The 144179-nt window shown below is 31.6% G+C and overlaps 6 protein-coding genes across 6 annotated transcripts; 3 read left to right on the top strand and 3 right to left on the bottom strand.

Moving 5' to 3' along the window:
* The first annotated feature begins 11640 nt into the window (after positions 1-11640).
* Positions 11641-21131, top strand: LOC139528944 (uncharacterized). The gene is made up of 6 exons (XM_071325191.1): positions 11641-11822; positions 12850-13068; positions 14845-14922; positions 18757-18923; positions 20439-20599; positions 20861-21131. The coding sequence occupies exons 1-6, from the start codon at positions 11708-11710 to the stop codon at positions 21129-21131; spliced, it is 1011 nt and encodes a 336-aa protein (XP_071181292.1). The 5' UTR covers positions 11641-11707.
* Positions 21132-28428: 7297 nt separating this feature from the next.
* LOC139527538 (F-box only protein 21-like) lies at positions 28429-48952 on the top strand. The gene is made up of 12 exons (XM_071323043.1): positions 28429-28632; positions 34544-34789; positions 36565-36689; positions 38277-38411; positions 39468-39601; positions 40407-40540; positions 43029-43173; positions 43863-44042; positions 45171-45287; positions 46641-46711; positions 47751-47908; positions 48380-48952. Exons 1-12 carry the CDS (start codon positions 28451-28453, stop codon positions 48574-48576), a joined length of 1824 nt encoding a protein of 607 aa, XP_071179144.1. The 5' UTR covers positions 28429-28450; the 3' UTR covers positions 48577-48952.
* A 2704-nt stretch (positions 48953-51656) lies between these two features.
* LOC139527539 (tektin-1-like) lies at positions 51657-58726 on the bottom strand. The gene is made up of 7 exons (XM_071323045.1): positions 58589-58726; positions 57461-57658; positions 56513-56678; positions 55870-55998; positions 55144-55287; positions 54310-54532; positions 51657-52568 (listed from the first exon to the last, which is right to left on the bottom strand). The coding sequence occupies exons 2-7, from the start codon at positions 57648-57650 to the stop codon at positions 52212-52214; spliced, it is 1209 nt and encodes a 402-aa protein (XP_071179146.1). The 5' UTR covers positions 57651-57658; positions 58589-58726; the 3' UTR covers positions 51657-52211.
* A 64-nt stretch (positions 58727-58790) lies between these two features.
* Positions 58791-98471, top strand: LOC139527540 (tricarboxylate transport protein B, mitochondrial-like). Its single transcript, XM_071323046.1, has 7 exons — positions 58791-59008; positions 65040-65250; positions 66942-67024; positions 90225-90362; positions 93130-93350; positions 94457-94530; positions 95065-98471. The coding sequence occupies exons 1-7, from the start codon at positions 58888-58890 to the stop codon at positions 95177-95179; spliced, it is 963 nt and encodes a 320-aa protein (XP_071179147.1). The 5' UTR covers positions 58791-58887; the 3' UTR covers positions 95180-98471.
* A 26136-nt stretch (positions 98472-124607) lies between these two features.
* Positions 124608-127665, bottom strand: LOC139527542 (uncharacterized). The gene is made up of 2 exons (XM_071323048.1): positions 127593-127665; positions 124608-126319 (listed from the first exon to the last, which is right to left on the bottom strand). The coding sequence occupies exon 2, from the start codon at positions 126313-126315 to the stop codon at positions 124657-124659; it is 1659 nt and encodes a 552-aa protein (XP_071179149.1). The 5' UTR covers positions 126316-126319; positions 127593-127665; the 3' UTR covers positions 124608-124656.
* Positions 127666-138143: 10478 nt separating this feature from the next.
* Positions 138144-139058, bottom strand: LOC139526356 (transcription intermediary factor 1-beta-like). The gene has a single exon (XM_071321492.1). It carries the CDS (start codon positions 139056-139058, stop codon positions 138144-138146), a length of 915 nt encoding a protein of 304 aa, XP_071177593.1.
* Between the last annotated feature and the right edge of the window lie 5121 nt (positions 139059-144179).

Below are 144179 nucleotides of genomic sequence, written 5' to 3' on the forward strand. Positions count from 1 at the left end.
GGAACGAAATGCTCAAGGTACGAAATGACTTGCTACCCTTTATGGGTACCCGTCTCTTCTAGCCAAATGCTTACCTTACTTCATGTGTAACCGTATCTTGTAGACAAATGCGTACCTTACTTGATGGATACTCGTCTCTTCTTGCCAGATGCTTACCTTACTCAATAGAAAGTCGTGTCTTCTAGCCATATGCTTAAGTTACTTTATAACTTGTACCCCTTTCTTCTAGCCAAATACTTAACCTACTTAATGGGGTACCTGTCTCTTCTCATCAAATGCTCACATTACCTAATGGGTACTTGTCTCTTCTCACCAAATACTTACCTTATTTAATGGGTACCCGTCTCTTCTAACTAAATGCTTGCATTACCTAATAAGTGCTTGTCTCTTCTAACTAAATGCTTACATTACCTAATGGGTACTTGTCTCTTTTAGACAAATGCTTACCTTACGTAATTCGTATTCGTCTCTTTTAGCCGAATACTTACCATACGTGATGCGTTCTAGTCTGTTCTAGTCAAATAATTTTGTCTCAACGAAAAAGAAAATTGGTATGGGTATCAATGTTACCTTTGTTTCTATAGAAACCAAATACTTATCTTATTTTATAGGAAATGCGTACCAACTAACAAATTTTGATGTCGAAGTTTTAATGCCAGTATGTACATGCAATAGATGGAACAATTTAGATGAAGGAGATGTATTTCACTGTCACTTTCAGCCCACCGAAAGCCAGAGAATCACTATAATATGTCCCAATAACACAAGAGGGAGGTTTGTCAGGATTAAACGTAGAGACACGGAATATCTAGCCATATGTGAAGTAGAGGTCTATGGTGATCTAGTAAACAACCTCATTGAATCAGGTACTCAGGAAAAATCAATATATTGATAGTTACGTGAATTTTAATCATTCTTCAATAAGGGGAAATATCAAAAACTGGTCGGAAAGAAGATATTCTGAATTAACCTTCACCAGAAAGATGACATGAATTTAGTGTAATATCGTGAACCTTTCCTTTGCATCTTGAGTGAGAATAAATATTTTAATACATTTACAATAGATGTATCATATATTCCAATAGTTAATAAACTCGCCAATGTTGTTTCTTGTTCCAGATTCAATCGACATCCGTAAATAAACTAAAAGGTTGTTTGCAACAAATCTTCGTTTACTACAGATTTGTATTGTACATCTTAAGTTTTATACAGTACATTTATAGATTCACATAACAATGCATTATAAATTAACAGAATTATATGAAATATTCTAACAGATCAGTTAAAAGCAATCAACAATGTACAATAATGTATATCATAAGTGAGCTTTAGGGTTGTCGAGCATAGTCAAGTCTTCATCTTAGTAGAGTATAAGAAAATTATATCTCAAGTAACATATACCTATGATCTACGTTAACAATTGATAAACATTTATATTTTAGGTTTGTCAATCACTGCTCATGCATGTGGATATGTCGGGTACGGATATGTAGGTCCTGTCATAGGAACATCTGTAGCGCACAGTGGCATTCACTGTACACTAATATGCTTCACAAATACAGCCTGTACTGCGGCAGAGTATGACAAGAACACAAATGTTTGTACACTGAAAGGTGAATGCACAGGTGGAACTCAAGCGTCTTTGGTCCAAGATAACGATAAAAATGTATTTTTTATTCAATAGTGGACAATCCTTGCAACATGTATAGAGATTTCATTTTTTTGTTTGTGAAAAAAAAATGTGTAAAAACATTTTAACAGTGCAATGGTAAATTCTGTAAGTTTTAATATTTCAAGTAACTGCAGAGTCAGTTTGTTTTCTTTCTGTATCGAAAATAAGATTCATATTTTTCTTTTTTATTAGAAAAGAGGAACGAAAGATACGAAAGGGACAGTCAAACTCATATATCGAAAATTAACTGACAACGCCATGGCTAAAAATGAAAAGGACAAATAGACAAACAATATTACCCACAACACAACATAGAAAACTAAAGAATAAGTAACACGAACCCTAACCAAACACAAAGGGTGGTCTCAGGTGCTCAGGAAGGGTAAGCAGACCAAACCCTACATGTAGCACCCGTCATGTTGCTTAGGTTATAAAAATCCGGTAAATTGTCTAATTCGGTAGGTCACATTCATGAAAGGAAAGGGGATAGTAGTTATTACGTAAGGCACATATCCGATATCATTTGTGAAACTGCTATTCCATAACGGTCAACTAACTCGTGATGGCGTCCGTAAAATTTAGGAAGGGATGATTTCAACTTTACGATTTTGAACACTTGGTTTAATAGATTTCTTTTGAGCAGCAACCCTCTATCAAGAAAATCATGCTAGTAAATGGAATCACGGGAATATCGTTTCAATGGGGAGATGTATACCCCACATGCAGGTGCTGCTGAAATGTTGCTACTTAGAAATTGAAAGTTCACAATTGGAAAGCTGAAATCATCTCTTTTGTGGTAAAGTTTTGTTTTCAACCGACCCTCATTGTCAATTTCTAGATGTAAGTCAAGATTATCAACATTATTATATATGAATTAATTCTTGCATAAAATGTGGTTCACTGAAAGTTAAATGCTTTGATTTTGGCGCTGATACAAACCTTACAAATATAACAATACTAAACAATTACAATATCAAATATAATATCCCGTTTTGAAATAATTTAGAGATGAATGTTTTAGGATTCTTAGTTTTATCAAAGCAACTTTAGAAAGTTATGAAAACAATAAGACTTAAAGTATGCAGTACTTGTTACGGATGGTCTGGTTCTCTATTACGTTCTTTGACGAAAGATATTGTTTCGTGAAAATCAATAAAAGATTATATAATGATATCAATGAATTTTGATAATCTTGAATTGTGTTGATGATTTGTCGACCAGTATCATCCCAATCATAATCAAAAGGATTTGTATCCGGTTTCATCGCTGACAAAGAAATAGTGTCACCTCCAGACGTGAAAATCGGACACAATGCGTGCTTTGTGTGGCCTTGCATTATCGTCCTTGAATATTGATCTAGTTTAGATTGTCACTGTATAACACACCGATGATATCGCGATATTTTTGGCTCGTCATCGTCGAATCGAACATATAATAGAACAATAACAAAATGACATAAAGAACAATAACATAGCGACATGATCTTTAAAAGTACAGAGTCACGTCATATGAACCACAGAAACACAAAAAGATAATAAAACACATTGACAGGATGTAGAAATTCCGAGCTACATCAAATGCATATCACAGAAAACAGACTAAACAGTAAAAGTAGTATTAATAATAGAACTAATAAAATACCAATAAAACACATTATACAGATGATAAGCAGTACGCATAACCTATACATTAACACCATCATGTATTTTTTGTGAAGTTGATACAGAATATTTATTAACACGGTCTTGGTAACCTCCGATGAATATTTTTTTTAGAAAAAGAACGAGACGTTCTTTGACATACCACGGGGTCATCAACTTTCTAGGCAGACGCTGGTGACGTATCACAAAGTCTGAGTAGAAGTTGCAAGCTCTTGAATATCGAATAAGTTAGGAAATGTATATCAAACATGAAGGTGTAGTTGGTATATTGCTACTAAGATGGGGGAAATTGATAATTTCAAAATCAAAATTATCTCGTTTATCATAGATTCTGGTACTGAGATGATTGTCTCAAATTCGAGGTATAAGTTTAAAGATGAGACGGAGAAAGCCATGTCTGTTGTTTCGGTTATTTCTATTCCTGGGGATATATTAAGGGAACACAGTCAGTTTGGATCGTTAAGGAGTTTCACGGGTCTAAATTATTTTATTTTTTAAAATATAAGATTTTGCTATTTTTGTCTATAAATAAATTTTATCGTAAACTTAATAGAACTATTGAATAAAAACATGATGTCACCGTTCAATTAAGCTCACAATCTACCTTTGAAAGAAGCTTGCAATTTTGTTACGGTACTTTTTTTTCTGTTCAACCAATAATAAAAAAAAGGTCAAATCGAAATAAAAAAAAAACTAAATTACAGAAATCGCTTAAATGTAACAATAGTTTAGTTTAAGATCAGTTCATTTGAAAAAAATAATAAAAAAATATTGGTCACCGATGAGTTAAAAATGTTATTTCAATTTTTATGCTAAAAAATCTCATTTTTTGCCAAAGATAATTTGGAGGTTTTTCAATGATATAAGCTTTTAAAAGTCATCTGGGGCCAAAACAAATTGACTTTTTATTGGTTGATGTTTGTACAATATCATAAAGTAGCAACTAATAGTGTAAATATACTCATCATAGATACCAGGATTACAATCTTGTATATTTGCTCCAGACGCGCGTTTCGTCTACAAATCACTCATCAGATCAAAAATTGTTTAAAAGGACAAATAAAGTACGAAGTTGAAGAGCATTGAGGATAAAAAATTCCTAAAAGTTTTGTCAAAATAGCTAAGGTAGTCTATTCCTGAGGTAGAAAAGCCCCAGTTTAATAAATAAAATTTGTAATGAAAAAACAAATGTTTCAATTTGGATGATTTTTTTGTACCTCGAGCCTCCTTAATGGAAAGAATATTATCAGTATTTCTGCAAGTGAAATAAAATAATCTGGCTTCTTTGATCTTCTTGTATTCAACAAGTGTCTGATGGAACTTCAATTGCTGTACTCCGAACTCCGAGCTCCAATTGATAGCTTATCTATGAGGTTCTTCATTATCAAAATATTCGTTGTAAACAACTTCGTTCTTTATTTGACCGTTTTACTTTTTTGGATCGTGCGTCATAGATGAGTCTTTTGTAGGAAAAAACGCGCGTCTGACGTAAATACAAAATTTAATCCTGATATCTATGATTGGTTTGTTAACTAGGAAATCAGCACGTGAAACGTCTAACATTTATTGCATGAAACTTATGAATTGATTGTTGTTGTAAAAGAGCTGCTTGTTTTAAGATACATATGAAATAAATCTATACACGAATGAACGAAATGTATTGAAAAAAAGCATTATCAAGTATGATTTTAAAACAACGAAAAGAGACAAAAACATTTAGGTGTTTCTTAAATTCTTTCAAGGTGTATAAAAGAAACCAAGGTTTCTACTTCATCACGCACAGTTGACCTAAGGTAAATTTGCCTTTACTTTCATGTTGTTTTATGTCATATAGCTCTTCAAATGTTTAGGTGAGTATACATTCTTGGCTAGAAAGTTTTCGGCGTTGCGGGTTCCTGATGGTAGAAAATTGCATGACATTCATAGCCTTTTTTTTGTTATATTGAAGGATTGATATCTACATTGTTTACGTTTTCTTTCTACATCATAAAGTGTAAAATAACAAGAATGTCAATTACAAGTTTAAATCAGGACAAGATGAGTACTAGCTATAGATTGCCAGACACTTTTCATAATAAGGATCGCAACAATGAGAATTTGAATGTTCTTTAGCATAAAAAAAATATAGAAAACTCCTAGCAGAAGTATTTTTATGTAACAGTTCTTGTCACATATTGAAATAAAATTGAGAATGGAATTGGGGAATGTGTCAAAGAGACAAAAACCCGACCAAAGAACAGACAACAGCAGAAATTCACTAATAGGTCTTCAATGCAGCGAGAAATTCCCGCACCCGTAGGCGTCCTTCAGCTGGCCCCTACACAAATATGTAGACTAGTTCAGTGATAATGGAGGTCATACTAAACTCCAAATTATACACAAGAAACTAAATTAAAAATAATACAAGACTGGCATTACGACATTTTTATTTTTATACTTTTTCAAATGTATCATACTCTTAATCAAGCCAGATGGTACATACTCTGTAGCCGTAAACAGATATTTGCTGATTGGTTATGGTTTTACTGTTCACATTCAAAGAAGAGTAATGAATATACAATGAGTCAGCTGAAAAATTATTATGGAGCACCGTGTTGATGTATAGATCATAATATGGCTCTCTTGCGTCGGATCTTAAAGAAAAACGTGTTCGTTAAAGACAATCCTGAACATTTCATCGGTTAAAGTCTTGAAGTTGACTGTTCTATTGACCAGACGCTTGAAAATTAAGGTGATTGCCGACATTCAACAAAGCAAGTCAACATTGAAGGAAAGAAAAAAAAGATTTAAAAAAATACAATTGAGACAAATCAACTTATGGTTAAAAACCACAAATTTAAGCCAGATCCAAAGAATATACAAGAAAGTACCTTATATTTATACAAAGTAGTTCCGACTCATAAATGCATATCTTTGTCAAAAGACGAAGAAGTCTCGTAGTTTTGATATCAAATAAAAGCCTGATGACTTTTGATCACTACAGAACCATTATTAAAGAATCTTTTGAATGATGAAGAAGTAGATACAATTGATGGGAGGGTACATTTGTCTGTTGTACAGATCGGAAAAAACTGTATTTGTACTATCAATCCTACGGGAAATAGTACACTCTAATTTGATCTTTTTTGGCACAAGCGAGGATAAGGTTTAGCCTTGACATTAAATAATCACAACTTAGTTTGGCCTTAAGACGAAGTAGCCTTTGATGCTTGAAATTGCAAAACTTCGGAAGCAATCTTGCTATGAATTAATGGTTTGAAACCTTATACATGTTATAGTGATGCTGACAATAGAAATGGGCCAGTTGACAGAATATGGTGTCTGTAGACACTGAATGAGAGTATTAGAGAGAAAGATATTTTAGACATTTAAGAAAATTATTCATGCAATTGTTTACGTATTTCCTTTTAGGATATCTAAATCAGATGTAAAAGCTGCTCTGAATTTGCATTAAATATTAGTCGCTAGACGTTTATATAAAAAAAGATGTGGTATGATTGCCAATGAGACAACTATCCACAAAAAAACAAAATGACAGAGACGTTAACAACTATAGGTCACCGTACGGCTTTCAACAATGAGCAAAGCCCATACCGCATAGTCAGCTATAACAGGCCCCGATAAGACAATGTAAAACAATTCAAACGAGCATATAACAAATATATCACCGACAACATACACAGATGAACCACTTGACGTTAACAGTTAAGCATACAACAAATAATTCACCGATCACCTAAACAGATTATACATATCACAAGTTTATGTCTGAAATATATAAACTCTCCAGTATCCTTTCAATTTTTCCCCTTTTATCGACTTTCGTAACTTGACCACAACAAGAGCTTGTTTACAACAAATTAATATTATACTTTGACATATTCATACTTTATAAATGGTCTAAGGCCTCAAAAGATTTATCTGATTCACGTGTAAGTCACAAAAGAGAGGCGAAAGACCAGAAATGGACAGTCAAACTCTATTCCTGTAAAAAAAAAAAACTTCATGTGCCACGAGTTATATTAATTTAGTATTTATTGTTTTGTTTTTTTTAATCAATTATATGGTTGGAATACAAAACATTTTTTATTATCTTGTTTGAACTTCTTGAAACTGTTGGTTTACCAAACTTGATGCAAGAGTGTATACAATGTTAATTCAGATCTTGTGAACATTAGATGTTCTATTGAATGAAAATTACATAATTTTTGTTGTCTTGGAACATTTATGACTATGTTCCATTCGTACATTCACCTTTCAGTAAACAGACATGTGTTTTTATGTCATACTCTGCAGCAGAACAGGGTATATTTGTGAGGCAAATGAGTGTACAGTGAACGTCAGTGTCCGCTTCAGATGTTCTTATGACAGGACCTACATATCCGTACCCGATATGTCGACATGCATAGGCAGTATTAGTTCTTGACAAACTTTTAACAAAAACAAGAAAAGCTTTGTTAAAACAGATAATTCACTTTTAAACGAAAAACCATTTATGTTATTACTACCACTTGGTCGAGGATTTTGCTGATTCTGGCAGGAAAATACAGATTTTTTTGTAATTATAGTTTTGTGTTTCAAAATATTTGAAATTATTTAAAATTAAGAAATGTATCTCCCTCGTAAAAAGCTAAGATTCCTTGCCCGGCTTTGTCTTTGCTTTGTTGTCCGTTTGGTTTATAGCTAGTTTCATTCTTTTAATAAGCTTTGGATAGTCAAATATTTTGTCCTCGAGCACTACTTGACAGACATTGATTGTTGTCGCATCTGGTGTAGAAACATTGGTGCCATTTATTTTATAAGTTTTTTCCACAAAGGAGGATAAAAAGTCTTAATATCAGAAACCCGCCCGGAATGTGAATATATTATCCTTCGGTTATATATTTACATAGATTATATCATGATCTGCTTACCCTACCGGAACACTGCCTTTTTTTTGAAACATTTACTACTGGACGATAATCAACCAACAATCAATCAATCTCATCAAATATTCTATTATTTTCTAGTGCCTTTGGTGTCGTCAAAGCTTGCAGAAACTCTCTATTCTAATGCAAAAACGTTTGTAACGTTCATTTGATTGGATCACGTCATTTATTTACATGGAATCAATTGACAATTGATGCTATGGGACGTACGCGCAAGCGCAGACGGTATCTGACAGATTTTAAATACATGTTTTAACGTTGTTTTCTGTTAGTTTCATTAGAATGGAGATAACAATATTGTATTTTAAGCTCCGACGGCATCAATTGGGGATTTGATGGTCGCAAATACCCGTGTACTGTCTCCGCTTACGCGTCGCCAGTAAACTTAATTTTCGACTGGTCTTCAAATCCCCAATTGATGCCGTCGGAGCTTAAAATACAATACAGTTATCTCCTAATTGTATATATTGTTTATAGTTTCTCGTTTTGATCAGTAAAATCCTTGCCACTAAACTTGTTTAAGCAACAATCAATCAATTTATTTAATTTTGTTCTTAAAATCATATCACTAGAAAAAATGTCAGGAATTATACATGATAACTGAAGTGAAGAAATTGTTCTATTTAAAATGTATAGAAAATGAATAAACGTTAAATAATTCATTTTATAAAATCAAATTAAAACATCAGTATTAACACAAATTGTAAACTGTTAACACCAAAATAGCAAAATGATAACCTCAATACAATAAAATGTTAGACATAAACATATTAAACTGTTAGGAACGATATGCTAAAAATTTTCAAAAACAATCATCATTATTTTTCAAACTAAATTTGAATGACATAAACTATTGCACATTTGCCTGCTTTTCTAGTGGCACATCGTATTGATTCACTTCTGCTTTTACCAAAATTAGATGCTCTCTCAAGAGCCTGCGTCGCTCTCCAGATTCTGCTTTGGTTTTGGAAATCATGAAAAGAATAAAATTATAACAGAAACCCTTATAATAACTGAGGCCGTATTTAACCAAAAGCAGAGGACTTTTGAAATGTTTATAGAAATTACCAATAAATCTTTTAAAATGTAGAACATTTATTTGTACAGGAAATAATTCTCTTATGTGTAGATTTTTTTTCTTGATACTTTTTGTAGTCTACCTTCTTTCTATCAACATGTGGAATAGGTATGAGAACATAACACCCTATGTCGACTCTAAAATATTATTCGATCTACCAATCATACTGTTTGCCTGTACAATTAGGTGCATCAGTTCTCTCAGTTTGAATTGCTTGTTCAGTTGAACACAAAATACACAAAAAAGATGTTCCATTACCTTCTTCGACATTTATTTTACCACAAATAACATGCACTGTGGATTTACAACTAGAACATTTTTGTCATATGATCTTAATAAATCATGATGGACTTGAAATTTAGTAGATTGCATATCAACTAAATCAATTTGTCTACGTGGATTAAATTATTTGCTATCTATAGGTTTAAAAAGTCCCAAACCTGATTATAATATAGTATACTAATGAGATGATTATCGTAAATGTACATATGACAAATAATTTTATTTCTGTATATCTAGTTATAACTTTTGCTATTCACAAAATATATTTTTCGTCAGATATTTAAGATTTATAAGTTTTTTAAATTCATGTTCACCAGCCCCCATCCTCTGTAAATGTATGGTTATGTGAAGAGAGTAATCTGTATGAAATATAAGAGATGGTAGGAAACAATTTAAATGCTGAGTATACTGTTCACTTATAAACTTCTAATGAATAAAAAAAAATGATAATTTGTTTGTATTTAATTTTCGTTTATCAAACAAAGGATGTTTGAATTATTGATAATCCCTGAAATCATATTAGGAAATTTGTAGAATAATTATTAAAATAATTGTTAAATCACTGGTCATTTTCAGGGATTCTATATAATCACTTATAATTTACGAGATTCTACATAATCCCTGAAAAATCAGGGATTCTACATAATCCCTGATTATACAAATTCACTGTAACATATATAGTGTATTTTTTAGTATTTTTGGATTTGCATTTGGATATTCATGAAACACGTATCATTAGGATTACAACTTGTAAAGTAAGGGGTTTGTAATACCCCTGATTCGGTACTGATGTATATTGACGGTCACGGTCTTCACGTTATTGTATATCCTTTATACAGCAAATACATATGTGTCGTAAAAGTACCTAATCGATTAATACTTTGGATACTTTTGTTAGTCTTTTACTGATAAAGTATCACTCGTGGTATACTGTACTTTTAATAAGCATATAAATTAGATTTTTTTTAAATATGAAAATAATAAAGGAAGAGATAATACTCCTAAAAATATAACACTACCCTAGTTATCAAAGGTACCAGGATAATAATTTAATACGACAGACGCGAGGTTTGGACTACTGAATACTCATCAGTGACGCTCAGATCAAATTTAGTTATAAAGCCAAACAAGTACAAAGTTGAAAGAGCATTGAGGACACAAAGTTCCAAAAATGTTAGCCAAAACGGCTTAGGTTATCTATTCCTGGGATTAGAAAATCCTTAGTTTTCCGAAAAATTTTAAGTTTTGTAAAAGAAAACTTATTTGAATGACCATATAATTGATGTTCATGTCAACACCGAAGTGCTGACTGCTGGGCTCACAAAAACACGAAGAGGTCATTAGTCTAACATCATCCCATTGAATCAAGCTCTAAATCGTAAAAATATTGAAATGTGGTAAAATTAATATATTAATTCACAGACAATAGAAGGTTTGTCAAACTCACTTATTTTGCAATGGACACAATAATGAGCTATAAATCAATAAAAATAAAATCAATCAATGATGAAGTTACTGATTTCCATAAGCCATGATTGTGGAACTTTGTACTTGGTTTTGGTCAAAATTTTGACAATAAACAGAAAATATGCTTTTAAAGTGTTTATTTTTTTTTTAACTTAAGAAAGTTCTCCTAGGATATATCATTGAATTTATTTTTTGAAATTTTTACTTTGTCAGTACAGAAATTATTTATAAATATGTGTACTTTTATTACAATTACGAATACATTTACATTTAAATCTTTTCAACTTCCACTCTCCGGACCTGTTCTGTTGTTTGAATGCATACAGATATAAATACCAAAACAGGGTTATTTAAACTGTTTGATGAATGATTTGAATTTTCTTTTTATAAATCATTAAAGCAATACAATGTTGCATGAATCCCTTTAATTATTTGTGTATACACGCTGGGTTTAAACGTGTTAAATGTCCAAAACGTTCATCGTCTTACCTGACTGCTTATTTATTAAATTTGAATTATCCCCCTTTGTTCTATCTTATTTATAGTTTTTGAACTCATAACTTGACTGTTTAGTTTATGATATTACTAGACTAAGTGTAATTGATGATAACTTTTCAAGATGATGAGCTATTTGCAAGTATTCATAAATGCTATTGTTGTAGCTTTGATGGCTATGTACGTGTATGAAAATGAAAGAAAAATGGAGAAAATGTCGACTAAGCATGATCAAACAGGTAATCAGAAGTAAAACAAATAGAGGACTTTGTATTACACTAATGGAACGACTTCCTTAAAGGTAAAGAAAACATTTCGGTAGTAGTTTGTCTAACAATTGCAAACATAAATAATTGCGTTAATGTTTAGGTCATTTTACATCTCATCTCTGGCTTGCAATTAGTTTCTTGTGATTTGATTTGAGCATTGACTTAAAGGTATATCTAGACAAGCGAGTAGGATCGAGGAATTAAAGCAAGTGTTATTTTCACTAATTTACTAACTATTTACCTGTTCACAGTTCAAAGAAAAACATCAATTATGATTTAATATGTTGGTCTATTGATTGCTGTCTCATTGTTCTATGCCCTACATTTGCTTTATATCTATAAACTCTATTTTGTGATTTTTTAACTATTCCAAACTGATGTCTTTAAAATGTAGCATGATATGCAACTTCTATAATAGAAAAAGAGCTCGATGTATTAAAGATGGTTGCTAAAAGTAAAGAGGACCAAATAGAAAAGTTGGAGCAATTATTATCTACAAAAGCAGAGACAGAGAAACTAACCGAAATAGAAAATCAACAAATCGCAGGAACAAGAAAGCTTTATACTGAAATAGAAAATCAACAAATCGCAGGGACAAAAAAACTTACTGACGTAGAAAATAAACTAAATGCTGAAACAAGAAAAGTGGAAAATCAACTAAATAATGAAACAAGAAAAGTGGAAAGTCAACTACTCAAGTCAAATGAAAAAGGTTCCGCGCTATATTATAACTAATTATAACTAATATACTTTACATATGTTTGACTTGTTCAACCCGCTAAAATAATGAACACTTGTTCTACTGATTGAAGTTTAGTCTTTGTGGAAAAATTCTCAAATTTCCATTTCAAACGTATGAAGTTATCAATATTACGGTGAAGATTTTATTGAAATATCAAATAAGACTTCGTATTTAAATTTCACATAGGAAGGCTTTGCAAGCTGTTGATGGTCTTTTTCACAAACCCTGTCTTTTATATAAAAATGGAGATAATAGAAAAGCAGCTCGATGTATTAAAGATGGTAGCTAAAAGTACAGAGTTGAAGCTATCTACAAAAGCAGAGACAGAGAAACTAATCGAAATAGAAAATCAACAAATCGCAGGAACAAGAAAACTTTATACTGAGATAGAAAATCAACAAATCGCAGCAACACGAAAACTTACTGAAGTAGAAAATCAACTAAATGCTGAAACAAAAAAGTCAAATGAAAAAGGTTCGGCGCTATATTATAAGTAATTATAACTTATATACTTTACATATGTTTGATTTGCTAAAATAATCAACACATGTTCTACTGATTGAAGTTTAGTCTTTGTAGAAAAATTCCCAAATTTCCGCTTCAAACGTATGAAGTTATAAATATCACGGTAAAGATTTTATTGAAATAACAAATAAGACTTCGTATTTAAATTTCACATAGGAAGGCTTTGCAAGCTGTTGGTGATCTTTTTCACAAACCCTGGCTTTTATATAAAAATCGAGATGCCTGTAATAAGAATAATTCTTTGATTAATTTTATTTACCATACATGAGACTTAAACTACTCTACGAAAGTTGAAGATGGATAAGGTCTTATCTTTTTCTTTTTTGTTGTTGTAAAACCTGGATGAACAGAAATGGTTTTTTTTTCTTTTTTTTTTTTTTTACATCAATCAGCAATTGGGGAAAGAAAGTCATAGTTAGTTCCTGTCTTGAAGTTATTTTTGTATATTACGTTACGATTTGGTTTAGGCATTAAAGTGACTGTATGATGACATATATATGTCTTTTGAGTAATTGTGTTACTGGATTGCTGGATTATATGATGTCATCATCGCTTATAAAATAATATTGGCAAGATGATTCGAAGGATTTTGACCTACATTTCATGCTCAAACTTTGTTGATATACCGTTTGAATTCAAGTTCATTTTTCTTTAACCGTGATGATCTGCCAATAATGATACATTTTTTTTTCAAAATGCTCATTGTTTACAAATTTCGTGAAGCCATTTATCAATGACTTTTAGAGGGGTAGACATACATTTATACATAAAATCCTAGATATACTTACGACTGAGTGAAAGAAGAGATATGTAGACATTTGCGATGATTCTATAGAGCAAATAAAAATACAATAGTTTTTGGATGATATCATGAGACAGAATAGTGCATTTGTAGCTCATCAATCACATTTCGTTTTACTGTCTGTGTGTTTGGAATCTTTGGCCATCCGTTTACTGTTTGTTAATTATGTCCAGTATTTTCAATTAGAGAATACTTATCTCCGATTCTGACGACTTACAGCGATAAACAAAACACATCAAAACATTCGAAATATTATTATTAAAAGTGAAACTTGAAAAAAAAGTAGTAAAATTATTTGTTATTTTTTAAAGATTTTTTCAAGTGATCTTCGATTGTATTTTTTTTTTTTGGCATCATTCGTTAATTTATTATTGAGAGACAAAATTAAGTTATGTACTGAATGTCAAGTGACAAAACTTGTATGAATAGTCAAGATCAGAATGAATAACTAATTCATCTGTAGGTTCAGTAAAATGGGTCCATTCAAAGGAGATGAAAGAAATTATGAATGGTACTAATATGAAAGTAGATTGGAGAAGGCCGAATAGTAATCCCGGCATACGACATCATCACAAAGTTGTTGCAAAAATTCTTTAACGTGCAGACAGCGACAACTACCCATGTAGGAGACATCAGAAATAATGTCAATATTCCAACCGGATGTGGTTGTGATTGTGTATTCATATAACACTCACATCCAAACTAACAGAGTTAACCATACTCTTCACACCAGAAAAATGTGATGGGTTTCAAAATGATTAAATGAATTCCGACGGAGTTCTTTAAAGGACATGATTCAGTGGGGTAGTTAAACATGTTTAATACAACAAGGACATGAACAAAAAAATACAAACAAACAAAAACAAAAAACTAGTTTTTCTTCATTTCGTTACAACAATTGTAAATGTAAAGTTTATTTTCAGCTCTCGCTTTGGAAAGGAAACTTGTAGATGAAATTAAAGACATGAAGCAATTATTATCAACAAAAGCAGAGAAAAAAGGTTGAAACTACAAATTAGATATAACATTTGTTTTGGGGAAACATTTTAACGGTAACTTAGTACAACATTATTCTATTTACGGAAAATCAGTTTTTGTTCAAACACTTATATTGAAATTGCAAATTGCAGCACTTTATCTAGTTGAAAATAATTTAAATTTTATTCCTTATGTGGAAAATATTGTTCTTGGGTCAGAGTCTTGAGATGTTTCCAAAAACTTATTCACTATTCTGGTTAAGTATTACATTTATACATGTCGCTTAAACACTTCATTGACGACTCATACAGGTGTCATAACTATGATTAAAAATTCCTACCAAATAGAAAAAATGTCTACCTCCTTTTACAGATCCCCTAAAGCAAGAGAGAAATTTGATAGTAAATGGGAATTAATTAAAAACTTAGTTCATATGTGAAGAGAGATCTTTCTATTTTGTACTTACTTAAGGCTTTATAATAATTAATGTAGAATTGATAATATGTTTATGCAAATCACAACTGGACAGTGATTTGTGTGCATCTTAAAAGTGCTATCTTTGTTTATTGATATTGTTATATATATATTAATATACTTGTTTGTGTTTGATTGTATTTGAATTATCTCCCCTTGACTTAGGTTGTCATTTATTTTGAGATTCTGTCCAACATGTCATTTCTGACCCTTATCTGTTAATGATCTCTGGTGGCCTCTCCTGGTACCTCTCATGTTTAACATAATTGTATAGGCAGTGATATATGTGGCTAGAGGAGAAGGCTGGTGCCATCATTAACCTCATCAGCATATTCAGATATTCTAATCCAGAGTGATAAATGATGAGTATGATCGAGTAGAAAATTATAATATATATAATATATAGATATAATATATTAGCATATCTATTTTAGATCTAATTATAGACTGTTATTGAAAAATTGAATATCAATAAAATTGAGAATGGAAATGGGGAATGTGTCAAAGAGACAACAACCCGACAATAGAAAAAACAACAGCAGAAGGTCACCAACAGGTCTTCAATGTAGCGAGAAATTCCCGTACCCGGAGGCGTCCTTCAGCTGGCCCCTAAACAATTATATACTAGTTCAGTGATAATGAACGCCATACTAATTTCCAAATTGTACACAAGAAACTAAAATTAAAATAATACAAGACTAACAAAGGCCAGAGGCTCCTGAATTGGGACAGGCGCAAAAATGCGGCGGGGTTAAACATGTTTATGAGATCTCAACCCTCTTCTTATACCTCTAGCCAATGTAGAAAAGTAAACGCATAACAATGCGCACATTTAAAATTCAGTTGAAGAGAAGTCCGAGTCTAATGTCAGAAGATGTAACCAAAGAAAATAAACGACATGACAATAATACATAAATAACAACAGACTACTAGCAGTTAACTGACATGCCAGCTCCAGACTTCAATTAAACTGATTGAAAGATTATGATTTCATCATATGAATATCAGGCACAATCCTTCCCGTTAGGGGTTTAGTATCATACCATCATAACATATATGAGAAGAACATAACCCGTGTCATGCCAACAACTGATTTTTGAATAAATGTGTTTTGTTCCGATACAGAGACCCTATAAGTGAATCAATATTAACGCCAAAATATGCAATCTTTAATGACCTGACAACAGTATCGTAACTATATCCCTTCTTGATAAGTCTATTTAAAGGTTTTGTTAGTTTCTGAGGTGAATACTGACATTTTTGTGCTTTATAAAGAATATTTCCATACAAAATTGGATGTGAAATACCTGAACGTATAAGAAGTCTACTTGAATACATGTATTATGAATTATCTATATATTTATTTCTCTAATTCTTCGTCAATATATCCCTTTCTGCACCCATTGTATAAAAAACATTTAATCAACGTGTGGTTCGTTTGATCTCAGTTCTTTGGTTAAAATCCGATTATGACGCCGAATTTTCTTGTTTTCCTCTGAATTTCCTATTGTGATGGCATGAAAAAAGGCGACCATGCCTGATGACGTCATATAGAAAGAACACTTCTTTTTGCAGATCAGTCGCAAAGAAGGAATAAGTTTGCCAGCGTATTATTTGAAAATCATTAGAGAAACAGATGCCATTACTAAATCTCGTGTTATACGATATTTATCCACTCTCGACAGTTAAATTTTAAATACTTAAAACGCTCGGCGAGCCTAGCGTTTTTAATATGAAAATTTAACTATCTCGAGTGGATAAATATCGTATTACACTCGATGCAGTGGTAGAATCTATTTGTATCACAATGCTTGGTGTGTTTTCAGATGAAATAAAAAAGATTAATACTGACGAAGGACATTATGTTATTAAGATATATTTATGTATACTCATATTTCTTCGTATATAATTTTCTTCTATCAGTATCATTGTATACATCTTTCGACATTAATCACTTTTCCATTTTGTGAACTATCGTATATTGTAAACGATCCGTTACATATTCCAATTTATATATCTCTGCCTGTCGAAACATGTGACAAATCTTTTAATCATTTGGAAACATATCTCCCAATTGATACGATATTCACCTGCTTGTATGCCCTATCATGATTTCCTTGATAGAGTGTTGCTGATCACAAGGAAGCAATTAAACTAAGAGTTTTAAATGGTGAAGTTGAAATCATGCCTTCGTAAATTTTCGAACGCCATCACGAGTTGGTTGACCGTTATGGAATAACCGTTTCATCGATTATCATTATTATATGGAATATGTTCCTTATGTCGTAACTACAACCCCCTTCCCTTTTCACGAATATGACCTACCGAATTAGACTATTTACAGGGTTTGTAACAACATGAGCAACACAACGGGTGTCACATGTGGAGCAGGATATGCTTACCCTTGCGGAGCACCTGAGATCACCCCCAGTTTTTTGGTGGAGTTCGTGTTGCTTTGTCTTTAGTTTTCTTTGTCGTGTGTTTTGTTCTATTATTTGTCTGTTTGTCTTTTTCTTTTTTAAGCCATGGTAATCTATGAGTTTGACCGTCCCACTGGTATCTTTCGCACCTCTTTTATGACAGACATTCTCCCCTGATAACACGTCTTTACACAGGACTAACACCATAATATATATAAGTTTATGTTCATAACGAATTGGATTGAACTGATCGGAACCTGAACACAAAAATTACGTATATGTTTAATGCATATCCTAATTATTCGTTTATATTTAGAAACTTGATGTTAAATTTAATACAATTACTTGACAAGCCTACTATAATGGGTGTTTACAAGACAGATCTGCGATCTTTCTGAAAGAAGTATTAGAGAATATAAAGGGTTGCAGATTGGAACAGTTGTTACAATTACAAATATCTTCAGTAAACTAAAGAAAGAATGACCCTCAAGACCATTCTTAATATGTGATGGTCGAACGATGAGCTGTCGCCTTGGCTTCATGAAAGTTAACTGTTGACAAAACAAATGAAGTACACTTTGAAAATAAACAGAAATATAGTTCAAAACATCAGATCTGTAGGTCTGATAAATAAAAAAGGAAGTAAACACCTATGAAAACTACAAACAAAACATTTAGAAAATGGAAGCTGAAAAACAACAATACCACATTGTAAAATTGATATGTGTATTACATGAACTAAACTACTAGATGTATACCATTGTAAATTCAAATATATTCCGTTTTAAAATCCCCCAGAAACAAAATAGCAAGAAAATATCAAATATGAAAAAATGAAAAAATGAATGAATAAATGAATCAATAGATAGAAATAACAAATCGATAAGGACTGAATTTAAAATCAGTCAATAATATATACAAAAACAATCAATTAATCAGCCAATCAAATTGCATTTTCTTTAGATTTCAAACCAATATTTAAGGCATGTAGTGGAAATAAGCAGTCAATATTAGACACTTGGAAAAAGCCAACAATGGGAGGGGACATCAGCAACATTAAAGACTCGTGTACCAATCGACACCTTAGGAGTACAATGATTGATAACTGGAATGGATCACTCATTGATCAAGTATAAATTTGAAACAATACAATGTTTTACTTTAATGAACGTACAATCAACTAAAAAACATTTTTATTTTGCATCTTTGTAAGATTTATGGTTTTATTCAAGAATTTGTTTCATTGTCAGTGCAATGTTTATAAATAATGGATGGCTCCCTTTGTATGTATTTTATTCTTATCTTAGTCTTAGTGATATGAGGACTTATTTTTAGTATGGGAAATTCTACTAAATGGTGTTTTAGACATTGGTTGACACACTGGTACAATGAAATGGTAGAAATTATATAGTTTCGTATTTAAGAGTATGACGGTAAATTATGTAATAATTTGATGAGGAATTACTTTTTTTGTTTCTTTAAAGTTCATATTGATAAATTCAAATTCAGAGTTACAACCTAATTGCAATCCACTAGCAATTTTCAAGCAAATACTGCCTGATTCAAAACTTAACAGAAAATGTGTTGTTTTATTAAATTCCAAAGTTAATTCGATTTCATGTGTGTACCAGTATATTAGAAATGATAATTCCTACTAGCTGTGGGAACTGTAGTCGGAGTTTTGGTGAGCGTATTAGCTAAAGATTAAGGTTAAATTTGATCTTAGATTTATTTTAATTCTATTTTAACATTGCCTTGATAATGCTTTTTTTATAATTTTGAATTTCTAAATATTTAGGTTATAACATTAACATTAACATACATAGTACCGAATATACTGCACAAGTGATAAGAATCTTTTTTTTTTTTTTTTTTTTTTTTTTTTTTTGGTATATTTTTTTAATTTAACTTTCAATATTATTAATATTCCTGTGAATCGGATAAATGTGCTTCAGGCATGCAGTTGTGACTCATTCATAGACAATCTTTATTTTGAACTGTAAGTAGGTCTAAATAATCGGATAACGCCTTACCTAGAACATGTTAACATTAATTTTTCACAATTCAGAAATACTAAATTCTACACTTGCATTGATCAAGAGCACTTCGCTGTTTTCAATATTAGGGAGCGTTGATCTAGGAAAAGAATCCAAGGTAAATGAATACACTGGGGTCACGACAATGGTTTGAATATATATATATATTAATATAATTTGGTTGTTGAATAATGATTTATTTCCAAATTTTGATAAAAAGTAAAATAACAAAAATTCCGCACTCCAAGGAAATTGAATACGGAAAGTCCCTTATCCAAAGGTCAAACAATTCAAATGAATGGTTATTACTGACATATTTCTGATTTCGTTCAGGCATTTTCTTATATTGAAAATTGTTGATTAAACCTGGTTTAATAGCTAGCTAAACCTCTCACTAGTATGACAATCGCATAAAATTCCATTATTGACAACAATGTGTGAACAAAACAAACATGTGAGTAAACCGTAATAATATTAATAAACAGGGAACCGGTGTAGATAGTAAACATTTGATCATTGAGGATTTTTATGCAAATCTTGTATTTTTTATCAATTTGGATAGATAGTGCACCATTATATGCCACTGTAAGATATCATTTTCATTTTTAGGTGAAAGTTGAGCTATTTAGGAATGAACAATTAGCTGTAGAGATGTTTTTTGATGGTCGAGATTCAACAAGTTCTAATTGGTTCACCAAGAATCGACTACGTTCTAATTCTTTTAATGACCTGACGCGAATGACTACCTTCAACTTGTTCTCAATGGATGGGTAATTAATCTAAAAAATGATACGAAACTAAAATGTCACGCAATATAAAAATAAGAAGATGTGGTATGATTGCCAATGAAACAGGTCTCCACAAGAGACAAAATTACACAAAAACTAACAACTATAGGTCACCGTACGAAAGCACAAATTTGTTTTGGTACCTTCGATATCTAATTAAAATGGACCTGAGATTGTTTGTTATTTTGATGAATTAATAGCATTGTCTGCAATAGGGTCAATATTTAGTACTTTGCATTCTAGTGACCAACTCCGTGACCGCCATTTCTTCATCAATCGTGCCTATGGAGGCTGTCCAAACGACAAAGGATGGATGGTAGTGATTGACACAGCGTATGCAAATAACCGACCCTGCAAGTATGACAAGTTACCTGGAAAGAATTACCCATATATACTGCATGGCCCTGATCAGCAACTGGCTAATTATGAACATGGCAAGTTAGAAAATATTTTAGTTTGCACAATGTTAAGAAGGAGAGCTCGAAGAGAAGCACCGGCCTTTGGTCGGCATTGAAACTTACAATCCTAGTCAATCAATTAGTTGAACACACCTGCCTCGTGCTAGTGGTTCAAATATTTAAATCACTCGACCACCATGCTATTAATCGAAACTTTCTTGTCAAGTGGATTTTATGGGTCGTTGTCTTTGAAATTTATCCACAATGTATATAAAAATGTGAAACAATTTACTTAACAAGAACGAAACTGGACGATTGGGAACCAAATTTAACTGTCAGGGATTGTAACAATTGAATATGATACTTTTAAATTTTGATTTAAATTCACTTTGCAGATTTATTTTGCATTATTATAAAGATTTAAAGTAGGTTTCTTGGGGAGCAAAATCAAGTTTATACACTGAAGGTGTGATGGTTATTCTCAATGTTGATTTACAATACTTGCGGTGATGTTCCTTTGGCACTATCTTAAGGTGTTTATAGGTCACATATAATTTGCTTTGGCCGCGTCTGTAGTAAAGTGTTTGTTTTAATGAACGTAATAAATGTAGAAAACATATTTCAAACGGGTTATAATATTCTAATGTTTATGGAGATGTTGTTTACAGAACCCGGGAACTTAGATATCATGCGGGTTAATTTATCAACCCTTAAGTAAATTTATTCTGAAAGGTTACCAATTCAACACTGTTATTAGATATTGGAATATTGCTTTATTGGTATATATATATTTATTGATTTTGTTAATTATCAGTTAATTAAAATCAAACTTAATATATAAAAAAATAATATATATATATATGTGTGTCAACCATGGCTCTACTTTCAGTAAAACCCTGTATCTGAGCATTGCACAGGGTCATATTTTAATCTGCTGTTGATGACATCTTTATACTGAACCATTGGATGTTTGATTTGTACTGATTGCTATATTAGTCCGTTAGATGCATGACTTTTTTATTAGTTGTTGTAGAAGAGGGACGAAAGATACCAGAGGGAGAGTCAAACTCATAGATAGAAAGTAAACTGACAACGCCATGGCTATAAATAAAAAGACAAACAAAAAAGAGAGTTTTCGAATTTTTTGTGTCGGAACCTTGTATAACCGACTATACGGTATTGGATTTTCTCATTATTGAAGGCCGTACGGCTTACACACGTTATTTGAACTTTGGCGGATAGTTGTCTCATTGGCAATCATACCACATATCCTTCCTTTTATATTTTATAATATATGTTCATCCTGTGTTCCTCTTATAAATGTTTTGATCAAAATAGGATAAAAGCTAAATTTGTAGAATGTTTTACTCCTTATAATTTATTTTGATATATATTTTTTTTCCATTTTAGGACTGTATGCAGAGGCCGACACGATGGTTATATCAATTTCGTATTTAGGTTGAGATGGAGTATCATGCTAAAAAGTGAACATTTTTACTACTAAATAAAATATCATTGGACATGTCACTTTGTCCATGTTTCCAAAGATAAATCAGATAATGCTTATATTTCCAATCCATGCGATGCTAAGTAAACTCAGTTTGTTACAGTAAAATCTACTTGTCACGAAGGATAAGTTTACAATATACTACAGTTATCTCCTAGATGTAAATTTTGGTGATTTATTCTCGGTTACTTTTGTAAATTCTCGACTGTACACATCTTTTTGTGAATAAGGATCATAGAAAGGATGTACATAAGCTTTTTAGTCACCATAGACTGACACTTAATGTATGTTACTTGTTATTGAAAACTGAATCCTAGTTAACCTGAATTTCAAGTCATAATTCTGTGAAAATTTTTAGATACAGAACTATAAATGAAAAAAAAGAAATGTCTTCTCTTTAATATCTTTTATTATATCCCCAAGTTTAGTCGGATATTTAAGATGGGAATGTTATAAAAAAATAAAAATTCCTAAAGATTTCTCATTGAAGTAATGACTATACATAATATAACATATTTTTTTTCTTTATCTCTCTTTTTGTTTTGAATAGATTATAATTTACTCATTCCGTGTCTTAGTTATATTGGTACTATCTTTTCTTCATTGCATTGTTAAAGATTTATTTCGACATCCTCTTTTATCATACTTAGTTTTTATAGTCTAATCCTGTTTATTTTAAAGGCGAAAAAGACTTCTGTGGTCTAGAATGCATGCATTCCATCTAAATTTTCGTGGCTTCTCAAAGGTTGCTCGATTGTTTTTCTATTCTGTGTAGAACCTATTTGTTTGTAGGTTTTTCTCGTCCTGTGTTATAATCCATTCAAAATTAACAAAATAAGAAAATTGAATTAGAGTGTAATTTCATTGACGTTTAAAGAAGTGAATACGGAAACGAGGAATGGGTCAAAGAGACAACCCGACCAAAGAGTAGAGAACTTCTCATGTCTATCTATCAGTCTACCTCGCTAGAAATTCAATCACCTGGATGTTGCCTTCAGCTGGTCCCTAAACCAATATGTCTAGCGAAAATGCACGCCACACTAAACTCATAAACATATAAATGAACCAAAATTTAAAAAAAACCATCCATGACTAAGATGTTCCTGTGCAGATGTTCCTGACTAGGGACATGCGCAAAAATGCGGCGGGATTAAATCTGTTTTGGGAGATATTAACCCCTCCCCTGTACATCTAGCCAATGTGGAATAAACAAACGTACAACAATACGCGTACGCATAGTAAAATTCAGTTCAAATTCCGAGTCCTATAAAGAATATGAAACCGAAGAAACTTATCAAAATGACAATAATCAATACAAATTAACAAAGGCATCTGGACTACTAACATTTACTGACATGCCAACTCCAGACCTCAATTAAACTGATTGAAAGAGTATGAAAATATGGCACAATCCCTATCGTTAGGTGTTTTAAAAGTATCATACCAACATGAAATATTCGAGAATACAACACGTGTTATGCCAACAACTGGTTTTAGAATAAATATGTTGTTTCCCGATGCAAAGATAATAAGAGTGAATAAATATTAATTCCAAAAAATTCCCTCTTTAATAACCTGACAACAGTATCGTAACTATATACCTTCTGAATAGTCTTGTTTAAAGGTTTGGTTAGCTTTTGAAGAGAATGGCGATATTTTTGTGCTTTGTATAGAATATTACCATAAAAGATGGGAAATGAAATACCAGGTTGATATATACGTACGAATAGTATTCTTGTACCGATGATACAATTAAGTAATTTAAATGTTTGACTAGTTTGTGATATCAAAAACCCTGGTATAATCATTTTCAGTAATACAAAGATTTCTGTCGTTCAAATCAAATACATTGTTACATACACGAGCAAATCGAACAAAATATATATAAACGCCATAGAATTGTGCATAGGAAAAGTCACCATCTCCAAATGGACAATTACCAATAGGAAATGAAAAATCGTCCTTTTCATCGTATAATGTAGTATTTACATTTCCTTAAGAATATAGATATCGAGATCCAGGAAAGGGCAGTGTGCATTGTCAGTATTAGCTTTAATTAAATATGAAATATTGAGGAAATACCATGAGATATAATAACAATCAAAACCAAGGAGTAAATAAAGACTCACAAAACCAAAAGATACTTACATCAACAGTAATAAATAATAAATCAGAAACAACACAAACTCCACTTAAAACCGGGAGTGAAATCAGGTGCTCCGAAAGGGTTAGCATTTCTTCTACCGTATACGGCACCCGTCGTGTTATTTCTTTTTTACAGTTCGGTAATGATGGAAGGTTATTATGACTGAGGAAGAATATCGTATATGATTTCTGACACAGTATTGTCATAATGGCCAATCAGCTAATGATGGCGACCGGAAATTTCTTGAGTGATGACCTTAATTTAATTGATTCATAGCCCTGTCTTAAACACGAACGTCAATATATCGAATAAATCTATTTTTAAATTCTAACATTCTACTTTGTGAATATATTACTATACAAAATATGAGCAAAGACTTCTAAATCCATACTTAAACAATATAAAATAATCAACATTATGGTTGCTATTAAATTTTGTTGTGATTATTGTAAATTATTTTTACGGTTATTGTGAGCTGCAAGGATTTAAATTCTAATAACCACACATTATTAAATATAAATCCGCTTTTTGAAATAAGTATATTTTTTTTATAATTATAAAACTCACTCTATTAGTATTGGAATTACGACCTTTCAACATCAGAAGCTTACTTTTTATTGGTGAATATGCATGTATTGTGTTTTTCTCTAGAAAACCCGTTGCTTTATATATCAGCAGTTTGACATTTTTTTCTTGAAGAAGAAAAAATAATTAACTGAAATGTCTGGTATAAAAATTGTATAAAAGATTATTTTTACCTACATTTTTACCCTCATTTCATTTTTTGTTTGTGATATTTATATGTACCTTATTATGAACATTTGCAAAGTTCAAAATGATTTTTTTATACTTTCATCTTTAATCAAGAGGCTATTTTCCCCAAGGTAAATGCCCCATGCTTGATAGACATATTGAAAGCCATGAACTTCCCTCCAACATTTATAAGATGAATTGAAATAATCTACAAAAACATAAAAAAAAAGTAAAGTGTTAATATTAATTTGTGATGAGATAATTGTAACGAGATCTATAAGACAAGGATGTACACTTTGTATTAGCATATATGCAATTGTTATTAAAGCCCGAGGTGAGAAACAATGAGCAATCATAGTGGAAAAAAAAACTTTTTTAACATGCTGACGACTGTTCAATGATATCGACAAATACAGTGAAACCTGTGTAAATCGAACCTCTTCGGAACTTTAAATTTGGTTCGATTTTGACCGATGTTAAGGAGTGCTTAGGAACATGTTTGGTTTATACAGGTATTCGGTTAATGCAGAATTCGGTTTAGCTAGGTTTCACTGTACTATGATTTATTGGTTAAAGAGTTTGACGATTTTTGGACTAACATCTCGAAGTAAAATATAATAACCGAAACCAAATTACTCGAAATAGGGATTCAGAGACACCAGACTTTCAAAACATAGACCTTTTGTCTAAAGAAAATTCCAACTATTGGTGGATCTAAACTGGGGAAAGAAATTAAATGCCCATACAAATGGAAATGCCATCAAATCAGTTTTCAAAGAAAGGTTCTGATATCAAACAGGTGTATATATGTCATTAGCAAGATTTTATATACAGCAAGGTTAGGCAGCAACCATTTGATTTTCTGGGGGGGGGGGGGGGGGGGGGCTATGGTTTTTTTTTCTGTACAAACTTTTTTTTTCGCCTGCGGCGAAAAACAATCTATTTTTTTCGCGACAAGTCGAAAACAATTTTTTTCTTTCAATTTTAGCATTACATATAGTGGCAGCTGAGGGTGAAACAAACAAATTTTTTTTCTCAGAATCAAAAACAAATTATTTTTTTCTCCAAAAACTGGAAACAAACTTTTTTTTCCAAAAGAAGACCATAGCCCCCCCCCCAGAAAACAGAAAATCAAATGGTTGCTGCCTTAATTCCACCTATTGAAGATGTTTAGTTATAAAAAAAAAAAGATAACTAAGCATTACTTTTGTTTATCATTTTCTTTGGAATAATTTAAAACTACAGTTTATGAAAAGAAACAGTTATAAAATTATATACGGAAAAGGGAGGACAACATGTTCCAGATATTCAACTAAATTTAGAAGCATTATTATTTAGACAGACTATCACAGATAATTAAGGGAAATCAATCAACATGGACAAGGTTATTCATATACTTTTTAGGTCTAACTAACGACGAGAGATATTATGCCATATATTGCAAGAAATTGTATACAGTCAATATATCAGGATCATCTGGGTTGATATGAATAGAAACTGCTTAAGTTATATTAAGATATCCAACCGTAGTAACGATTTATCGTAGAATATAAATGCATGAAGAAAATTGCATCCGTTTGGAACAAATCTTATCTTTTTAGTTTTATGCATTCCAACCACAGGCACTTGTTTCTATCCACGGAAGGTCGACTATCCATAAAAATAGAAGATCTTCAATTTATATGGAGAGTCGAACTCCACATGGATAGAAACAAGTGCCTGTGATTCCAACCCTGAAATTTTGTGAAAAGTATACATGAAATATAAAAGTAAAATAAAGATGAAAAGGCATATCTAAAAGACATATGAATTGATATAATCAAATTATACAAGCTGCAAAAAAAAAAAAAAATGATTCATTGAAAAAACAACATCCATATAGAGATTTATTTCATTTTGAGTAATCTACAAACAATCAATCATATAATGTGACGGATTTTTTGTATACCGACTTGTACATAAAATACTACTGAAGGCGGGAGATTTAATAAGAAAACGAATTTCAGGACAGCAATCATACCAATGTCCGTATTTTAAAACATATATCTAGAAACTATATATATATATATATCGAACACGTAACCTTTTATAAAATTTGAGGTACCGAAGGACTTTCGGGATTTAATATGTAACACAATTATAAATAAAAATGAAATGAACGTACATCGTTGCAAATATGTATGCATTATAACTGAATGTATATTTATTTGTGCGCACGTAAAGTTTTTGGGGTTACAGGATAGCGACAAATGAACATTTTTATAAACAAAAATATTGTAAAGTACCACAATAATGAGAACTTGACAGAAAACTAAATGGCACATGATTTAATTCGAGGCAGATTCCATTTATACCGCCATCTTGAAGTGTACAATTACAACTAGACAATTCAGTGATCTAGTTCTTTGTCTAAATCTGCAAATTTTGAGACAGATTTGCAATTAATGACTTTATTTGCATAAAGAAAATAAGCGAGTCATTGCATTATCCAAAATGTATAAACAGAAACCAATATTTGTGTTTTTTCAAATAAAAAAAAATAAAATACTAGTAATCAAAACATCAGTGGTAAAAACGATTAATGTTATAAATTTATGTTACACCACTAATTATTTTTTTAAACATGATAATCAAATAAATATCAATACATTCTTAGATTATTAAATAATCACGAAATATTTTGTCAGGTTATCAAATAATCACTATAAAAACGGCAAAGTAACCACGTTTCCAAAAGCGCCGTGAGTAGGTACTGAGCTAGGATGACAAGTGGCAAGAAGAGAAAAAAAACAAAGGTCAACCGTTTAAAAAGAATATCTGAATATACAATCACATGCTATTTGGAAATATGCATCAGCAATGATCAGGTATGGAAATCTGTTTCAAACATATGTCATTTGATAAAGGACTTTTCAATTTGAATTTTCAATGGAGCATGGTATTTATGATATTTTATTTTTTACCTTAAATTAGGTGACAAGGTCGGGACTGTATTCATTTATTTAGCATGTCATATTTTGTAAACAAAAATGGCAGCATCCACAACAGATTTGGAAAACAATTTCCTTTCTCTCCCGAATGAAATAATAGAACTTATCCTTCACGATAATGATCTGGAATGTAAAGATATTACCAATATATCCTCTACGTGCGTGCGTTTACGGACTTTGTGTCAAAGCAACGAATTATGGAGGAGACAGTTACAGCTGAGGTTTTAATATTCAACTTTCACAATTTTTTAATTAAATAATAATACAATAAAACAATGATTTGGATGATGATGATGATAGATGACTGTTTAACATCCAGCTGCCAAATTTAATGCATATACACCTTATCGCTATTTTTCAGCAATTACTGGATATCACACAGATTCCCGACGTCATAAAACAAAATATCTGCCGCCACAATGAGGGGGGATAGGAGGGGTCCTGATCCCGAAATCCCAGACTTAAAAAACGAAATCCCTAGGTCCCGAATTTAAATAAAGTAAATCCCGATGTCCCGAAATCCGAAAAAAAACGATTCCCGGATCTCGAAAGGGTCAATCCCGAAATCCCGAGCTTAAAAACACACGATCCCGGAGTCCCGATAAAGGTCCTATCCCCCCTCCACAATGGAAAAGTTTTTGTTGTATGCGTCAAAAGTTCAAGCTGTCATGTCAGGTGGGATTAGGGATAAGGTGTATTCCGGACAATAACATATTAAGACTAAGAGAGGTGTTAACAAAAGGGGCAGTATCTGCACTGAAAACGCGAAATAAAATTTCCATTTCACTATGAACAACTAATTAAAAATGTCTTGCACATTGATTTTTTTAACTAATTTCAAGAAACACACCGAATAAGGCCAATAAAAATTAATTGATAGATTTTCATCCCCGCCCGCCCCTCTGAAATCATTCCGCCCCAAATTTTTTTATTTTATAAAATTTACGATTTCCGGATTTCGTTCATTCCCGTTACCGGTAACCGTTAAAATTTCGTTTCATCCTCAAAGCTTCCTGTTTCAAATTTCGGTTTTGTATCTCAAGTAAATCTAACAAAAATGATTAAGTCGACCTCTCCGCTGCTCTATGATGACAACATCATCTTCCGAGAGTAAAGATTGATAACGAGAATGACGTGAAATATTGGTGTTAAGGATGTTCGCTACTCTGTTTAAAAATAACAAGCTTTTTCAAAGACCGTTATAATGTGAAAGTTTATAAATAAAGAAATTAAAAAAGCAGAAAAAAATGGAGGGTCCGTGTGCTTGTTTTCGAGATATAAGCCGTTGAAAATTTGGCGGGAAATAATTCTCTTCAGATTTTTCTTTCATTTAACATTGGCATCTTTTTTGTTTAAAAACTATGAAAAAATAATAAGGATTTCATAAGATTTTGAAATATGGCTTTTTAAATAATATGTAATAAAAATATGAAAAGAAAAGTAGGGGTTAGTGGGCAATTTTTTTTAATGTTAAGACATTGATAAAACCAGAGGATTCCGAAAATCTGGCAAAAATGCAAAAAGTAGAGGAGCAAACATCCTTAAGCGAAACACGCTGTTTCCAAGACTGCAAATCGCGGTATGTCACAAATTTCTGTGATTAGAAAACTGCGGACTTTTTTATTTATGCAATGACTTTGTCTCAGGAAATTTAAACTGTAAATGATACCCAAAGTGCAAGATTCGTGGAAACCATTGATACAGAAAACATGACTGGATTATAGATATTGAAATACAAGCACGAACTTGTCAGATTTATGACCGTTTATTGAATTTAAAAAGTCGACTAACATATGCATTTTATTTATGCAAGCCCTTTGATTTTACCCATGGCTGTCTCTTTATGTTGACAAACAGCAAATGTTCCAATACACCCAAAAAGAGTCATTGAACAACAACTTTTTTTTTATTATTAAGTTCATGTTTTACATGATAATTACAAATGTATATTTTCATCTTGCATATAAAGTACCAACCCTATTATTTTCAACACTCTCTGAGTTTTCATTTTATTCTGTACTCATAATAATTGTGTTGCATACCAATGCATTTGCTTTATTTTATGGGAATACAAACCATTGTTTAGAAACCCAAATACATTTGGTGTAGGTAGTCTAATTGAAGAGAGTATTTCTCACACGTTTTTGTTGTTAAATATTTAAAGCCACAATTAGATATATTTATTTAAGGATTTGAAAAATTATGTAAGATTCCTCATACTTGTGTATATAAAAAAGAAGATGTGGTATGATTGCCAATGAGACAACTCTCCACAAAAGACCAAAATGACACAGACATTAACAACTATAGGTCACTGTACGGCCTTAACAATACATGATATAAGCTTATTATTACACTTGCATATATGAAGAACTCGTCACAAAACATGCAAAAGAGTTTCATATGAAATAAAATTTAAAAAATAAAATCCTCCCACCCGCCCCATTATTTTCAAAAATTTGGATGAAAATCTACTAATTAATTTTAGTTGGCCTAATAAACCTTTTTATACGACCGCAAATTTTGAAAAAATTTTCGTCGTATATTGCTATCACGTTGGCGTCGTCGTCGTCGTCGTCGTCGTCCGAATACTTTTAGTTTTCGCACTCTAACTTTAGTAAAAGTGAATATAAATCTATGAAATTTTAACACAAGGTTTATGACCATAAAAGGAAGGTTGGTATTGATTTTGGGAGTTTTGGTCCCAACATTTTAGGAATTAGGGGCCAAAAAGGGCCCAAATAAGCATTTTCTTGGTTTTCGCACTATAACTTTAGTTTAAGTTAATAGAAATCTATGAAATTTTGACACAAGGTTTATGACCACAAAAGAAAGGTTGGGATTGATTTTGGGAGTTTTGGTTTCAACATTTTAGGAATTAGGGGCCAAAAAAGGGCCCAAATAAGCATTATTCTTGGTTTTCGCACAATAACTTTAGTTTAAGTAAATAGAAATCAATGAAATTTAAACACAATGTTTATGACCACAAAAGGAAGGTTGGTGTTGATTTTGGGAGTTTAGGTCCCAACAGTTTAGGAATTATGGGCCAAAAAGGGACCCAAATAAGCATTTTTCTTGGTTTTCGAACCATAACGTTAGTATAAGTAAATAGAAATCTATGAAATTTAAACACAAGGTTTATGACCACATAGGGAAGGTTGGTATTGATTTTGGGAGTTTTGGTCCCAACAGTTTAGGAAAAAGGGGCCCAAAGGGTCCAAAATTAAACTTTGTTTGATTTCATCAAAATTGAATAATTGGGGTTCTTTGATATGCCGAATCTAACTGTGTATGTAGATTCTTAACTTTTGGTCATGTTTTCAAATTGGTCTACATTAAGGTCCAAAGGGTTCAAAATTAAACTTAGTTTGATTTTGACAAAAAATGAATCGGTTGGGTTCTTTGATATGTTGAATCTAAAAATGTACTTAGATTTTTGATTATTGGCCCAGTTTTCAAGTTGGTCCAAATCTGGGTCCAAAATTAAACTTTATTTGATTTCATCAAAAGTTGAATAAATGGGGTTCTTTGATATGCCAAATCTAACTGTGTATGTAGATTCTTCATTTTTGGTCCCGTTTTCAAATTGGCCTACATTAAGGTCCAAAGGGGTCCAAAATGAAACTAAGTTTGATTTTAACAAAAATTAAATTCTTGGGCCTCTTTGATATGCTGAATCTAAACATGTACTTAGATTTTTGATTATGGGCCCAGTTTTCAAGTTGGTCCAAATCAGGATCTAAAATTATTATATTAAGTATTGTGCAATAGCAAGTCTTTTCAATTGCACAGTATTGTGCAATGGCAAGAAATATCTTATTTCACAATATTGTGAAATAGCAAATTTTTTTTTTTAATTAGAGTTATCTTTCTTTGTCCAGAATAATAAGCAAGAAATATCTTATTGCAAGAAATTTTTTTAATTGGAGTTATCTTTCTTTGTCCAGAATCAACTTAAATCTTTGTTATATACAATATTGTATATTCACTTTTTACTACCAACTGATAAATTTAAATAATCTTTACCATTCAATGATAACAAGCAGTTTTTTTACATCTTAATATTTATGATGTATTTAAATGAGTAGTTATTGTTGCAAACTCCATTAAAATATTTTAATTGAGATTAGTTTTGGAATAAGGGAAAGGGGGATGTGATTAAAAAATTGGGTTCAATTTTTCTCATTTGAAATTTCATAAATAAAAAGAAAATTTCTTCAAACATTTTTTTGAGAGGATTAATATTCAACAGCAAAGTGAATTGCTCTAAGAGAAAACAAAAATTTTAAGTTCATTAGAACACATTCATTCTGTGTCAGAAACCTATGCTGTGTCAACTATTTAATCACAATCCAAATTTAGAGCTGAATCCAGCTTGAATGTTGTGTTCATACTTGCCCCAACCGTTCAGGGTTCAACCTCTGCGGTCGTATAAAGCTACGCCCTGCGGAGCATCTGGTTCACGGTTGCACGCGTGAAATAAAAATGGGAAAACATGTTGTACGAAAATAATCCTTTACCTGTTTACCAACCTCTCTTTAATGACATGGTTAATGTTCATCATAATAAAATTAAATAAATGAAATGGACACATTGGGTCAGGAATTGCCACATGTGGAGCAGGATCTGCTTACCCTTCCGGAGCACCTGAGATCACCCCTAGTTTTTGGTGGGGTTCGTGTTGTTTATTCTTTAGTTTTCTATGTTGTGTCGTGTGTACTATTGTTTTTCTGTTTGTCTTTTTCATTTTTAGCCATGGCGTTGTCAGTTTGTTTTAGATTTATGAGTTTGACTGTCCCTTTGGTATCTTTCGTCCCTCTTTTAATTGATCAATACATGTACATGCAAGTCATTTCTGGAATCATGTCTTTCACCCTAAAAGATCGTCAATTTGCACCCCTTTATGACGTCATTTACCAGATAGAAGGCGCATGTTTCCACGCACTATTTTAAGGTCCAGCACATTCATAATCGTCATTCTGTAGAGTAGCGCCATTGAAATAATTTATGTTCCGTTAGTACGTAATCTTGATTACCGTCGACTGAGGATGTTTGACCATCTTGTTGGATTTAAATTTCCCAAATATTTTGTGCAGTAAAAAGAAAAGTCACAATATATTTTTATGTACAATTATTTATCAGAAGTACACAAATGAAGAATGATGAAATGCATATGAAAAAGTCACTATGTGCATGTATAAATAATTTAACTGGAGGTTTTATATGCATAGAAAAGCGTCATAATATGTATCAGATCAATTATATTTTTCTTCAAAACTGACTTTTTAACTAACAGGGAAAGATTATTATTCATGTTATTTCCATTTATTTAATTCAAAGTTTTTTTCAAAGTTTTATTGCCATATAAACTTTACAGTTTGTGACATATATTAATGATGATCCCAAGTTGTATTTCAATGGTATGGCTTCCTGTGACTTTTTTTCCATGACTTTTTTTCTGTGATTTTTTTTCCTGTGACAATTTTTCCTACATTTGTTTGCTTAACATGTGCTGGAATTTTTATTTATATTCCAGTATCTTTTTGCTTTTAACATTTTCCATTTATGATAAACATGATAAAAACTGTATTTTACCATGTATAGGGGTCATTTTCAAAAATCTGTCCATATTCTTGTACGGTTGACCTGTGAGGAAAATCCATCGTTATTATCATTTGAGTTTTAAGGTGTCCTGCATAGTGCAATGTAAGTTCTACTACTTGCAGAAGATAAATAACAAATGAATAAGCAATAGGTCCTTGGGTTTTCTTGGAAATCGTGCTCAAAGCTAAACAAATGACCCCAAACTGCATGTCCCAACTCCAAAAATATCAAATAACGTACCAAAATAGATAACTTTACAATTATGCTCCCTATAGCTACGTAATGTATCTGTCAACATTGACTCAATGCTCCATAGTATTAAGAAATATAGGTAAATAGTCAGAAAGCCATTATTTTACTTTTTTTCTACTAAGTAGAAAAGACAAAAAGTCAAGACAAGTTATTGACTAGCATTTGAAAACAGAACAGAGAATTCCTGAAATAATATATGTACATTGAAGTCGATTGTTCATTTGCATTTATTTAATGAATTGTTATTATATTATATCAGATTTGTTTATTTTACAGATGGCCAAATCTCCTTAAAAGATACTCCAGAACAAAGTCACATGATTGGTTAAAAGAGTACAAAATATGTCATGTGACACCAACAAAGGTGGCTGCCATGGTAGACCAGTTGTCTCCAGCGTACTATCAAGTTGATGAGGTGTCCAAGGAGGGGTTTTCTGAGTTTGTAGTCTTGTTGGAGGAAAACGAAGCAGGTCCCATCATTCTTGACACACTACTGGACATCGTCAATAGTGAAAAAGACAAGTATGACAGCATGAAAGTAACATGTTTTTAGTCACCTACCAACAAAGTTTGCTCTAGCTCTGTCCGTCTGTCCATCCGTCAGTCCGGCAAATCAGTTTTCAAGACGTTTTTTCTTCATGCTTGAAGATATTGATTTGATATTTGGTGTTTTGTTTAAAACAGTCAGGGGTACTACTTATACAAGTAATTTTTATTTACTTGAGGAAGTAAAAATAAATATCACATATATTAGTTAATTTGTAGGATACTTGTAAAGTGAATTTTATTAACTTGTATAGGTAAAAAAAAATGGCTTAGTTATGTCCCTTAGACATTCAGATTTTTTACTTGTACAAGTAAAAAAGTCATCCTATCTTCTTTTCTTGAAGTCTTCAGATTTCTTTGCTCTAATAGAATTTTAAATTGTGTGCCCTTTGCAGATGTCTTTACTAATCATTTAAGTGTAATTTCATGGACCTTAAAAATCCTATTTGTCTGTTATCTTCAGAACACAGCTCATTTACAAGCCCCCAAGGAGAAATTTTTTAAGGCCTTGCGCAAATACTTAAAGATCTTTGTGCAATCAGTTTCTTTGTTGAATTAATAAGATGAAACATCGAACTATAATGAAAATTATGAGCTAACCTGGGAAAAATCATTAAAGGCATGATTTTACATCTCAAAACTTGAGAATTTTTGTGGGATTGTAAGAAAAATTTACTTGTACAAGTGAATTTTTGAGAAAAATTAAGGGGAAATTATTCAAACATTATAATTAACTTATATGTGTATATTTTTTTTCACTTCTTCACTAGTAAATAAAAAATACTTGTACAAGTAGTACCCCTGAATGTTTTATATGAAAAGTTACAGGTCAAGTTCAATTTTCAATATTTTAGCTTTTCTCCTTGTTCAGTTAAAGCCTTTTCCCTAGAATTAGATTTTTTGATAAAATATTATTAATTACTAGATTTCTATTCAAAGGGAAATGACTAATTTTTTAAAAGATTTTTAAAAGACATTGTCATGATTGTGTATTAATGATAAATGACATTTTGTTTTTTTTTTCTTTTTTTTTAGTAAATTGTTATAAGAATTAAGTGATAGGTTTGTTTGTTATTTCATGGGACCCAACCTAGTTGACCTCTAACTTTAGCAAGGAAATAAAAGACAGCACATAATTTGAAATCTAACTAAAAAATATGCTCCCTACTACCATGACTACAGGAAGTTAGCTAGCCACTGTAGCCACAGCTGTTAATTAGCTTTATACCTGCTCTAAAGAAAGCAAAAAAGTGACCACAACAAACTTTCTAACATGTTTCATGGATTCACATCAAAGAATTTATCTAAACACATGCTAAATGACCAGTATTTGTGTTTTTATGTCTGAAAAGTTAGCTTAATATATATGTAGTGCTATAGCCCTTGATAAGTTGATATTGTAATATTTCCCATGTGTAAGCAGTAACCAGGGCCTTATAGCATCATGGTAATGTGATGCTATATTTCTAAATGTGATGATATCTGAATTGATTTTCTTGTAGATTCTGTTATGGATGTGATGCTATAATTCTAAGAAACCAGATGGTATTTCAAATTTCCTTTTTTACCAAGATGCTTTATGAAATTTCTGGGGAGAACACTGTTTAATCATATACATGTAAGACTGTTTTAGGTCTATTTATATAACATTTTAATAGATGATTATTTCCTTTTTTTCTTTTATTTCACACTGGATGTAACTTGTCAGCAACCATCAATGATCAATCAATTAATTTTATTTTCTTCTGTAGACATAAGAATTTAACACGGAAGTTTTATGCAACAAAAGTGATTCGACATATTACGCTGAAACATCTGACAACAAAATGGAAAGAACATATACAGCTACCAGTAGATCAACAGTCATTGGAGACAGGTATAAAGTTTCAAGTTTCAAGTTTTTTTATTTCTCAAAGACCCCAACAGAGGTATGTGAACAATAACATAAATACTACATAAGTATTCATAATATAACAAAATAACAAAGTATCAAAGTAATGCAGTGAACATTATAAACATTCATTAACAAATATACATTTGAAAAAGTAATGCGTTTAAAGGAAGACAGTAAACTTCAAATGGACATATTAATGGTTGAAACAATATTAGTTTAATTAACAACAGCTAGTACAATTTTACAAAATTTTGCAATTTTAAGAACAACATTGTAAGAGTCAGAATTAAATAACTCATAAAATTTGTCAGTATTATGGTTGGTAATAAGATTACAAGGTAAGGCCAAAAAAAAATATATGTCTGTTTCCTGCTGCCAAGGCAAATAAATCAGGGTCAGGTCGGGATTTTTTAAAAAAAATTTGCACTCAGTTCAATGTCATTTTTGGTTAGGTTCCTGTACCCCAAAATGAGTTAAACACTGTAAAGAAGCTATAATTGACTTCTCCTCCCACTGCCGACATTTTTTAAAACTTAATTGTGGCACATTTGTGCTGAGAGCAGCCATTTTGATTGTTTGGACATAGTAAAATAAGGATCTGGATCGGACTGGAAACGACATTTTCTAGACTGGAAACGATTTTTTTCTGGAATTTAAAGAAAAAAATCTAGGGTCTGGGGTTTTGAGTTAGGGTCGGTCTGGAACAGGAAACAGACATATATATTTTTTTTGGCCTAATAACGATTTCCTTTCATCATTGCAAAAAAGTACAATTAAACAAATAATGATATTCATCCCCTAGTTGGTTTTTATTACATATGTCACAACTTCTGTCGTCATGTTCTTTACCCCAAAAGCGACCCCTTTCAATAGGGAGTCGATGATTAAGACATCTAAAATTGCATAAGGCTTTATTCAGATCATCTGGTAAATTAAGTAAATAATATTCTAAACCAAGATTATATTTAAAAATTCTATAGTTTAGACGTTTTGGTGAGTTAAAAATAGTTGTACCCCAATTCTTCTTAAATTGATCACATAATCTCTGTTTGACAAATTTTGATAAACATACACTAGTACATTTTGTGCAATTCAATATTCAGAAAAACCACAATCATTCAATATATTTTCAATACATGTTATCCACTTAGAATGGAAAAAATCTTTCTTATGCATATTAAACAACAATTTGTACAACATAGTAGATTATATTGAATTCATTAGTGTCAACTTTCTAACCTCCAAAATTGAAGATTTCCATTAAAAGGGGAAATATTGAAAAGTTACTATTTATATCTTGAGATTTTAAACCTACATTTTCGTATAAACTTGTATTAATTTGTTGTTATAATTACACCACTATTAATAACTCATGTTCAATGTATGATTTTGTCAGAAACATCTTTTTATTTGACAATAAAGATTATTATAGTTATTAAATGCAATAATGCCTTAATTTAATGACAAAATAAAAATATTATCCACCTTGTCTACATGTATTTACTTTTGAATGGGTAATATTAAACATCACTTGGGTCCAAGGATTTTGATTATATTTTCTTATTTCAGGTGCAGTGATGTTAGCCCAATGGTGTCAGCCGAGCCTCTCTATAACAGAGAATGAAATATCAGACCAGCTTGATGTTATTGTTGCAAAAGTCATAACACAATGTCCTCCAGTGGTAGCTGAGAAAATAAACAGTGGTATGTCGAAACTGATGGATAAGTGGATACTTGATTTTGTGGATTTCCCAAAATCTGCAAATCAAACCAATGAAAAATTGATAATTTGTTGAACGTTTAAATTCATGGATTAACTTTACCCACTTTATCCATAAAAGTTGGTATCTCAAGAATAACTATGAATACATACTCCCTTGTTTTGCAGTAGACTGAGATGCAATGTCATATTTTATCATGTAAGCTCTCAATGTGTTAAGTTGTCTAGGGGAATACCTGTCATCCTCCCTGGACACATTATTCATGTTATTCTGACTCTGAACTAACAAGTCTTTGCTCCCACCACTGACAGTCACATGCTTGGTTGAGAAGCAACAAAGACCAGTCTTAATGTTTTGGGTTTTACACATTTTATGGTCAAACATGCATCCTTAGACTAGATAGTCAAACAGACTACCTATTATCAATCAAGAGGAAAAACTTTTACAAGGGTAGTATTTAAATTTTTATTATGGCATGTTTCTAGTGTATACCCCTACTCCAACAAAGTGGTATACTGGTAGGGCCTTCAGTAATGATTCAAACCTGTACTGTATTATACTATATTTAGCTACAGAATATCTTAACAAGACAAAATGATACAAATTAAAATGAGAAAACCAAGTTGCAACAGGCTGATGTTTATTACAAAACAAAGCAAAACATGTGCCTCGTATAAACCAATGAAGCTTTTTTGTATCACACATTTTGGAATTCCTAAATTATCATCCTGTGTGCCTGATACTATACAGTTCACTATACAGTTTTTATTTTGCTTATTGTTGAAGGCTGTATAGGGAATTGTTGTCTTTTACGTCCTTGTCCTTTAGTCATTTTATAAATTCCACATCTGCTAATTTTGCTGAAGCACAAAATTTTCAACATTGTTCCTGCAAGCTTGTTGCACCACATAATTTCAGATATTGCACTAATGCACTTTGTATCTAAAATGCAAATCCAAATCTATGAATAATGTCCTACATACAAATCTATTTTTATCGTACAAAAATAAATATTCATGTTTTTTACATTCATTTACAGGTAGAACATGTGAACTCACACCACCCCAACAAAGAACAGTGCTTGAGAATGTTAATCAAGTTTTGTATTATGACATTGGTTTCCATGGCAACTCTGAAGATTATTATAATGAGAAGAATTCATATATAAATCAGGTATTTTCTATTTTTTATATGACTGTACAGACAGAAAGTATTCTGAATATCAGTGTCAATGTGTTTGCCCATGTCACATATATAATAGAATTGAGAATGAAATGGAAATTGTTTAAAAGAGACAACAACCTGGAGGAAAGAGCAGAAAACAGCAGAAGATCACCAATGGGTCTTCAACACAGCGAGAAAATTCTGCACCTGGAGGTGTGCTGACCCCTAAATAAAAATGTATTCAGTTATAATTGATATCATACTAAACTCTGAAATATATAAATAAAACTAAAATTTAAAAATCATACAAGACTAACAAAGGCCAGAGGCTCCTGACTTGGGACAGGTGCTAAAATGTAGCAAGGTTTAGAATTGTATTATCTTAAGTATGTCTTGAATAAATTAATTTAGAACAACTATACATTAAATGAAATGTGAAATGCTAACCTCATTTTTCCATGACTTTTGGAAACTGAGGAAAATTCAAAACAAAAAGTCCATAATCCAATGGCAAAATCAAAAGCTCAAACGCATCAAACTGTACTATATAACAATGGATTCATACATTTTCGTGGATAAAGAAAAATTGTAGTTTATTTCATATGTTTGTGAAATTTGCTTACAAACCTATAGTAAAAAAAATTTCGAACATTTTATGATTCACTTATACCCACAAAAATCACAAAAATTGGTAACCCAGATTAAAAATAAATCAACAGTAATCAGTAGAATAGGTAATATATCTTACCAGATATATTTTAAAGTTTGTTTATTGTCAGATTTTGTCTATGTTTATGCATTTTTCCATTGACAGGTATTAAATCTGAAGTCTGGTATTCCAATCACTCTTTCCATTGTTTACATCAGTGTTGCTAAGCGACTGGGTATAGAACTGCACCCTGTAAACTTCCCATCACATTTTCTGATCAAATGGAAGGAACATCCAATGTAAGTATCTGTCTTTTCAACTGATTTCTGTCTAAAGTTCCATATAAAATTAATGCTGACATGTATTTCAAGGACTAAAATTATTTGTAAATAGATCTCAGTGCTAATTGTATAAATTATTTGATTACTAGTTAGCTCACCTGTCCCGAAGGGACAAGTGAGCTTATGCCATCACTTGGCGTCCGTCGTCTGTCGTCCGTCGTCCGTCGTCGTAAACTATTTCAAGAATCTTCTCCTCTGAAACTACTGGGCCAAATACTTTCAAACTTTAACTGAATGTTCCTTAGGGTATCTAATTTATAAATTGTATCCGAAGTTTTGATCTATCAACAAACATGGTCGCCATTGCTAAAAATAGAACATAGGGGTCAAATGCAGTTTTTGGCTTATAACTCAAAAACCAAAGCATTTAGAGCAAATCTGACAGGGTAATATTGTTTATCAGGTCAAGATCTATCTGCCCTGAAATTTTCAGATGAATCAGACAACCCGTTGTTGGGTTGCTGCCCCTGAATTGGTAATTTTAAGGAAATTTTGCTGTTTTTGGTTATTATCTTGAATATTATTATAGATAGAGATAAACTGTAAACAGCAATAATGTTCAGCAAAGTAAGATTTACAAATAAGTCAACATGACGGAAATGGTCAGTTGACCCCTTTAGGAGTTATTGCCCTTTATAGTCAATTTTTAACCATTTTTCGTAAATCTTAGTAATCTTTTACAAAAATCTTCTCCTCTGAAACTACTGGGCCAAATACTTCCAAACTTTAACTGAATGTTTCTTAGGGTATCTAGTTTGTAAATTGTATCCGAAGTTATGATCTATCAACAAACATGGTCGCCATTGCTAAAAATAGAACATAGGGGTCAAATGCAGTTTTTGGCTTATAACTCAAAAACCAAAGCATTTAGAGCAAATCTGACATGGGATAATATTGTTTATCAGGTCAAGATCTATCTGCCCTGAAATTTTCAGATGAATCAGACAACCTGTTGTTGGGTTGCTGCCCCTGAATTGATAATTTTAAGGAAATTTTGCTGTTTTTGTTTATTATCTTGAATATAATTATAGATAGAAATAAACTGTAAACAGCAATAATGTTCAGCAAAGTAAGATCTTCAATTAAGTCAATTTGACCAAAATTTTCAATTGACCCCTTAAGGAGTTATAGCCCTTTAAAGACTTTTTTCACAATTTGTTCATCATGTTGACTTACTTTAAAAAATCTTCTCCTTTGAAACTGCTGTATCAATTTCAGCCAAACTTAGGCTAAATGAGTTTCAGAGTATCTGTATAAATTTTATATTTTATTTCCTTGTATGTCAAGAAACATAGCTCCTATGGCTAAAATAGAACATAGGAGAAAATGATTATTTTTTTTGGCTTTTGAAGAAAATAGGACGATCCAAAAAACATTTAAATAAATTGAAAAGCCAAAATAATCATTGATGAGAGATTTAACCAAAAGAATTAAGGTGAGCGATTCAGGCTCTTGAGAGCCTTTTGTTTTGTTCCTGCGACGTGCATGAACATGTTATCAATGAATATCAAAAAGTAGAGCTTTATAGTACTTTCTCTAATTTTTGTGCTATTTTCACGTTTCCTGACCGGTGTGAGAAAAATATTTCTCCTCACTAGTGAAAAATCCGTTCTCAGCAAATGATTGGTTGAAATTTAATTGTGACTTTAAATTTTCTTGTTTTCTTCTGAAATTTCTTATTGTGACGTCATGAAAAAGGCGACCATACTTGATGACGTCACATCAAAAGTACACAACTTTCCTCAATTCTTTGAAAAGGAAGTAAAAAATCATAGGAGAAACAGATTCCACCACTGTAACTCATGTATTACGATATTTCTCCACTCTCAACAGCTAAATTTTAATTATTTAAAAAGCTCGGTAAGCCTCAAGCTTTAAATATTAAAATTTAACTGTCTCAAGTGGTGAAATATCGTAATACACTTGTTGGCGTTGTGGAATCTATACGTATATTCAGAAAATACTTCAATTAATGTAATTGAGTGAGCTGATATCTGATACCTATACCTGTAAGCAGCTTTACCTGAAATATCAATAATTAATCTGGTATTTATGTTTACTCTTCATGAATCCCTATAATAAATCCATGCAATAATTTCTGAATTTCTTATATATTAGTGAACATCTATTATGGTGTAATATGTGGTATGAACTTTCTAGTACATATTTTAAAAAGACCGTCAACAAATGTTTAGATGAATAACTGTAAAGAGTCATAAATTCACTGAACAGATATGATGCATATTTTGTTTCCATAAATATAAATGTAGCTCATAGCTTCTATTAACATTGTTCTTGATATATATACTAAGGTAGGCAGCTTCTGCAAGGTTTACAAGGAACTCAAGGAGTATAATTTAGTATATTTACATGGATTTTAAATAGAAAAGTAATTTCTGCTGCAGTGAAACTTTGAAAATTTATTCTTTATATATTTTGCTTTTAGGGGAACTCCAGAAAGTCAGTACACATATATTGATGCTTATGAAAAGGGCAGATTTTTAACACAGGCTGAATTATCAACAAGAATAGGACTACCAGAAGAAATGGCTAATCTAGCAGAGCTGTGCAGATCTGTGCCTCCTGTTATGGTAACATTGATAGAAGCTATGTGTATTATTATCTCCCCTTTGCCCCTAGCTCCTCCACTGTTTTAGAACTATCTGCATTGTACACATATTACTTAGATTTGTATCCTTTGTAGGGTTACAGTCTGTTAGGGGTTTTCATAAAGCCAAAAGGGAGGTCATTTTCCAATTTACACTTTAAAATTCTGTTTATTTCTTAAATTTTCATTCAAAATTAGTATGCATGGTATTTTAAAACAGGAAGAGTTTTCATCTACCTCCATAAATATATCATTAATTTAAAATTTTCTGACTTTGCCAATGAGGAAGAGTATTATGTTGTGACCTTTGAAAGTCATGAAAGACCTAATGAACAGCCAATGAAAATGTCACAGTTTCTTAACACATTTGCCAGATAGGCCAACAAATTAACACATTTTTCATATCTTTTTAAATATCACACCCTATTCAGTGGGATACCAGTAATATCTTTCTTTAGAAAATAGATAATAGACCACAACAAAATAGCTTTATTTTCTTAAGAAACAGCTATAAACCATAATGATAACTAAGTGAGCTTTTCTCTAAACCTGGCGACTGTCATCATCATTAACTTTTACAAAAATCTTCACCTTTGAAACTGTTTGGCCAAATTCAACCAAACTGTCATGAAACTATTGTACTGGTAACTATACTTAATTAATTTTCTACAGGTGTATCAGAGAATGACAAGAAACTTGATAATCATTGGACGACAGCAGGGCTTTGGACAGGGACAGCTACTAGGATTACGGAATGCCATGGAGTTATATTTAGTTATCTCCCCTGATGATGCAGAAGTTCTCATGTTACAAGCTAGAGTCAATCTCCATCTTAATGTAGACTTGACAGATGTAAGTTGAATTCAGAAGTTCTCATGTTACAAGCTAGAGTCAATCTCCATCTTAATGTAGACTTGACGGATGTAAGTTGAATTCAGAAGTTCTCATGTTACAAGCTAGAGTCAATCTTCATCTTAATGTAGACTTGACAGATGTAAGTTACATCAAAAAGTCTTTTGATGTTACATTTAAAATACTATAAGACAAAATTTTGCACTTTCTGCCAGATGGTCAAGCTAAATTAATTTAACAGGAATTTTTCACAATATCACTAAAATTAAAACCCCAATAATAAATGCACGCAATAATTTCTGAATTTACAGTAATATATAGAGCCCATTACAACTAATAATCTCAAAATAATTCATGTTCGAGTACATTATACAAGCATCTTTTTTAATTGACATTTCTTGATATACATTAAACTTTTCAAAAAGTGAGAACAAAATTGTTAACTCCCATAAGTGCTCTTAAATTTCTGGTATTTAAAACATTTCAATCTGGTTCTCCTTAGCTCATTATGTCTAACACATCTGAGAAAATTTTGCATTGAATTTTCCATCATAATGATCAACTGGTTACCGTAGAAAACCAGGAACTCATCCAAATCCAAGAGAGATATGGGATGAACTCAGGGTAAGACTTACAGCATGGCTTGTAACTAAAAAGAATCCAAAAATAGACTCTGTGTTTGCATACAATATGTCAAGCTCTTAGTCACCCCAAATGTTAAAAAGATGTTAAATTAACTACAGCTGTCAAACATCTGCAATAAACATACAGTTGGTTGACATTGATTGAAAAAGTTAAAAAGGCCAGTTGTAAATACAAATAAAAATACTTTGAGATATTTTGATGTACTGTTAATGCAGAAATTATTGCGTGCATTTATGATTGCGATTTTGTCATATTAGACTAAAATGCGGTTTTAATTTTTGCGATATTGAGAAAAATCCTGTTTGTATTCATATGAATTATTTCATAATGTGAGTTTAAATTATTGTGATTATAACCCTTTAGCAATAATTAAAACATCTCAATAATTTCTGAATTTACAGTAAACAAAAGTCAATTGAAATGAGATAGAAATAATATTAATGATAGTGGATAGAAAATAATGCTTGTATTTTTATTTTTCAGGTGATAGATAATTTACAAAGAACTGAGAGTTTTGACAACAGGCAGGCTTTAGTGGCACATCTCTTAGAGGAGGCCAGACGACAGATGTTAAACTATGAGAGTGAAAGAAAGAAAAAAGTTTGTATTTAATGGAACAGTTCTATTCCCCTTACCAATCATGGATAAGTTTGGTGATACCTTATAAATGTCCATACCTGATGGGTACATTTTTTTGGTGTCATTGGTTTGCTGTCCCATTGAGGCATACTCTAATGTCTCATTTCCTGCATCTATTAAATATATTTAGTAAATTTACAATAATTCTTATATGATTTGCAGATCTATAAATACTTGAAGTGGATTGGTCAGTTAGGATTTTTCTCTTAGTTTACACTTCGATAAACCATGTTTCCGAAACTACTTTCGTAATCAAATCATGCGCGATACACATTTTGCAGGGATACTGAGATTTTCGGCAAATTGAGATTTTAAAAAATAAATGCATAACAGTTGTATCTATTCTAATGCATATATAACAAAACATAACTAAAATAAATGCACTAAAGCTTCGAAAATGTATAAAAATAAAATCAAAATAAAATTCCGTGAAACTCCATGAAGGATTTGGCGAATTTACGTCATGGCAAAAAACAACGTCATATATGAATGAAATCTTTAAAGGGAATGCTTATTTCGTTACGTGTACGCTTCAAATTTGGATAATATCTCATCTAATGAAGTTTTGGAGGTAGGTGCTATTTTATTTTAGATTTCGTTGCATTTATCGAACATTTATGGATTTTAGAAAGTCAATATGTCGGCCAACTCCTTAGTTACGACCTGTCAGTTTTGAGGCATGTGATGATGATTACAGTAGCCTTTTACACAAAAAATGTTAATAAATATCGTCTTCAGAATTATAAGGATTAAACCGGGGCTCTTACTTACAAACTTTACATAAAAGTCCTTCGGACTTTTATTCAGTTTGTGAGTTAATCGCTCCGGTTTACACATCAATAACCTCTAGAAAAAATGTGTTTAATCATATAGTAATGTAAGAATCTTGCCAATCTGATCCTGTGTAAACACTCTGGTAACATTCTGTTCTTCTTTCTATCCTGGTTATCATTACATCAGCCAATGAAATTTCAGATTTCAAATTTTTGAAGGTAAAATTGAGAATGGAAATGGGAATATGTCAAAGAGAAAACAACCTGACCAATTCAGTGAAAACAACCAAAAGGCTACCAATGAGTCTCCATCACAGCAAGAAAATCCCACACCCATAGGTAGCTATTATTACAACAAAACCAGATTATCCCAAATTGTCTCTCAAATAGAAAGTAGAAAAAATTATTGTCATATCATTGTGAGGAAAGCACAGACAAAGAATTTGTTTTTTTGCATACTTACTGGATATTGTAATTTGAAAAATAAAATATAATAAAGAAAAATAATTAAAATTAACATAATAGTTTTAATTTATTTCAGAGAAAAGTGAAACAAAGAAGTGATAATCCAAATGTAGCATTTGCTGTTGGCATGGTGATGAGACATAGAAGGTATAGTATTTTTGTTTTGGGTATATCCCACATTTCCTTTTACATACATACAAAACAGTGTAAGATTTAACTATCTTGCATTTTCCAATTTCTTCACTCTTGCAAAATTCCTTTAATCAAAATTTTCCAAAAGAGGCTTTCAATAACTTGGTACATTTACTTCAGACAAAAAAACAACAACATAAGCCCACAATGTTGTCATTGTATGCCCCTGGTTCACCGCATCTTTTATTGAGTTCCCAGAAAAATGATTTTACAATTGGCTCTTTAAATGAATTATAGCAGCAATTACTGAAATTTTGCTATTTTGAAGATTGAATGTAATTTTGAGATGAAGAACAGCTAGGATTGATTGATTGATTGTTAGTTGCTTAACGCCCAGTGGCAAATATTTCATGCATATTCAGGACGAGAACAAGTTCACAATAAATACAATAGGTAGGTCTTGTCATAATAGAGGCCATTTGGGATGATAGTCGGGGAAATTTGGACTGCCACTGGAAAATGAGGATATATTGGATAGGGACAAAAATTTTGCCTTGCAACAGGCCACCTACGGCCCTTCAAAGAGGTGTTACAAGGGTGTTTAACGTGCAAAGAGCATGGCACTCTCTTTACACTATAGAACAGTTAGGAAAGGGGTGTTCCACTTAATGGCTTTTATGCCCCATTTATAGGCATTATATTTTCTGGTCTGTGTTCTTTCGTTCATCTGTCCCGCTTCAGGTTTTTTGGTCGAGGTAGTTTATGATGAAGTTGAAGTCCAATCAAAGTGAAACTTAGTACAAATGTTCCCTATGATATGATCTTTCTAATTTTGATGCCAAATTCGAGTTTTTACCCCATTTTTATAGTCCACTGAACATAGAAAATGATAGCGTGGATGGGCATCTATGTACTATTGACACATTCTCGTTTAACATTTGTCATGGGACCTTTTATATGAATAGATATGCTATATCTTCGTTTTCATTTCATCTGATAAAAATGATATCAATCTTTGACTATAATCACCATGTTTTTATTTTTTGCTATACAGATATAACTATATGTGTGCCATATATGGTTGGGACTCAAAATGTCAGGCAAGTCAGGAATGGATTTATCAAATGGGGGTCAACCATCTTCCTAAGAAAGACAAACAGCCATTTTACAATGTACTTGTAGATGATGGTAGCAATAGATATGCAGCTCAGGGTAAGTGGAACATCAACAGCTCACATAATTATATTAACAAATATTCAAAATATGATATAAAATTGAGAGGAGAAATGTGGAATGGTTAAAACATGTAAAAAGACAACAACCCGACCATGCGACAGAAAGTAATCATCAGCCAGTTGATGTTTTTCTGTATATAAAGAATAAAGAACAGAAATCAAATGTGTTGTTTTTGGATTTATCTGTCTGTTGTAAAAGTTTGATATTTTTTTCAAGTGTTTTAAAAATTTCACTAATTTGCCCGAATTGTTAGCCACCATGCCAAGTTGAGTGTATCTAATTTTTTTGACGATCAATTTGGCAAACTGTAGTTACAAGAGTGATAAGTTGTTCTATATAGATCAGAGTCCACTGACAGATTTGGTTGAGAAATTTTTAAACATTTAAATTACTCTACCATGTCTTAGTGTCACCAACTCTGTTTAAATATTTTATATTTTATTGCAGAAAATTTGGAAATTCCAGATTCCGTTCCAGAAATAGCACATCCAGAAGTTGGGAAATACTTTCATGAGTTTACTGGAAATCATTATATCCCAAATAACGAAAAACTTTTGGAATATCCAGGTGACATGGAAATTGTACATAAACTTTTAAATTCAGATGCAGAGAAGGCAACAGATATGGACGCGTTGTCATCGTAACGATGTTGATGAATTCTAAAGACAATGACAATTTTTTATAAAAAGGACCTGTGATAATTGTTGGTTGATTTAAATTTTACTAAGGTTTTTCATTTGAAAATATTTTAAAATCATAATAAGTTCTATTACACTTTATAGAATATGGTTATTTACCAAAAACTAATGATTAAATTTTGGTGAGTACTTCTGTCAATAAATATTACACTTTGATTTTGTATTAAAATTGCTAAGAAAGTAATGAAAAAATGTACAGGCAAAACCCTATTTTGACAAATTACCTGGAGTTAGTGGAGTATCAATTGTATCATGTATTAATATTTATTCTGATAAAACACAGATTGAGATATGTGCTCTTTGTGCATTTTCATAACTTCATACAATAACATTATTCATTTATTAATTAAAGAATAGAAAATGGTATTATTATTTTTTTAAATTATCACATTTTATGAATTAATGAATTAATTGGAAATTTTTATTATTTGAAAAGGAAGGGTTGTTAAAATCAAATCTGCTTTTTTTAAGTAGTTTGAGTATTAAAGATGCAAAATGGATTGTTGAATCACTGCCGTCTGTTTCCATATTCATCTGTTGGTTAGGTCGAAGATCAATATTTTTTTCTTTTTTGGCCTCCTTTACCATTTTACAACATCAGTATACAGTATATAGTTAAAGCATGCAAAGCCATATGCTTAGATTTCACTAATATTTCTTGCTAATGCAATATACATATGGCTAATGCAATTTCAGTGAAAAAAGGTACTCCAGAATAATAGTGAAACTATGTATATTTTACAGGTATTGCTATTTATAAAAATGATTAGAATTGTTTGTTACTGTATATATTCTATTGTTAAATTTATTACTGATAATTCAGAAATTATTGTTAGGTTTTTATACCCCAAGTTCTGTTTTTCAGTCTGTGCGTCCGTTCTTCTGTCCTGCTTTAGGTTAAAGTTTTTGGTCAAGGTAGTTTTTTTGAAGAAGTTGAAGTCTAATTAATTTGAAAGTTAGTACAAATGTTCCTTATGATATGACCTTTTAAGTTTGAATGCCAAATTAGAGTTTTTACTCCAATCTTAAGGTCCACTAAACATAGAAAATGATAGTGTGGGATGGGCATCCTATTTCAAAGTACACATTCTCGTTATTAATGCAGATAATGTGATATGGTGAGAATGACAATCATAAGAACTTGAATAAGGATATCTGACAGTGATACCTAGTTATTTATGTATGCAGATTTTCCTGTAATCTCATTAAATAATTTGTTTCAAATTTTTGTTGGTGATTGCAAATTCAAGATAATAAATGCTCACAATAATTTCTGAATTTATAGTATTCATTTGTTAAATTTCTTGTCATCTTCATTGGAAATCATAAAAACTGCAAGTAATTTTACATAATAAGCACGATAAGCAAAAAGAAGTTTGGTCAATGTTTACTATCAAGGCTTTGATGTTAAAAAAAGTTCAGATTTCATGTACTTATTGATATTAAAAGTTCAACTGCAGTTTATACTAATATATGCATCTGAGCAAGTTTATTTACAATGTAAATATATTTAATGAATGTGATCATTGTTGGAAATAAAATATTAAACCCATGTAATATGTATTATTTACTTCCTGGTTATAGAAAGTATCTAGCTGAAAACCTGAAAACCAAGGAGATATAGGTATTTTTGTCAATGAGACAACTTTTCGCTTAATAACCATGGACAAGAATATGAACAATACAGGTGGCCTCCAACAATGAGCAAAACCAACAAGTGACAATACAGTAAGCTATTAAAGACCATGTTGACTAGAATTTGTAGTAAAATAATTTAACGAGAAAACTTGTGGTCACTTACTTGCATAATGCTTCTGTTTGCCTATATAAATTTATTTGTCATTTTTTAAATGTCTTATTTTTTATTGGGTCTTGGATAACTTATATTAAAAATGTTCATGTAGTTAATTTATGAATCATTCTCATTTTGCTTAGTTTCTTTCGTTTCCTATTCTGACATTGGACTCAAAACTTCTTTAAAACTGAGTTTCACTGTGTGTATTGCTGTTTGTTTCTTTATACTACATTGGCTAGAGGTGTTTTCTTGACAAAATTGTGTGAAATGTTCACATTATCAAACTTAGAAGATGTTTTTTGCACATTTTTTTTTCATACCCAAGATTTTTGTTTTTTTATCTTTTGCAGGATACAGACTTTATCATTCATATTCTGACACTATAGTCCACACGAAGACACAACACTACCTGCTTCTTCTCCTTAGACCCATAATTAAACATTTCAGGAACTCAATTTTCGGCTCTCCTTTTGACACCATCTGCGAGTATGGTCTTGAGGAAATGATGATAGTCCGTCGGAAGACTTACCGTGTTAAGAAAGAGCCATATCTCTTGCAGGTTAAAGACACCCTTGTAGCTTTCGAAAAAGAGTAGGCTAATGCTGCTACAAGGCAGCACTCGCACCCGCAAAGTGGAAAGGGACTAATTAATATAAGTTGCAAAACTTGTTTCCCAATCCACTATAAATAAATATGTTTAAACTATGATTTGATGATTTGAGTCTATATCCTGTTTAGTTTTTTATCCAAATTTGTTTTAAGGGCTGCCCTTTAATAAACAAACACTGATTTTGCCGGTGCTTAATTTTAAAGAATCTATTTTGTATCCACAACTCCTAAACTGGATAGATTTTAATTTTATGAATTACTTCCATGAGTTTGCTGGAAAGCATTATAATATCCCAATACTGGTTCGTTTATATGTCGTTTCACACTTTTTTAAATGCATGTCCTCTTGAACATTAGTCTGGATTTTTTTTTAAACTTACAGAAATCTTAGCAATGTCTCAATGATCTATAACTGACATCTCATTTTATAAAGTCTTAACTTTTTATAGTTGATTTGATGTTGTATGCTTTTAAGCGATTTTTTTAACTAGTAGTTTCTGATATGTATGTGCAAATTTGTCGTATCTTTCAACATGTAAAGCACTTAGAGTAATTGTAGTGTTCTATAATTGCTTTAAAAATGATTTGTAATAATAATAATAAAAAAAAAAAAAAAAAAGAATTTGTACATCTTATATTTTATTGGTTCATATATATTAATACTTATTTAAAAATTACAAAAGCTGCTGTCACAAGTTAAATGTGTTCAATAAGTTACAAAAATAAAGACAAAACAACTTTGTATATTAAATAACCAAAAAAATCTTAAAATTATCATAGACTTCTTCCCTTTTCAATAGGCAGTGCAGAAAGTGTCCAAGCTTCTGGGGTTAATTATGAAATCAGAATTTCACAATATTACTAGTTAATAATAATGAGTCAAGAAGTATATATTATCAAAAAAATTCAATGACCAGCATATGTATGCAGTAAGTTCTTATCAAATATCTATAAAGCTGTAAAAGTTTTTAAAAAAGAGTTCTACTCGTAAAGAATTTCACCAAAATGTAATCTAAATACTGTTCAAAGGGTATTTTCTCATTTAAATCTCCATTATAATTCAAACTGTCCTTAATAGATTTAGTTCTTTTATAAAGCATATATAGATTGCAACTTCGCCATCCACATATCATAAATATCTTATTTTACATTGTTTTTATTTTTAAGTTTGACTGCTTCAGAAATTCTGGATATTTATGCTTTTTCTCATTCCCATGCATTCTACATCATCGATGAATAATGTGTTAGATTTGATAGCAATGTCTTCTTCTAAAGCGAGTTCATTACGAATAAGTCCTTTAAGTGAATCTTCGGTCTGGGCTAGTCTGCCTTGAAGATTGAGGACTGAATTTTCAATTTGTCCAACTTCTTCAATCAATTTATATTGAACAGGATCCCTGCAGAGTTCAACATTTGGTCTGTTGGTTCTGGTATCCAGACGTGTCTGAGCTAATTTCATTGGTTGTTCCTTATCACCAATAGCTTTCTGTAGTCGTGAAATGTTTTCTTCAATTTCTTTGATTTGACCAAGTACCTAGAAGAAAAGAGAACAGATTAGTAAAACAATAAATTTTAGCATTTGTTAATAATTAATAGTGTATTTTCAATATTTTTATATGTCAGATACATGTAGAAACCATTCATTAAAAGTGCTATATTAGGCTTTCCAACAAGCATAGGTCTACTTTTCTACCCAGTTTAGATCTGTTTTGCTCTTTCCTGATGTTATGTCTTCTTTTGTTAACTTGTGTGTTTTATTTAAATTTTATTTATTGTTCATGTTTATATATGTATAGGGCTGATCCAGAAATAAATGCAGGCAATAAGGGTTGGCAGATCCAAAAAACTTTTTTTATTTGACCCTTTCATTTGACACATTCCCCATTTCCTTTCTCAATTTTATAAAAGATAATTTTCTGTATAATTACTCAAGGTATCTTGCTAAAAATCATTTTAACACCCCACACCCAACTCATATGATAAATCTTGGAACTCACAAAAACATAACTGTCATCGAATATACTAAAGGAATAATAAAGTCATGTAAAAAGAACAACATATAAAGGTAACAAGAGTGCACACACTGAAATGTCTCGCCTTCTTTACTAATCATTGATTATGTTGATACTTCTAAATATAAAGCTTTATTGACTGTCACATAAACTTAACATTAACCAAGAAAACTAAACATTGATCAATGAACCATGAAAATGAGGTGAAGGTCAGATGAACCATATGCCAGGCAGACATGTACAGCTAAAACTGCTTTTATACAACAACTATAGTTGACATATTGCTTATAGTTTAAGAAAATAGACCAAGCACAAAAACCTAACACTGAGCAATGAACCGTAAAAACCAGGTCAAGGTCAAACAAAACCTGCACGACTGACATATAGATCATAAAATATTTCCATACACCAAATATAGTTGACCTATGACATATAGTATTAGATAAAAAGACCAAAACTCAAAAACTTAACTTTGACCACTGAACCATGAAAACGAGGTCAAGGTCAGATGACATCTGCCCGCTAGACATGTACACCTTACAATCATTCCATACAACAAATATAGTAAACCTATTGCATAAAGGTATGAGAAAAACAGACCAAAACACAAAAACTTAACTATAACCACTGAACCATGAAAATGAGGTCAAGGTCAGATGACACCTGCAAGTTGGACATGTACACCTTACAGTCCTTCCATACACCGAATATACTAGACCTATTGCTTATAGTATCTGAGATATGGACTTGACCACCAAAACTTAACCTTGTTCACTGATCCATGAAATGAGGTCGAGGTCAAGTGAAAACTGTCTGACGGGCATGAGGACCTTGCAAGGTACGCACATACTAAATATAGTTATCCTATTACTTATAGAAAGAGAGAATTTAACATTACAAAAAATCTGAACTTTTTTTTCAAGTGGGCACTGAACCATGAAAATGAGGTCAAGGACAATGGACATGTAACTGACGGAAACTTCGTAACATGAGGCATCTATATACAAAATATGAAGCATCCAGGTCTTCCACCTTCTAAAATATATAGGTTTTAAGAAGTGAGCTAACACCGCCGCCGCCGTAGCTGCCGCCGGATCACTATCCCTATGTCGAGCTTTCTGCAACAGAAGTTGCAGGCTCGACAAAAATGACAGTTGTACCAGTTTCTTAAAATATATGCTTTTTGTAATTCATTCTTGATACATGTAATAGACTCCAATTTTGAGCAAACAACAAATTACTAGCAACATTCATTACACCTACCTTATTAAGATGATCTTCCATTTTGCTCTTGGAATCTTTTGTCTCATTGATACGTTTCTGGAAGGAAAAGTTGACCTCACTGCATTGTTTTCTCATATCATTAGCTGTCTGTTGTAGGATTCCGTCAATCAATGATCTCAGGTCAACAGAACTCTGGCGCTCACGTTCTGCCTTGTTGATGTTAGCATCAGAATAGTCTTGCCAATCTTCAGGGCACACAGAACTGAAATAAAAGAAAAAATATTATGATATAAAAACTTGTTGTTAATAAGTACATGTATTTTCACATTTCTGGCTTTCAAATATTTAGGTTTGAATGTTCCTGGTATAAGAAAGTAAATCCATAAAAGCCCTTTAATTTTCAACCAATGTCCTACTACATGTATAATCATTAGATGTTCATGGGTGTCTGTCAATTTGTTACATGTAGTTGGTCAATGAAATACACGCATCTATTCTTAAACAAATATGCTGATTTTTAACTTATGAATTCACTATTTCTGTTGGCATAAAAAAAAACTAGTCCCTCCAAATATTCATATACAAACTATGATTGTTTCAGACTAAATGTTCGTGGTTTTATATATAGAACAATGCAGTCTATGACATATGTTTTATTGATAGTCAATATCTGAATAAATTAACAATAAGTCACACTCAATTAATTACATCTGTTGATGCAGTGTGAATAGATTAACCGAGTTACATATGTATACTGACAGCACAGCTTATATTACATAATAATAATAATAACAATGTCAAATATTACCATTATCTTGGTTTTACAAAAACAATGAAAAAATAAATTTACAATTGAATAAGTGAATGACATACTTTGCCTCAATTTTAGCAGCTCCCTGTGTGAATCCAAGACCAGCAGAGTTGTTCCTTAGTTCAGCACAATATTCATCAATATTTACTGCTTCAAATTTATCTTTCAAATCCTTTTCCAGTTGATATTTGGCTTTTTTGTTTAATCTGAAATAGAAAAAAAAATTGAGTTATCTCCCATTTGCTTTTTTTTTTTTTTTAAATTTTGTTTAAATTAATAAGGATTTGATTACTTCATACATAGTTTATTTTCTAAAAAATCTGACATCTGGTTTTTCAAATATATTAAAAAAAAAATCACTTGTCCACAGGTCTCCTAAATTTCATGTTGGTAACGCTTCCTTTATTCATGTATGTAAGTGGGTCTCATTGGTGTCTAAGCGTGACACATTATTGGCTGATTTTTTTTTAAGTGTGACATTTGAAAGTCAAATAATTTAGTGTAAAAACAGGAAACAAAGTCTAGATGGACACGAGAAATAACATGCTCCTTAATCCGGGATAAGTCCCCCTTATAAGTGAATGCCAGTCGTATGTTTAATGTTGTGAAGTAAAAACAAAATAATTAAGTGGTATTTAACTTGAAATTTTTTTTCAAGTTAATTTATAAAATCAGGCAGAACCTGCTCTATATAAATGACTAATACAATTTCCAATTTCCATTTCAAGCTTAATTCCTGAAAAACAATGTCACTACAATTCATATTTCAACAAAAGTCAGAAATTTACCTAATTTGTTCAATGGACTGTTCTAATGTTCTCTTCAACAGAGCCTGGACACCTTCAATAGTTTCTACTTCTTTAATCAGTTGTTTCTGGACATCATCATGGACTAAATCTATATCAGTTCTTTTTTCCCTGGAAAAAAATCATTAAACTATAAATTCCAAGAGTTGATATATATATATGTATTAAAAAGTGATTTGTAGAGAGATAAGAAATTTATATTTTTTCTTACTTTTGCAGTGTGAAGTACAATTATCATTATTTAAATATTTTTTACAAACAATATTCAAATCATGTCAAGTGTCTTACAGCCTGAACACTCAAAAATGTGTAAACATTATTTTGCGAGTAATGTGAAATTTTAAGGACATATTACTCCTAACAGGATATAAAATGGTAGATGTGAAATATCTTTTAGGGAAATGGTCTTGCATTCATAAGGATATTTTTTTCTAAAATGAAAAAAATAATAGCAACCTTGTACCATTCTGAGGAGAAAATCTTAAAACTAAACATATTTGTTATTACGAACATTTCAGTTAAAATTATAATCAATCTTAATTGTAAGATTTTTGAGTGAAAAAAAAGTCAGTATTGTTTGCCCTCTTTACAATGCTTAAGGATATTTGGTATTAGGAAGTTCTACCTGTTAGCAAGACACTGTCTAGCTATATGTAAAGGTTCAGCTGTGGCTTCTAGTGCCTTCTCCACTCTGGTTTTAAATGCTTCAAGATTGTCAATTTCAATTGCTAAACCATTCAGTTTATCGTCCAATTCTTTCTTCCAATATTTTATATCATCCAGTCTTTGTTCTAAAAAATTATATAGATAATATAGTCATAATTTGTAGATACAAAAAAAAGAGGTATGTCAGTGCCAATGCGACAACAAATGTTTCCCTGCTTTGTACATGTAAATATATAATTTCAGTTTTGAGCATTAAAATTGAGAATGGTAATTATGGGGAATATGTCAAAGTGACAACAACCCAACCATAGAGAAGACAACAGCCGATGGCCACCAATGAGTCTTCAATGTAGCAAGAAACTCCCACACCTGGAGTCGTCCTTCAGCTGGCTCCTCAACAAATATGAATGCGAGTTAAGTGATTAACCTATTTTGTTCCTATGACTTTTTTTCAATTTAAAAAAAACAAACATATATCATAATCAAAGTAAAATTGTGGATTTCAAAAGTATATATATACATGTAGGAAGATTGTATATGCAACAACAAAAACCTGTATAGTTTAATAAATTAAATTAAATTTTCATTTGAGAAAAAAAATCATCCATCATTAAAAATAATCCAATTAACATCATGCCAATTAAAACATGTATGTATAAGTGTGATATACATCTGTACTTAATTTAATCCAATTAAGAATAAAAATTACCACAATCAATAGATTAAATTAACTACATGCAACAATAACTTCCCTTCTAATTTTACAGGTAAAAACCTTAATCATCATGATCATAGCAAAATGACATTTATTGTACAAATGTACGTATACAATCATCATGATCATAGCAAAATGACATTTATTGTACATACAATGTATTGTATAAACCAGTCAATAAGCAAATATTACCCAATTTTTTGTTGACATCTCTCTGTGTTTTTTCTGTAGTTTTTTCAGTCTCATCAGCCAGACGTTTGGATTCATCAACCAATCTCTCTGCAGCAGCACGCTCAACCTCTGCATTGGCATATTTAGTCAGGTTTGATGTTGTCCATTCTGGGTGTGTAAACCTTGTTGGTCCTGTGACTACTTTAGCCATTCTGCTTTCTGAAGTTGAAAGAATTTATGATGTTATTTTTTTAAGTCCTTTCCATTTGTTTTCATACATTAAGTTTATTGGATTATGAAGAGGGAAATAGATTTGTTTTAGGTACAATGTACATACACACATCAATAACTTGAATAAGGGTAAACCCTTTATCTCTGAAAAAAACTATCATGGTACATTTTGTATTGGATTCACAGTCATGCATTCAACAGCCCACTGGTTAAGAGGTTTGAATAGTTATCAAAGGTACCAGGATTATAATTTAATATGCCAAACACGTGTAATGTCTACATAAGACTCATCAGTATCGCTCAGATCAAAATAGTTATAAATCCAAACAAGTATAAAGTTGAAGGCCAGCATAGAGGACCCAAAATTCTCTACTTAACTAGTTATCCATACATGTATTTTCATTGTGAATTCCTGCACTTTCCTGTAAAATTGCAACATCACAGACACATTGATGTTAAGGTTATAACGCACATCACAATGCAAAGAAACAATTTTTTGATGACACTGTTTACACTGATGGACCTTGGATCAACCGGTGATACTCATTATTAATTTTAAAAAACAGCATGAGATTGGTAATGTAACAATATTCAAGGAATTGTCTGGTATGTATAAATGTATTTGTTAATTTGTTGCCAATGTTAATTGGTATGGACTCACTTCTTTCATATAGATCCCCAATCTGTTAAAATAATATCATAAGGACCATTACAGCTACAGTTCGAAAGGCTAGGCTAGGGTAGAATTGATTCAGATGTACATGTTTACAAAGAACAGTATTCAGCATCATCCATAGGACCCAGGTTGAAAAAAGTGTCAATTAAATTATTTCTTCTTTTACTTTTAATTTAGCAAAGGTGGATTATTTTATAGTATATCAATACATTTATCTAATCACATATTTTACAAAGACCTACCTTTTCAGTGATGAAATAATAAATAAACAGTTTCTGCCTAAAAAGTCTATGTATTTTTCTCACTTGACAACACTGCACACAAATGTGATGGTGGACTTAGCAACAAACGTTGCTAACGCAAAATGCATTATTGTCTGTGATTGGATATTGTCTCGAACTTTTTGATTGGATGTATGAGACACACACCTTCACCTTTGCACATCAAGGTCACAGATTTCCACTTCCGGTAACCTGACAAGTCAGTCGATAAGCTAGAAGTCGAACGATATCGTATGGTAAAAAACCGCTCAATTTGAAAAATGGATAATGACAGGCCACAATTTAGGTCTCCCTTTTACCGCCCGTGTCCACACATGGTAGCTTCAGCACAAGGAGCACCGCAGCGTTCTACAGGAAATAGTTTGAAAGCTATTTTTGCAGGTGAGTCGTTTGATGATAGTATAGTATGCCATTTGTTTACATTTTTGTGAGTGTCATCAGAATGAAGAACAAACAGACGACACGTTGTAATTGATTATTTGTCCTATCTTAAAGACACTTTGAGTCACATTGACCCACGTTTTATAGATAATGTAACTTGGACCTACAAGTAGAAGATAGATAAAGTAAAGTTAATAAGTTGAACTTTGACCTAGAAAAATGTTATATCATTTATCTCCTTATAATGTTTCAATATCACTGTGTGTGGTTTTTTGCAAGAATATGCACATAGAATTGATAACAAAATAGACTTGATTTCCAGATATTATTGTTCTAATGGTGTGTTTTTTTTTTTTATTATTGTCATAAAACTAACAAGAAAATTCCAGTTTCATGTGATTCCAACCCCAAATGGATCCAGTTCATATTTAGAGTTGACTGGCCCCTATATGAATTAAAAGGGATAAAATTATTATGTAAATAACTTGTACAATGTAGTAAATGCAATGAATTTTACGATTAATATCAATTGTGGTTGTTTTAAAAAAATGTGTATTTTTTTTTACCATCTACCTGACATGCCTGATGCAAGTTGAAATATCTTTTTCAAAACAAATTTACAAATTTTCTTATTATTTTTTTGATTCCTGTTATGACTTTTTAGTTTTATAATCATGAGCATGATGAGAAGAAAACAAATTAATTGATGCTTGTAAATGTAATATTCCAAAAAGAACCTCTATCATATCTATAGACTCCATAAACATATTTAATCATTTTGTTATACTGCTGTCTTTACACTCAATTGGTATTTATTATATTGCTAAGAAGAAACACATTTTTGGGAATTGGACTTACAATTATATTTTGTAGTTTGACCCCACCCCCTCCCCCCAAAAAAACCAACAACTTAAAAAACATATCAAACAAAACACACCGACAAAACAAATCAACAACTGTATGCGTGAATTGTAAAAAGATAAAAGAAACTCAACTAGATTACTTTAATCAATATCAACTTTTGAATCTTATAATTTTTTCAGTCAGTTACCATTTCTTTTTATAGATCTGTGTTAACGTTGATTTTAATTAACTTAATCATTGGAAAATCAATGATACTTATTATAATATAGCAGTTGTGCTAATATCGGAAGAGGATAATAAATATATTATGTCTATTGCTTATCTACTTCCTTATTCATATTGTTTATTATTTAGTAGGATGGTATTATTAAACGGTGTTGAAAAATACATTGATCTCTTGTTTGTTTTGATTATAGAAATGACAAATTAGGTTGTACTGAAAGATTTAAATAACAGTCATTTAAATATTTTACCAGGAAGGGATTTTGATTATTATTTAAATCCTGAACTACATGTATTATTGTTAAATGTACAAAAGAAACAGTAATTTGACCTATCTGAGGACAATACAGTCTGAAATGTTTATTTCCAAATTCAATAGATATATATATAAATAGAATGTATATAACTGCATTTCAAGGAATATAGTTTCATGGTATTCCACAATATGTCATACCAGTATTTATTTAGGCCTTGTAAATACAATAATATAAGATGATCATGATCATGATGATATAATATCAAACTTGAAATCAAATGAGAAAAAATATAATTTCTGGTGAAATAGGAAGAATTTTGAAATTAAAATAAAAATTTTGAACTAATTGCACTCTCAAAGAATGTTTTGATCTTTAATGAAGGTTAAATTTTAAAGTCGCACATCCATAACATCCAAGTTATTTAAGTTAACCTTTAACTTAAGAAATTTATGTGTTGTACACAGATCTGAGATGTAATAAACTTGTTTTCTATTTCCTTATAGTGCTTGTAGTGCATAAATTGAATTTACTGCAAAATTGATTTTTAAAATATTTTTTTTTACAAATGTCTTTGAGTAAAGTCTGATAATTTAAAGTACTCATAGTCATCATGGTCACACTAACATGACTAATAAATTTAAGTCAATGTGAGTTATTATTTTAAAGGAACAGTATGACAGTGAGTCTGACGTACTACCATTGACTACACATGCTACATAAATGATCAAATTTAGACACTTTCCATTTTCTTTTTTAAATGTATAATTCTATAGATCTATATATTTTTAGTTCTAGAAAATGAACCCAAGTGATAACCCACAACTAGCATGATAAGAGACAATGCAGTGAGCGCAAAAGTCTCTTTCGTCCAGTGAATGTTAAAATATATTTTACATGTTTTACAGATAAATATGTTATAAATAAGAAATATTGATTAACTTTCAAAGATCAATTAAGTTTCCTTTCAAATCAATGACACACATTTACATATGTCATGTATGCATCCTTTCATATTGCCTGTACTTGTATTGTTTATAATATAATATCAGATGTATGTCTATCTGATAATATCTGATATATTATATGCTAATCTTGAATCAATCCTTTAGTTTAAGTCTGGAAAACTTACTGGCTAAATTAACCTAACCTTAAAGATTTGAAATGTAAAATCATGCAACACTACATTATCTTGATGACCAAAATTGTTTAAACCCAAGAAAAACATAATATGAAATTGTTTTTAAAAAAATTATACATTGCGTAAAATGTGATTTTTGTGAGAATATAGCATTTTCCTCGGGGAGGATCAATAAAAGCTTTGCAAGTTTGATCTAATACCAGCAGATTTATGGAATGTGTCTAAATGAGCAGTTTCTAAACCTCTAAGTGTGCTTTATTGATTGCCCTGCTATAAGCTAATATACAGCCAGTTTTCGTGTCTTGTAATTACTGCTGACAATGTCTTGGGAACTCTTTGATTTACTCCATTGACACTAGATAACATTTGTAATATAATCCAATGACTTTGATTTCCTGTGTCTGTTTTGTAATTCTTGGTCACTTGAGATTTAAGTTGATTTTTTTATTTAAGGAATTGACATGGGATAATCATGATAATGTGTTAAGTTATCGGTTAACTTTATGGGTTTTTTTTAATTCTTTTATGTAATTCTTCATCATTTAAGGGTCATCATTAATCTGAATTTTAATTGAATGATATGCTACTTATTCAAATCCCAAAGTTCAACATTTCTGTCATTAGACATGTATTTTTTTTAGTGTATTGTGGTTTTCTGTGTCCTTAAATTGCAGATTCCTGGAACTGACATGGGAATGCTGTTGTTGCAACTTTGCTTGAATCAGAAAAAGAATGAAAAGTTTGGTCATGTTGGTCATGCATACACAAATGATGTTTTACTCTTATCTTAACTATGATCAATTTAGAACCTGACCCGTTGTAAAATATTAACATACATGTAATTACATAGACATCTTTATTTTGTTAAAGACTTTATAAAATATCTTTAGGTCATTGGGTTACTGTTAGTCTAGTTGACCTAACTCCATATCTCTATATATATGATAATATGTAGTATGTATAAATAATCTTTATAAGTTCAGGTTTTGTTTAAACAATGTAAGTTCTAAATTATCATGACTATACGTGTATATCATCTATATGAATGTGTCCTATATATTTTGAACATGTTGACCTTTATCAGACTGAATGTTGAAATTTTTCTACTGTCATGATATTGTCTGTATTGGAATCAATAAAAATTAGGATTAGAAAATTATGCAGGGCTGAAGTCAAAATGTTCAATTTTGGTGAACATTTTGAAAGTTATATTTTTTTAATATAATTAAATTGTTAAAAAAAAAATGGAATTTATCAAAAAACATAAAAAATTAAATTTCATAAATAATTTGTATCATGTGTAATGAAATATTTATATTGAAGTTTGCATTCATTGTTTTATAATAATGCAAATTTTTGACTGTTTTATAATAATGCAAATTTTAACCTGTTCATAATGATGCACATTTTAACCTTTATGGCTATTGTTTATCACAAAAAATGAAGTACTTCTTTTAGTTTTATGAATATGATTAACAATGCAGATAAATCAAGTTTTTTTTTAAAACTACACAAAGTGAATTATTTTTCCTACATTAATAACAAATTGTAAAGCAGTAAAGCAAAATTTTTAAAGGAAAAATCCTTGAAAAAAAGGAGTACCCAGCAAATTATGAGTAATACACAGTTAATATATACCAAACAAGTATTCTTCAGAGGTTTTATAACGTCATGGTAATACTTTTTATACCAAGATGTTATTTGAATAGATTTTGAAAAAGAAAGTATTATCAATGTGGTGCTATTATTTAATTGAAACAAAAATGTTGAATCTTGGGACCATCTAAGTAGGTCAACTTATGTATCACTACCGGAATGTAGCCTGTCAGACTTCAAATTCAGAACGTGACAGGTACGTTCAACCCTAATCTTAATTACTATGATTGTCAGCTAGCTATTTTCCTTCTGAATGTCAGTGGTTCTCTCTGCATGCTCTGGGCACTCTAGCTTCCTCCACCAATAAAAACTAACCATCACAAAATAGTCAATAGTTTTCTTAGTGATGTTTAACACCAATCAATCAATATTTAGGAACTAAAACTCAAGTGACCTCAAACTGACATACACTTCTTGGTCAGACAAAGTAAACGAACATTTTCATTAGCAACCCGTAGACAAGCATTTCTTTGCTAAACTACATTGTAGTAACTTTTCATTTTGACTTGCTCTTTGTTTAGTTTCTATCAGATAAATCAATTTACTCAATTAAAATGTTTGCTTTCTCAGCCATCATAATCCACTACCTACTGCAAATATAGTGATGTTTCTTTTGTTAAAAGAGTAAATAGCATTGCATAAAATGACTACTCTGATAAAATTGCTATTTACATGGTTATTATACTGATAAAATGAGGACACTTAAAAAGTTTTAAAAGATAATAAAAAGACAATATTTGACTACACATATGGGTAAGCTAGTTCTTTTCTACAATTTTGGATTTTGAAATTGCAGAAAATAATGGGTCTAGCTGTCTTTATAATGAAGTATACACAGAAATTTTGAAACAGGAATACAATTCATTTGTAAGACTTTTCATTGAAATTCTGAAACTCTGAAATGCATTTTATAATACATTTTAACTAGATATAAGTAGATGTGGTTTGAGTGCCAATAAGACAACTTTTTTAACCAATACGGAATAGTTTTTGTTTGATTAAGAAATTCAGTTAAGGTGGTACCTAACACTACAGGGAGATAACTCTGTAAAGTCAGCTAAACGTTTTAATTACGTTGTGTTGTAAAAGGAATATTAAGCTTCTCAATGATCAAAATTGGTGTTTGTCAAACTGCTATATATATATAACCAGTGTAATTTTTCTGACAAAACGGTTGGTTAAAAATTTTTGAAATTTTTATATTTATGTTAAAGGGTCAAAGTAGGTCAAAGTAAGTACTTTGACAAAATTTTATGAAAATTAAAGGAGCCAAATTAATTTTAGGGCAAGTGTTGGGTACCACCTTAACTTGTATAAGTGAAAATATTTCTCAGAGGAATTAATCTTGTAAAGAAGAGTTATATAGGATTTTACCTATTTTCTTTTGTAGCAAGAACCTAGTGGCGGCCCATGACCATGATGACCCCAGTTTCTCTTTTTATATTTTGAAAGTCAATTATAAGAGCAAAGTATTAAAAATTCTATTGATTTTGATTTAGACCTCAATCTTTCTCAAATCCACAAAATAGTCAATATTTTTTTCAGGATTTAATTGTGAAATACAAAATTTAATACATTTCGGGAAAATATTTTCTTTACTTTAGCCTGATTAAATAATTTCTGTGCTTGCAGACAAAGCACAAAGATCATGACGATAAAATTGAAAATGGAAATGGGGAATATGTCAAAGAGACAACAACCCGATTAAAGAGCAAAAACAAAAGGCCCCTAACACAGTGTGAAAATCACACACCAGAAGTTTTTAGCCATATATTTATAATTAACCTTAACAAAATATATTAATCTTGCATGTGAATTATTTTTATAAGTAACAGATCCCCATTTTTTTTTTTATGATTTTCTAGTTAAGATCATATTTACTTCTGTTTTTCAGGTGGAGTTACTGGTGGTTTAGAAATCTGTATAACATTCCCAACAGAATATGTCAAAACACAATTACAGTTAGATGAACGAGCGGGTGTGGCGAAACGATATAAAGGTCCAATCGATTGTGTAAAAGTGACAATTAATGACTATGGAGTTAGGGGACTATATCGGGGTTTACCTGTGTTATTGTATGGATCTATACCTAAATCAGCAGTTAGGTAAACACATGTAGCTATATAAGTCTTCAAAGTTGTTATAGTGGAATCTTAAGTCTGAGAAAGGAGCACTTGTGAATGCAGCTTGTATATTGGCATTATCAGAATTTACCCAAAAAAAATTGCTTTCTCATGTATATCTTGGAGAGATATGTTGCTGCATATTTAAGAGGCAATTTTGTTGAAGGATTTGTTGCAATATGCTATAATTGCATATGGTGATTTTTCACTTAAAAATAACCTGGTGTGTTCTGTTTAATGATACAATTTCATTTGAAAATAAGAAAAATGGAGTAATTTGATTGGCAAATTCAGACAGTATCAAGCTTGATTATTGTTTCCAAACTTGAACCAAATGTTCAGGTTTCAATCACTGTGGTCTTATCAGGCTGTGCTTGGCAAAGAATTTTATTATAGTATTAATTGCTAGAGAAAGATTGTCGCTATGTTTCTCCGTAGATATATTGATGATGATTCCAAAACATATTTGAAATTTTATCACATCATTAGAAAAATACAAATTTTGTCCAAGTAATCAATATCTGTTTCCAATTGAACTTTATTATTTACATTGTTAATTTGTTTAACAAAAGTCTTTCCAATAGTCAATAATTTTATCTTCTTTTCCTAAACGGCTCATCTAGACTATTTAATTACCACTAAATATCAATCAAACACTGTGTTTTCTATTTCCGTTGAACATAATCGATCAAATCAAAGACTTCCTATTGACTTGGACGAGAAAATTAAAGACTTGCTGCGGTAGTTATTTAAAAGTTTGTAGGTTTTTTTTCTCAGTAAAATCGATAGAAATCAATTGAAGCATACTGTCAGTTCGTCCAACAGTAAAATTAATGTCTGAAAGAATATCGTAAACTGTTAAGAAATGTTAATAACTTTCCTGTATAAAGCTAGTAGTAGGAGAAGAAGCAGTACTAAATCTGTTCATTGTTTGGGAGGTTTAAATTGTAAAGTTTATTTGTTATGCTAATTGAGAACATCTTACATGACTATTTTCAGATCAATGAATACAATAAATGCATGACTTGAAATACTAGTAAATGTAGTACAAATGTAGTTTAAATATAAATATATAATTGGATCATATATATTTTAGTACAGACATATATAATCAATTATGTGCATATGTAATATTTTTGATGCATGAAACAAAATGAGTTATGAAAAGAAACAAGCTCAAATATGATATATAAAAAAAAAGTGATAAAGAGAGATGACTTTTAGATCAAACATATTGTAGTATTTTCAAGTCTTTTGTCATAAGCTCTGCAGTCTGAATTGCAGAAGGTTTCAAGAAATCAAAAACTGATAATTTTTAAGGTAAAACATGAAAAAATGTTTTTGCTCCTGTCTATCTACCCACATAGGGTACACAAGTTATGAAGTATGAAAGGAACAACAATACACCTGAACTATAAATTATCCACGATTATGGAATAAATCTTTTCTATTATTTAGACATCCTTTAATCATTTCAAGTTATACACCAGCTTCACTGTATACTAAATATAAAATAACACCTACCATTGGGGTATCATCTTTTAAAGTTTGTTGTATATTTCAACTTAATTTCAAGACTTTTTAAAACATTTTTTAATGTCTTGATGTTATGATCTTGTTTTTTTTAAATCTTAAGTCAGATGTCTAGCTTAAGTAACTGTTTCCTTTTTCAGATTTGGTGCTTTTGAAGAATTTAAAAGTTGGTATGCAGTAGATGGTGTATTGACGCCTGACAAAAGATTACTATGTGGTTTAGGTAAGTTGGTATGCAGTTGATGGTGTATTGATGTCTGACAAAAGATTACTAGGTGGTTTAGGTAAGTTGGTATGCAGTTGATGGTGTATTGACGCCTGACAAAAGATTACTATGTGGTTTAGGTAAGTTGGTATGCAGTTGATGGTGTATTGACGCCTGACAAAAGATTACTATGTGATTTAGGTAAGTTGGTATGCAGTAGATGGTGTATTGACGCCTGACAAAAGATTACTATGCGGTTTAGGTAAGGTTTGTGAAATTGTCATTTTATAACAAATTTATAGATCATTTGTAAATGATGAAGTATTATTGCAGGAATGTTTTTAAAGCAATTGCTTTTATGTCGTCGCGTATGGCCATCTTTGTGACCCAGATCAGAGACTCCGCCCAGATCAAGCCATAGTATTTTGTTAAACAGGCTCCTGGTCAGTCATTCTTTAACACCTATGTATGTTTTCTAATGCAATACATAGCTTGAAACTTTAAAAAAAAGTTAGTGGATTTAAGAAGTTTCAGAATATGTTCTTGTAGATGTATTTTTGTATTTAAAGGGTCAACCGTTTGACTATCAAATAACATAGAAGTCCGAGTGAAAAAAAGTACATTTTTATAAATGCGATTCCGTTTACCGCCGTTCGTACGATGTTTCAACAAAATATGGATTCATTTCAGTTGTTGATTTAGTATTGAAAATTTAACTGAATTATCTCCTAATAAATACGGTTTTATATGTTTAATTTGTGTTTCTTTAAGAGGTCAGGTGCTCTTATTCATTCATAAAATTATCGTTCATTCATACATTTATCGTAAAATCAAAATCACTACACAGGTTAATGCGTAGTGTCAAATTATTACCTGTAATCTAAAAATAGACAAACTTTATTTGCGCAAATTATTTAGCGGAACGAAACCCTTGTTGAAAACACATAACAATAAGTTCGTTTTCCTTTTCTGTCAAAACTCCGTAATATTTATCGATCACCTTACTAATGAAATGGACCCGTCCAAACGTAGTACACTGGTTCTCCGTTAAAGCGCCCATTTTATGACGTTATTTTGTCCCTTGTATAGCCAGTCAAGGTCGTTAAAAACTTCCATTTGTTGTTATTTTGTCCCTCCGTAAGAAAGCAAACCCAACGATTTCCAGTTATATACCCGTAGCTTGTTATACTGATATCTGAGAATTTTAGAATTCTTTATTATCTATATTTTTAATTTTTATAAAGTTTAGTACATATGCACAACGATCGTGATCGTTCCGGCCGTCCATAATGTTTTCTTCGAAAAGCTGAAATTTCCATTGATGGATAAAACGGCGTGACTTTTTACCCCAATATACCCCAACATACCCCAATATACCCCAATATACCTAAAAAAAGAGTTTCAACATAATATTATCCAATAATAATATCATTTAAGGCAATTCTATGTTATTTTAACACCATTAATACTTTATTTTATAAAAATATTTAATTTTAAATCACTTTTTTCATTGAAACTTGTTCCGTTCTTGTCAGCCGCTTACGATCACAAAATGACTTTTTACCCCAATATACCCAAATGTACTCGAATAAACAGTTTTAATACAATTTCAATAAAAAGAAATGATATAACATGCAGGAATATTAAAATTCAACTCAGCTGTTTACATTTTTGTGCATTTATAGGCTTTAAATACCGTTCTTTATTCAGGTATTGACGAAGGTTTCACTAAAAACCAGAACGAACGAACCTAAAAATATAACGGTAATTTTCAGCATTAAATTTTTTTTTTCCCCTTTACATGTGGAGATGGAAAATGCATATTTGTGTTTGACTTTTCTTTAGAGTAAGATATGGTGTATATTTTTAAAATGAAACTCGAAAATTTTTCTCAAATTTTGAAAAAAAAATCTCAAATATTTTTTCTCAATCAAGAAATCAAGAAAGAGGTCACAATCTGTCAAATCCAATTCTCAAATTTTTGTTTTAAGTAATAATCCTTATATGTTTAACATTTAAAGTTTTCTTTTTATGTTAATAACATGTATGTATCTTTCACTCAGTGAGGATATTGGTCATTGGTCACCAGAAATTCAATGTTGCATGGTCAGGTTTGTGTGTTCACGTTTCTCAGACCAACATATGTTTTATCACTCCAAAAAATCCTTACTCAATTAATCAGTAGTGAAAGATTAAATAAAAAATATATAAACCTTTCAAATGTAGCCTTTCTGAAATAAAAATATTCTCACTGACCACGGACATATACCGAATGGTCAATATGAATCATCCATGAAATTGCTCTATGGCAATTTTTTAGCTCGTTGAATTAAAAAAAATCCATGTGGGAGAAAGTGTTGGGTTTTTTTGTTGTTAGAGAAGTTAATGAAATTTACTGGTAAATGGAGTTACAGTGAATCATGGTAGTAATATTGTGAATCTTCTCAATTTACGAATGATGGGTTGAACCTGGTTTTATGGCAAGCCAACCTCTCTCTAATTGGAAATGTTGAAACTATCGCTATAATATGACAATTTGTATTTATGGCGAATAATACCCTATAAAATCTTGAAATTACTAAGGCAAAGTTTTTGCTTTTTTTAATTACGAACATCAAAAGTTCTTACTAATCGTTGGCTGAAGAAGAAAAAAAATCAGGACAAATATTTGCTCAGTCAGTCTTTATATTTCTGTGCTCTATGCCGACTACATCATAAGTAGGAGAGATCGATATGGTGAGGGATGAATTAACAGTGTTATAAAAAAAATATATCATTTTTTTTAATGATTTGGATTTATTTTTCTTTCTAAAATCAAATCTTCTAAACAAATTCGCATTTTTGCTATTACAAAGGTATATATAGCTATATTAAGATATCAACAACCTGAACGACACAATTGTCATAGGAAAATGATTTTGAAGCTCCGTTAAAAATGAGGAGAAAGTTGAAGATATCATATCCCGTTGTCACACAATATGTCTGCTCTAGTCCTACAACAGGAATGTACCCACCACCTAGTATGCAACATGTTTCGCCTTTTACACAGTCACAAATATCACAACAGAGACCACCATTGATGGATGAAATATTTCAACGCATGGACAAGAGAAACTTGATAAACTTGAACAAATTGATAGCCTTGTTACTTCAATTAATGCCAAAGTTGTTCGTCTTTAACAGGGTACTAAATCTGTCGATGACCGTATGGAACAGGTAGAAAGGTGTTCGCAGCACATCAGCGATAACTATGACAAACACAAGTGCGATCTAGCGGAAATTAAAACAGAGGTCAATAACATTTCTAAATCTTTAAAAACTAACAGTAAGGAAGTTAAAAATGTTGGCCATGAATTTCGATCTTCTTTGTCCGATATGAAGAAGGAAAATGACAAACTAAAAGAAAGTTTTCTGGACGTCCAAATGAAATCAATGGCGAACAATTTGATATTTTACAATATTCCAGAAACTGAAGTTGAGAATTGTCCTGATATTATACTTGACTTTTGCAAAGTTACAATGAAGCTCGAAAACTCAGATCAAATTCAGCTGTCAGTTGCCCATCGTATTGGTAGAAAAGGCGGGAAGACCAGGGTAATATAAGCCAAATTCTCTTCATATGTACACCGTGAACTAGTGCGAAAAAACGCTAAAACATTGAAAAATTCTTCGTTTGGAATATAAGAACAGTTACCAACAGATGTTCAAAATCGCAGGAAAGAACTATTACCACTCATGAAAGAACTTAGAGACCAAAACGTAAGAGCCTACTTTGTCAGGGTCACAAAATTCATGTTGGCGGCCAGGAATATAAACCTTAGCGGTTACCCAGAGAACATGCATACACTTTAAAATATTTATCATGGAACATTAATGGCTTAGAGTCTTGTTATGATGACAATGATTTCTTGAACTTAATAAACATGGTTAAAAAAAAGACATTTTGATAAATATTGAAGGTTTCACTATGGTAACTTCTGTTAATGGAAAGAAATATATAGGTCAAAGAGAAGAAGGAGGTATTGCTGTTTTTTGTAAAAATAATATGTTTGAAGGTATTTCTATTGAAAAAGAATATGATCATGGTACTGTGCTTATAACGTTTTCTAAGTTATATTTTAATTTGAATGATGATTTATATATATTTTTTGTTTATATACCTCACGAAAAGTCTAATTCTAATCGTATTTGTGATAATGATTTTCATGATGATATAGAAAATACTTTTTTTTTAAATAAATATAAAGGTTCAGTTATTATTTGTGGTGATATGAATAGCCGCACTGGCGAGCTGAATGATATTCTTGAGACAGATAATTTAGAAAAGTATATCGACTGCGTTGAGCCCGATGTATCTCCTATAATTTCAAAACGATGCTCGATGGACAAAGTAATAAACGCATATCATACAGACGCAAGTTAATACAACTATGTTACAATGCAGGACTAATTATAGCGCGGAATGGTCGTCTCGGTAATGATTCTCTTAGATCTTATACTTTTTGTACATCTAGGGGTCAAAGTGTAAATGATAACTTGCTGGTTTTTCCCGAAAATTATGGTTTTATCAAGAACTTTGATGTAATAGACTTTAATGAATTTTCTGATCATGCTCCTTTATCATACGAGATAGGTCTAAATAACAATATTAAGTGCAACAGTTTGCCGAGTGATTAAAAATACCTTAAATGGGACTCAAAAAAAACCAAGACTATATTCAATTGCTATCACAACAAAATGAGTTACTTAGTTCGTTGGTCTGAAACATGAATAGTGCCGATGATGTTAATATTAATGCAGCCAGGGAGATAAACCGTATTTGATATGACAGTGCTTTTGCTGTTTTTGGTAAAACTGTACAGAAACGTAGCACAACATATGTAAATAACCAGATAATTTTGTTTTGACTGCTCATATGATTAAAATAAGAATTATATTTTGCAATACTTGCTAACATACAATTTCTATGCAATCAAATAGAAAATGAGCCTCATCTTCGACAGTATTGGAAGAACATTTATTACATATTTTGCTACTTCGGGGAATACCTAGCCTTGATACCTGGCCCAATCATACTGCGTGGAAGGTAAACGGACAGAAAGTCACAGGACAAAAAGTCACAGGACATAAAGTCACAAATTTGGTAGGACAAAAAGTCACGTCCTACATTCGCGTGGAACATGTATTTTCGAAGTAATTTCAAAAATTATTGTTGGGATTTTTTTAGAAAATATCTATGAACATTTTCACCGATATTGAACTAAAAATATTTTACGTTTTATTTACCGTTATAACTTTGATAACCATTTCAATGAAAAATATGTGTGAACAGAGTGTGTATATTATTTTGTATAAAATTCATTGTATATTTCTCGATTTGAGTAGAATTGGTTTGAACTTTACCTTGCAGCAATTTACCCTCAGGTGTACACAGGTGTATATTCAAGCGTACACAGCTGTGAATGTTGTCATTTCGAATGAATTAACAGAAAGGGTATAGCGAGTTTAATACACCGATGACAATTGAGAAACAATAATTTAATTGTATAAATTATTGAAAATAAATTTTTAATTTCGGAAGTGTATACAACATAAAAATGGAACAATTTCCGATTACGTTCTATCAAGGATTTGTATAGTTAGATACAAATCCTTGGTTCTATGCAATTAGCATAAAATTAAAATATTAAGTTTAAAGAAAAGTACTTTTAAAAATCAAATGTTGCATTTCCCAAATAAAAAAATATTGCACATCTGATTTACGTTACCAGATTTTTTTTTTAACTTGGGTTTAAATCTGGCGATTTTTAAATCTTTGGCAATTTTAAAGTGTTTAATTGAATAAAAATACCACAGTGCAACATGTATGATTTTTTTTTTTTTAAATTTAACATTTCGTTCTTACTTATTTAAATTCATCTGACAATCACTAACTAAATTATTTGTGAAAAGAATTCCAATTATCATTAATGGATATACATATATTATAAATCTAATCTAATACATTATTTTGTTTGACGATTTTTTTTTACAATTTTTTTTTATATTCTATGCATAATAATTGTTTGCAATGCTGTACAGGATAGCGGTCAATTATCCAAAGTAGTAGTACAGTAGTTGTAATAAAAACATATCTTAGTAATGTATAACTGCTGTTGACGATTTTATATAGAATAATTCGTCACAACCTCGTTGTTCTTGAAACAATCTTTACTTGTATACTTGTAAATAAACTCATCATAGATGTAAGTTTCCTGACGTATAAGTGCCATTGAGGATGAGTTCCAGAGGTCCTCAGTTTTACCCGACAAAGCAGAGCGTTTCGTTAATTTGATTGTTGGGACAGACGAGGCCAACCACTTGTATACAGATAAACAGAATTACCATATAAGCTTATGTTGTCAGAGAACTATCAGAGAAGATTTCACATCGTCGAATGGGGTACACGAAGGCTTCCGAGAATGTACAAGTGACATGTCTGACTCTAAACATTTAGTAAACGGACTTAACCAGTTAACAGTGACCTATAGACATGCATCGACCGCTAATTCTTTTTTTTGTTCTTGATATTTGAAACTGCATGCATATATACGTTTTTGGGAGTGATTATTTATCTTGTGTCTGACGAAAACTAAATGCCTTTATGGTTATATCTTACCATACGTTCGTTTTGGTTTGGTGAGTGTTCTTTCAAAATAGTAATTCAAAAATTGTTTCAAAAATTTGTTGTATACACGTACAGTCTAAATACTCATACGGTCTGGATCATATACAATAGTTCAAGAAAAATACAAAAATCTTTTTGTAGAAATAAGCGTTTTTATTCAAAGGAAATAATCAGAAAAAATGAATTGTGACTTTTTGTCCTGCGACTTTCTGTCCTACATACCATTCTACATAGTTATATAGGTAGTGCTATACCGTCTTGACATTTCCGGGTATTACAGATCAACATGTACAATGTATATACTACCTGCATGCTCATCTTTTATAATGGCGTCCAATACCTTTCACTGATATAATAACATTTTATAACAGTCACATTTCTTAATATTAAGATTTATATCAATTTCCTATTTTATTTTCAGAACCAATTTTTAGAGGCATTTTTCAGTACAACCTAGAAAATTGGAAAATAATCTATTATTTCACATAATGAATATATATAGAAGTTTATTATCTTGAAAACCATCTAATTGGCTACGTAAAACAATCTTAACATTTTATCTAAACCTTTTCTTAATAACCCAAAATTTCTTTTGAAAATGGTAACAGGATCGACAAAATATTGTACCACCGATCAAAAAATGTTTCAAGATATTCTTGTATCGCATCTTTTAATATGTTGTTCTTACAGTACTAGATTTTTTTTTATTTGCCTATATAGAGGGTTGTTTGGATAAGTAACTTTTAATAAATTTTTCAATTTCAAAATTCGACATTTTTTTAAAATGACCCATTTATGAGAGACGAAAATCACTTAAAAGAATATGTATATGTACATAATAAATATTAACATGAATGATAAAATTATACAACAAAAGTATTTAATTATTATTTACAATATAAAACTTCTCGGCGTCGTTTAAGAATACAAGTACAGGTTTTGGCACATAATCTTATAATATCTTGATTCGAAAATAAAAATACCATTTTCTGATAATCTGTAAAACTATTAATAAACAGGACAGTGTAAAATAACATGATATTCATCTTCGACAGTATTAAAACAATTAAAACAATCAGTTGTTATGTTATTTGGCACGTGTCAAACGGTTGATTTTCGGCATATCAAAGAAAAACGGACAAGTGATTTCCTATATACGTGCAATTCAGAAATTATTGCAATGTTTTTATTATTGCGAAAAACGCGACAGAGTTATAATCGCAATAATTTACACTCGCATTTTGATTTATTCTTATATGAAGTAAAACAGGATTTTTCTCAATATCGCAAAAATTTAAATCGCATTTTAGTCTAAAATCACATAATATCAATAATTTCTGAATTCACAGTAAACAACCATTTTTTCCAAGAAAAGGGGGGCGACAGCCCCACCCCCTCTATATCCGCCTCTGATATTCCTTTATTTTCTTCTAACCCAAAAAGTGAATTACGTATTCAATTATGTTTAAATTCATTATACTAGTACTTTTAGCTTTAGCTGAGATATGATTGATAGTTGTTTGGAGAACGTCTAGTGGCAAATACTTCATGCATATTTATGACGGTGAGCAATTACTATAATTTATTTCACCTCAGGAAACAAGAAATTGCATGTGTTGTCATTGGTAATAAGAGAAAGGGAAGGGCGTAATAAAGAATCATTAGACTAATAAAATCATACAAAACCATGAAAATATAGAAGCGACAAAAGGAAAAACAAAAATATCGCAATATAAGTAAAAACAGGTAACTACAGATTCAACATGAAGATCGGGCCTCAACAAAAACCGGAAATATAAAAATATCTCATAGATAAGATATTCATATTAAGCAGACATTTGTGTTGGTCTCTTGTACAAGTCTCACCGAAATTTAAAAGAGACCACCAAAAAGGGACCAAATAAACAATTTCTCTTAGTAAGCATTCTGACCAATTATACATGCTATCCCGCGATGCGTGAGTATCAGATATAATTTGAAGTTACCCAAGCTATATCATAGTTTTGTTTAATATTTATTTCAGTTTTCAATGCAAACAAATATTTGTTCTGGTTGAATGTCACGGATAGTATATACCATGCCCTTCACTCAAGGCTTCGTTGTTAATTTCTATTTTTATGAAAAAATATTGAAAAGCTTATTCAACCACTGTGCTATATGATATAACAATTCTCACATGATTTCTTACGTCTTTTGTCCTACGATTTTCAATGTATATTATTGTTCATAGGCTGTAATTTGTTTTCACCATCCGAAGTAATTATTTAAAAAAAAATATTAACTTGGCATGCCATACTCGATAGAAAATGCGGACGTGAAAGAAAGCACTTTATCAAAGCGTCAACATGAGATTACTTTCCATGGAGGTTATCTTCCGACGATTTCGTCTACTCTTTATATTAAAACAAAACTAATATGTGTATCTATAAAAAGGATATGTGCATTAAATTCTAATGTTGGCTCATGTTTATAACATTCAGAATGGAAATGGGGAATTTGTTAATGAGATAACAACCCGACCAAACTTTGTGTTTCAAACCCTCGCCGTGTCGGCGGTTTACGAAGCAAAAACAAAGACTTGTTTTTCCAATTTCTTCTTTTTTGTTTGTAATAAATATAATCACAGAATTTATTTCTATGTACGACGTTTATATTGTACAAGTTCTTTGTGCAGTTTTATTCGTCATACCTAGGAAATAGTTGCGTTGAATCAGGATTTGCTTGTTAGCAAAATGTAGATTTCCGATGTGGCCACAGGCCTCGACCACAATAAATATTGTTGCAAACTGAGTCAAAATGTCAAACAATTAAAATAAGAGTGAAATTACTTTGGTCGAGGCCTGTGGCCAATGCGAATTTCAACCAGGAAGTGTGAAATTCTTCAAGAATTTGGACATTTTGAGCGTTTCGGTTCGATTCCGGGTATGTTACGTCACATTAATGACGTCACAAAAATATGATTTTATACTATAAGAAAAAATAACAATATACATAGATATGTTTTAGCAATAAAGGATCCACCTTATTTCACTTTTATTTTTTGTCACCTCACAGGGCCAATATTGGCACTTCGTGGCCATACTCCTTTGGTCTATGAATGATTCACTGTTTCAGCAAATTGGCATCATTTAGATTTTTTATCAAATTATCCCTCTCAGTCCAGAGACTGATTATTAAATTGCATAGGTGTTTTAGAACTTCTAGATTCTCAACACCCATTGCCCATATAAACATATTTTTATTGTTATATTTCTTTAGATTAGGATAAGAAATACAAAGTTATTTACTAAATGTTATTCTGTATATGTTTCTAATTTTTTGTATCGTAGGAGAAAGTGGATCTCATTTTCCACCTCCTCCTCACAAAGTTTACAAATACGCTCATGAGCTGGGATGTTTTTGTGCCTCCCTGTTTTAATTGAAAGTTGATGGTCCCCAATTCTTAGTTTTGTTAATGCCTGCCTTTTTTATTACAAGAAGTCCTTTTATCCAGTATACTGACAGAAATACGTTTTTTCCTGCCGACACAGCAAGATCAAAGGTTTGCATTTTTGTTACTATGGATGATTTTGAGGGAATAAACTTCTCCGCATACAAACTCTTCTTGCACTGACTAAAATGTTTTGAATTCTTTATATCTCTTTTCTTTTACAGGCATGTCCATTTTTTTTGTAGCGTCATAATGCAAACGTCCACACTTGCATTACAAACACACATTCGCGGAAAAATGCACTTTAGCGTACCTCAGCATCGGACTGTAGCGTTGTTCATTCAATAGCACAGATCCCACTTTCGAGTTCATCCGTCACCGGCAAAAACTCGTCAATTATACACGCCTTTATGACGTCATTTACCAGATAGAGGGGCTCGCCTGTATCCCTGCACTATTTACGTTCATCAAGCGTCTTAGTGATCGTCTTTGTGCAGGATAAACTAGAAATAATGGTTGCTCTGTAGGTACTTACTGACATTTCCCTAATGACAGCAGTGTTGATTGTCAATTTTGAGAATTCAATTTGCCGAATAATTCGTACAATATAGAATTATAGTTTTCCAACCACTCGCTCAACATTGGAAGGAAGTGACGACGCCCCCAAACGCACAAATGACGATGATAAAGGCGCGTATAATTGACGAGTTTTTTCCGGTGACGGATGAACTCGAAAGTGCACAGAGAAAGATACTTTTTTTGTAGGTGTTTCTACTTAGATTGTAAAAGAAAACATAATGTGATTCACGTTGTGTGTTTTCACCACACCTGATCGTCATTTTAACACAAAAACACATCCTTTTTATGTGCTCCAACTCGTTGCCGCCATTATATTTCAGAATACCGGTACATAGTATCATTGGCGCCAAAAAATGTATACCATTGCACAAATTAAAAAAAAAATACTTCCCAGCTACATACCAGGGCCTTTTATAGCTTGGTACATACGGAATGGTTTTGCTTGCTGTACGGTGACAATCATAATTGATAATTTCTACACTTACATTATTGAAATAGTCCCAGCTTCTATACAATATTTGGTCTCTGGTGAAAAGTTGTCTCATCATGACAATCATACCACAGCTTCTAATTTGTATGCATTTATTTTTTTTTAATTTATAGATCCATTCAGATCTTTTCATTTTATAAAAACGACAGTCTCTTTCTTTAATATAATCCAAATTTGAAGAAGAACTATTGAAAATATAAGAATTTTACAAGTTTCAATAAATCTACCTGTACATTTTTAGAAACATTTAGGCCTTTTCCTTTTCCCCGATCACTTCCAAGAACAGTAATAGCCTGGAATAAATTACCGAAATCGACACTGAAAGCTCCAACTAACATGGAAGCTTTCAACATGTTCAAGACATTGATATTATCAGATACATATAATACAAGTATTATAACATAGATGATGGATTTTTTTTTATCCTGCACCAACTGTACAGCATGCATTTTATCTTTGGTCTTTTATTGTAAATAGGCAGTCGGCACCTACTAACACACAAATATTAAATACTCTTTATTGATTTTTTAACTACTATATTGAAGACGAAGAGTGTTGGCTAGAAATACTTTTTTCTTCTTCTTCAAATAAATAATTTAATTTTGGATGTAGCGCGTCTTCTGATTGGCTGACGTCGTTTTGTTTATCAGCTCATAGACATAATTTTGTAATGTGACGAGACGTAATCAACGTTTTTTCGTGATTTACTCTGGGACTATCATACTAGTATATTGTTGTCCCAAATTTACTCCGGTTAAAATGAAATTAAGAATTAACTTATAAGAAATTTTCTGCCTATTCGTCGGAACTAACATATTTTATGTTATTTATTTATAGACAGAAAATTTTTTACAGTCATTCCTTAAATATTAAAAAATATGTTATCTGCAGAATTAATTATACAATTCGGGAACATTCTGGCTTTTTTTTTTTTAGATATACCTCCCATCTAAAAATATGTTTCTTTTTCTCGTTTTCAATCCTAAAGGCTGGAATTAGACAACAAATGGAAGTTTTTACTACCTTGGCTGACTTTACAACCCTTGCACAGTCGGTCTGGAATAAGCAATAAATTATAAAGATAAATAAATAAAAAAAATATACGGAATTTCTTGATTTGATGTCTTTTAATGTTATCATTTAAGTCAATTTTTTATATATATATATATATATTATATATATATCACAAAAATATAATTCTTTAAAACTTGGATCTCCCAGGGGTGACTGGGGAATAGAAATATGGTCACTTGGTCTTCTTTCGACCGGCAGTAAAACGCTTAAGGGCATACGATACAGTTTTGAACCTGTATTTACAAGTTGATGAAAATTTGCATATAGAATAATTTTTACCTGATTGAATCAAATATGTAATAAAAAATATACCTTCATGTGCTACTTTTTGAGTAAAATGAGGTAGAAATTTTGTATATTTGCTCAAAATTCAGATTTGTGTCCGTTTTTTTCTTTTTCGAAAGAAAGACATAACTTTTTTGTTTTAAAAGATAAACACAAATGTTTTTTGTTAGATAATCGGTAATTCCAGTATTTTATAAGTATCATTAAAAATTATGCAATTTTTATTCAGAAATAACTCATATTTATCAAATAATCATGAATAGAGGAACAAACGTCATTTTTTGCTGCATGTTTATCAAAATTAAAAAAAAATCCTCTATTTACAGTTTTATAAAATTTGAGTCACATAATCTCCTTGCAAAATGAAACAAATTGCCGTTTTAAAAAATAGGGGTCCATGCCCTCTTTTTCAAATTAAATCAGTTTGAATGATAAAAATCAGTTGAAAAATGCATCTTTTCCCGATATGTCATAGTTTGACGTCGCGAAAATAACATTTTACGATAGCAACGTCATTACCTCCCCTGTAACTGTATCGTATGCCCTTACGAATCCTTGCAACAACTCTTTGAGGGGTCCGTAGGTGGCCTGTTGCAAGGGAAAATTTCTGTCCCTATCCAATATACCCTCATTTTCCCGCAGTGGCAGTCCAAATTTCCCCGACCATCATCTCAGATGGCCTCTATTATTTCAAGACATACCTATAGTATTTATTGTTAACTTGTTCTCGTCCTGAATATGCATGAAATATTTGCCACTGGACGTTAAGCAACCAACAATCAATCAATTAAAACTTGGTTGATTTTGATTAAATGACTAGCCTCGACTTTAAAATAAGGAAGAAATCCATTGAATAAATAGTTCTCAAGTTTAAATGAATCCCACCGTAAGACTAATGTCCATTCCAGTCTTTTAATCTCCCCATTCAGGTCTGGGTTGTGGCATCAGAAAAAAATATTTTTTCGTCTAGATGAATGGAATTTAATAAATATTACCAACTTTGTAATTTCTGGTCCGTCCAAGTTTACGTAATTTTAAACATGTGATTATTAAACATAATTTGTTCAATGAAAATTTAAAATCTTATTTCATGTAGAAGAACATTTTCAAATTTTATTTGAGACATTAATTTCAAAAATATGAGAAAAAAAATCAAAATTGAAAAAATATGGCAAAACATAAGTAAAAAATTTCATTAATAGATGTTTGATAAACATTTCAAATTTAATTAAAAATATACAAATGTTATTGAATAAAACTTAAATTTGGAGTCCTGAGTGAAAAAGAAATAGCAATTTAAAAATTGCCCTATATTAAGGTCCGTTCTGGTCTTTAGTGTTACCATTATCAGTGTTCGAGTTTTACTGGAGTTTTAAAAGCTTCTTAATACACACAAATGTGAATAGATTTGTTTTTTTAAATAAATATGGGTAAAATATCATTCAACAACATGAATATTGCACTGAAACGTTTTATTGGAAGATATTGGGGTATATTGGGGTAAAAAGTCATTTTGTGATCGTAAGCGGCTGACAAGAACGGAACAAGTTTCAATGAAAAAAGTGATTTAAAATTAAATATATTTATAAAATAAAGTATTATTGGTGTTAAAATAACATAGAATTGCCTTATATGATATTATTATTCAATAATATAATGTTGAAACTGTTTTTTGAGGTATATTGGGGTATATTGGGGTATGTTGGGGTATATTGGGGTAAAAAGTCTCACCCTGGATAAAAGAAGAATCCGGGTCTGTTCGCGCCCAATCACGTTCGCACCCTTCCACATTCGCCCCCATTCACTTTCGCACCCCACATGTTCGCACCTAAATTTTGCGGAAAAGTTCGTTCGCACCCCACACGTTCGCACCTAATTTTACCGATTTTTTGGAGGTGTATTGGTATAAATATATATGCCATGTTTCTAAATAATTCGAGATTCTGACAAGTTTTTTTGTGTCATGACAAGTTTATAAAAAAAAAGTCCTTGTTTTAAGTCGCATTATGTTATTCTGGCAACAACTATTTCATTTGTGTGTTGAATAATTCTTAATCGTGTTTTGGTTAGTGTATTGAAATAATTTGTTTTTCACTGTTTCTAGTTAATTTCGTGCAAATCTGACAACATGTTGAACAAATGGTAGGCATGGTAAGTGTATTGCTACAGTCTTCACGATGAACTTTTAAATCTACAGGCCCAGAGCTCAATTTTGAAAATTTTTAGTTAGACTCTGTTGGCCTGTAGATATGATTTTTACAGGTCCGAGAGCAATTTTACAAGCCTGGGCTGCCACTCAGCGTGAAGATTGTTGCTATAATTAATATTTATTTTATTAGTATTTACATCAAAGCAATTTAAAACAACAATCATGATTTATAAACAACAGTAAACAATCACACCAAATTAGGCTGTTTATAAATACCAATTAGCAATAATCATACATAATCAACATTTAATAGTTAATCATCAAATTGATAAAAAAAATCTATTCAATAAATTCTCAAATTTTATTCAAATAGAATACAATTATTTGTTATATCCATATGAATATTTTCTAACAATTTAACTTAAATTTTATTAAAAATTGGGCGCGAACATGTAGGGTGCGAACGGACGTGGGGGGCGAAAATGTGAGGTGCGAACGTGTAGGGTGCGAAACTATATTGGGCGCGAACGGACCTGATACCATAAAAGACCAAGCAGGACAAAATATTTAGTACAGTATAGAGTGTAATATGAGTTAAATTTGATCATAAGGTTACCATAAATAATGTTGTTTATAACAATGGTCATTTATTCCAAGTTACATCAGTCTGAAAAACGAAGCAAAGTTGAAAACTGCAGAGATTTGTTAAGCGTGTAATCTCCGTGGAATGGCCAATTCTTAAAAAAACATCAATTATGAAAAGAAATTTCACATTCAACAGATCGATATGGATGTCAACATTAAATTTTAGTTTAACTCCGATCTTTGGATATACATATTATGGTTCATAAATGACGAAATCGTCGAAATGTAACCTCCGTGGAATGTAATCTCCGTTGACATTTTGGTAAAGAGTGCTTTCTATCACGTCCGCACTTTTATCGAGTATGGCGTGCCAAATAAACATATTAGATCATACATGTCAACCTCTGACAATGGAAAATCATGTCATGACATGACATGACATGTCAAAAAGCGTGTGAAAACGCGTGACATAGATGCGGACTTTTTTATAAGAATGTGGTAATGTTCATAATTTCACATACAAATTTGTTAATATACAAAAAACAATATATATACTACTGTGAACTTTTATTGTATTAGACAGTGGTCTGTTATGTTGTTTTTAAAGCACCACCACTAGGCACATATTCAAAACAACTGCCAGTTTCAAGTTTAGTTACATTTATTTGATAACAGCATACAACAATGTACAATATAAATGTAACATAGTCAAGTTCTGATCAGAATTCAGTGTCAATATTTCTTTATAATTGAAAATGCTCTCCCACAGTAGGAATTGATATTTGACAGAATGTCATTATGTTGTTTTTTTTGCATTGTAAAATGTCATCCATTATCTCTGCCATTGCTATTGCCTGGTCAAAACTGGTTAGTTCATCAGAAGATAGCTGGTATATGAGAGCTGATCCAACAGTTCTGTGTTATTTCCATCTGTAGAATCTGTTGGCTATATTTGAAACTGAAATTAAAAAGAAAAAATGTTTTATAAATTTGATTTCGATTAAATAAACATGTTAAATGGTTATTCAAATAGCTACATTGTATTTCTCCTCTCACATGTATTATTTTTGATCATTGCAACAAAGAATGCACAATACGTTACTTGTCACTCGATAATTAAAACTGAACTCCAAAATATAATTTATAAACACTGATTATCTTGGTACGTACACATCGTTTTGAATTAACAATTGGCGCTTTAGACGACGGTACAGGCCTAAAAGCGACCTCTTTCTGTGCATATTTTCCCTATAAAGTGAATTTGAAAGAAAGTAACAAAATCGTTAAAACTAATCACAAACTACTTACCTTTTACTGTTGGTTCATATAGAAAAATAAACAATATGTCAGCCAAATAATTACTTCGAAATTTTCGGTATTTATCGCCGAATAAGGAAAAAACCCGAGAATAGCGATATCACTAACGACCACAAAGTGAAAAGAACGAAAATGCGTGTAATTGCGTGTAAAGTGTCGAAAAGCGTGTACACGCCATGTGACAAAATCCTCGCGTGTAAACCGTTGAAAAAGCGTGTATTACACGCGAATATCATGTCACTTGACATGTATGTATTAGATAGTTATAATGGATAGCGGATAATCACTTACAGATCAATAATATATTGTAATTCAGACGACATAAGAAGACAACATGTAACATTTTTATAAATCAATTGTTTGGTCCATAATTGTTTGAGTGTAACAAAGTTGCTTCTTTCTCAAATCTAGATGAAGAAAAAAACAAAACGAACGGGCTGTTTTTATATCAATCGTAATGCATGTAAATAAGTTATACCTGTTTTCAATATTCAAGATATGAAGCTTTATGATTAATATAAATTTGATACCGAATTCAATACGATTTAACAAGTATGCAATTGCAAGAAGTCATAAAAATTGCTCTTTCTTTTTTCGTGTTGCACAAGCAGAGAAGCTTTTAGCTTTCATCAAAATTATGACGTCGATAGAAAGGGCCCGATATAAATTCCGTTACATTAATTAACAACACCTTGTACAACATTCTTTTCGGAATTAAAAGGAGTAAGATATAGATTAAACAAAACTATCCGTCACAATGCTATATATATATTACGGTCTGTATTAGGGGAGGAGATCTACATTTCTGCATTCTGTATTTCTTTTGGCCATTTTTCTCTATTCAGTTAGAAATATATGCCCTTCTCTGTAAAATTCTTGGGTTCAGTTCCTGCATTTCAAAAATTCCGTATATAAAATTTTGACAAGATATATTGTCTTGTCTGTATCAACAACATAAGTATGACGACACTTCTCCGTATAGCCCCTCTTTTTTATTCTGCCACTGTACTGCATAAATGATACCACGTTTGAAATAAGTATAAAACTAATAAAACAAATTCTTCGAAATAAGTTGGATAGCTGGGATCATAAACAAAAGTAAAGATGATATGAGGTATATTTTATCATATTTTCCTTTTGATTCGAGGTACTGGTAATGAGGAGCTGAACACAGTGACAGTACCGGTAGCTAACCGACATTAAGAGAAATCTGAAATCGGATAAAATAAAAATTTGATCACCAAAACGATTTTATCATTGATTACTCATCTGTCCAACAAAATATAGAAAGAAACATTGCTTATCAATCAATTTGGTGAATATTATGAAATATATTTAATATGTGTTGGTACTAAAAAAATGTTATACCCTAAAATATTGAAGACAATGTCTTCCGTCCTCGAGCATCAGTATGAAAATTTAAGACGTACGAATTATGACAATGTTTTGGTTCTGTAAATCCCTACAATTCCAATCAATGGTCAATTTATATATTTTGGAATTAGAAAGATACCTATGGTTTTATACTCTATCAATCAATGTTACATTCGACTGATTTGAATATTTTTTGTGTGTCATTTTCGTCATATAGCTCATCAACTCTTTCTATTCTTTCATATCTTTGGATTTCAAATACTTGTCGCTGGGCGTAAATGATGAAGATAAATCAAAAATAGTGCTCGCTTCGGACGCATGGAATTTATAACTTGTTTTTTTTTCGGCCACTATTGCAGATCTTTTTGTTGCTTATCGGATTATCGTGGTCTGACATCTGTCACGAACTATTTTTTTTTTTCCAGGTGAATAAAATTAAATAATTGCTGACGCAATGCACGTGAAGGATGTAAGGTCAAATTTGTCTACAATAGGAAACGAAATGAAAGTTAACTCATGCAAGATCGTGATTTTGGCGAAAAACAATGATGCTTATATGAATGTATAAAATTTGCATCGCTTATTTCATTTGACCAGTAGCGTTTACAACCAATTTGAAAGATCAACGTTTCTTTCGAAATGATCTACTAGAATATTGTCAATAATGAATTTAATATGCAGAAAACGTAAAGTTTCATTAATCTTTAAATCATTTATTTCTGTTATTTTCAATTCACCATATTCTTAAGTTTCAAAATTATTTTTTAATCTATAAACCACCTCCTATATCTTAAATTATTTCAAATAACTAAAAAAAAGTATATGATATACAAACGGAATACAATGCACAGTTCTATTAGTATAAGAGGATCTACAAAAAGAAACTGTGGTCGTTACTGGTTGTCTACAAATCAAAGTTGCGAGATTAATAGGCTACAACTAACCACCAAAGAGGATGAATAAAATATATATGAATAATGATTTAATATTTTATATTTTGCTGGATAATTTTTTTTGTCGTGTCTCTCTCATCATTGTTTTTTTATATATATATTTTTATTGAACCTTTTTAAATTCTTTATCAACGACAACGCATGTAACATCTTATTTATTTTTTGAATATTCTTCTCCCGGTCATAAATCTGCATGAAATATTTGTCACTGTACGTTCAGAAAACATCAATCAAAAAAGCATATCTCCTCTAAAATTGTATTAATATACAAAGTGTAAACCTTTTCAAATAAGTGATTCGTTTTAATTCTAGTCAGATATTATCACAATAAATACGGGGTCAGTAAATTCCATAAGGGATTTGAGCGAAAATAGAACCTCATATGGAATTTACTGACCCTGTATATATCGTATTAGGTCACTAAACACTGTGTCACGAATTTATCTTGCCGACTATCTTTATTATTAGAATTAATAGACACTTCTTGTCTCTCCTATTTTTTCAAATTTACAATACATAGAACAAAAAGGTATTAAGGAATATCAAAGGAAGTAACGTTTATCAAAGATACAAGATCATGCAAGGGTTGTGCTTCGGCTTCGAAGACATTTTTAAAAACAGTTCAAAGCAAGAAATTCATGCGTTATACGCCTTACTTGTGCATTTTGAAATTAAAACAGTTGATTTATATATATGTTTTCGATATCAATATGACCACATCAATTATAATTCATGGTAACACAGAATGGTAAATAGGATGATGACGAAAAGGAGGAGGATTCAGTGGCAAATTATATGCATATTCGTGTTGAAAGCATGTTTATACGATTTTATTATTTATCTTGCTTTGTACAAGACTGATATGCTGAGTCGATTGTTTATCGTACAAGTTCGCACAGAAAAAACTTTTTGAAGATTTATCACCTTAATTTGTGTTAAGGAGATAAAAAAAAACCTTATATATATAATAATAATGCAGACATGACTGAATATCATACTTAAATTTCAGCTAACAAGAAAAAAGAAATAAAAGTTTACGTGAATCAATAAATTTTTTTTTAGCATTTTGTCATTGAAAATCACGACGTCAAAGGAAATAAAATGACGTTAAATGTTTTTTTTATTGTTTTTTCATCTAAACTGTCTCGATCATTACAAATTAACGGTAGCACATTACATGCTAAAATTTATAGGGTGGATAGAATACACTATGAAGATGTTCTATGTTCTTTATAAACAAGTTTTGCTGCAATTTATATTTTATCATTTTTTACTCCGACGTTGGGCGCTTTAACGGAGAACTAGTGAGTAGATGCCAAGTCGGTCCAGATGAAGAGATATTTACAATTTGGAATTTTCTAGTTTATTAATACATAGATTGAAAAAAGTACGTCTTTTTAAATATCATGATCAAAACTGGGTTTGCATAACAAATGTCAGATGAAACCATTATCCTCGTCTTTTCAGTGAACAAGTCTACTACGTTTGTTGACACTCGACGGTCCACCGTGTTAGCAATTTTATTTCACATGTTTTCGAAATATTGAAGATCATTTTTCGCAATGTTTCCTGAAAATTGATAAATATCAAAGCAACGTAGAGCTGTTTGTTCTTGTTCGTATAATAAAATTGAGAATGGAAATGGGGAATGTGTCAAAGAGAAAACAACCCGACCATAGAAAAACATACAACAGCAGAATTAATGTCACCAACAGGTCTTCAATGCAGCGAAAAATTCCCGCACCCGGAGGCGTCCTTCAGCTGGCCCTATACAATATATATACTAGTTTAGTGATAACGATTTAATGTCATGTTTGTCTGTGATGACCCCCCTTTACGGGATTGCATGAGAATTGTAGTTATCTCGTACCCACATGCACTTGTTTCTATCCATAGGAAGGTCGACTATCCATATAAAACTATTTATATGGATAATCGACCTTCCTATGGATAGAAACAAGTGCCTGTGCTCGTACCGCATCAGAAGGACACATATCAACTGAGCAATAATGTTTGGAACTTAGTTTTAAAAATGATGACAAAGTAACATTATGAAAATATTTTTATTAAGCTGAAATATACATTTATTCTTTACATGTTTATGTCTTGTAAGATATTTTATTTCTTTCCCGTTTTTTAACATTTGTGTCTGGAAAGTTGAAATGTTTTAACTTAATCATTTGTGTTAATGGTTAAATATAAATTAATAATGAAAATTGTTAAAATTAAATCAATAAAGGAAATTATTGCCCAGTTACAAACACTATCAGGGGATAATCCATGATGATTTCTTTTTGAGTTATATGTTTCAGCACATGTATATTTGACCCCAACCTTAGCCTGGTAAACGTGGTGTCTCCTTGTGAAATATAAAATATATTAAAAATGACTTTCTGCTAAAGTCTTTTATTTATATAAAGTTAAAACCTTCTTACTTCTAACTAGACAACACTCATGTCAGGTTTAATTCTTGTATATATGTGGATGAAAAATAAAAGTCCCCAAACATTAACATGACAGCAATTGCTTTTACAGCCTTTAAGGCTTTGATTTTCATTTGATGTTTATTTGGCTTATTTTGAAATAAAATCAAGAAACTGAACTAGGAAAGAGATGGTAGAAAATTATGCTTGAAAAGTGGAGGAAGACATTATCAAATGATATTTTCTTTCTTTCCATATATATTCTAATGGGAAAATCAATTTTAGTTATCTTATTGATAAAAAATGTGATAAAATTTGTTGATATTTTGTATGTTTAATATGTATGTATATATGTTTATTGTGTTTATTGTATTAATATATGTTGATCACAAACTGTAAAGTTTATATGACAATAAAATATTTGTTAATAAATTGGCACATTCCATGAAATATGCATAAAATGTTGCTATTAATTTAAATGCCAGCAAAGAAATTAATTCATTTATTTGAAAGAACCAAAATTTTGATATGGTAAAAAAAAAAAAAGGTTTCCATGCTAATGAAAAAAAAAAGCAAAATAATTGTGTCCTTGTTCTAAAATTTTTAGATTCAATTGTATGGAATTTTCTATGTTATTTTCAATAATTCAGTACTCTCTTTAAAAAGAAATTCATGTCACAAATATATCACAACCCTATAATCTGATAACCATTTGTGTTCAGAATTTCAAATAAATCAATTAGAGTTGTCTCCCTTATCACAATATTCAAACAGATAGAATCCATTTGACCATGTTTATTGGTTATGCCAGGGATTTATAAATTTTAACATGTAAACCAACTAGTTATTTGAGCAATATATTTGTATGACTTTTGTGAGTAAAATGAATATACGGGAATTTTTTTACTATAAACGTGCTGGTATTTCTTTTAGAGATGTTGTCAGATAATATTTTGTTTCTTTGCTTTGATCAATTTTAGTTATCTTATTGATTTTCAATGATTGAGAAAGGAAATACAAATGTAATGTCAGCCATGTAGTTCTGTGGAAAAATAAAGAACTGAAGAAGGCCAATGGCCCAAACGTCTCAAAATTTATTTAAAGTTTATTGATACAATTATTTAAAGTATGTTCCCTATTGGAATTTTGAAAACAAGGAAATAAATTTAAGTTAAGTGACAACTTGGTAGCAAAGTGTGGCATAAAAAATAATAAATTGGTTTACACTTTGCTGGTAGAAGGATATGTCATCAAGCTTTGTAAAAGCAAATATTAGTATAAAAAAATGATGCCAACTTCTAATATGAAATGGACAATTGTCCAAAATTGAGGACAAGGTACAGTACGAACAAGGAGACACAGTTAACAATTACCTTAGCTAGTGTTGAGTAATTCACTGTGAAACAGTATGATTGTTGGTGATTTAGAGTGGCAACACTGATTTATGACTGCCATGTATTACCTTAGAATTTTACATTGATATTCAGAGAGATTGTTGAGCGTGAGTCACCAACAATCACCAGCATTCACTCAGATATTTCACTCCTTACAGTGATTTTTTGGCCCCTTGTGTATACTGTTATTACCTGTTGATTTCTTGGTGAAATTGTTTTGTTAGCTTACTATACCATTGACTAGATGCCTAACATCTCCTTCTATTCTTAATCAACATCTATAGATCATTTGCTACATTAAAGAAATTGATTTCAAAATATATGTCCAAATCAGATGGTCTGAGAAATAGGTCTACATAAATTAATGGGATGGTTCATTGTTCTGAATGTTCACATTGAATAAGAACTGATAAATAAGAACAGCATTCATTGAGAGTTGATTTTTCTTAATGAATTTATTAAAAAGAAAAAATGCATTTATTCTTTCTTCATTTACAGGGGCTGGAGTTAGTGAAGCTATATTTGCAGTTACACCTATGGAAACATTAAAAGTCAAATTTATAAACGATCAAACTTCAAAAAACCCTAAATTCAAAGGATTTTTTCATGGTGTACGAGAAATAATAAAAACTCAAGGTAAGTTTGTTATGATTAGGTTTTTGATCATTATTGTAAACCATATATTGTCATTAGTATATTATAAAACACTATTTAAATCTTTCAAATTCTAAGAGTATTACTGTACATCAATTTGTATAATTGTTTGATTTTTTAAGGTGGTTCCTAACACTACAAGGAGATAACTCTGTAAAGTCAGCTAAACGTTTTAATTACGTTGTATTGTAAAAGGAATATTAAGCTCTCAATGATCAGAATTGGTGTTTGTCAAACTGCTATATAACCAGTGTAATTTTTCTGACAAAACGGTTGGTTCAAAATTTTTGAAATTTTTATATTTTCGTTAAAGGGTCAAAGTAAATACTTTGACAAAATTTGTTGAAAATTAAACGACCCAAATAAATTTTAGTGAAAGTATTGGGTACCACCTTAAGTCAGTTGTGTTGTATGTGTGTGATGTATGTATACAATAATTTGGGTACTTGATCCCAATTATAGTCACATTTGTTTTTTATTTTCTTTTTTCTTCAACCACAATATTGCACACAGTGTTAACAATTACTCCATTGACACCGCTATCTTTTATGGGTGTCTTCCTCGAATGCCAACATTTTAGATGTTACCTATTCCTCGAATGCCAACAAAAATATTTCAATAGACGTTTATATAATAACAATAGGTATTTTTATAAGTATTTAACTGTTTAAAATAATTAATGAACTTTATAGAAATGCAACATTTTATCACTTTCTCATAAGTAAATAGTAGATTTTAGGGGTAAAATGATTATGAATTTTAAAGAAATAATAGAAAATTAAAACGTTTTTATTACTTTTTATCAAAAAAATATGTTTGGAATGAATATGTTAATATCATAAGAAATATTAAGAATTTTAATGAAATTTTAGTTTAATACAATTATTTCAAACAAAATTAAAAATATAAGAGATTTGTTTAGTTCCATATCAATTTAAATATTTTATTAGTTAATATAAAGTATATGAAGATTTCAGCTGTACAATTAATTAAATTAAAAAAAATAATTAAGTTAATTTGATAAGTTCTAAGCTGAAACTGACTCTACAAAAGTTTCAAGAAAATTCATGAAATATGGTAACAAGAATTCAGATGAGTTGTGCTACGGCCAGAAATTACCTTTAAATTGTAGCCAACAAAAGACACAAATCAATAATAAAATTTAACAATATTTATTATACAAAAGTTTACAAGAAGTATTACACAAATATTACTGTCAACTTAACTGTCAAAATATGAGTCCAATCTTTTATCTTTATCTGTATCCGGATATCTTTCGGAATCCAATCTGAATACTACGGTCACAATCCAGAATGATGTTGTTTGTAGAATAAAAGTGTCAATCCAAATTCTATGAATATTAATGTCTATCGATGTCTAAGTCTAAGTGTGTGAGTTTAACCTTACTGTCTGTATATATATAGTTGTCACAGAAAATTATAGAACACTCTAGAATAGAACGTCCTAGAAAGTTACAACGGAAGTTTCTAGTAAAATGTAGAAGTTTATATAATGCATCTTTTATTAGGATCATTCTGGAATCATTATGTAAGTCAAATGGAAAGTTCCAATCATTCTGTGATTGTTCCAGTGATTTCTAAACTGCACAATTCTAAGATTATTCTGTAAACAACTATCAGGCCACACAACACAAATCAGGCCAACATAAATAAATACAATAATTACAATATCATACATGTAACAGTTGTAAACATGACAAACAACTAAACAATGTTATTTTACGAGTCACTTACAATAAATTAAAAAAAAAACGGTGTAATTGTATAACCAAGAAAAATATATCCTGAACAAACTAAAATAAACAAAATAGTAATCTAACACGAGATACAAAGTTTCAAGAAATTTAAACAGTCTTATGGTAGGATATTACAGCACACACAACTATAGAAATATTGAAAAAAAACTTCAGAGCCCAAAGATTCTATTGTAGAATTTGTGCAAACTGGAATTCCTGTCCATGACAATATGCACATATTGACTTTGTGATGCAACACTTTTGAAAGTTTCATTTTTTAAATGAGAATCCATGTTTGTTCAAGCAGGAGCAGCAAAATATGATTTTAACAAATTAACAAACATGAACTAGATTTAGCTACCAGATTAATTAGTATGATTGTTTTGATAAGCATGCACTTTTGTTGTGATAATTTTTGCACCTATTCCTTGAACGCCAACATAATTTTGCAGGTAAATTGTCGGTAGATCAAAGGATGTTGGCATTCAAGGAATAAACCCTTTTATATTTTTTTGGTTGCTTACCCAATTTTGTTAGTATAATAGAACTATAAACAATTGTCATTCTGATGCAACCTCAGAATAAGGCAAATATGTCGATTGACTTTTCAAAAAGAAAACACATTTTCCCAAGGTATCTAATGAAAGCATGCAAATGCTGCCGATATATTTTCTAAATAATTAAAAAGGTAGAATCTTACTCTTAATTTAAAAATTTAAAAATATAGTATTGTATGATAGACAAGGTTTCTTACTTTCATAAACAGTTTTGGGAAAATTTGACCAAGAGTTTAAAAGTTGAATAAAGTACATTTTATAAGGTTCTAAGTATTGTATGCCGAATTGTTAAAGCTATGATATATGTAAAGTTTCAATATAAATGCAATATTTTTCACAATCCACGAAGAATTCAATACACAATATCATGAATATATCAATTTATTTGCATCAGTGCTTTCAAATTACAAGTATGCATGCTTTTATTTTATTATAGGTATACGAGGTACATATCAAGGTTTAACACCAACAATAATGAAACAAGGCAGTAATCAAGCAATAAGATTTTTTGTGGTAGAATCATTAAAAGATATGTATAAGGGAGGTAATTCAGATAAGAAAGTACCACTTTTATTGACTGGATTGTTTGGTGGTTTTGCTGGTGCATGTTCTGTGTTTGGTAATACACCTATAGATGTAATAAAAACTAGATTACAGGTATGTTGTGTAGAACATTGTTTTGAAGTTTAATTTTACTGTTTAATTTCAGAAATTTTATTATTTATAATTGCAATTTTGCCATTTTAGACTAAAATGCAATTTTAGTATTTGCAATATTGGTGAAAAATCATGTTTAATTCATATACAAAAATTCAAAATGGGAATTTAAATTATTGCGATTATAACCTTGTCACATTTTTCGCAATAATAAAAACATTGCAGTAATTTCTGAATTTACAGTACACAATTATAATAAACAATTTTATAGTAAAATAAATCATGATTAACAAATCCACCAGTATAAAAAAAACTCATTTAGACATCAATTTTTCGCTACTTTTGCTGGTAGGAGAATAATGCAATAATAAATTGTCAGGAATACGTAAAATGGTTTACCCTCATATCAATGCTAAAATATTACAATTATGAATCGCTGTGGAGTTAACTAGGAAGGCCAGTGAACGCCAAAATTTTTTCCATGCAAATAAGTTGGTTTACAGTATAACAAATTCAAATTCTAAATTTCAGTTGATAAGATTGTAGATCTTTACATCTGTTATTGTTTTAAATGCAAATTAAAGTGTTTATTTATAGTTGAATTATCTCCCTTGATCTTTAGACAATTGACATTTGTATTCAAAACAGTGAGTCAAAACAGATGGAGAAACTTGCTGTTTGTTTGTCTGAGAATGAAATCTGTATTGTGTCTTTGGTCATAAAAGTGTTTTTAATTGAACCAAGTACTTGTAATAATTTTGGTCTGTTAAGAGTCTTTTGGGGTAACGGTATATGGAAATTCCTGATGTCTATTAGTCCGTTATAATGTCTATCCATTTGACTAAGAAGTGCAGCTCCTCATAAATGATTAATAGAAGTTGACATAACTTTACATCATAGTAGAACATGACCTTATGATGTGCATGCACAGGTGCAGGAAATAGTGTTATCATAGTTCAACTTGCTATTTAAAAGGGGAGATAATCAAATTTATGTACTTCAATATTAAAAATATGAGATCTTTTTGCAAGTTTACTCACATGTTTTTTGTTGTTGATATTAACAGTTTAAGAATAATCATACACACATACATTTTCTTGTTTCAGGGTCTGGATGCCCATAAATATAAAAATACCTTTGATTGTGCAGTCAAAATATTTAGGAATGAAGGTTTAAGAGCGTAAGTATTAAGATATAGAAACTTTTCAATCTAATATTATACCACACAATATTTGAATAATTATATGAATCATACATAGTAAAAAAAACCATAAATGCTATTAAACACAAGTATTTGTTTTGGAGTGTATTTATTAGATGAATTAGTTGATATAGATTTTGTTTTCTCTGATTACCATTATTTTGATACAACATAGAAAAACTATTTAAACATATTAACAAGAATTTTTTTTTATTTGTGAACTGTTGTAGCTAACTAAACATAAAAGTTATAATTTATGATAATTCTTTCATTGCCAATATTATATGACTATAAGAAAATGAGAAAACTAACAGCCGAATCGTTTTTAATTTAGAAATTTGTAGACATCCTTCTCTATTGCTTGGATCCCTCCTAATAGTGATTTTAGAAAAAAAAAATTGCCTGAATTGAAAATTATTGGTATGTTACTGAAATGGCTTCTTTTAAAAGGTTATAGCAAAGTTAAGACTTGTTTTTTGTTATCAGTTATTTATGTTTTGTTTGATATTTTAGGTTTTATAAAGGAACCGTCCCCAGACTAAGTAGAGTTTGTTTAGATGTAGCCATTACATTCATGATATATGACAGTCTTAAAGCAGCAATAGATAAAATATGGCCAACAAACTAGAAAAATATGTGTGCTATAGCAATGCTTCTAGAATTGAAAACCGATTGGAATCTTCAATTTATTCGTGAGAAGGTGAACAAGGAATCTTTCATTTATTCATGAGAATGGGATTATGGAATCTTCCTTTTATTCAGATGGAATGTTGGTGCAGATGATATTCAAAGATTGGGATCTCAAAACCTTTAGTGTAGCGCATGTAATAGTGCTGGTGTTTTTAATTAGTTTAAATTAGAATATATAATTATGTAATAATTGGTGCAAATAATTTTGAGTTTTGAATAATGTTTGAGAACTACCCCAAAATCATGTGATAAATCAAATTTTCAAATATTATTCAGAAATCATTAATTTCTTTGTGATTTTTGTGGGGAAATAATTATATATTTACATGTTATTGATGAATCACTGTCTTGTTAGAAGTTTTGAAATATCTATTTTGTATAAGTTTGTAACATGTGTATGTTTAAGGCATCAAAATCAAGTGAAAAACCATGTCCTATAATATCTCTTTTATTGTCTCCTACCCAACATGATGGGTTACACTAAAATACTTTACCCCATTTTGTCGTGTAAATCCTCTGATTTGTACAATTCTTGCCAGAGTTTTATGAAATTTGTATTGAAGGTTTAGATCAGCAATATGTCTCTAAACGTTCAAAAATCATTATCACCATTCTTAGAGGAGGTAATGTCCTTTATAATGTAATAAAATTGAATTTTACCTTGTAACCACTCTCACACCCACATTTATTGTGATATTTTTATGAAATCTAATTCAAAGGTTTATATCAGCAAAATACAAATCTAGTTAGATCAACATGGTCAATTTGTTTGTCATAATAAAATCTGGCACTACAACACCTTATGAGGTCACAAGTTTTCCTATTTTTATTTTTTTTTCCATGATTATAAAATAGATGGAGTTAGGTGATAGGCAAGGCATAATAGCTAATAGCTAATGTAGTGTAGGAGATGACTGTCTTACAATTTAAATGTATTGTAATAATGCTCTGTATTTTATTGCAACATTCCAATGTAGATAATGAAATTTAAAGATTGAAATAGACTTCCAACGATTCCTTTTTATAATATACATGTATTAGATAGGCAAACTCTTTTTTTCTTTTCTATATTTACAATTATATTTATTTTTTTTGTTTTCATGTATTTACAAATAAAAAAGAGTAGTTAGTTGTTAACACTCAGGTTGCATGTTTGAACTCCACTCATAGAGGTGTGTTTGACTAGGATTGCTACTTTTCCTGCCACTGGTCAATGGTTCTGTCTAAGCTCTCTGTCCTTTCTACCAATATAAACTGGCCACCATGACATATAGCTAAGCATTTTTGATAGAAGATTTTCCATTGGATAAATAAATTCTTTCTCTCCTCTGTATAGAAATAACTGGATATTTCTAGTTTTTCAATTTATTTACAAATACTAGAATAGTTGGTTGTTTATATAATTTGGCATTATTTTTTTTGGTTTTGAAAATAAAGTACTTAGTTTTGTTGATTTATTTTTGCACTGATTTAAACTGGGTTGTTCTTGCCCTTGGTGTGTTTTGAATGACTGCACGATAAATATAAAGCTTACAAAGATATGAATAACCTATGGGATGTATATTGTGAAAAGCTTTATGTTTTATTTTTTATTATGTATGAAAGTTATTCTTGATATTGATTTATTCGATGTTTAAAAAGTAGAGGAGGTTAGGAGGGGGTCTCATCGAGAATTCCTGAGAAAATAAATGTCAAATCAGAATTTCGGTGAAGATAATGTGTATTTTACAAGATTTATAACATGATCTAAACTTCAACAAGTTTTGCAAGATTTGAATTTTTTGTAAGGGTTGAACAGTCACTAACACATTTCTACATCAAGTAATATGTATCAGTCCCAAGCCATCAGCCTAATGTCCAATAGTTAACTTTTGTTGATATAACCAAATTGTTTTTGCTCAGTTTTCTCTTTTTGTTGTCCAAGGTTCTTTTTTAATAGTTTGCTATATGGTATTGTTTTGCTCAATATTGAAGATGTTAGGTCACATTTTGCTGTTATCCTTGACCTTGTCCCTTTAGAATCATACCATACTTCCTTATTTTAAAAATCATGATGTTATCATTCTATTCAAATATTGAATTCAGTTTGGACTGGTTGTGAGTTTAGAATTGATTTCCGAATTATTTGTTAGATTTTACGGCTAACTTTAAGGTATTGGATCTGCTCATTGTTGAAGGTCCGAATGTAACCTGTAGTTGTTTATGTCCTTGTTCTTGATCTCTGGTGGATAGTTGTCTAATTGGCAATCATACCACATCTTCCTACTTTATTTTTAAGACTTAAAGACATGAAGAAATGAACCATTTAAATTATTTTATTATTATTTTTTACAAAGATAGTTGACAGATGCTTATATTTGTATAATTTTGTTGTTATGTTGCTGTCCCATTTATACAGTACTAAATTTTTTGTTATAAAAAAACAAAATTTCAAGCTTACTAATAGTACTTTAGAATAATACACCAATTTTTTAGTTAATGATATTGTTATTCCAGTGCAGTGTAAAATTATTGTTTTTATAAGGTAAAATTTACATTTTTGTGCTATGCAATTAATGTGCAATCAATTTTTTGTTTGTTTGTTTGTTTGTTGATAAACCAAATACTTAATTTATGTTTAATATCCTTGTTAAGTGATCTGAACATGTATGATCACTAGCAAGTTTGATTTAATATGATTTTATTTAAGGTGGTACATGTACCAAATACCTTGACTAAAATTGATTTGGCATGTTTAATTTTCATAAAATTTTGACAAAATATTTACTATGACCCTTTGTCAAAAAATATAAAATTTCAAGAAACATGAACCACACACTTTCCCTGAAAAATTTCATTTGATATATATAGCAGTTTGGCCAACACTGATTTTGATCATTGAGAAGCTTTATATTTCCATAACAATATAATGTGATTAAAACGTTTAGCTGAATTTACAGAGTTATCTCCCTGTAGAGTTAGGTACCACCTTCAGAACTCACTTTCAAAATTTGTTTCCATTGTCAGTTTTCATTAACAAAACAAGCAAAGTAATGAAATGTTTACTGTTTTACTGTTTTAATAGTAAGGGTCTGGATGGGGTTTTCAAATAGAGAATTATGGGTCAACTCTGTAGAAATGTGGACCCAATAAAAAAGAATACAGAAAAAATGGCTAAAAAATAAAGGATTGAAAATAATGGGATGGGAATATATAAGAAAAGAGAATAATGGGTAATAAAGAGAGAAAAATGTATGAAAAAAATTATAGAAATTCAGAATATTGATCTGAATGACCCTCAATACAGACCCTCTTGAGTTATGTGATGCTTGAAATTGAGAGAAGATTATAAGAATAGCATTTTATTTTGTTTATGGCTTTCAGGTGTTACAAATAGCTAAGAATATTATTAAAAGAGTCGCATTTAAATTTTTCTCATATATTCTTGGAATCTGATTTTGACAAATTTATGAAAGTGAGCAAGTAAAAAAAAGTTTTGTTTTTTTTTTATGTTAAGAAAATTGTATGAAAATTTATGTGTTGACCCCTAGGGTAAACAATATTTTTCACATACATGAAGCATGTTTTATTATCACACAGTTTAAATTTGTCAATTTTCAGGGTAAATCATGTTAGGTTCTTGTTCCAGAATATGAGTGAGGTCCATTTAGATTAAATGTATTTAAAGAGATTTTTTCACCATGTAATCTTAACTGGCTTATTAGGGGAAAATAAACCAAAAATGAATTCGCTAACTTAATTATTAGCTTTGCAATAACTACTTGGCGTACTATTAGTTATCTTGGTGTAATCAGGGGTGAACAGAATTTTACACCATTGTTGATTATTGCAAATCCTTGTTTATTGAAATGAAGGCAAATTCTAAAACCATTTTTCAGGAATATTTAGATGAACATTTATAACATTGGTTTGAAAAGGCTATCCACTAGTACTATTCTTCTCATTTTACACTTAATGTTGCGAAGTGTATGGAAACTTTAAATATGTCAAAGTACATGTATAATATGACCAAATTGGGGAATATTAAGATACAATATAATTACCTGTTTATTTTGTCTTACAAAAAGTTCATTTCTATATGTCAAAGTCTTTATGAAATAACCAAATTGAGGAATTATAATATATTACCTGTTTTTTATGCCCCACCTACGATAGTAGAGGGGCATTATGTTTTCTGGTCTGTGCGTCCGTTCGTTCGTTCGTCCGTCCGTTTGTTCGTCCGTCCGTCTGTCCCGCTTCAGGTTAAAGTTTTTGGTCAAGGTAGTTTTTGATGACTTCAAACTTAGTACACATGTTCCCTATGATATGATCTTTCTAATTTTAATGCCAAATTAGAGTTTTTATCCAAATTTCACGGTCCACTGAACATGGAAAATGATAGTGCGAGTGGGGCATTCGTGTACTGAGGACACATTCTTGTTATTGTCTAACAAAAAAGTTATTTTCTAGGTCAAAATTTGTATAAAATAACCAAATTGAGGAATATTAATATATAAACCATTTATATTGTCTAACAAAAAGTTTATTTCCTATTTAAAGGTTTGTATAGATATTATTTCAATTTCAGGTAGTTTATTAGTTATATATTATGTTGATAATTTGTAATTATTTATTTTTTTGTGTGATTTTTATATTTGACAATACATAGTTCTATTAATAGTAAATCATGATAAAGGTTGCAATTTTATAAAATGTATGAAATAAAGTGATATTATATATAATAATCAAGTGGGCAATGTAATTTGTATTAAAATTTGATAACATGAAATGGTTTGTTTCTTTTTTATTACTCAGTTTTATCAAATTATTCGGTGTTGAAACTAATCGCAGTGTAAGAATGATCTCAATATTTGACCACCTGTATTACTGGCCTGTCAACACTGAGGTTGTGAGTTTTGAATTCCACAGTTGAAGGTGTCACGCTTGGCTGAATTCTTAATTGATTAGGAATGTCAGTTTCTTTCCAAAGGTTGGTTGATCTATCCAGACACTCTGGCTTCCTCCACTAAATTAACTGCCTAAAATAGCACAATAGAGCTGAAAGTGGCATTAAAATACCAATTAACAGATCAATCATTTAATTATAACAGATTTGATTAGATGTAATAATTTGTTATATTTATGCTCAACTAAAGGCGTTATGTTTTTTTGGTCTGTGCATCTGTTCGTTCTCTGTAGGTCAATGTAGTTTTTATACGCCCGTCATCTTTTAGACAGGACGTATTTTGGTATACCGTTGTCCGTCCGTCCGTCGTCCACACTTCGGACAATAACTCAAAAACACTTTCATCAATTTCCATGAAACTTTAGTGAATTGTTTATATCTATTGACTTAAGCTCCCTTTCGTTTTTTTTTAATTTAAGATTTTAAGTTTTGGATTTATGGGGCTTTATTCATAAAAAAGGGGGGATTTTCAACACTTCGGACAATAACTCAAAAAGTCTTTCACCAATGTCCATGAAACTTTGGTGAATTGTTTATATCTATTGATGTAAGCTCCCTTTCAATTTTTATAAATTTCAGATTTTAAGTTTTGGATTTATGGGGCTTTATTCATAAAAAAAGGGTGATTTTCAACACTTCGGACAATAACTCAAAAAGGCTTTCACCAATGTCCATGAAACTTTGGTGAATTGTTTATATCTATTGATGTAAGCTCCCTTTCAATTTTTATAAATTTCAGATTTTAAGTTTTGGATTTATGGGGCTTTATTCATAAAAAAAAGGGGGATTTTCAACACTTCGGACAATAACTCAAAAAGGCTTTCACCAATGTCCATGAAACTTTGGTGAATTGTTTATATCTATTGATGTAAGCTCCCTTTCAATTTTTATAAATTTCAGATTTTAAGTTTTGGATTTATGGGGCTTTATTCATAAAAAAGGGTGATTTTCAACACTTCGGACAATAACTCAAAAAGGCTTTCACCAATGTCCATGAAACTTTGGTGAATTGTTTATATCTATTGATGTAAGCTCCCTTTCAATTTTTAAAAATTTCAGATTTTACATTTCCGTGTTATGAATTTTTACGCTTAAAAAAGGGGGGATTTTCCAATTTTGGGACAATAACTAAAACTTTCACAAAATTTTATGCAACTTTGATAAATTGTTTATATCTATTGACATAAGCTCCCTTTCCATTTTTATAAATTTTAGATTTTACGTTTTCTTAAGTAATGAATTTTTATACTTAAAAAAGGGGGGTTTTATGAAACTTTGGTGAATATTATTAATGTAACATCCCTTTTGATTTGTATATATATTTCTAGTTGATCATATAAATTCATTTAAAGCATAAAAGACAAGTTAAAAGAGCAACGGGTGTATCATGCGCTAAAGCGCAGCCCTTTATTTATGAAGTTGAAGTGCAATCAACTTGAAACATTTGTACACATGTTCCCTATGATATGATCATTCTAATCTTAATGACAAATTCAAGTACCCCCCCCCCCCCCCGACCATGCAAGATGGACATCCATTTGCTTTGGACACCCATTTGCTTTTGACACCCATTTGCTTTGGACACATTCTTGTTTCTACCTCAAGTAATGTTTGATGCTAAGTCATATCACAGATTTTGAAACATGCTTTTTGAAAGAAGTTTTATGTAGAATGGAAATGCATGACACAATGGAATACAAAAAAATTCTCCCATGATCAGACCAAATCAGAACAGGTGAAAATGAACAATATATGTAGACAACCTTATTAAAAAAAAACATATCAATTTTGCAACTTACAAAAATTTAGTAACAGCTGATAAAAAAAATTTTGAATAAGTTTATTTGCTTGCCCTCAACCTCTTTCGTATTGCTTGTATGATATTTCATCTATTTTTTTTTCTAAAAAGAAATTCTTAATTCAATTATGACAAACTTTGTCATCTAATACCCAAGTCCCACTAGGCCACGATCGCACTACGATCTGTGAAAAAAATGCAAAAAGGTCGTATCACCGTCGTGGTTAGGTCTTCAAGATCGTGATGAGCGAGGCAAAATTTGAACATGTTCAAAACAATCGTGGTGCGGTCGTGGCGAAATCAGGTCGTAGTAGAGCGCACTGAGATCGTAGTAAGATCGCCGCGAAAGGTCTCTGTACCATCGTAGTGAGAGCGTAGCGAAAGCGTGATTCTATTCGGAGAAACTGCGCTACGATCTCATTTGCGACGTTATTACGACCTCTATACGACCATCATGTTCTCACTGCGACCAAACTACGCTCCCACTACGACTATACCACGCTGTTCACGACCATAGTACGATTCTAGCACGTCCTTGCCGTCCTCATCACGCTCTTCTTACGACCTGACTACGTTCATACTACGACCATGATTCTCATTGTCATTTTCCCATAAAATATATTAATTCTCTCCAGGTTTTGTTTGTCTGTTACGTAATTCGGACTTCTTGTCCATTTTCTGTAACGGCTCAACCATGCTTCTTGTTTTCATATAGATTAAACCGTTGGTTTTCCCGTTTGAATGGTTTTACACTAGTAATTTGTTGGGCCTTGTATATCTTGTTGTTCGGTGTAAGCCAAGGCTCCGTGTTAAAGGTTGTATCTTGGCCTATAATTGTTACTTTTAAAAATTGTTACTTGGATTGAGAGTTGTCTCCGATTAGCACTCATACCACATCTTCCTATAGCTATTGACACATCTGTTTCATATCTGCTATCGTTCACTAAAATATCGTAATTTCAGCTTTATGGACCAGCAATAGGTTGTAATTTAGGTAGGATTGGTCGGTCCGATATCTATACTTGATCAAGATTCGTTACTATCAGAGCTACATCAACCCTAACACCACGCCCACGTGTTGTAGTAGATTTTGGTGGCATGGCTGTGGTTTTTTTTCTCGAGAAATCTACGTATTAATCAGAAATAGAACTGAAGGAATGATACTGTATTGATTTGGAACACGATGTTGACGTTATTGCTGAGAGCGTAGTAAGATCGCGGTGTGAACGTAGTGTAATCGTGGTAAGAACGTGCTATAATCGCAGTATAAGCGTGGTAAGATCGTGTTGCAATGGGATAACCCGTGGTATGGTCGTACTGAGAACGTGATGAGCGTAGAAAGATCTTGATAAGCGTAGTAAGGTCGCAGAATAAGCACGGTGAGAACGTGTTATAATCGTAGCGGGATCGTTGTAGAAGCGTAATAAGGACGTAGAAGCATCGTGAAAGCAACGAAAATTTACATTTTCATGCCGCTCATACCGCGACCTCACCGGCCACGAACTGAATTTAATTTAGATCGCGGTGAACGTGGTGCGATCGTGGTCTAGTGGTACTGGGGCTTAAAACAATCTCAGTTTCCTTAAGCACTATGTGTTATGAAAACAAACAGTAATATTGAAATAACTGGTAACTTTTTACATTGATTGATTACTGCTTATAATCAAATTGAGATGAAAAGGGAGAAATTTAGGGGAAATTCTGAGAGAGGGAGATTTCCCTTTTTTAAAATGTTGGACAACTCCAACTGTTTTCTGAAAGAAACATATTTCTGCTGATTTGAATTTCGTTGGAAATTCCATGACGACAAAATCACACAAAGTACACAATGTCATGCAGTATTAAGAAGAATTGATAAATTGTTACGGGCATAACAACTAATGACAACCTTAAGAAATAAGAGAAAAAGTGTCGTGGATTCAGTATAATGTCACAGTGCCTGAGTATTGTCAAAGGTCTTCACAAACTGTTAACTTCTTGTGGCTTTATGTAGCATGTTATGAATGTTAATCAGCTTGTCAGTCTTGTAGAAAGCATTGTTTTGTCTTGGTAATGCATGTAATATTTGCTGCTGGATGTTCATTTAAGTTTCAGCAGAAAGATCGATGAAATATACATTTTATTGAATAATAGGGATGAGGAAATAAAAGAATAAAACTACGGAATTCTAAGGAAATACAAAAAGGAAAGTCCCTTAGCAAATGATAAAATCAACGCTCAAACACACCAAACAAATGGAAAACAACTGTAATATTTATGACCTACACATATACCTTATACTAATCTTTTTTTTTTTTAAAATCCACATATACCAGGCCTGTAACTTTGGGATCTTTAAAAAAAGACGTATCTCACTATTGAATGTTTGATTTAAGAATATAAGTACACATCGAGCGATAAAATCCAAGAACGAATCTGTATTTATAAATTAATTTCAATGCATCACATTCAAAGATACTATTTCTGTAATTATTCCTGAGGGTTTGGATAAAGGGTTAAATGATTAAAGAATAATGTCCTTAAAAATGAAGATTAGAGAATAACGGGCAAAAAAAAATGAAGATTAGAGAAATCCGTGGTCTAATTTTTTGAAGATAAGAGAAGAAAGGGGTTAATTTTTTGAAGATTAGAGAAAAAAAAGGGGTGAAAATTAAATGTTTACAGAATAACAGAACCCCCCCCCCCCCCATAATCCAGACCCTCATTCCTAAAGAATAGCTGTTTGCCTAACAGTATTTTCTTGTCATGGCCATTTTTTACCGAATAATTTTCTTTTTACATCTGATGCCGTCTAAGGTTATATACATGAAGCTAATGGTGCCTCGGTTGAAAATATCATTTATCTACTTTAGAGATGGACATAAAAATGGAACAGAGGGTCTGAATCGAGTTTACAGAATAGTAAATAATGGGCAACGACTGTAGAATAACCAATAGAAAAAAAATGAAATAAGAAAGAAAAGAGAAAAACTAGGTGCTAAAATATAAAGAATAGAGAAAAATGGTCAACTAAATTCTATAGAATAACGAAATCCAGATTCTCATAAGAAATGATGGTATTTACGGTAATGAGGTAATTTTCAGGCGGACACTATTTTAAAACTGCGTCTACAGAAATTCAAAAGTTAAAAGAACAAATGGATCGAAATTTAACTTTTCTAATGTAAAAATCATGAATAAAATGCATTCAGTAGAAAATATTTGTTTATTTGACCCAATGTTTTTATATTTCATAAAACTAGCTTATATTATAAGATTTCATTTGATTTTTTATAAATATTTCTTTTTGTGGATATTCATTAATTTCCGAAATTTTGTTATATTTCCGCTAAAAAATCTGTGCATGTTTATTGTATTAAGTTTTTTCTGTTACTGATATTTCACGTTTTATATACGTAAAGGTATGGAAAGCCACAGTGAATTTGAAGGCCGCCGAATAATTAGTTTTAATGCATTTCTAATGGGGAAAATAAAAATAATCGGGGGGGGGGGGGGAGGGGGGGTCACTGTGGCTTTCCATATAAAGGAGACCGGAACCAAACGTTATGAAAACCAAGAAGTCATGAAGAGATCTACCATGATAATATACCACCACTCAAACATGTTAAACTCTAATTAGCTCCTTGTCTAATATGTAGTTTTTGACAGATAATAATACAAGTATGCCGTGAACACAGAATACATTTTCTACATCTGAATGATACATTGCGACTTTACTTTAATAGATGCGCTTGGAATGTCTTATTGCGCTTGAAGACCCATTTACGACTTGGGCTGTATTCTGCTATTTGGTCGGGTTGTTGTCTCTTTGACATATTCTCTTTTCTATAGGCTGATAAAATAATGCAATTGTTTTATCTATACGTTATAGGATATATATGAACTAGTTCGATGTTAACTAGATCAGACTAGGTATGTACCTGCCATATTTTTTTAGTTAAAATTCAATTGATGACTTAATTCACGTAAAGACCTCGTGGTTTGCACTTTTATATTCAAATTTCAAATCGTTTGCATATCATCAACGCTAGAGTGTATACTCAATGAGGGTTTAATTTATATTATCTCTGAACAATGGGAAATAATTTACTAATCAAACGTTCCAAATACCAACAAAATAATAAAATATCGATAAGTTATTCAATATATCTACGAAACTTATCAAATGTGTCGATTTAATATATTTGTGAATTGGTAAATACTTAATCATATAAGGGTTTATTAAGTTTATATTGTGTGTAAACACTGAGATTTATGGTTCTTCAGTTTTTATGTGTTTTGAAAAGATCATTAAAATGGACTTGAAAGTCGGCGTGTGGTACACAATGTTGAAGAACAAAATTTGTCATTTTTACCAAAAGCTGAATAGAATAACCGAAGTGGATATTAGCATAAATTTCATTTTCATATTTACATTGCGATAGGTCATCGCTTTGCTCTGATATTTAAAGTGTGAATTTGCATTTAAAACAAAGACGAAAATGTAATTGAAACTTCATGAAATTTATCACAGGATGTTACGGCTGTGCGCAAATAATTAGGATATTTTAAAATTACTCAACAATTTTCCTTTTGTTGAACAAAAATGACCAGTTTGATAAACGTCAGAGGAACTCTTATGGATAATTCGACAGGGGACGGTGATGGAATTGTTCAACCATATGCCTACAATTTTCAAAATGTATATAATTATGGATACGAAACTAAACTTTATGGATATGTTTGGCCTAGTCTTGGATTAACAGTTTTGATTCTGAACGTTCTGATGATTGTGATATTTATCAGAACCCGGATGAGCAGCACTACGCACATGTACTTGGCAGCCATTACGACATTAGACACATTGACAATTATATTTCCATCTATTGTTTATTTTCATGTGTTTGTGGTCTTGGATATTGAGGATTACCTTCCGTATAACTTATGTAAAATGTGGTATTATTTCACAGATATTTTTCCGGTCACGTTTCATGCGTCAGCCATTTTGCTTACAGTATGCTTAGCTGGTCAGAGATGTCTATGCGCAGCATATCCTCTGTCTGTTGCGCAATGGTTCACAAAAAAAGTAACACTGGTATCAATTGTCGGATGCATTTTAATTGCTGTGATCTTTGAGGTGTCTGAATTCATTCTTTACACATTTGACCGTGTGGAAATGTTCGTGTCAAATGAAACTATTTCAGGTTGCAAAATAAGCATTGGAAGGCTAGAAACGGACGAAGTGCGAAAATACCAAATATCTCATTTCATCGTTCGAGTCGCAATATTTGAACTTATACCATGTATCATATTGATAATATTAGACATAATCATGCTGAGAAAAGTTCACCAGGCACAAAAATGGCGGAAAAGTTCCAGTTCAAATTTACAGAAAAGCAGACGACGAAACAGTTCGGTGACGTCAACATCTACTCGACTAACAATTTTGACACTTTGGTTTGTTGGTGTGTTCTTGATTGTTGAAATTCCGGTTGTTATCATTTTGTCGATTTATGCTGCTGGAATGCTGCTTTCGAAAACAATAGTACCCCTGAATGAACTTTACACTGCTTCGGTATTTTCAAACTTTCTCGTAATGCTGAGTTTTCCTTTAAATTTCTTAATATATTTTTGTTGTTCGAAGGCATTTCGAGTAGAAGCAATACGCCTTCTGTCATGTGGAATTTCAAGGAAAAACAAAATGCAGAGGAACGCTTTTGATTCAGTGTTTCAGAGAACAATATCATCACAAATTGATCATGCAAATCCTGCTTTCCAAAACTAAACGGACTTCAACCATAATATCAAAATGACAAAACCATGTATACATACATTCATATACAATATTTAGAAATAAAACTTATACTCAATTATCTTTTTTAGTACTCAATGTAGCAAACAAGCTCTTATCAAGAAGTATTAAAATATTTTAGTGTGTAAGGATATGAATAAAGGGAGTTGTGAGATACACGACAATGAGACAGCAACTGTTCAACTCAAAACTAACAACACCAACTGAAACAAGCAGAGGTCAAAACAAGGATTTCAACAATAGCTATGTGTATAATCAGTATGCTGTCAAGCTCTTAATCGTAATACGTTTTAAAATAAAAGCTGTGGATAATTGAACAAAACAACAAAGACAATCCATCAAAACAAATTCTCAAATTATCGAAATAATACGTATGAACTTTTTTTTGGTTTAAATGGCATTGTGTTAATTTTCGGACAATGAATGACTGTAATATATTGGTAAAGAAACCTCGCTTATTAGGTTTTTTTTATATATATAACAGACGCACGTGTCCCCTTCAAAAAAGCTTTCTCTACAAACATGAGCAGTTTGCTCTAACTTTACAAAAAATATGTTTATCTATTCTTTTATGTTATGTTTTATAAAAAGTAAAATCACAAAAATACTGAACTCCGAGGAAAATTCTATCGGAAAGTCCCTTATCACACGGCAACATCAAATGATAAAACACATCAAACGAATGGACAACAACTGTCATATTCTTGACTTGGTACAGGCATTTTCAAATGTAGAAAATGGTGGATTGAACCAGGGTTTATAGCGCTTAACCTCTCACTTGCATGACAGTCTCATCAAATTCATTTTATAAATTATTTTCTGGCTTTCAATTCTTTTCTTTTGACCATGTCGAATGTTTTCATCTTATTCTTGTTATTTTCACCACTACCCCTTTTCCGTCCCCCTCCCTCCATTGATTTGTTTACTATGTTATACAAAGAAAAGTTATGAAAAGTATATCAATATTCTCCCCAGTAAAGATTTCAAATGTTGTCATATGGAGACCTGGCTCGGCGGGATGGGTAATGTATAGACACTATACACAGAATACCGTTGCACATACTTTTTCTAAGGGACTTGCGTTTGGTTAAACGACGAACTATATACAGTAACGCTGGGTTGTTTTGGACATTGACTCAGTTCTATATACATATTTGGAATTGAAAGGAAAATGTTATAAGTGATGGTGTATTTTTCTGGTGGCATATAGAAAAAGAACTGCATATTTTTATCTGAAAATAATTATTGAGGAAAGAAAAAAACTAAAACTCTCGTGTTTCAAATCGTTTCGATTTTCTCTTGAAAAAGGGGGTACTTGCATTGAAGCACATGCATGAAACTTCAAGATGTGATTCTTTATTTTCGGGTAAGGTTCTTAACATGAACATTTATTGGTGAAAATAAAGAAATTATAAAGTAATACTGAAAACGAAAAATTTAAGTTGACTAGCTACATCCATATTGAAATTTTTTTATAATGGATATTAGCCTTGTCAATTTAGCTCAAAAATCACTATATTCAATTTTGATGACAAATTTAATGAAACACGACTTTTCCAGTTAAAAAAAATCTAACTTTGGAATTTGCTTTTAAAATTAATTCTGGTGTTTAAAAAGTCCACTCACAGATCTGTATTGTAATTATTTCATAAATCAATAATTTTATTATACATGTAGTATAATATGTACTCTAATCAAAATGAGATGTCATTTTTTCCTGGTCTAAAATTGTCTGAATCCGGTGCTGAAATTGGGTTTTTAAGCAGTTTGTCGTAATGTCTTGTAATGTCTAAGACACCAACATATTTGATATCATGTACAGTTGAAATTCGTTTGACAAAACACCTCCTCTACAAAAACATTGATAGTTTAAACTTTTCAATGTTTTGCACATTCTCTGCGATGACGCTTTAGATTATAAATTCATGAGATAATTGTAAAATTGGTCTAAACTGTTGCTTTGTGAATAACATTTTAAAACTTGAAAGCCAGGGATATATAAAAACATAGAAACGTTAGGAGATACTAGATCGAACCCACGAAATCGTTGGGCAATTTGAGCGTGGTTGAATGTATTATAACTGTTGGAGGATGAATTTAAAAAAAAAACAAATATGACTGGAGAAAGGTATCAAAAGTCATAGGTTATTGGGGAAATGACATTTTTTTTAGCCCTCCCCCCTTTTTTTTTTAAATATGCGTTATATTTTTTCTCTGTTCATTTTAATTATTTTCTTGTTTTTTTGTATGCAGTATACTATGAACATGCATATACTATAATCTCTATATAATACATGACCGCCGTTAATAGTTTACTTGGAACTGATAGTCAGTACCAAAAACACTTTATTTATAGTATATTCATGTTCATAGTAGTATACAGAAAAGGCGAAAATAAGTGTCCTGTACCCAAGTACCAAATTATGTGTAATTTTGTAAAGAGTCCTTAACGGAAGTCTTGTCTATTATTTAAAACTACATTCGGCCGCTTTTATTTTCGTTTGCCTCCCAAAAAAACCCAAACGGAATACTAATAATCAAAAGCGGGGATGACAAATGCGACTATGCATGGTACCAATAGGACACAAAGGCATGATGATTAATTCATTGTGGCAGGAAGAGAAGCGACACACAAAAGGAGGTTTTCTCATTTAGTAGTAAAGATATGAACACACGGGACCACAAAATAATAGCCAAATTCACTAAAGTCACCTTTGATTAAGGGAGTTGCAATCTTAGTTTTTGAATAACTTGTTTATTTGTCAATTTGATTTTTCGAAATGTTTGTTCAAGATCATGACAGACTACTGAGATGATGATACCATTGAGACCGAATGTCCACCAGTAGAGGTATCGATCCGGTAAAACGCTTTTTGTGATTGATGTTCATCTGAAACTCTGAAACCTACATATTTGAAAACCATAGATGTATAAATATGTAGAAACGTTAGGATCAACATTTAAATAAAAGGACACCAAGAAAATAGGCAAATTCGTCAAAAGGTTTAATTTTGCAGGGGGATTTAGAACCATATTTTCTAAATTCCTGAGAGATCCGAATCCCAATGAGCAATCAATGAATATGTATGTAAAACATGTAACGGTGTGGAAGTAAAACCTGGAGCAGATTCCTATAGTGCATAACTTTCTCTTTGGCAATCGGATCCAGATTTTACTCTATATCGGATTCGGATCCGAATTTACTTCCCCACCATTACAAACAGTTTTAATTATCCTTGGAAATCGGATCCAGATTTTACTCCATCGGAATCTTATCTAGATTTGACTTCCGGCCACCGTTACAAAATTTTTATGTTTTTTTTCACCTTTTCAAACTGTTTAATTTCTAAATGGAAATCGGATACAGATTCTACTTCATCTAGTTTTACTTACTGAAGTTACTCACCTTTACAAACTTTCACCAATTGCTCCACGGGATTTGAATACCTCCGGCTCCGCATATTTTGGATCGGGAAATCCGGTGTGATACTGCCCGTGACGATATTACTCAATTTTAGTGTCATAACCATTTATATTATTACACAGTTAGAGACATGTATATACTACCGGTATGTTTCTTCTCTATTGTGATGGTTTTGGGGTCAAATATTCTAATGAGTTGTGGGTTTGATATATTTTTTAGACTTAGTACTCAATATAGTAAAAGGTCTTGACAGAAAATATTATGAATGCATTTTTAATCTGTTCAATTAAACTTTTTGTGAGTATATACAGTACACTATATGCCTTTGTTATTTACAAAGTTTAAAATACATAAAACAAGATAAACTGAGAGCTACTGCTCACTAATGATACCCTCGCCGCCATGGAATAAATTTAATTTAATAGTGTAAAAATATGCCAGTGTTCAGTAAACAGGAATTGTTGAATGTCGAATCTGAAAACGCGCTGACTTGTATAAATCCTGAAACCAAATTTCATAAATCCCTGTATTGTAGTTCCTGAGAAAAATGTGACGAAAATTTTCAACTTGGCTTTCATGTGGAAAATCATACAAGTGTTCGATAAATAGGAAGTTGTCGAGTGGTGAATCTGAAAACAAATCACACGGTATAGCTGACTTATATAAACCTTGAAATCAAATTTCAGAAATCCTTGTGTTGTTGTTCCTGAGAAAATGTGACGAAATTTTTTAACTTGGCTATCATGTGTAAAATCATACAAGTGTTCGGTAAACAGGAAGTTGTCGAGTGATGAATCTGAAAATGCATCACACGGTATAGCAGACTTATATAAACCTTGAAACCAAATTTCAGAAATCGTTGTGTTGTAGTTCCTGAGAAAAATGTGACGAACATTTTTAACTTAGCTATCATGTGTAAAATCATACAAGTGATCGGTAATCAGAAATCCTTGTATTGTAGTTCCTGAGAACAAATGTGACGAAAAATATTTATGGGACTGACGGACTGATGGACTGACGGACGGACTGACGGACAGCCAGACAGAGGTAAAACAGTATAACCCCCCTTTTCAAAGCGGGGGTATAATGATACAAGGGATACACAAACTAGACAGAAAGACAAGACCGACCACTTTAACCCACCAAATTTAATTTGTTCGAGAGTACAAAGACGTGCAAAGAAATAGAAAACACAACAAACTACATACGACCCAGATAGTTACATTTTGTAACAGACACAAAAATTAGGGATACAAGTCTTTTGTGTATTCCATATGTCTAAAAAGTAAAATATGGTGACATGCATGCTTTCCTTATAACGTAAAACATCATACTCAGCATGTTCGTCTAGTACAATATAGGTTTCATTTTCATATCACCATACATCATGTTCCCGTGCTGTTGTATATGTAATAGTTGTCACTGGACTTCAAACACCAATCTATCCAAAACATTAGGCTCTCTACCACAGGAGGTCAGCTGAGGTAGACACAGCTATTGATTGAATATTGTCTCTTTTCAGAGACAGCGTTTATTACAGGTTTTATAATAAGTCCCGTTACAAAATCTATTTGAAAAATTTGTAAGATCCCTTGCATGTAAGATTTTACAATCGTTAGACCATCGGTATCTTTCAACTGAATTAAAAAGTGCATGAATACTATATAGTCCTTGTTGTTGTGGTATAGCACTTTGCTTATCCCTTTACTCTGGCACTAAACTCTTGCTAGAATGCACGGTTACGTCTGATTGGAACTAATAAAGTTGATTGTCGTACCTAGTGTAGAATGAGTGTGAAAAGAACCATAACAACAACCCTCTGAGATCATTATCTATTTCTTTTTGTTTGATTATTTCACATTTTGTTATACCAGAGCCCTTTATAGCTTACTAACCGTTTTAGATTTGGTCACATCTTTGATTTTTTTGTTTATAAATAATTATCTTTTAACATTGGAAATATTACCCAGAAATATAAAGAATTCCAAAGGAAAAAAATATATTTGAATTATTGTAGTACATGTATATCATATACAGAGGGGGACAATAGGGGATCCATTAACATGTTAACAACACCTCGATTTTGGCAAAAACAGTTCACAAAATTGCAAAAATGCTGATAACAAGTGGGTTGAAAACATTTAACAGCTTAAATTGATCTCATATAACAGTTAACAACACATTGAAAAAGGCCATAACAGGTTAACACAAAAAGGTATTGCCACCCAACCCCCCCTAAACATACTGGAATTTTGTTACTTTAATGTGTTGCTTCAGATATGGAGATAATTATAAAATGTAATTAAGTTCAAGAACTCATGTGATGATCAACATTTTCAAGGACGCTATCAAACGAAATTATTAAACACTCATTGTTTTAGAACATGATAAAGTTGTTATTGCCAGAATATTAATCATAATTTTATTTTATTTTGATACATATAGTATTAAGATTTAAATATATATTATATAACGTTAAGTTCATCAAAAAATTATTTTCGGACACGCCTTCTTTCACATCAGGATTGCTGTTATACCTTAAACTATCCAAATGCAACTGAATGTTAATTAAAATCGTATATCTGGACCCAGCCCTTCTCATTTGTAACATACAATTTGGTAAAACCTTTATTGAAGGCTATGGCGCATAGTTTTTCAAGACCGTCTTTTTCTGACACCACTTCACGGAATCGCCCATCTGGTAATAGTTTTTGTATTTCCCCTTTATTGCATCCACTCACGTACACATGTCCTTGTTTATCAACTGCTACTGCTAGACCTGTATTCCTTAACGTTGAATACCGATATAAAACAGTTCCGTCTAACTGAATACAATGAATCTGTCCGCTTTATCTATAAACTATCCTGTAATCGTTTTGATTGTAGTGCAGGCAACTAACATATTCAAATGGTATTTGATTATTTAGTGATATATTCTTGATAACTGCCCCGTTTTGTTTGAATATTATGATATCGTTTGCTCGAACGACTACAATTTTATCTCCAGTGGTGGTGATACCCCAGCAAAAGCAACTACTTCGATGGTTTTATCAAGTGTCAAACTTTTTGTGTTAATGAATTGTAAATAAGACTGCGATGGTAAAGACACCACCGCTTTGTTTCTTCCCTCAAATATAGAAATGCCATATGGTTCACTGGGAAAACTTAATTAGTCTTTTACATTAGTTCCATAAATATATGTTTTACGCACACCAAATGCATTGCTGCATAAGAATAATGTATCGTCTGCAGTAACAGCTAGGTCTGTAATATTCAGAGTATCGGTAATATTTAACTGCTTTGTTATTAACTTTTCAAAGGTAAGTTAAGTTGTTACACTTTCTGGCTGAACTTGAGCCGGTTGAAGTTTTACTGGACAATACTTAATGTCACATGCTTCGTTAACCTCACATATCGATCCAATCGACATAAAGTCAATATCGGCTCTTTTCTCAAATTTCAAATGCACCTTTTTGTATGACATGGCCATTTCCTGTACACGTTCGACAACATCCTGGACTCCTTTACCTTGTTCTCGTAGCTAGAGGTACAACTGATTATTTGATCCATGCTCCTTTAGAAATTCTAAAAGAGGGACGAAAGATACTAAAGGGACAGTCAAACTCATATATCTAAAACAAACTGACAACGCCATGGCTAAAAATGAAAAGGACAAACAAACAAGAGCACACACGACACAACATAGAAAACTAAAGAATAAACAACACGAACCCCACCAAAAAACTAGGGGTGATCTCAGGTGCTCCGGAAGGGTAAGCAGATCCTGCTCCACATGTGGCACCCGTCGTGTTGCTTATGTGATAACAAAACCGGTAAATAGTCTAATTCGGTAGGTCACATTCATGAAAGGGAAGGGGATTGTAGTTACGACGTAAGGAACATATCCGATATCATTTGTGAAACGGTTATTCCATAACGGTCAACCAACTCGTGATGGCGTCCGTAAAATTTACGAAGGGATGATTTCAACTTCACCATTTGGAACTCTTGGTTTAATAGCTTCCTTGTGAGCAGCAACTCTCTATCAAGAAAATCATGATAGGAAATGCAAGCACGGGAATATAGTATCAGTTGGGAGATATATACCCCGTATCAAGTCAAGATATGAGGCCGACTTAACTGTATCTGTAGTATCCTTTATCTCTAGCTCGATTGGATAAATGCATTCCACATAGTCACCAGATTTTGAATTATTTAGTGAGAGAACATCATCTATGTAGCGAAAAGTAGAGTTAAAGGATATTGCTAACTTCTTATCTTTCTTCATAAGAAGTTCCTGCAAGAAGTCAGCCTCATAATAATAAAGAAACAAGTCGGCAAGTAGAGGGGCACAGTTTGTTCCCATTGGAATGCCGACAGTCTGTTGAAAAACACGTCCTCCGAACGTAACAAATATGTTGTCAATCAAGAAATCAAGCATCTTGATAATATCAGTTTCAGAGAATTTTTTGTTCGAATCAGAGTGATCCTTTACAAAGTAGGATTTATCCCTCCCTAAGACAAGATACTTGTATCTACGTTGGCCATTTTTTTTTACGAAGCAAAGCAATACTAACTCTTTCAATTTGTCTTTTAGTTTGGAATGTGGAATACTAGTGTAAAGAGTAGAGAAGTCAAATGTTTTAAAACTGTTACACGATGAAAGAGAGTTAGATTGTATGTACTCTAAAAGATCTTTGGAATTTTTAAGTATCCACATCTGATTCACGCCCCCTCTAGAATAGGCAATTTCACAATAACTTTGAAGCCCGTCTTTGATTGCTGATAAAATAGATGTTAATAATTTCGAAACAGGTTTCGTGGAGCACTTGAAAGACACAGCAATATACCGTTGTTTGTAAGGACACTTATGTAGTTTAGGTATCCAATATAGTGATGGCAGATCCAGTTCTTCATCTTTGGTTGAAATTCCAAAGGAACACAGAACAGACCTATGATTATCCAGGTTGTCGTGAGGGTATATGTTGAGTTTCCAAGTGAATTGTAAATACCTAATTCGTTTATCAAGCAGTTAATGTAATGAGTTTTACACACAAAAACGATGTTGTTTGGGGCTTTATCTGCGGGAACAACAACATATTTGTCATGGAGGTAGGATAGGTGCTTTGCAACATTTGGGTCTTTAAAGATTGACGTAGCATGGGCATTGATAACCCCATTCAGTTTCTTAGTTCTGATTTGTATCAACGACCTCACTGCCTTAATCTATTCGGAAAGAGTGTCTACGTCTTCCCTCTCGCGCTTAGCCCATTGCCTGGCATAATCCTCAACTGAGTCCATCAAAATTTTAAAGTTGTATTTCCAATTGATGGATTTAGGCTCACGATATTTCGGACCTTTCGATAACACATTTCGTAGAGAAGTGTTATTAACAATGTTGAGGTCACCGGTAATAACGTGGCCAGCAGGATTATATGTGAATTGGGAACTAGCACAAGTGCAATCAGCAGGTTTAGACTTGAAGTCGTCAATATCGAGATCCTGCAAAACGTGTTTAATTATTGTTCCCTCGCCTGTACATTATCGCGTAGTTCTGAAATTTCAGAACTTTCTTTTCGTAATTGATCACGGTTTTTCTTCTTGCAATTTGAGAGATTTATCTTTATTTTTTCTACCAAATTGTTGATTTGTTTGATAAAGTGGTTTTTCAAATTGTCAACTATTGCTGATTCCGATTTTTCCAATTCTTCAATATTATCTTTTAGATGCTCTAAAGTTATAGCAATAACATTCACTAAATGTGTCATCTAATACGGAAGATTGTTTTACGTGTTCGGAAGCGACCTCCAGCGGTAGGATATCTTTGCAGGACTGGTGTTTAGACGGGATGCATTTTCTGCATCATACTGTGTCATGTTGCGTACAGTAAAAATCTAAAGATATGTCTTCATGAAACTCGCAAAATTTCTTTATATTCGCGGTATTGTTTATCTCAACATTGACGCCAAGTCTATCAAATGGTGTAACTTGGTTGCTTTACATTGCTTGTGGTACACTACACACTCTTTACACAGGCGTTCGTCACTATCTGAACAGAATTAAATAGCCGCTATTGATTTACCTTCCCCTGAACAAGACTCACGGTGCGATGAATAAGATGCCATCACGTAACTAGAAAAAAAAGTGCAAGAAAGTTTTATATTTCAAAAATAAAGCAAACAGATTAATATTAATAATGAATGTCATCTTCTCCGTTTTTATATATATAATTGCGATTGGAGGTTACAGTATAAAATCATTAACAGGCGAGTGTTCTACCCAAGATCGTTACAAAATTGGTGCCTGGGATTCTGTGCCTTCGTGCGTTGTACTAAAATTTCCATTGTATTTCTTTTTTAACTAATGTGTCTTTTTTGTTTCCATTTTACAATATATGCATTTAAATTTATGAAGCCGTATAACGCCATGAACGCTATGTACATATGCAGATAAAAACATTAAAATTATGTTTGCCAACCATTTTATTTTACAGCTACTCACTTATATCTCGGAAAACGTTTCGAAATGTTATAAAAATTATTGACCTTTAAATTACAGTATACAGGTCATGAAAAGGAAATACTTTATTTAATAAAAAAAAACTAATTTTTTATCGAAAAAATCAATCTATTTGAATGAAGTTTAGAAATAATTTAATATTTGATGTTATGCCTGATTCAGTCTTCTGTATTAACTTACTTCTCTCAAATAATTCAAAATACATGATTGTGTTATGCATTCTTACTTTTCCCCACTCCCCTCTCTACTCCCTTACTCATCATTGCAATTACGGCAACTTTGATCAATTCTGGGTTATTCCTCCTGCGTTTTAGGCACTTTTGGCCAATTTTAATCTTTATTCACACTAATGTTGATTTTGACTTAATCGTAAAAACAATTGTATTTTCGTTTTTACTTATTTGCTAAGGGAAAAGGGCTGTGTATGCTGTCATGGCTCGTTCATTTATATAAATATCATTACAAACTAACGAAAATGCTTTAATGGTACAATTTGTGTTATTTATAATAAAACAACAAATTAAGATAGCTTGAATAAAATTGACGAAATAGATCTTACCTGATAAAAAGTTTGGAATTTAATAAACTTTTGAGTCACATGAGTAATTTTAAAGAAATTTTGTACGGTAGCCTGATAGTGGCATAATCAAAACGATCTTGCCATTACAGGTAAAACTTTCTCTTACAGTGCTTATCCAGTGACCTTTGGGGTATCACAATAGCAATGGCCAAAACAGTTTACCAAATTGCAGTTAGATTTCTTCTCCAACTAACTGATCAACTGGTAAAATGTTTTAGCAGATTGCTAAGTGAAATGTTGTTAGTATGAAGTGAGTGCTGTGAAATCAAAAGTAATACTTACCATCCAGATCCAGTTAGTTGATATCTTTGTCATTTGTTTCAAACACAAAAATGACTTACTATAGTATGAGTCACTGAATAAGAAGGTCTAATTTTGACATGGAAACTTCTATCATAAATAGATTTTATAAATAAATAGTTCAAACCATTGTTTTGTAGATGTATATTTTATAGCTTTGTCTTCTAAGACAAAGTTATTGTGTAATTATGATTCGTATAATATTTTCTATACAAATTACTGATCTGCTGGCATTAAAGGGAAATAATTTTTATTGAGTTGTTGTACACTAAAAAATTAATCATATTATCAATGATACCTGGCTTCTGATTTTGCCTACAATTTTTTTCAAAATTTTAATCATCTTAAAAATAAATTTCATTGTTTCTTTTCAAAACAGAGGATAAAAGTTTAATAATCATAAAAGTAATGTTACAAACAAATTAAATGAGGAAAGTTGATATGAATTTGTCAGACAAAAATTGTGACAACATTTTGCTGATTTTCAGTAATGTAAATTATTTCCCTTTAATGGTAGCAGATAAGTAATTGCTTTAGAAAAAAAAAATCCAAATTACAATAATGCACAAACTTGTTGTTGGAAAACAGAGCTATTAATTATAGACTTACAAAACAATGTTTTCAACTATTTATTTATAAAATCTATTTATGATAGAAGTTTCCATGTCAAAATTAGACCTTCTTATTCAGTGACTCATATTATAGTAAGTCATTTTTGTGTTTGAAACAAATGACAAAGATATCAACTAACTGGATCTGGATGGTAAGTATAACTTCTGATTTTACAGCACTCACTTCATACTAACAACATTTCACTTGAGCAATCTGCTAAAATATTTTACCAGTTGATCAGTTAGTTGGAGAAGAAATCTAACTGCAATTTGGTAAACTGTTTTGGTCATTGCTATTGTGATACCCCAAAGGTCACTGGATAAGCACTGTAAGCTCGAACACAGGATTACTCTTTGACATCTACTTAATTAAATTGCAGTACATGAAAATTAACTAAATAGAGCTTTGTATTTGTATGTGTCAATGTTTGAAAAAGAGAAACGATAACACAAAATGGGCATTCAAACATAAACTGACAACGCCTTGTCTAAAAACGAAAAAGACGAATTAAATTTCTACTAATGAGTTTAGTCTATCGGATTAGAATACATTTATGATCCTACATACTGCCGATTTTATGTACAGATATTTTGGCGTTGATGAAGGAAATATTTTTCGTAGACTGTTTAACTTATCACTTTTTTACACTAAATCCGTTATTTCGTTCTGATTGATATTTTCGTGAAGGAGAACATGATTTATTTCTAGTTGCGTTTTGTTTTGAACTAGCCGTCGGTTACTGCTAGTGTTGATAGATCGGTACTTTATGTTTTTGGTCTTTATGTTAGTTATTCATCTGCATTGTTTCAATTTTGTCATGTCAGGGCCTCTTATAGCTGAATATACGGTTTAAACTTGTTAGTTGTAGAAGGCCGTTCGATGACATTAATTACCCTGTTGTATGTAGACTGCATTGTATTATTGTCTCCACCATGCCAATGGAAATCAAACGCGGTTATTTTAAAATTGATCAAAAGATTAGTGTTCTTAAAATAATGATATTTCTTTACTCATCGTACCAGAAACTTTATAAAAACAGAGCTATGTTCATGTAGGATGTTAGTGGCCATATAAACCGTGGACGATGTTTAAAGTGGGAAAAAGTATTTTCGTTATACATCTAAATGGATTCACGAAACTAAATAGTGCATTCTACTTCCAATCAATGCCATTTAAGAAACAAATTTAAAACATGTAGAATCTTACATGAACAACCATAATGAAACTAATAATTATGTTCCAGTTTTATGATCGTAGAAATTTCTACAAAATTAAAAAGTTACCACTAAGTTTAAAGGTTCAATGCAGACGCGGTGCCATATTGAAATAGTTGATTAATGAATAGGCCATTGAAACATGGAAATACATCTAAATGTTTGATGACGATTCTCAGAATCTGATTGATGTTATTTTTTTGTTGAGGCGATAACGTTCAATCAATTAAAATCTAATGGTCAACGAATTAAAAATTGCACTTGCACCACATATATAGTTAACTTATCTATTACTGATAATATCTGCGAAAAGTTATAGACAAACATGTACAGCATACAATCATTTCATACACCAAGTATAGTTCTACTGCTTAAATTGTCCCCGAAGCAGACCTTTCCATAAAACTTAACGTTGTCAAATGTACCATTAAAATGCGGACGGTCAAACAAAGCCTGCCATACAAAAATGTACTCTTCACAATCTTTCATTACACCAAATATAGTTGTTAATAGCGAAACGGACTTTCACACAAATTTTCATTGACCAATTGACAATCAACATAAGGACATGGTCAGTTGAAACCAATCTAATAACAAGTGTGAGCTTTCTAACAAGCTGTATACTGCTTCGCTCTATCTAATCTAAGGTAATGTGTGTGCGTGTGGTTGCTGATTTAGTAAACATGGTAAAGAAATGATGTAATTTTTAGATATTGATAGATATACAATGCATCTACTTTCAGGGTGTGCGTTATTCACCCATGTTTTTTTTTAAATTTTGTTCACTTTCCTTGTTGAAAAGTAAAACATTTAAAAATATACTACATTTTTGAAAACTCTGGAGGTGTACCTCTCTGGATATGTGCATTGATTGGTCGGAGATTTAATTACAGATAATGTATTTTTGTAAATATTTTACAGGGACATTGTTGCATGTTGCAGATTAATAAAGCAAATAAATAATTAATAATTGATATTTCAATATTGAATTTGGTATGCAATATACGTGTATGCATAATAAAACAAACATGTATTAATGACAGTTGATCGGAACTGAAATACACAATGTTAATTTTCCGGCATTTGATATGTCTTATTCTGAGTCCGTAATTCTTTATCTTATTTAACATAATAGCTGTTGTCGCATCATGAAGCAACCAATCAGAATCTATATGTGATAAGTAATTATTTCAAGATGACGTATTTGTCGACTGAAACTAATAGCTCCGCACTGTGATGCGACGTAAACATACAGACCTCTGATTTCGTTATACTCATATGACTTCGACGCAAATCACAATGATCGATATTTTAATTACATTGAGATAAACCTGTCAGTTAGATATGTACATTTTTCAACAATTTTGTGAACCCAATGAAATTAACCTACCACATAAATTCTCGGAGATACGGATTTGACAATGAAAACTTAACCTGATTACAGCAACAATAAATAAGGCCGAGGTCAGGTGAACATGGCGAACCTTATCTGACTGATACGTACAACTGTGAAGAATCCCATTAATCAAATACATTTTGTATTGGTATTTTAACAATCATGATAAGAGATCCATTGACAAAAACAAAACTTTTCCAGTAGTTTAAGCAGGCGCCAAACCGTACAAAAAACTGCAAAGACTGTGGATATATTAAAGACGGAAACTCGTAACAACAAGGTACTAAGAATACTGGAAATTATTTTTTCCTGCGACAATTTAAGTGCCTATGCTTTGTCAGCTAGGACCACCACCGGATGTGGGATCGTCTCGCTGTGAAGAACCCCATTGGTTGCCTGTACCTGTTTTATGCTCCTTTGTTTGGTTGTTGTCTCTTTGACACATTCCCTATGTCCATTTTCAATTGTACAAGATATGAATTAACAGAATTTTCTCCAAAACGACACATAAATGACTATACAAACAGTTTATACCGCCATCGTCGACGCCGACTGATTGTAATTCCAATGTCTAGCGTTCTGCGAGATAAATAGATGTTCTTATATTATAATTTCAGTTCTGGTGCCAATCTTGGTGGCGAGGCTTTTTGCTGTAACTTTTGAAGGGAGTGCTTCAAATACCATCCCTGTCAGGCTTGATAGCATCCACTAATGGTATCGGAAAACAAGGTTAAAATGAGAAAACATTTACACACGGTTTGACGGAAAATCTTACCATTGGTTTCAATGAAGCACTAAAAACAGAAAAAAGCAAAACCAAAATAAAGTTTGCACATCTTCAAACATCATGCAAAGATATCTTGACAATTTGATTAAAGCAATTTTGTTTGATGCAGGAGGGGTTAGGAATATACCAAAAGGGAGACAATAAATATAAAATTACGTAATTTAAAAAAAATCTATTTTATTTTTATTAGACAAACATATCTTTAACTGAAATGAAACTTAAAGTTATATGCAATTGTATATCTGCATCAAGCCATTGTTATTTGTAACATAAAATTTGGTATAATTTTCATTGAACGCTATGGCGTATGGTTTTTCAATACCGTCTTTTTCTGTCAACACCACATCTCGGAATCGTCCATCTGGTAATAGTCGTTGTATTTTACTTTCATCACATACACTCAAGTATATGTGTCCTTGTGTATCAACTGCTAGACCTGAACCCGCTGACACTGCATAATGATATAAAACAGTTCCATCTACTTGAATATTACTAATCATTCCGTTTTTTCTATAAACTATGCTGTCAGTGTTTAGATTGTAGTTCAGAGAACTAACAACGTAATGTGGCAATTGATCATTTAGCGATATACTCCTGATTCTTTCCCCGTTATGTTTAAATATAATGATTTCTTTTAGTCTACCGACTACAATTATATCTGCAGTGGTGGTGATACCATAGCAATATGCACCTACTTTGATGGTTTTATCAAGTGTCAAACTTTTTGTGTTGATAAATTGTACATAATGCTGGTATGGTAATGTAATGACCGCTTGGTTTGTTCCGGTAAGTATAGAAATACCACACGGTTGACTGGGAAGGCTTAATGTGTTTATGTATTTCATGCCTTCTAGATTAATTCTATAAACATAAATTTTTGGCACACCAGAGTTACATAGGAACATTGTATCGTCTGCAGTAATAGCTAGGTCAGAAAAAATACGTTTATCGGTAAGTTGTAACTGCTCTGTTATTTCCCTTTTAAAAGTAAGTATAACTCTTTCTGGCTGAACTTGAGCTTGTTGAAGTTTGACTAGACTATACGGAACGTTAGTAGCTTCCTTACACACTGAAATCGATCCAATTGACTTAAGGTCAATATCGGCACTTTTTTCAAAACTATACAAACAGTTTATACCTGCGTACAACTGTGAAGAATCCCATTAATCAAATACATTTTGTATTGGTATTTTAACAATCATGATAAGAGATCCATTGACAAAAACAAAACTTTTCCAGTAGTTTAAGCAGGCGCCAAACCGTACAAAAAACTGCAAAGACTGTGGATATATTAAAGACGGAAACTCGTAACAACAAGGTACTAAGAATACTGGAAATTATTTTTTCCTGCGACAATTTAAGTGCCTATGCTTTGTCAGCTAGGACCACCACCGGATGTGGGATCGTCTCGCTGTGAAGAACCCCATTGGTTGCCTGTACCTGTTTTATGCTCCTTTGTTTGGTTGTTGTCTCTTTGACACATTCCCTATGTCCATTTTCAATTGTACAAGATATGAATTAACAGAATTTTCTCCAAAACGACACATAAATGACTATACAAACAGTTTATACCGCCATCGTCGACGCCGACTGATTGTAATTCCAATGTCTAGCGTTCTGCGAGATAAATAGATGTTCTTATATTATAATTTCAGTTCTGGTGCCAATCTTGGTGGCGAGGCTTTTTGCTGTAACTTTTGAAGGGAGTGCTTCAAATACCATCCCTGTCAGGCTTGATAGCATCCACTAATGGTATCGGAAAACAAGGTTAAAATGAGAAAACATTTACACACGGTTTGACGGAAAATCTTACCATTGGTTTCAATGAAGCACTAAAAACAGAAAAAAGCAAAACCAAAATAAAGTTTGCACATCTTCAAACATCATGCAAAGATATCTTGACAATTTGATTAAAGCAATTTTGTTTGATGCAGGAGGGGTTAGGAATATACCAAAAGGGAGACAATAAATATAAAATTACGTAATTTAAAAAAAATCTATTTTATTTTTATTAGACAAACATATCTTTAACTGAAATGAAACTTAAAGTTATATGCAATTGTATATCTGCATCAAGCCATTGTTATTTGTAACATAAAATTTGGTATAATTTTCATTGAACGCTATGGCGTATGGTTTTTCAATACCGTCTTTTTCTGTCAACACCACATCTCGGAATCGTCCATCTGGTAATAGTCGTTGTATTTTACTTTCATCACATACACTCAAGTATATGTGTCCTTGTGTATCAACTGCTAGACCTGAACCCGCTGACACTGCATAATGATATAAAACAGTTCCATCTACTTGAATATTACTAATCATTCCGTTTTTTCTATAAACTATGCTGTCAGTGTTTAGATTGTAGTTCAGAGAACTAACAACGTAATGTGGCAATTGATCATTTAGCGATATACTCCTGATTCTTTCCCCGTTATGTTTAAATATAATGATTTCTTTTAGTCTACCGACTACAATTATATCTGCAGTGGTGGTGATACCATAGCAATATGCACCTACTTTGATGGTTTTATCAAGTGTCAAACTTTTTGTGTTGATAAATTGTACATAATGCTGGTATGGTAATGTAATGACCGCTTGGTTTGTTCCGGTAAGTATAGAAATACCACACGGTTGACTGGGAAGGCTTAATGTGTTTATGTATTTCATGCCTTCTAGATTAATTCTATAAACATAAATTTTTGGCACACCAGAGTTACATAGGAACATTGTATCGTCTGCAGTAATAGCTAGGTCCGAAAAAATACGTTTATCGGTAAGTTGTAACTGCTCTGTTATTTCTCTTTTAAAAGTAAGTATAACTCTTTCTGGCTGAACTTGAGCTTGTTGAAGTTTGACTAGACTATACGGAACGTTAGTAGCTTCCTTACACACTGAAATCGATCCAATTGACTTAAGGTCAATATCGGCACTTTTTTCAAATTTCACATGCATCGTTTTGTATGACGTGGTCATTTCCTGAACACGCTTGACAACATTCTGAACCACTTTTCCTTGTTCTCGTAGCTTAAGGAACAGCTGGTTATTTGATCCATGATCCTTTAGAAACTCCAATTCATGTCCCCTCTCCTGCACACTATCGTGTAATTCTGAAATTTCGGTAATTTGTTTCCTTAATTCATCTAGGTTCCTTGTCTTGACATTCGAAAGATCTATCTTTATTTTTTCTTCAAAAGTGGTGATTTGTTTGATTATATTGCTTTTCCAATTCATGACCTCTTCGCATATTGCCGATTCTGATTTTTCCAATTCGCAAATATTATCGTTTCGATTCTTTTTCAAAAGCTTCAAAGTTTTTAGAATGTTTTCCCATTCACTCAATGTATCTTCAAATAACGAAGATTTCTTTATGTGTTCGGAAGCAACCTCTAGTGGTATGACATCTTTGCAGGACTGGTGTGTAGAGGGTATACATACTCTACAACATTCTGTGTCATGCTGTGGGCAGTAAAAATCTAGATGAACATCTTTATGAACCTCGCAAAATTTCGTAATAGTCGGTATTTTTAATTTTGCAATTGACGCCAAATCTATCAAATGGTGGGACTTGGTGGCTTTACATTTCTTGTGGTATTCTACGCACTCGTTACAAAGTTGTTCCTCACAATCTAAACAGAAACGTATCGCCGCTATTGATGTTCCTTCTTCTGAACAAGACTCACAGTATGATGAATTAGATGCCATCATCAAACTAGAAAAAAATCCAAGAAAAAATTATGTTTCAAACATTGAGAAAACTGAGTAATAATAGTAAGCTACGTCTTCTTCTCAATATCTAGATAATGGCGTATGGAGGTTGCAGTCAACACAATAATTAACACTCGAACATTGTATCCGCGATCGTTACACATTGGTGCCTGGGATTTTGATACTTCGTGCATGGTATTAAAATTTCCATTGTATTTTTTTTTAAAGGAATTTGTCTTTATTGTTTTCATTTTACATTATATGCATATAAATTTTTGAGGCCGTATAACGCTATGTACATATACAGATATAACATGTAATTTATGTTGGCCAACCCTTTTTTTTTACAGCTTCTCTCTTATATCTCAGAAAAGACTTCAAAATGTTATAAATATTATTGCCCTTTAAATTTGTATACAGGTTGTAAAAAGACAAAACTTTTTTTTATAAAAAAAAATGATATTTTAGTGAAAAAATGAATTCTGTATGTTGATGAATTTAGTTCTTAAAGGTATCAGGATTATAATTTAGTACGCCAGACGCGCGTTTCGTCTACATAAGACTCATCAGTGACGCTCATATAAAGCCAAACAAGTTTAGAAATAATTAAGTATTTGATGTTATGACTGATTCAGCCTTCTGTATTAACTTACTTTTCCCAAATAATAAAAGTACGAGTGAACCAACACCTGAAGTGGTGATTGTGCGGTAGGTAAAAATGAGTGGATACCGCTAGGTATTCACAGTCATCTTGAAATTAAAGAATGTGTCGACAATAAAGACAACAACACATGTTTTTACCGCATAGTATCCTGATGATGCCTATCGATTAGGCGAAACATGTAGACCCAATAAACAGATACTATGCGGTAAGAACATGAATGTTGTTGTCTTTATTTTCCCAAATAAGTAAAAATACATGATTGTATGCTATGCATTCATACTTTTCCCTACTCCCTTACTCATGATTGTAATTAAGGCGACTTTGGTCAATTCCGAGTCTTTCTTCCTGCGCTTTTTGCACTTTTGTCCAGTGTGAATTTTTAAAAAATTCACACTAATTGATGATTTTTACGAAATTGTTAAAACATTTGTACTTTCGTTTTTGATTATTTGTCATTAGACAATGCTGTTGTCGACTCATATCTCTTTTATATATAAATATCATTACATTCAAGTGAAAATGCATCAACATGTTCAATGGTAAAATCTAAGATATTTATAATAAAACACCAAAATATAGATAGCTTGAATATAATAGACGAACTAGATCTTACCTGATAAATAGTCTGGCATTTGTTAAACTTTGTGTGTCACATGATGAATTATTGAACACATTTTCTACGGTAGCCTGACAGGTGCATAAATGTATTTTATTTCGTTTGAAATAGGGTTTTTCCCGTTTGCTATTTGTAGTATTATTTATAGATGGGAACTAGTATAACTAGTTCGGAGACTGGTTTTGTAACAGTATGTACTATTTATAAGTTTGATGTTAGGTGCAGGAGGCACGAGGGAAGCTTTGGCGGATTTTATGGGTGGGGTTTAAAGGTACTATATAAAGTTTGGGATTTAAATGTATTAGTATCGAAGGTGCTCGCAGTTACGTCGAATTGAAGTTGGTCACATAGGTATATGTGCAGTTGCTGCTATGTTTATTGTACGTACAGGCGTTGGAGGTATTAGCCGGGGGAGAAGAAACGATGTGAAAGAGGAGCATGTTTATATGAATGCACATGAACGGAGTTGAGTATAATGTTTATTTACATTCTAAAATCATGTCTGGAGATCGTATTATTAAGTTAAAAGCGAATATCAATATATATTTGTGTTCTTTAAAAACCTTTTTACAGGTTTATGATTTTATTTTAAAATACTACAGAATTTGGTTATATAATTCCATTCAATACCGAACCATGTGAACCATGTTGAGTTCATTAATATGATAAACAAATCAGCTTTTAATTATAGGTTAGACAATACTTGGTCATGTTTTATGAAGATTTAAGCCCAAGGCGAAGCCGAGGGCTTAAATCTTCATAAAACATGACCAAGTATTGTCTGACCAATTTAGAACATATTCACACTTTCGAGTGACCTTACAAAACTATCCTTTCCCATTGTAATATTCAAACCTGAATAAGAATTCACTTTTTATAATGAACTAAATTTAACACATAGGTAATAATCATTTCAATGGATGAAATGAAATAGCACTGACATAGTTTGTGAAGGATAAATTGTTTTTCTTCTGCTTCAGGTAAAATTTAATACTTATATCTTTAGATTTTTTTTTTATTTTAAAAAGCAACACAATGTTATATAAATCCCCTTTTTGAAATTTGATTTTTTTTATAAATATGAAACTCTCTGTATGAATATTTGAATTCAGACCATTCAACATTATATGCTTACTTTTTATTGATAAATTTCAATGTATTGTGTTTCTCCGAAAACAATCCTTTACTGTATATCAGCAGTCTGGCATTGTGTTTTTTTGATAGAAAAAGAAAATAATTCCCCCAAATGTAAGGTATATATATTAAATAAATATCATTTTATTTATCCTCACCATTTTTTTTTGTGTATTCTATATATGTGTTCCATTAGAAAATTCATGACATTTTGCAAAATTCAAAATGTTTTTATTTTAATCTTTGCTCTTTCGTCTCTAATCAGTAGGCTATTTTCCCAAGGAAAATACCTTAGGGGATTGTACACTTCGTTAGTGCAGCTATTAAGAGTTCACTTTCATAATTAACTGACAATGAAAAGTCATTCATGTATAGCATTTCATAGTGCATGGAAAACCATGTACTATGAAAATTAGAGGGCAAAAAACTGACTTTTCATTGGACGAGAAGGAGTGAGTATGTTCTAAGCATGCAACTTTTATTTAAAAGTTGGTAGATGAAATGCTCACAAAATATTACAGTGTCCACCTTTTGTAGTAAATCTGATTACTGTTCAGTACAAAGTTCAGGTAAAGAATTCGTAAGACTTGTACTAGATTTGAGACATGTAAACAACATATGTTTAAACAATAATATAGTATTACACGGCTGGTAATCTACACACGCAGAACATTTGTTTCTGCAATGAAAACCGTGAGAGGATTTTCCGGTTGTGCTTGAGTGGAGCAATTGTCACCGCTTCGAAAGGTATATACATTTCTAAATCGCAATTTTCTTATTCGACTGATCAAAATATTGAAAATCGGAGAATGCTATGCTGTGGTGAATACTTTAACGAAGAGACACATGTATCATTTACTGTTGTACGTGGAGTTGAACTCCTAAAAAATCAGTTGCCGCACGAGAATTTGCCTAAAAAAGTGACATTTCGATTTTAAAATGGCTCTAATTACAGACCCACAAGTTCAAATTTACTTTTTATTCGGTCAATGGGTATGGATGTCGTTTTGGAAGGCGTGGACGCTGTCCAGTGTTGATCGACATCTTAATAAATCTAAAAACCTCATATTTGCATTATGACATGCGTGAGGGGATCGGTTCTGATTGAGGACATCGTGAATGCGTGAGGGGACGTGAAATCATAATATTATATCCAAATTATGAGTATTTGAAAGTTGCCTAAATGTGGTCAGATTGTTTATGAAAAAACACATTTGTGTGCATTTACAAAATTAATGAGATAGAATTTTGAAATACATTGTGGGAAGATAGGTTTTAGGAACAATAAGAGGAAATATTTTGTCAACGATTTGTTTCTAGCTACAAATAAAAGTTGAAAAATTTCATATCAGCCCAGTATTTTTTTACGAAAAGAGTTAACTCCCCTTGTATTGCGTATTTTTTTTTAAAATGGATCGCTAAAACACAAATTTTGATATTCAGTTGAATATTTTGATTTATACAATACATCACAAAGTTTTCTGTATATGAATAAACAGTACCAATAAATTGCAAATATGTCTCCAATAAAGGCAACAGTAGTAAACCGTTGTCGAAATTCATAAATTGATTGAGAAAAAACAAATTCGGACTACAAACTAAAACTGAGGGAAACACATCAAATATAAGAGGAAAACTACGACACAACAACAACATAAATTTAAACTTTAACACACACAGAAACGAATTACAATTTAACAATGGCCATTTTCCGGACTTGGCACAGGACATTTTAAGAAAAAATGGTGGGATGAACCCGGTTTTGTGGCATGCCAAACCTCCCGCTTCTACGGCAATGGTAAATATATCAGTTAAAGACAACATTAAATGACAGGACTACAATACAAATAAATGATAGAACATATAGGACAGAGAAACACTCCAATTATAGCTATCAAAAGGTACCAGGTTTAAAAAACACTTATATGTCAGACGCGTCTTTCGTCAACACACGGCTTACCATTGACGCTCAGATGAAAAAAGTTTGAAAGCCAAGACAAGTACGTTGAGGACCAAAAGTTCCAAAAAGTACGGCTAGGGTTTCTGTTTGGAATAAGAACATCCTTGTTATTTCGAATAATTCATAATTTTGCAACCAGTGATGTTTTATATAATGACTATATAATAGATATACATGATAAAATCGAAGTGGTGACTAACTACACAATAAAAACGGATACATAAAATTACCTAAACCAGCACATAAAAATTCACAGCCGAGTTAGCCAAAACCATAAACGCCCAAAGTTGCGTAATATGTGAATTTCTTAAACAATATCCCAAAAATAGGATAGACTGAATTCAGGATTAGATTTGCAATACTGATATAACATTTATCAATAACAATGAAAATTACAATATTAATTAATATCAAATTGTGGTAGTAAACTATATCGATTATTTGCCCAAATCCACGAATTTGGACACATATTTGAAATTTATTGGTTAGACTTTTATTCATAAAAAGAAAACATGGTCATTTATTGTTATTTCAAAATTCTATCTCATAATTTTTATTTATGCACACAAATTTGTTTTTTCATAGACAATCTAACCATATTGAGGCAACTTTCAACGACTGATAGCTTGAATATAGAGATATGATTTCAAGTCCCCTCACGCATTCACGATGTCCTCAATCAGAACCGATTCCCTCACGCATGACAACTTGATAATATGAGGTTTTTAGATTTATTAAGATGTCGATCAACACCGGACAGCGTCCACGCCGCCAAAAACGACATGCATACCCATTGACCGAATAAAAAGTAAATTTGAACTTGTAGGTCTGTTAATAGAACCATTTTAAAATCTAAATGTCACTTTTTTAGGCAAATTCTCGTGCGGCAACTGATTTTTTAGGAGTTCAACTCCACGTACAACAGTAAATGATACATGTATCTCTTCGTTAAAGTAATCACCACAGCATAGCATTCTCCGATTTTCAATATTTTGATCAGTCGAATAAGAAAATTGCGATTTAGAAATGTACATACCTTTTGAAGCGGTGACAATTACTCCACTCAAGCACAACCGGAAAATCCTCTCACGGTTTTCATTGCAGAACCAAATGTTCTGCGTGTGTAGATTACCAGCCGTGATTAGAGGTAGAATGGATACCTAGGAATGAAAATACTTGCGCAGATGCGCTTAGTAAAATATTTGATTTCGATGACTGGGGTGTTTCACAAAATATTTTCAAATTTTTTTAATGCTTTATGGGGTCCATCCATTTACTTGTGATAATTTTGCAGACGACAGAAATAAGAGATTATCTGTATTCTTTTCAAAATTTTTTACTCCAGGTACACCATGTGTAGAGGCATTTGCATATGATTGGTCAAAAATTTAATAATTGGGTAGTTCCTCCTGTTAATTTAATTTCTCGGACAATAAATCATATGCAGATGTGCAAAGCCAAAGGTGTTTTAGTAGTAACAAAAATGGAAGTCCATTTTTTGGCTTATGATTGTAGATAGTTTTACTGACACTTATCAAAATTTTGTAAAGGATTTAAGAGAATATAAAAAATCCAAAAACTTTTTTGTGGCTGGATCACATGACAACAGTATTTTTGCAAAACAGCCTATTAACAGTCACATGTTGGTACTGTTAGTTGATTTTAGTTAATGTTTATTTCATATGAAATGTATTAATCTTCTCGCAGCGAGATGATTTTGTCACGAAGAGTGATATGAGTTACAGATGAGTTTGAAATGGTATGTATGAAATTTATTTTACAAGATCGCTGGGAGCGATGTTTTTTGTCGCGCAGTGCGACAATAATTCACTCAGGGTGAATTGAGTAACAGTTGAGTTTAAACTGTTGTAATGTATGGACAGTATTCATTAGGTCGCTGGGAGCGATGTGATTGGTTGCACAGTGCACCATGGGATGTTGTCGCTAGGAGCGATGTGATTGGTTGCACAGTGCACCATGGGATGTTGTCGCTGGGAGCGCTGTGATTGGTTGCACAGTGCACCATGGGATGTTGTCGCTGGAAGCGATGTGATTGGTTGCACAGTGCACCATGGAATGTTGTCGCTGGGAGCGATGTGATTGGTTGCACAGTGCACCATGGGATGTTGTCGCTGGGAGCGCTGTGATTGGTTGCACAGTGCACCATGGGATGTTGTCGCTGGAAGCGATGTGATTGGTTGCACAGTGCACCATGGAATGTTGTGGCTGGGAGCGATGTGATTGGTTGCACAGTGCACCATGGGATGTTGTCGCTGGGAGCGATGTGATTGGTTGCACAGTGCACCATGGGATGTTGTATAGATAAATTAATACATAGAAAACAAAAGATTAAATATGAAGGCATTAACTTTTGCACATAATTCAATATATGTATACATTTGATTTGAAGATGAGACTTGTAATCATCATCAATTTTATAGGTTTTTTCATAAAATACCACAGTTTTGCTTTTATTTTATCAGCAGGTCGCATTTACGATAAAACGATCAGAGTTTTAGTACCATATTTGAGACCTTATGTCTGCATGTGAGAATAATTTCCCGGATGCCACAATATGCAGGTGTAGGTATAAAAAGTAGCCCGTTTTATGTGAGATAAATCGGACAGTTCCAAGAGTTCAACTTGGAGAGATTTTAAAACGGTAAGCAGTAATATTTTAAAGTCCGTACACATGGTACATAACATATTGAGTGGAAACTTGTTTAATTTACACCGATAATCAAAATGTAACAAAGATAATAAGAAAATTAGTGCAAAGTCGGAGCTTCCGACATAGCTGTAGACTTTGTTTTTTGTTGTTGTTGATATTATAGATATGAGATATATATATATATGTTTAAATTTTTATGAATGTAACATAAAGGATCACACAGTGTGATAAGAGGTTGATGTATGTAGATATGAGATGTATATATGTTTAGACTTTCATGAGCTATGTTGCATTGTATAACATAAAGAATCACACCGTGTGATTAGAAGTTGACGTATGTAGATATGAAATATGTATATATCTATAGAAGTTTAATGTTTATCTGATTAAGATACATGTACATGTATGTATGAAGTTTTGATTGTTTTCTTCTATTTACAGAATCAATGAAAACAGTTTGAGAAATTATTCAACGATTCAAGATTTGCAAAAGATTTGTCTGCATTACCATCTATTGCGGAAGCGTTCGGTTCAATATGTCCTATTTGATGTTCCGATTGTCGACTTGAAATTGATATTGGTCCAGTTTAGTGGTTAAAGATTTATCTTCAATTAGCAATATCTCAAAAGACTTTTTATATCGGCATCTTATTCTGAACTGTTTCATTTCCTTTGTTTCGATGTTACTGCGAGCAACTAATCCTATATCTGTGTTTGTCTTGTTTATAGCCTATTTTTAGAGATTAGATGCTTTAAATTCGGACGAGCAGGGCGAGGGGGAATTTAAATGTATTTTATTTCGTTTGAAATAGGGTTTTTCCCGTTTGCTATTTGTAGTATTATTTATAGATGGGAACTAGTATAACTAGTTCGGATACTGGTTTTGTAACAGTATGTACTATTTATAAGTTTGATGTTAGGTGCAGGAGGCACGAGGGAAGTTTTAGCGGTTTTTATGGGTGGGGTTTAAAGGTACTATATAAAGTTTGGGATTTAAATGTATTAGTATCGAAGGTGCTCGCAGTTACGTCGAATTGAAGTTGGTCACATAGGTATATGTGCAGTTGCTGCTATGTTTATTGTACGTACAGGCGTTGGAGGTATTAGCCGGGGGAAAAGAAACGATGCAAAAGAGGAACAATGTTATATGTCATGTGTTTATATAGTGTTTCAATCGAAGAAATATGTACAATAAAATAAAATAAAATATTGTATCGCAAGAGAAAATAATATGTTACTGCGAGCAACTAATCCTATATCTGTGTTTGTCTTGTTTATAGCCTATTGAATTTAGAGATTAAATGCTTTAAATTCGGACGAGCAGGGCGAGGGAGAATTTAATTAGATAGATCTAGCCATTACAGGCTGCATTACAGGTAAAACTTCCTCTTAAGCTCGAACACGGGTTAATTCTATTGCACCAACTAAATTTTAGTACATGACAATTAACTATGCTGTGTCTTCTGTATTATTATTTGTCTGTTTGTCTTTTAATTTCTAGCCATGGCGTTGTCATTTATTTTTTTTAGATTTATGAGTTTGACTGTCCCTCTGGCCATGGTATCTTTCGTCCCTCTTCTTTTTTTGAAAACTCATAAGAGCTTTGTACTTGCATCTGCAAATGTTTGAAAAAGAGAAACGATAACATCAATGGGGCATTCAAACTCATTTTTCGAACATAAACTGACAACGCCATGTTTAAAAAAGAAAAAGACAAATTTAATTTCTACTTATGAGTTCTTTCTATCGGATTAGAACCTGCCGATTTCATGTACAGATATTTAGCAATGATGATGGAAATATTTTTCTTAGACTGTTTAATTTATGACTTTTTTACAATAAATTCGTAATTTTGTACTGATTGATAATTTTGTGAAGGAGAATGATGTATTTTAGTTGTGTTTGGTTTTGAACTAGCCGTCTATAACTGCTAGTGTTCTTCGATTGGTACTTTGTGTCTTTAAGTCTGTTTGTTAGTTTTTCGTCTGAATTGTTTCAATTTTGTCATGTTAGGGCCTTTTATAGCTGACTATACGGTTCACGTTTTGTTAATTATAGAAGGCCGTACGATGACATTAATTACTCTGTTTAATTTAGACTGCGTTGGTTTGTTGTCTCCACTATGTCAATGGAATTCAAGCGCGATTATATTTAAATTGATTATAGTATAGGGGAAAAACAATCATAGCGTTCTTAAAGATTATCATATTTCTTTACTCATCGTTACAGACACTTTAAAAACGAAGCTGTGTTCATGTAGGATGTTAGTGGTCATATAGACCATGGACGATGTTAATAGTGGTAAAAGTATTTTCTTTATACATCTATATTGATTCACAAAAATAAAAATGCCATTTAATCAACCAATAGAATCCTACATAAACAGCCATAATGAAACTAATAAAACAATCCCAGTTTTATGATCAAAGAAATTTTTACAAAATTTGAAGGTGCATTTAAGTTAAAGGTGTGTTCGATGCAGACGTCATGTCATATTGAAACGCCGGTCGATTAAAGAATATGCGTTTGAGGCATTAAAATACTCCAAACTTAAAGGTTTGATGACGATTCTCAGAAACTGATTGATATTATCTTTTGTTGAGGCAGTAATGTTCCATCAATTTAAATCTAATGGTTAATAACTTAGAAATTGTACGTACACCACATATAGTTAACTTATTGCTGATAATATCTGGAAAACGGTTTTTTATCATAAAAACATAGACTGTGGAACAAAACAAAATATGTGTAGGAAAGAAGAACCTGCTAGACAAACCTATACAGCATATTTCATACACCACATATAGTTCTACTGCTTAAATTATCCACGAAGCAGCAGATCTTTCAATGACCACCTAACGTTGTGAAATGTACCATTAAAATGCGGAAGATTAAACAAAGCCTGACATTCAGAAATGTACACGTTACAATCATTCAATACACCAAATAAAGTAATTTTAATACAGTTATGCGAAACGGACTTTAACACAAATTTACCAATTAACTATCAACATAAGGACATGGTCAGCTGAAACCAATCTAATGAAAATACAGACCACTGAGTAGAAACCTGTCTGATAGATATATGTACATCTTTCAACAATTTTATACACCCAATGAAATCAACCTACCACTTATAGTCTCAGAGATACGGATTTGACAAAGAAAACTTAATCTGATCACTGCAACATAAAATGAGGCCGAGGTCAGTTGAACCTTGCAATAATCATATTTACCAAACATAGTTTACTTATTACTCTTAATAAGTGATACACTGACCAAAAGACTATACGGTATTTTAAGCAGTTGCTAAACCGTGCAAGGACAATGGATATAATTATGAAAGACTGTAATTTGTAACAACACGCATCTGTATCACAGGCAATTGTCTAAAAAAAAAAATCCTATATACATTAATATGTTATGTTAAGGTATATAGGAAATTATTTTTTCAGCGACAAGTGCATGTGACCTTACAACTGAGGCCCTTTTCGGGTGCTGGATTTTTTCATTGTGTTCAAGACCCCTATTGATGCTTCAAAGAACTTTCCTGACAGGCTTGAATGCAACAACTAATGCTATCGGAGAACAAGGTTAAAATGTGAAAAGATCTACAGACGGTTTGACGGAAAAGCTTACAATTGCTTTTAATCAAGTGCACTAAACAGATCAAGCGAAAGCAAATTATAGATTGCACATCTTCAAACATAATGTAAAGAGATCAAGAAAATTTGCTTGAAGCAATTTGTTTGATTTAGTAGGAGCTATGAAAATGCTAAATGGGTGACAATACTGTATTTCACAAATAAAAAACTAAAATATAGCATTATTAATCGTGCATCGTTATATTTTAATTCCCTGACTTGTCAACAAAAAACTTATAAAGGTTCATGTGTTGAACTAGTTGAAATTCTTTTCTTTTTAAGAAAACAAACTGTACATATTTAGTTGCTTTTGTCATAAAAAATCATGGTAATTAAGTTTTTATGTATAAGTGCAAACTATTAAACATTAAATAATTAGTGACGTAAATATACAAAATTCTATTTTTTTTTCTTCAGACAAACAAGGTAAGCTTAGGCCAATACTTTTACAACAGATTGCTCATATATCTTAAACTATTGAAATGAAACTTAAAGTTATTTGCAATTGTATATCTGCACAAAACCTTTGTTATTTGTAACATAAAATTTTGTAAAACTGTCATTAAACGCTATAGCGAATGGACTTTTAATACCGTCTTTTTCTGTCAACACCACATCACGCAATCGCCCATCTGGTAGTAAACGTTGTATCTCACTTTTATTTTGTTCACTCACGTACACATTATCCTGTCATCGTTTTGATTGTAGTGCAGGGAACTAACACCATAATATGGTAATTTATCATTTAGCGATATATTCGTGATGCTCTCCCCGTTTTTTTTTTTAAATATTCTGATTTCTGCTATTCTACCGACTACAATATAATCTCCTGTATTGGTAATCCCATAGTAACATTTACCTAATGGGATGGTTTTATCAAGTGTCAAACTTTTTTGAAAATTGTACATAAGATTCGTATGGTAATGTAACAACCGATTTGTTTGTTCCCGACAGTAAAGAAATTCCATATGGTTCACTAGGGAGATTTAATGTTGAATTGTGTATTAAGCCCTGTAAATCAGTTTTATAAACATATATTTGACGCACACCATACTTATAGTTACATAAGAACAATGTATCGTCAGCAGTAACAGCTAGATCTGATATATGCTGAGTATCGGCAAGATGTTACTGCTCTGTTATTTCCTTCTTAAAGGTAAATATAGCCTCAACTCTTTGTGGCTGAACTGCGCTTGTTGAAGTTTTACTGGACTATACTGAATGTCACATACTTTTTTAACCTCTGAAATCGACCCCATTGACGTAAGGTCAATGTCGGCTTTTTTCTCAAATTTCAAATGTGCCTTTTTGTATGATATTGTCATTTCCTGAACACGTTTGACAACATTCTGAACTCCTTTTCCTTGTTCTCTTAGCATAAGGAACAGCTGGTTATTTGATCCATGTTCCTTTCGAAATTCTAATTCCTGTCCCCTCTCCTTTACATTATCATATACTTCAGATATTTCAGAAATATCTTTTCTTAATTGATTTATATATTTTTTCTTGTAACTTGATAAATCTGTCTTTATTTTTTCATCCAAAGTGTTGATTTGTTTGATTAAATTGTTTTTCAAATTGTCGACTTCTTCACATATTGCCGATTCTGATTTTTCCAATTGTTCAATATTATCGTTTCGATCCTTTCTTAAATGATCTAAAGTTTTACCACTGTTTTGCCATTCATTAAATGTGTCATCTAATACCGAAGATTGTTTTATGTGTTCGGAAGCGACCTCCAGTGGTAGGACATCTTTGCAGGACTGATGCGTACACGGGATGCATTTTCTACAACATACTGTGTCATGCTGCATGCAGTAAAAATCTAAAAATACATCTTCATGAACCTCGCAAAATTTCTTAACATTCGGTATTTTAGATTTTGCAATTGACGCCAAGTCCATCAAATGGTGAGACTTGGTTGCTTTACACTTTTTATGGTATTCAACGCACTTTTTACAAAGACATTCGTCGCAATCGGAACAGAATCGTATCGCCACTACTGATTTTCCTTCCCCTGAACAAGACTCACAGTGCGATAAATTACATGCCATCACGAAACTATAAAAAAAAAAATAATAATTCACAAAGTAAATCTACAAAACGTAAAAGAAAAAATGATAACCATAGGAAATTTCAACGGCTCAAGAATCAAAATTCCAACGTTTAGGCGTTTACATCATGTCTTCAGTCTGTCCCTTAGAAAATATAATTTTATTTTGTATTCTTTATTAATTTTAGCGCCCTTTTAACATGTTTAATTAATTTCATCTCTTCCTAGTTTTTTCTATAGTTGATGACATTATTATTTTCCCCGATTATTTTTTTTATTCCGGAGACCCCATCCTGGTACTTTTTAACATTTTACAACTCCCTCCAGGTCTGTATTTACCGACATTTTCCGACGTTTGTGGGCGTATCAGAATTTTCCAATACAATGTCCTCGTTTAAAAACGTCTTTTTGGTGATTTTAAGGTGACTTTGAAAAACCTGAGCAACTTAATTTTTTAATTAGTTGCAAGCTGATTTTTTTTATTTAATCGTTTAAAACATTGGACTTTCAATTTATTCTTTCTCTTATGTGTTATTTTATACTGTATCCTGTAAGGGTTCTTTAATGGTACCGTATCATTAATAAATAATAGTAAAATCAATAGTTTGCAAATCTATTTTTTATATACTTACAGCTTGTATACATATTATTGACGAGATACTATGGTCTGCTGTCGGATGATTTTGTCACATGATGATTTTATGATATATGTATTATGGTAGCCTAAGAAGGACATAATTAAAGATTATTTTGATTTTATTGATATATCCTTACCTAATATAGCCTTACCTTTCATTAAGTCCACTTTGTAGAGCAACTATATTGTATACGTCAAACAGATGTGACCTAGAATACAAGTAAATCTTATTTTAATAACTTTGATATCTTGACGAGCCTATTTTATATACAGTTTCTAGATTCGACCTTATATACTTTTTTTAAATATTTGAAAAAAAAAAAACGACTCAAAAAGTGAAATACGTCACCAAAAGGTAATTACTAGTCCTCCTATAAGTGGTCAACAGACAATCTCGACCATATTAACTTATCTGAAATAAATAATGTTGCTGATCCCTTCTGCTCTTTAAAGTTTCTCTCTATCTATTACAATTTTCAAGAACAAATTCGTCATTTGAAAGTAATAACTTCAACAAGACGGGATGGCAACGAGTACTCGAGTACATGTACCTGCTCGGCAGGCCGAGTACTTGAGTACAATTTTAGTACTCGTTTACTTTACATGTATACCTTTTCATTTATTGCGTTGGTAAAATGTTATGTTCACATATTGTTTGGGTTTCATGTGGATCGTAATGTAAGAGTTATGTAAGAGGAATACCAAAGTGTCAAAAGAGAAAAAAACTGGTTGATAAAAACAGTCGTCGATGATGACAGGAGAAATTTATATTGACCTTATCACATATTTTTGATTTCTGACGGACAAAAGTATTTCATATCTCTACCTGTGTGACGTGTATATTCTGACGTCAAACGCGTTATTCTACGTCCGAGTTGATGTTAATCTCACCATTCGGTCCCAGTACTTAAAATCGTTCAATCCTATATGGGTGGTTTTAACATACATAAATAAAATAAGAAAATAAGAAAATAAGAAAGCAATGAAAAAATTGTTAAATTCTTTATATGCCTTTTTGTGCTTCTTTGTTAAATATTTTTTTTTTTATTGTGATTAAGATTATAACACAATGTTGAGTACTGTACCCCTATTTTTGACATTTCTACCTATTATAAAATTGAGAATGGAAATGGGGAATGTGTCAAAGAGACAACAACCCGACCATAGAACAGACAACAGCAGAAGGTCACCAATAAGTCTTTAATGCAGCGAAAAAATCACGCATCCGGAGTCGTCCTTCAGCTGGCCCCTAAATTGATATATATACTAGTTCAGTGATGATGAATGCCATACTAAACTCAAAATTATACAGAAGAAACTAAAATCAAAAATAATACAAGACTAACAAAGGCCAGAGGCTCCTGGCTAGTGACAGGATATATTTGTTAGTTTTGATCACGCATCGTTGTCAATATAATTGAATTTATTTCGACTGTCATACAAGTGAGAGGTTTAGTTAGCTATAAAACCAGGTTCAATCCACGATTTTCTACATAAGAAAATGCCTGTACCAAGTCAGGAATATGACAGTTGTTATCCATTCGTTTGATGTGTATGAGCTTTTTATTTTGCCATTTGTTTAAGACTTACATCTAGAAATTGACAATTAGGGTTGGTTGAAAACAATACTTCACGACAAAAGATATGGTTTTAGCTTCCCAATTGAGACCTTTTCATTTTTAAACCAAGAGTTCAAAATGGCGAAGTTGTATAATCATCATTTCGTAAATTTTACGCACGCCATCACGAGTTGGTTGACCGTTATGGTATATATCCGTTTCATTTATGATATCGTATATGATCCTTATGTCGTAACTAAAATCCCGTTTCCCATTTCAAATCTGACCTACCTAATTAAAACTATTTACGGGTTTTGTTATACTAACAACTTGATCAAACCCACGGGTGCCACACGTGGAGCAGGATCTGCTTACCCTACCAGAGCACCCCCAGTTTTTTGTGGGGTTCGTGTTGCTGTTGTTCCTCTATTCAAACTTTTTTACCTATTGTGTCTGTGGGTTTTGTTCACACATCGTTGTAAATATAATGGAATTTTATGCGAATGTAATACAACTGAGATGTTTGGCTAGCTTTAAAACCAGGTTTAATCCACCATTTTCTACATAACAAAATGCCTGTACCAAGTCAGGAATATGACAGTTGTTATCCATTCGTTTGATGTGTATGAGTTTTTTTATTTTGCCATTTGTTTAAGACTTACATCTATAAATTGACAATTAGGGTCGGTTGAAAACAATACTTCACGACAAAAGATATGATTTTAGCTTCCCAATTGGGACCTTTTCATTTTTAAACCAAGAGTTGAAAATGGCGAAGTTGTAATCATCATTTCGTAAATTTTACGGACGCCATCACGAGTTGGTTGACCGTAATGGTATATATCCGTTTCATATATGATATCGCATATGATCCTTATGTCGTAACTAAAATCCCGTTTCCCATTTCAAATCTGACCTACCTAATTAAAACTATTTACGGGTTTTGTTATACTAACAACTTGATCAAACCCACGGGTGCCACACGTGGAACAGGATCTGCTTACCCTACCAGAGCACCCCCAGTTTTTTGTGGGGTTCGTGTTGCTGTTGTTCCTCTATTCAAACTTTTTTACCTATTGTGTCTGTGGGTTTTGTGCACACATCGTTGTCAATATAATGGAATTTTATGCGAATGTAATACAACTGAGATGTTTAGCTAGCTTTCAAACCAGGTTTAATCCACCATTTTCTACATAACAAAATGCCTGTACCAAGTCAGGAATATGACAGTTGTTATCCATTCGTTTGATGTGTATGAGCTTTTTATTTTGCCATTTGCTTAAGACTTACATCTAGAAATTGACAATTAGGGTTGGTTGAAAATAATACTTCACGACAAAAGATATGATTTTAGCTTCCCAATTGGGACCTTTTCATTTTTAAACCAAGAGTTCAAAATGGCGAAGTTGTAATCATCATTTCGTAAATTTTACGGACGCCATCAAGAGTTGGTTGTCCGTTATGGTATATATCCGTTTCATATATGATATCGCATATGATCCTTATGTCGTAACTAAAATCCCGTTTCCCATTTCAAATCTGACCTACCTAATTAAAACTATTTACGGGTTTTGTTATACTAACAACTTGATCAAACCCACGGGTGCCACACGTGGAGCAGGATCTGCTTACCCTACCAGGGCACCCCCAGTTTTTTGTGGGGTTCGTGTTGCTGTTGTTCCTCTATTCAAACTTTTTTACCTATTGTGTCTGTGGGTTTTGTTCACACATCGTTGTCAATATAATGGAATTTTATGCGAATGTAATACAACTGCGATGTTTAGCTAGCTTTAAAACCAGGTTTAATCCACCATTTTCTACATAACAAAATGCCTGTACCAAGTCAGGAATATGACAGTTGTTATCCATCCGTTTGATGTGTTTGAAGTTTCCTCGGAGTTAAGTATTTTTTTTTATTTTACTTTATACTAGTTTGTCTTTTATAATCTTTAGATATTTATCTTAACATTTTCCCTCATTTTAGTTCCCTGTACAAATCCTTCACAAAACTAATGTAAAATATATCTATTAACAGCGTTAACACGTTTATCATTAGACTTCAATTTGTTAAAGTAATCTCAGGTTTATCTACAATCGTTTAAGCAGTATCATGACCAGCAACGTGTGTCCCTTTCGAGATTTTTTATGTGTAGGACTTGTAACAAAACTTATTAACAAATTTGCATTTAAAGTTGTGAATCAGATCATATTTCTGAAAAAGAACAAAATAAAAGTGCCTACGTTGAATCGTACGCAACTAATTAGAGACATTTGCATCACTTTCATGATTTAATAAACCACAAGCCGTAAACTTACTTTTGTTTGTTAATCGGTCTACATTTAATAAAAGTTTATTTGAAATTGTGTTATAAATATATGGGTCATTTTAAAAAAATGTTGAATTTTCAGTACACCCATGCTATTGTTTTCATATTTCTAATGGAAAAATGCAGTTGTAAGAGTTTTAGAAGAAAGTTTGTTGGATTTACGAGTCAGAACATAAATAATAAACACGATTTAGATCTATTCTGATAAGATTAAAATATATTTAAGTCCGATTTTTGTTCATTTAATGTGCGTACAGTGTCGGAGTATCACATTTCAAATTTGTTTTTCCTGTCTTCTGATCGCCTTCATATTTGCAAAAGGTACTTTTTTTAAACGTTAATAATAACTCTAACGAAAAATCGCAGCTTCTTTATCATTATATGTAACATTTTTTTCTACATACTAAATTCAATCAGCGAACATGATCATGAAGTTCATGTCCAACCTGTTACCGATACATGAATCAGTCGTTTAATTACCCCCCTTGTGAATATTGAACTAGTCAGTGTTGATTTCAAAAGTCCATAGTAACCTTAACATTTAAAACAGCTTTGTATAATTATGTAGAAAAGACATTTCAAGACATTTAGGGAACAAA

The sequence above is a fragment of the Mytilus edulis genome, chromosome 6, assembly GCF_963676685.1.
Source record: "Mytilus edulis chromosome 6, xbMytEdul2.2, whole genome shotgun sequence".
In the NCBI taxonomy this organism is placed as follows: domain Eukaryota; kingdom Metazoa; phylum Mollusca; class Bivalvia; order Mytilida; family Mytilidae; genus Mytilus; species Mytilus edulis.

Excerpts from the sequence above, each read along its gene's own strand:
- LOC139528944 (XM_071325191.1), top strand. The coding sequence starts at position 11,708 with ATGATGAGCTATTTGCAAGTATTCATAAATGCTATTGTTGTAGCTTTG. Across the intron at positions 13,069-14,844 it reads AAAAAAGTCAAATGAAAAAG|CTCTCGCTTTGGAAAGGAAA; the intron begins GTTCGGCGCTAT and ends GTTTATTTTCAG. Across the intron at positions 14,923-18,756 it reads AACAAAAGCAGAGAAAAAAG|ATTTCAAACCAATATTTAAG; the intron begins GTTGAAACTACA and ends CATTTTCTTTAG.
- LOC139527538 (XM_071323043.1), top strand. The coding sequence starts at position 28,451 with ATGGCAGCATCCACAACAGATTTGGAAAACAATTTCCTTTCTCTCCCG. Across the intron at positions 36,690-38,276 it reads TCAACAGTCATTGGAGACAG|GTGCAGTGATGTTAGCCCAA; the intron begins GTATAAAGTTTC and ends TTCTTATTTCAG. Across the intron at positions 38,412-39,467 it reads AGCTGAGAAAATAAACAGTG|GTAGAACATGTGAACTCACA; the intron begins GTATGTCGAAAC and ends ATTCATTTACAG.
- LOC139527539 (XM_071323045.1), bottom strand. The coding sequence starts at position 57,650 with ATGGCTAAAGTAGTCACAGGACCAACAAGGTTTACACACCCAGAATGG. Across the intron at positions 55,288-55,869 it reads CAGTCCATTGAACAAATTAG|ATTAAACAAAAAAGCCAAAT; the intron begins GTAAATTTCTGA and ends TTTCTATTTCAG. Across the intron at positions 54,533-55,143 it reads GCTGCTAAAATTGAGGCAAA|TTCTGTGTGCCCTGAAGATT; the intron begins GTATGTCATTCA and ends CTTTTATTTCAG.
- LOC139527540 (XM_071323046.1), top strand. The coding sequence starts at position 58,888 with ATGGATAATGACAGGCCACAATTTAGGTCTCCCTTTTACCGCCCGTGT. Across the intron at positions 59,009-65,039 it reads TTTGAAAGCTATTTTTGCAG|GTGGAGTTACTGGTGGTTTA; the intron begins GTGAGTCGTTTG and ends TCTGTTTTTCAG. Across the intron at positions 93,351-94,456 it reads TAATAAAAACTAGATTACAG|GGTCTGGATGCCCATAAATA; the intron begins GTATGTTGTGTA and ends TTCTTGTTTCAG.
- LOC139527542 (XM_071323048.1), bottom strand. The coding sequence starts at position 126,315 with ATGATGGCATCTAATTCATCATACTGTGAGTCTTGTTCAGAAGAAGGA.
- LOC139526356 (XM_071321492.1), bottom strand. The coding sequence starts at position 139,058 with ATGGCATGTAATTTATCGCACTGTGAGTCTTGTTCAGGGGAAGGAAAA.